At 44.0% G+C, this 144,179-nt stretch overlaps 1 long non-coding RNA gene across 2 annotated transcripts; it reads right to left on the bottom strand.

The window, feature by feature from the left end:
- Positions 1–57,117: 57,117 nt before the first annotated feature.
- Positions 57,118–143,655, bottom strand: LOC140106414 (uncharacterized). Of its 2 annotated transcripts, none has more exons than XR_011850786.1 (4): positions 143,532–143,655; positions 129,121–129,174; positions 128,684–128,780; positions 57,118–57,720 (listed from the first exon to the last, which is right to left on the bottom strand). It is a non-coding gene; the product is annotated as an uncharacterized lncRNA (long non-coding RNA). The 2 variants fall into 2 exon arrangements; XR_011850785.1 differs by having other exon boundaries at positions 128,691–128,780.
- Between the last annotated feature and the right edge of the window lie 524 nt (positions 143,656–144,179).

Genomic DNA, 144,179 nt, shown 5'->3' with positions numbered 1-144,179 from the left:
AATTTGATGTGGAATCCATGAAAACAACCAAAAATTCTGCCTGACACAGTTCGTTTGATAAGGAGACCATGTATGGAGGCAGCTATATGGACGACTTTTGGAGGCAGCTATGGCGATGACGTGTGGAGGTAGCAATGGAGACAACGTGTGGAGCCAGCTAAAAAGACGACATATGGAGGCTGCTATGGAGACAATTTAATTTGGATAGTGCCTGTATGTGGCAGTCCAAAAAAGTTTTCAAACCAGAGGAGCAGGTAGGTGGTCCTCCAGAAAAATTAAATAGATTGAGTGCCTGTATGTGGCACTCCCAAAAATTGCTTAAAACAGAGGACCGGGTAGGTGGCCCTCCAGAAAAATTAAAGCAGAGGAAACTGGCTATTTTTTGCCAGGGCCAACTGGCTCTTGCTATAGTATTCTATGTATTTAGTGTACAAAGAGGAGGAGAAGGAGAACAATGAGGAGGAGGAGTGCATACATTATTCAGGTTGAGCTTCTTTCACCTGGTGGAAATACAGGCTTTATTCATCTTGATAAGCGTCAGCCTGTCAGCGCTGTCAGTCGACAGGCGTGTACGCTTATCGGTGATGATGCCACCAGCTGCACTGAAAACCCGCTCGGACAACATGCTAGCGGCAGGGCAGGCAAGAACCTCCAAGGCGTACAGCGCCAGTTCGTGCCACATGTCCAGCTTTGAAACCCAGTAGTTGTAGGGAGCTGTGTGATCATTTAGGACGATGGTATGGTCAGCTACGTACTCCCTCACCATCTTTCTGTAAAGATCAGCCCTACTCTGCCGAGACTGGGGACAGGTGACAGTGTCTTGCTGGGGTGACATAAAACTGGCAAAGGCCTTGTAAAGCGTACCCCTGCCAGTGCTGGAAAAGCTGCCTGCTCGCCTACTCTCCCTCGCTACTTGTCCCGCAGAAGTACGCCCTCTGTCAGAAGGGAAATACTGTTTCAGCTTGTGCACCAGGGCCTGCTGGTATTCATGCATTCTCACACTCCTTTCCTCTCCAGGGATGAGAGTGGAAAGATTTTGCTTGTACCATGGGTCCAGGAGAGTGAATACCCAGTAATCGTTGCTGGAATAAATTCATTGAACGCGAGGGTCACGGGATAGGCAGCCTAGCATGAAATCTGCCATATGCGCCAGAGTCCCAACGCGCAAGAATTCACTCCCCTCACTGGCCTGACTGCCCATTTCCTCCTTCTCCAACTCCTCTTCTTCTGCCCATACACGCTGAACAGTGAAGGACTGAATAATGGTCCCCTCTTCTGTCTCGCCAACATTCTCCCCCTCTTCCTCCTCATCCTCCTCCACCTCCTCCGATATGCGCTGAGAAACAGACCTAAGGGTGCTTTGGCTATCAACAAGGGAATCTTCTTCCCCCGTCTCTTGTGACGAGCGCAAAGCTTCCGACTTCATGCTGACCAGAGAGTTTTTCAACAGGCCAAGCAGCGGGATGGTGAGGCTGATAATGGCGGCATCGCCACTGACCATCTGTGTTGACTCCTGAAAGTTACTCAGCACCTGACAGATATCAGACATCCACGTCCACTCCTCATTGTAGACTTGAGGAAGCTGACTGACCTGACTACCAGTTCTGGTGGAAGTTGACATCTGGCAGTCTACAATCGCTCTGCGCTGCTGGTAAACTCTGGATAACATGGTAAATGTTGAATTCCACCTTGTGGGCACGACGCACAACAGTCGGTGAGCAGGCAGTTGGAGGCGGCGCTGCGCTGCCCTGAGAGTGGCAGCATCTGTGCTGGACTTCATGAAATGCGAACAGATGCGGCGCACCTTCGTGAGCAAATCAGACAGATTGGGGTATGTCTTGAAGAAAAGCTGAACTATGAGATTTAACACATGGGTCAGTCTGCCGAGTTGCAGAGCCGCCACCAGGTTACGGCCGTTGTCACACACAACCATGCCTGGCTTCAGGTTCAGCGGTGACAGCCACAGATCGGTCTGCGCCGTGATGCCCTATAATAGCTCTTGGGCGGTGTGCCTTTTATCGCCTAGGCTCAGCAGTTTGAGCACCGCCTGCTGTCGCTTAGCGACGGCACTGCTGCTGTGCCTAGAGATACCGACTGATGGCGCCATGCCCATGGATGGTAATTCGGAGGAGGAGGAGGAGGTGGAGGAGGGGTGGGAGGAGGAGGAGGCATAGTAGGCCTTTGAGACCTGGACCGAGGTAGGCCCCGCAATCCTCGGCGTCGGCAGTATATGACCATCCCCAGGGTCAGACTCGGTCCCAGCCTCCACTAAGTTAACCCAATGTGCCGTCAGCGATATATAGTGGCCTTGCCCGGCAGCACTCGTCCACGTGGACCTTGTCAGAAACGGCGTTGGTCAGGGCACGGATGATGTTCTCTGACACGTGCTTGTGCAGGGCTGGGACGGCACATCGGGAAAAGTAGTGGCGGCTGGGGACCGAATACCGAGGGGTGGCCGCCGCCATGAGGTTTCAAAAGGCCTCGGTCTCTACCAGCCTATAGGGCAGCATCTCCAGGCTAAGCAACTTGGAGATGTGGACGTTGAGGGCCTGGGCGTGTGGGTGGGTTGCGCTATACTTCCTTTTGCGCTCCAGCGTCTGGGGTATGGAGAGCTGAACGCTGGTGGATGCTGTGGAGGATCGTGGAGGCGAAGATGGGGTTTTCGCACGGGAGGTGTTTGGGCCGGGGTCCTGGGCAGGGGGCTGACTAGCAGATGACACAGGGGAAGGAGCAGTGGTGTGCCCGGCCGGAGGTGAATGGGCTTGGTTCCATTGAGTGGGGTGTTTAGCATTCATATGCCTGCGCATACTGGTGGTAGTTAAGCTAGTAGTTGTGGAACCCCTGCTGATCCTGGTTTGGCACAGGTTGCACACCACAGTCCATCGGTCATCCGGTGTTTCTTTAAAGAACCTCCAGAACCCGGGAGCTTGACTACGGGAATTATTTGGCGCTGATGCACCTGCTCTGGCCCTGCCTCTCCGTCTGGCCCCACCACTGCCTCTTCCAACCTGTTCTGCTATAGGACTCGCCTCCGTCTCAGAAGCACTGTGTTCACCCGACCTATCAACCCAGCTTGGGTCTGTCACCTCATCATCCTCCGATCCCTCAGTCTGCTCCCCCCTCGGACTTCCTGCCCTGACAACAATTTCACCACTGTCTGACAACCGTGTCTCCTCATCGTCCAACACCTCTTTAAACACTTCTTCCACTACGTCAATAATGTCATCATCACCCACAGACTGCGACCGGTGGAAAACCTGGGCATCGGAAAATAGCTCAGAAGCAACCGGACAAGTGGTTTGTGACTGTGGGAAGGGTCCAGAAAACAGTTCCTCAGAGTGTGCCGGTTCAAATGCCAAATTTTGCTGGGAGGGGGCAGACTGGGGGGAAGGAGGCTGAGGTGGAGGAGCTGGAGGAGTGCTGATTTCGGTGACATGGGTGGACTGCGTGGAAGACTGACTGGTGGACAAACAGCTAGAAGCATTGTCCGCAATCCACAACATCACCTCTTCGCACTGTTCTTGCCTCAACAGTGCTCTACCACGCGTCCCAGTAACTTGAGACATGATGAACCTAGGGAGTGTAGCTCTGCGGCGTTCCCCTGCTCCCTCATCAGCAGGTGGTGTCTCACCCCGCCCAGGACCACGGCCTCTGACCCCTGCAGTAGTTGGACGCCCACGTCCACTTCCTCATCCTCTAACCAAAGCCCTCGGGTTAAACATTTTCCAAATTAAAGTGTAAACTTTACATTTTTTTTTTGTGTTTATTTTGTTTTATTTTTTTCTTTTTTTAAAAAAAAACAATGCTATCCTATTGCTATGGCTAGTTTCTAACCTACACTGACAGCACACAACTGGATTTTGCGCTGTGCCTGATGACTTTGAGTTATAAAAAGAAATAAAGGTAAATAAAATAAATCAGCAGACTCTGCCTAATTCTAATCAAACCCCTAATAAATTGTCCCACTTCGGTATTTGAGGTGGATATGCGTGTCACTAAGAGCTAAACACAACGGTTGCAAGTCTCCCAGCAAATTCCTCACAATATGGTACTAGCTGCACTACTAATGCCAGCAAGCCCAGCCACAAGCAAACAAAAAAAAGGAAAATATAACGCTATTGTAGGCCTAAGTAAGCCGTTGGGGTTCTTCTATGGCTATTTTCTAGCCTACACTGAAAGCACACTGCTTTGCCAGATAACTTTGAGCTATAAAAAGAAATAAAGGTAAAAAAAAATAAATCAGCAGACTCTGCCTAATTCTAATCAAACCCCTAATAAATTGTCCCACTTCGGTGTTTAAGGTGGATATGTGTGTCACTAAGATCTAAACACAACGGTAGCAAGTCTCCCTGCAAATTCCTCACAATATGGTACTAGCTGCACTACTAATGGCATCAAGCCCAGCCACAGGCAAACCAAAAAAAAGTTAAATAAAACGTTATTGTAGCCCTAAGAAGGGCTGTTGGGTTCTTGTAGAATCACTCCTGCCTAACACTATTCTAATAGAACACCCTAACGCTTTCCCTGACCAGCAGCAGCTCTCTCCCTAGCGGCATCCAGACAGAGAATGATACGAGCAGCGCGGGCAGGGGCTAGTCTATTCCAGGGTCACCTGATCAGGCCAGCCAACCACTGCTATCGACGTGTAAGGGTACCACGTCATGCTGGGTGGAGTGCAGAGTCTCCTGGCTTGTGATTGGCTCTGTTTCTGGCCGCCAAAAATCACAACGGCGGGAGATGCCATTTTCTCGAGCGGGCAAAGTATTCGTCCGAGCAACGAGCAGTTTCGAGTACGCTAATGCTCAAGCATCAAGCTCGGACGAGTATGTTCGCTCATCTCTAATGGTTTCCTTCTTTCTAAAATTTACTTTTAGAATTATGCTAATCTAAAAAAGCCTGAAGGGCTCCTAGGGGTGTTATGACAGACCCTCCATGCGGAAATTCACAGACTGTTACAGGAGCACTTCCCCCATCCACTGTGTGCTGAAACTTCATCTGCTGCAATCAGATTACATCAGGCAAAGGGAGGGGGAGGTGCTGAGGGAGCAGAGGGGGAACCAGTCTAACAGCTTATGAGGTTGCAGCACGTAGGGGCTCTGTTAACACCCCCAGGATCCCTTTAAGCTCATTACAATAATTTTAAAAGTTGGCTTTAGAATGGAGGTGATCATGGATTACCACAGTCACGGTGCCTTAGTTTATCATACATGATTTTTGATGGTAGACTTCATTTACGACCCTGTCAATGAACCTTCTTTATTGCGCTGCATCATGTTTGTGGATGGACATAAGAAAAACTTTTGCCCTGGACCTGTGAGTCTTTAGTTACGACCCTAGTTGTGGGCATTCTCTGTGACTTGTGCCTTGAGGGAGGAGCCACTCTCTTCACTTATGGTCAGCTATCTGCATCAATCTTTGCAATGGTTGTAAAGGTGTTCTGTATAAATGATGGGAAGAGGTAAGCTTTATGGTTTAACAGTGTAGAACTAGAATTTGCTACTATCTTGTCATATTTGTGTGTGAGTAGTGATATTATGTGGTCCTACAGTATTATTACATGGTAATGGACATCAGATTACTACCATTTGAGGTTCTTCATCAAGCTGTGCTTTGGCCTTTGTTAAGGGACAAGTAAGCAGTAGAACCCATTCTCCTGTGTGGTCCCGAGTGGGAGAGTGTAGGGTCTCTGTTTATAACACTGGCTTGTGTATACTCGGAATTACAAGGCTTGTGTATACTCGGAGAGCTGGGTTGGAGGAGGAAGGGGAGGGAAAATATGAAGAGTGATTAATTGTTTAGATCTTTTCTCTCTAAAACACATTGACCCAATGTAAACAGCTCCAAGAATAACTTACTGTCAAGCCCTGATGTAGTTTTCTTTTCTGAATGAAGACCTGGGGCTTTAACTTGACAGAACCTTTAAGTCAGGCCAAGAACACCTGGTAAAAGGGATTAGAAGTTTCTTTCTCCTCTAGTTATGGTTCTTGTAAAGTGTGCAAACTACGAGGTCAACCACCTTCTAAAATGTGCCATAAAATAAAATGGTCTTTCTAAATACATTGATAGGGAACATAAAGGACATGTTGGATCAGGACAAGGACGACCTTATTCCAGGGTTGCTAGGATACACAAACAGAGTTGTAATCCTAGGTTAAGATTTCGGCATTTACTTCCGATTACTAAAAAAACCTAGGAATCTATGAGAAAAATAGATCATGACATGTTCTGCTCCTCAGAACAGGGGACACCAGGGCCCAATGTTTCAAACAAATAGCAACAATCCACATTTTCCCACATTTAAAGCTCGGCTCAATATCCCTTTCCACATAAGCCAATTTACAAGTACCGTATTTTGCTACTTTGCTGTGAATAACATATATATTGGTCCTAATAGTATCATAGTATCATAGTATATAAGGCTGGAAGGAGGCGCAAGTCCATCAAGTCCAACCTTTAAGAATTAAATAAATGTTTTATCCCCATAACCCGTGATATTTTTTCTCTCCAGAAAGTCATCCAGACCTCTCTTGAACATGTACATAGAGTCGGCCATAACAACCTCCTGCGGCAGAGAGTTCCACAGTCTCACTGCTCTTACAGTAAAGAACCTTTGTCTATGGTGATGGTAGAATCACCTCTCCTCTAGGCATAGAGGATGCCCCCTTGTCCTGGTCACAGGCCGAGGTATAAAAAGATCTTTGGAGAGATCCTTGTACTGTCCGTTCAGGTATTTGTACATTGTAATGAGGTCTCCCCTCAGTCGTCTTTTTTCTAAACTGAATAATCCCACATTTTTTAATCTGTCAGTGTATTCTAATCACTAAAATTAAGTTTACCATCCACCAATACCCCCAAGTCCTTTTCAGCTTCAGTTTTACTAAGTAATTGACCGTTTAGAACATAATTATACTTTTTGTTTCCATAGCCCAAGTGCATAACTTTACATTTATCTACATTAAACATCATCAACCATTTCTCTGCCCATCCCTCAAGCTTCCACAAATCCCTCTGTAATGCTAAACTATCGACCTCAGTATTTATTACTTTACACAGCTTAGTATCATCTGCAAATATTGAAACTTGACTGTGTAAACCCACTACAAGGTCATTAATAAAAATATTAAAAAGTAGTGGCCCCAAAACTGACCCCTGTGGCACTCCACTGGTAACATCAACCCAATCTGAGAATGTGCCATTAATGACGACCCTCTGTTTTCTATCACTAAGCCAATTACTTACCCAAATAGACAGATTTTCTCCTATTCCCAGCAGTCTCATTTTATATACCAACCTTTTATGTGGCACGGTGTCAAATGCCTTTGAGAAGTCCAGATATACAACATCCACAGCGTCCCCCAGATCCAGTCTTGAACTTACCTCCTCGTAGAAACCAATCAGATTAGTCTGACTGGACCGATCTCTCATAAACCCATGCTGACGCTGGGTTATAAGGTTGTGCACAGTGAGATACTCCAGGATAGCATCTCTAACAAACCCCTCAAATATTTTCCCCACCACAGCAGTTAGACTCACGGGTCTGTAGTTTCCAGGATCGCTATTTGATCCTTTTTTGTATATTGGTACCACATTTGCTATGCGCCATTCCTGTGGAACATAACCAGTCCTCAGTGAATCTTCAAATATTAAAAATAACGGTCTGTCTATCACCGTACATAATTCATGCAGAACCCGGGGGTGTATGCCATCTGGCCCAGGGGATTTATCTACCTTAGTGGTTGCGAGGCGGCGCCGTACCTCTTCCTGGGTTAAACTGTTGACATTATAAAAAGAATTAAGAAGCAGAGAAGGATATTAGTACAATAAGAAGTCCATGGAGTTATTATGGACTTGAGTTCCTACTGTGACAGATGACAAGGTCTACATTGTGCCAAAACCACACACAGATTTTCATGTTCTATACTTGGTTATGTCCTTAAGTGGGAATCTGTGGCTGACTGCTGAAGATTGTAACACAGGCTTAGTGCTTTAATAACCTGGGATATTACAGTAATATGTATTGTACAAAGCATAGGCGAGACACAGTTATACTTTGCCATATATGGGTGAAGCCAAGGGTGAAACATAAAGGAAATCTACCATTTGTTTTTATGCATTGTGAACCAAACATACCTTGAGAATGCTGTAGCTACACTGATGCAGAAACATATCTTGTTTAATCCCTGAACAGAGTGGTTTTGCTCAAAAACAATTTTAAAATTCAGGACGTTGGGAAAGCTGGTTGCTGCTGGGTACAACTACATTACACAGAACTTCCTGAACTGTCCAGACAGGACTAATCAACCTGATTATACACAGCAACGATTGATTACTTCTTCCACTCGGCTCAGGGATTAAACAAGATATGTTTCTGCATCAATGTAGATATACCAGTCTCATGGTATGTTTGGTTCATAATTCATCAAATCAAATGGTAGATTTCCTTTAATTTCTCTGCTGCCTGAGGCAAGTTATAGAATGGCGCCCCAACCAGTAGTATACTGGTTATATAAATAATATACAAAGTAAATATACCAGGTGATTTTTTAAGTAAGTTTGTTCTCCATGCAGTGTCTCACACCGATGTGGACCTCAGGTATGAAAAAAAAAAACTGCTATTTCTAAGTGGCAGGTCCTGCCTTATGGCACATAAAATTGTGATGCTGCCCCCCATCTTTCTGCAGATGTTGCTGCCTGAGGCAAGAGTTTCAACTCGCCTCATGGGTGTTGCACCCTTTGGTATAACACGTGGAGTATCTCCTCATTCTGTTGTACTCACTCCGAGTCATCTTGGCTAATTTATAATATATAGTATAATATATTCAATAACTGGATGGGTGTGGAGTGACATAACCACTGCAGCATAAGTGATAGAAGACAATAGGAATTAAACTTTTTCAGATTTAGAAATGACTACAACTAGTTTTCCTTTCCAATCCTGTTTATACTAATTTTATTTTAGCAAACCCAAAACGTTAACCATCGCAATAACCCTAAAAAAAAATTGTATAAAGAGAATAAAAACGGGATAAGATCTTTAGATGTAAAACTCTCTTTACATGACTAGAGAGGGCGAGATGAACATTTTAAAATCTGAAGCAAATAAGAAGAAATTTGGATTCTATTCAGTGCCTGAAAAATCGTCAACAAGGCGATCAACTCATCTGTATCAGTAATGGAAGCAATTTTTCAACTATATTTATCTTTATAAATTGTTATTTGAATTTGATGACTAAATAAATCTCAAGCTGAGGTACGGATCAAGACTGCCATGGGCCCTGGGTTGTATGGATATTATTGCTCCTATACATTCAGAATTCCCTTCTGTCTGCGTTCTTTTCAAATCTCTTTTTATTGAGTTTAAAAAAAAAAAAACATTTTACAGATAGTAAACAGAACATATGACCCTTCTCCCTGAAATGGAACCGTGCGAGGATTTTATAGGTGAAGGCCCTTCCCAGTATAAATTTGGTGGGTGGTTTCGGAGGCCAAAGCTACCGCCCAAACAGACTACATTAAAATCACTGATGGCAGTACATAGTGGCCCCAAAACATTCAATATAGCTACTTCCAGTTTCTACCACCTCTAGGCAGTTTGGGTACTAAGCAGCTTCAAATTCAGCCTATGGCCATTATTATACAAGAGCAATCTGTAAAGCGCTATGGAAATTGATGGTGCTATATAAATACAGATTATTATTAAGATCATATAGTCCATTCATATAGTCCGATTTACAATACAGTACAATATAACTTTATTAATCCCGTTCGGGAAAACATTTTGTACACACTGTCCAAGTAAGAGAAACACATTGGGGCACATTTATTTACCCAGTCCTGTCGCGATCCCCGATATCCTGCATGTGTCGCTTCCGCATCTTCTTCCCGGTGTATGTGAGTGCATTGTCTTGTCAATTTGAATTTGAAATCCTGTGCCTAGTCCGGATCAGTCAGGTTGTCCAATAGCCACGCCCCCAATTTGTGTTGCTTTAAAGTCGGGGCGATTGCACCAAAATCCGATCACGTGCGCCAAAAACCCCTGTTAAATGCGGCGCAAATCGGAAATAGTCAGGAAACCCGCCGGAAATGCGGTGTGCGGACCCTTAGTAAATGTGCCCTATTGTGACACTATAACAAAGTACTTAAAAAAGAAAAAATTCTACATTGTTATAATAAAGTTTTCTGCAGTTTGGTTTTCCATGTAATGAGTTCTGCAAACTGGTATTCATTAATCCTAATAGAAAAGTTGAACCCCATTCTCTGGCAGACATCGATATGACTGTTTGTACCTTTAAATGTTTATCATACAGCTATCCAAACCGGTGAATCATAATCTAAGGAGTCTGTGTGCAGTAATCTAATTATTTGGGGAATTCCATGCTGCTGAGCATTACCATAAATCTATCTTAGAGGATGACATAATAACCTTAGCAAGTTCCTACAACATCACATTCAATAGAGGAGATAAACATAAACAACATGTCGTCTCAAAGTGTTGTGGAACCAAATGTGCGAGACCTGTTGCACTCATTTATATTTAACTGAAGCAAAAAAAAACAAAAAAGTAAAAAAATCTAAAAAGATCACAAATAGACCTAAAAATAATTTAACCCCTTAACGAACTTCGTTTTTGCTTTTCCGTTCTTCCCTCCTCAATAATCTATACCTTTTTTAATTTTTCTATGTAAAGAGCTGCATACTTAAATATTCAATGGCGTGTACTGGGAAGCAGGAAAAAAATTCCAAATGCAGTGAAAAACTGAATTTGCGTTTTTTTCTTGTGGGCTTGTTTTTTATGGCTTACACTGTGCGACCCAAATTACATGCCTACTTTATTTTTTGGGTCGTACGCTCAAGGGGATGCCAAATGTATATGGGTTTCATAATGTTTTCACACATTTACAAAAATTAAAACCTCCTATACAAAAAAAAAATATCTTCATTTTGCCATCTTGTGGCGCTAATACCCTTTTCATACTTCAGTGTATGGAGCTGTATCATTTTTTGCAAGATGAGATTAAGTTTTCAAAGCTACCATTTGGAGGACTGTACGACCTTTTGATCACTTTTATTACATTTTTAGATGTTGCAAAAATGTGAAAAAGTGGCATATTCAACTTTAAGCGCTATATGCAATAAGCTGCAAACAATCACCGTATATGGAGAGGGCTCAGCCCGTGAGCCCTCACCATATAACCGCAGCGTTACACACACACATATATAGAAGACGGCAGCACTCCAATGTATAGTGAATAAACAGACTTAGGGGCACATTTACTTACCCGTCCCGTTGACGCCGTCGATCCGGAATGTCTGATGAGGATTTGGAGCTGCCGCGATTCACTGAGATCGTGCGTCCAATTTCCTGCATGTGTCACTCCCAGCTCAGGTCCGCCGGAGTTCATCTTATTCTTCTCGGAGCATGTGAGTGTTGATCTTGCGACACAATTTCATTTTTAAATTCCGCGGTTTGTCTGAATCAGTCAGATTCCGGCGGCCCGCCCCCCCGATTTGTGTTGCATGAAAGCCGATGCACCACAATCCAATCGCGTACGCCAAAAACCTGGGACAATTCAGGGCAAATCGGAAAAATTTGGGAAACCCGACAGAAATGCGTCCGACGGACAATTAGTAAGTGTTTATTCCACCTCAAGCAACGTTTCGGCTGCGTTCCCAGCCTTTGCCAAGCAATTTGTGTCAAGATACATCCAGATATATATAGTCGCAGTGTAGTGACATCAAACCAAAAGTAAACATTGCATCAATGTACAATATAAACATCATTAGTTATATTTACAACATTTAAAAGATAGTACATCAACCTATCGTTTTGTGAAATACATATATACATATGATCAATACCAAAAAGAAGATAACCACTACACAAATAACGCGTCCCTATACTGAAAACGAGACACAATACCAACAATAGTACTCAGGACTGTATTTACCAAAAGATCACGATTAGAGATGAGCGAACACTAAAATGCTCGGGTACTCGTTATTCGAGACGAACTTTTCCCGATGCTCGAGTGCTCGTCTCGAATAACGAACCCCATTGAAGTCAATGGGAGACTCGAGCATTTTTCAAGGGGACCAAGGCTCTGCACAGGGAAGCTTGGCCAAACACCTGGGAACCTCATAAAAGGATGGAAACACCACGGAAATGGACAGGAAACAGCAGGGGCAGCATGCATGGATGCCTCTGAGGCTGCTTAATCGCACCATTATGCCGAAATTATGGGCAACAGCATGGCCATGACAGAGTGACAGAATGAAGCTAGATAGCATGTAAAACATCCAATAATTGACCCTGACACTATAGGGGACGGCATGCAGAGGCAGAGGCAGCGGCAGCAGGCTAGAGAGTGGCATGGCGACATACCCTAATTGGACTCAGGCTTCAAACCAATGGGTGTCAGAGAGGAACCAAAGGAGGTGAGCAAGAAGCGCTCAAATAATATCGGTACATGATAAAAGTTTGCCAGTATATTTTGTGGATTACACAGCAGGGTGGCGACAAAGTTAACAACTTTGATGTGGAATGCCCTGTAATAGCTCTTGGGCGGTGTGCCTTTTATCGCCTAGGCTCAGCAGTTTCAGCACCGCCTGCTGTCGCTTAGCGACGGCACTGCTGCTGTGCCTAGAGCTACCGACTGATGGCGCCATGCCCACGGATGGTAATTCGGAGGAGGAGGAGGTGGAGGAGGGGTGGGAGGAGGTATAGTAGGCCTTTGAGACCTGGACCGAGGTAGGCCCCGCAATTCTCTGCGTCGGCAGTATATGACCAGCCCCAGGGTCAGACTCGGTCCCAGCCTGCACCAAGTTAAGTGTAGTAGCGTTCTTATAAGTTTGGGATATGGCGGGTGAGGGGAATGTAAACAGATGCGCAAGAAGCGCATGATGCGCATGGAGCTGGCGCTCCGCTGCCAGGCGAGCTTTCGCCAATTCAAGCCCCTGTCTCTAGGCTACTCCCCAAACAGCACTTCTAAGAACCTTTTGTATAAGATCAAGTGTAGTAGCGTTCTTATAAGTTTAGGATATGCCGGGTGAGGGGAATGTAAACAGATGCGCAAGAAGCGCTGAAATAATATCCCTAAATGGTAAAAGTTTGCCAGTATATTTTGTGGATAACACAGCAGGGTGGCGACAAAGTTAACAACTTTGATGTGGAATCCATGAAAACAACCCAAATTTCTGCCTGACACACCTCGTTTGATAAAGGGACGATGTATGGAGGCAGCTATATGGACGACTTTTGGAGGTAGCAATGGAGACAACGTGTGGAGGCTGCTATGGAGACAATTTAATTTGGATAGTGCCTGTATGTGGCAGTCCCAAACATTTTTCAAACCAGAGGAGCAGGTAGGTGGCCCTCCAGTAAAATGGAATAGATTGAGTGCCTGTATGTGGCAGTCCCAAAAATGTTTCAAACCAGAGGAGCAGGTAGGTGGCCCTGCAGTAAAATGGAATAGATTGAGTGCCTGTATGTGGCACTCACAAAAATTGTTTCAAACAGAGGACCGGGTAGGTGGCCCTCCAGAAAAATTAAATGCATGAAGTACTATAGCAAGAGCCAGTGGGCCCTGTCAAAAAATAGCCATTTTCCTCTGCTTTACTGTACAAAGAGGAGGAGAAGGAGGAAAATGAGGAGGAGGAGGAGTGGATCAATTATTCAGGTTGAGCTTCCTTCACCTGGTGGAGATTGGAAATTCTGAGAAATCCAGCCTTTATTCATTTTAATAAGCGTCAGCCTGTCAGCGCTGTCAGTCGACAGGCGTGTACGCTTATCGGTGATGATGCCACCAGCTGCACTGAAAACCCGCTCGGACAAGACGCTAGCGGCAGGGCAGGCAAGAACCTCCAAGGCGTACAGCGCCAGTTCGTGCCACATGTCCAGCTTTGAAACCCAGTAGTTGTAGGGAGCTGTGTGATCATTTAGGACGATGGTATGGTCAGCTACGTACTCCCTCACCATCTTTCTGTAAAGATCAGCCCTACTCTGCCGAGACTGGGGACAGGTGACAGTGTCTTGCTGGGGTGACATAAAGCTGGCAAAAGCCTTGTAAAGCGTACCCTTGCCAGTGCTGGACAAGCTGCCTGCTCGCCTACTCTCCCTCGCTACTTGTCCCGCAGAACTACGCACTCTGCCGCTAGCGCTGTCAGAAGGGAAATACTGTTTCAGCTTGTGCACCAGGGCCTGCTGGTATTCATGCATTCTCACACTCCTTTCCTCTGCAGGGATGAGAGTGGAAAGATTTTGCTTGTACCGTGGGTCCAGGAGAGTGAACACCCAGTAATCGGTGCTGGAATAAATTCTTTGAACGCGAGGGTCACGGGATAGGCAGCCTAGCATGAAATCTGCCATATGCGCCAGAGTACCAACGCGTAAGAATTCACTCCCCTCACTGGCCTGACTGTCCATTTCCTCCTCCTCCAACTCCTCCAACTCCTCTTCTTCTGCCCATACACGCTGAACAGTAAAGGACTCAACAATGGTCCCCTCTTGTGTCTCACCAACATTCTCCTCCTCTTCCTCCTCATCCTCCTCCACCTCCACCTCCTCCGATATGCGCTGAGAAACAGACCTGAGGGTGCTTTGGCTATCAACAAGGGAATATTCTTCCCCTGTCTCTTGTGACGAGCGCAAAGCTTCCGACTTCATGCTGACCAGAGAGTTTTTCAACAGGCCAAGCAGCGGGATGGTGAGGCTGATGATGGCGGCATCGCCACTGACCATCTGTGTTGACTCCTCAAAGTTACTCAGCACCTGACAGATATCAGACATCCACGTCCACTCCTCATTGTAGACTTGAGGAAGCTGACTGACCTGACTACCAGTTCTGGTGGAAGTTGACATCTGGCAGTCTACAATCGCTCTGCGCTGCTGGTAAACTCTGGATAACATGGTCAGTGTTGAATTCCACCTCGTGGGCACGTCGCACAACAGTCGGTGAGCGGGCAGTTGGAGGCGGCGCTGCGCTGCCCTGAGAGTGGCAGCATCTGGGCTGGACTTCCTGAAATGCGCACAGATGCGGCGCACCTTCGTGAGCAAATCAGACAGATTGGGGTATGTCTTGAGGAAACGCTGAACTATCAGATTTAACACATGGGCCAGGCATGGCACATGTGTCAGTCTGCCGAGTTGCAGAGCCGCCACCAGGTTACGGCCGTTGTCACACACAACCATTCCCGGCTTGAGGTTCAGCGGTGCCAGCCACAGATCAGTCTGCGCCGTGATGCCCTGTAATAGCTCTTGGGCGGTGTGCCTTTTGTCGCCTAGGCTCAGCAGTTTGAGCACCGCCTGCTGTCGCTTAGCGACGGCACTGCTGCTGTGCCTAGAGCTACCGACTGATGGCGCCGTGCCCACGGATGGTAGTTCGGAGGAGGAGGTGGAGGAGGGGTGGGAGGAGGAGGAGGCATAGTAGGCCTGAAACACCTGGACCGAGGTAGGCCCCGCAATCCTCGGCGTCGGCAGTATATGAGCAGCCCCAGTGTCAGACTCGGTCCCAGCCTCCACCAAGTTAACCCAATGTGCCGTCAGCGATATATAGTGGCCCTGCCCGGCAGCACTCGTCCACGTGTCCGTGGTCAGGTGGACCTTGTCAGAAACGGCGTTGGTCAGGGCACGGATGATGTTGTCTGACACGTGCTGGTGCAGGGCTGGGACGGCACATCGGGAAAAGTAGTGGCGGCTGGGGACCGAATACCGAGGGGCGGCCGCCGCCATGAGGTTGCGAAAGGCCTCGGTCTCTACTAGCCTATAGGGCAGCATCTCCAGGCTAAGCAATCTGGAGATGTGCACATTAAGGGCTTGGGCGTGCGGGTGGGTTGCACTATATTTGCGTTTCCGCTCCAGCGTCTGGGGTATGGAGAGCTGAACGCTGGTGGATGCTGTGGAGGATCGTGGAGGCGACGATGGGGTTTTTGTGGCAGGGTCCTGGGCAGGGGGCTGACTAGCAGCTGACACAGGGGAAGGAGCAGTGGTGTGCACGGCCGGAGGTGAACGGGCTTGTTGCCACTGAGTGGGGTGTTTAGCATTCATATGCCTGCGCATACTGGTGGTAGTTAAGCTAGTAGTGGTGGAACCCCTGCTGAGCCTGGTTTGGCAAATGTTGCACACCACAGTCCGTCGGTCATCCGGTGTTTCCTTAAAGAACCTCCAGACTTCTGAAGATCTAGCCCTCGCCGCAGGAGCCCTCGCCACGGGAGCTTCACTAGTTGACACATTTGGCGCTGATGCACCAGCTCTGGCCCTGCCTCTCCGTCTGGCCCCACCACTGCCTCTTCCAACCTGTTCTGGTCGAGGACTCTCCTCCGTCTCAGAAGCACTGTGTTCACCCGGCCTCTCAACCCAGCTTGGGTCTGTCACCTCATCATCCTCCGATCCCTCAGTCTGCTCCCCCCTCGGACTTCCTGCCCTGACAACAACTTCCCCACTGTCTGACAACCGTGTCTCCTCATCGTCGGACACCTCTTTACACACTTCCACTACGTCAAGAAGGTCATCATCACCCACAGACTGTGACTGTTGGAAAACCTGGGCATCGGAAAATTGCTCAGCAGCAACCGGACAAGTGGTTTGTGACTGTGGGAAGGGTCCAGAAAACAGTTCCTCAGAGTATGCCGGTTCAAATGCCAAATTTTCCTGGGAGGGGGCAGACTGGGGGGGAGGAGGCTGAGGTGCAGGAGCTGGAGGAGTGGCGATTTCGGTGACATGGGTGGACTGCGTGGAAGACTGACTGGTGGACAAATTGCTCGAAGCATTGTCAGCAATCCACGACATCACCTGTTCGCACTGTTCTGGCCTCAACAGTGCTCTACCACGAGTCCCAGTAACTTCAGACATGAACCTAGGGAGTGTAGCTCTGCGGCGTTCCCCTGCTCCCTCATCAGCAGGTGGTGTCTCACCCCGCCCAGGACCACGGCCTCTGACCCCTGCAGTAGTTGGACGCCCACGTCCCCGAGAGTTATAACTATTTTTTTTTTTACTTTTTTTTGTTTTTTTTTGTGTTTTTTTTTTTTTTTTGTGTTTTTGGTTTTTTTTTGAGTTTTTAAAACCAAACAATGCTATCCTATTGCTATGGCTATTTTCTAGCCAAGTATCAAAGCACACTACTATGCCAGATGAGATGACACTGAGTTAGTGCCTAATTGAAATCCAACCCCTACTAAATTTTCCCACTTCGGTCTTTGCTATGGATATGTGCGTCACTAAGCGCAGAACACAGCGGTCGCAAGTCTCACTACAAATTGCTCAGAATTGGCTAGTACATGCACTGCAGAAAGTACAGCCACCAGCAGATCAACCAGAAATCAAATATATAGAACGCTACTGTATGCGTAAGTAAGCTCTTTGTATTCTCCTATGGCTATTTTCTAGCCAAGTATCAAAGCACACTACTGTCAGATGAGATGACACTGAGTTAGTGCCTAATTGAAATCCAACCCCTACTAAATTTTCCCACTTCGGTCTTTGCTATGGATATGTGCGTCACTAAGCGCAGAACACAGCGGTCGCAAGTCTCACTACAAATTGCTCAGAATTGGCTAGTACATGCACTGCAGAAAGTACAGCCACCAGCAGATCAACCAGAAATCAAATATATAGAACGCTACTGTATGCGTAAGTAAGCTCTTTGTATTCTCCTATGGCTATTTTCTAGCCAAGTATCAAAGCACACTACTGTCAGATGAGATGACACTGAGTTAGTGCCTAATTGAAATCCAACCCCTACTAAATTTTCCCACTTCGGTCTTTGCTATGGATATGTGCGTCACTAAGCGCAGAACACAGCGGTCGCAAGTCTCACTACAAATTGCTCAGAATTGGCTAGTACATGCACTGCAGAAAGTACAGCCACCAGCAGATCAACCAGAAATCAAATATATAGAACGCTACTGTATGCGTAAGTAAGCTCTTTGTATTCTCCTATGGCTATTTTCTAGCCAAGTATCAAAGCACACTACTGTCAGATGAGATGACACTGAGTTAGTGCCTAATTGAAATCCAACCCCTACTAAATTTTCCCACTTCGGTCTTTGCTATGGATATGTGCGTCACTAAGCGCAGAACACAGCGGTCGCAAGTCTCACTACAAATTGCTCAGAATTGGCTAGTACATGCACTGCAGAAAGTACAGCCACCAGCAGATCAACCAGAAATCAAATATATAGAACGCTACTGTATGCGTAAGTAAGCTCTTTGTATTCTCCTATGGCTATTTTCTAGCCAAGTATCAAAGCACACTACTGTCAGATGAGATGACACTGAGTTAGTGCCTAATTGAAATCCAACCCCTACTAAATTTTCCCACTTCGGTCTTTGCTATGGATATGTGCGTCACTAAGCGCAGAACACAGCGGTCGCAAGTCTCACTACAAATTGCTCAGAATTGGCTAGTACATGCACTGCAGAAAGTACAGCCACCAGCAGATCAACCAGAAATCAAATATATAGAACGCTACTGTATGCGTAAGTAAGCTCTTTGTATTCTCCTATGGCTATTTTCTAGCCAAGTATCAAAGCACACTACTGTCAGATGAGATGACACTGAGTTAGTGCCTAATTGAAATCCAACCCCTACTAAATTTTCCCACTTCGGTCTTTGCTATGGATATGTGCGTCACTAAGCGCAGAACACAGCGGTCGCAAGTCTCACTACAAATTGCTCAGAATTGGCTAGTACATGCACTGCAGAAAGTACAGCCACCAGCAGATCAACCAGAAATCAAATATATAGAACGCTACTGTATGCGTAAGTAAGCTCTTTGTATTCTCCTATGGCTATTTTCTAGCCAAGTATCAAAGCACACTACTGTCAGATGAGATGACACTGAGTTAGTGCCTAATTGAAATCCAACCCCTACTAAATTTTCCCACTTCGGTCTTTGCTATGGATATGTGTGCCACTAAGAGCTAAACACAACGGTAGCAAGTCCCCCTGCTAATTCCTCACAAAATGGTACTAGATGCAAATTAAAATAAAAAAAGTAGAACGTTATTGTAGCCCTAAGAAGGGCTGTTGGGTTCTTTGAGAATCACTCCTGCCTAACAGTAAGCTAATAGAACACCCTAACGCTTTCCCTGACCAGCAGCAGCTCTCTCCCTAGCGGCATCCAGACACAGAATGATCCGAGCAGCGCGGGCAGCGGCTAGTCTATCCCAGGGTCACCTGATCTGGCCAGCCAACCACTGCTATCGACGTGTAAGGGTACCACGTCATGCTGGGTGGAGTGCAGAGTCTCCTGGCTTGTGATTGGCTCTGTTTCTGGCCGCCAAAAAGCAAAACGGCGGGAGCTGCCATTTTCTCGAGCGGGCGAAGTATTCGTCCGAGCAACGAGCAGTTTCGAGTACCCTAATGCTCGACCGAGCATCAAGCTCGGACGAGCATGTTCGCTCATCTCTAATCACGATACATAAGACAATAAGATGCATTATTCAAACTTTATTCCCACAAGGTACCAAAAAGGACAAAACAATTTAAAAACATCACTAAAATACACAACAACAAACAATAAGCGGTGGTGATACATAAATAAATGCACAATTTCATCTATACAGCTATAAGAGTAGATATAGAGAGTACAATACATATATCTGTTAGAGTACCAGGGCCCAATGGTCAATTCGCCCCAAAAGGGCATTACATATATAAAGGCCTACCACTCTACCAATAAGGCTCTCAAGATCACCACCGCAGCACCCCATATATATATACATGTGATCAGGTGGTCCTTTAATCAGAAAGTTATATTTCGCTTTAGATTAGTGTAAAAGAAGACATGCACAAATGCCTAGAATAAATATAAATGACCCCCAGTGACTGGCAATAGACAGCAAAAAAAAATCAAAAAGTAAATAAAATAATTAGTAAAAAAAATTAATAAAAAATTAGTTAATAATTTAACTAATATTTGAGGAAAACTAAACATTGTAAAACGGGATAAAAAATTTGTTTCTGACCACTATTGAACTATTAGTGGGGACCCCACGGACATATTAGGCATCTCTGGGGAACTTAAAGGGTATTCTAGTCTGGGCATTCACATTCAGTTTCATTAATCTGCCATATGTAAACATTTCTTCAATTGGATGTTATTAAAAAAAATGTTCCTGTGTGTAGTGATGTAGTGATTTTGTCCCTTAGAAACGCGATGGCTTCCTCGGATACGGCCACCTCTGCTGGAGTGATTGCACAAAGAAACAAAACGTTATTGTATATAAAATGTCCAGGAGTTACTCCATTTTGCACAGCCGTCCTGTGGTAATGATTGCTGAATCCTGGTGGGCCAGCAGGACTCTATAGCGCAAGTCTGGCCACCACTGCCAGAGTGTGACGTGGTCGTATCCGAGGAAGCGGATCTGGTTTCTAAGGGACAACATGGCTACATTTATGAGAAATTATCTTCACAAGGGAACATTTTTTAAATTAACATCCAATTGAAGAAATGTTTACATAAGGCAAATGAATTTAATTAAATATAAATGCCCAGATGGGAAAACCCCTTTAAGTGTAGTAGATAGTAAAAGTCAAAATATATTATAAGTTTGAATTACCCCCCCAAACATCCCAAAAGGGTCCCATGTGAGCTATAGCCATGGATTCTAAGCCTTTTGTTCTATAATGACCATGAGGAGACCAGGATCCCTTATTGGTTTCCTTATAACTGGGTAAATTTGAAAAATAAAAAAACATTGTCAATAGTGATGAATAGACCTGTAAAAATTTAGGTTCAGCCAGCACCGATCACGGTCGTTAACGATGGGGATTGAGCCAAACCCAGTCCGAACTTCTAATGAAGTCTGGGGCCAGGTCGAGTGGACCCGAACCTGCAGAGTTCGCTTCGAACTTGAACTTTGTGGGTCAGGTCCGCATAACACTAATTGTCATAAGATTACAGAGGTGTTAGATTACATGAAAGTTTTATGCAGAGGAAAGAGAAGGGTGTGTCTCAAGAGCAAGGCTTCTACCTGACTTTGGGGAAAATGCTAATTGACATACAGACTGCAGAGACAATAAGCCATTTCAATATGGAGATTATAAATGACTAAGTAGAGAAATCTTTGAAAAAAATTAGAAGGAACAGACATCTCAATCTCTATTCCCAGAAGATAATAATAGATCATCCAAACCATCGACAACACTCCAACACCTTCCAGTTCATGACCTGCTTTACTTTTTGAAACCTATTCTTTTATACATATAGTAGATGGTTTTAAAGTAACAATTTGGAGAATACTACTTCAGCTTGTTGGACAAAAACGAATTCCTGACTCATTCCTGGTAAGCCTATGCTATTGGACTGCTTGCTCCGTAGAGTTAAGTACAACTAAACATGAGTCAGGTGGTTCGAATCAAGGAAATGTCACTCTAAAATATGACGCTCTGCCTTCCGAGAGTTATTAGTGCATGAAATGTTGGTAAGCAATGGGTTAAAGGACTTGACTCGGAGCCAGATGTACTCTTGTTCTCCTCAAATTCATGTGACCTGGAAGCTGGACCTGCATGACTCACAGGTGTAACAGAGCCAGTGAAGTCCAAGGAATGAGAGTCTGTTCAGATTTTGGCTAGGGACCCTCAGCTCTCCCTCCCCCTTCTGCCAAGCACCACGGGGTCATTAAACCCATTTTCCGCTTGGCTGACTCGATGTCTTCAGTTTCCACTTAATGTGAAATAGCTTTTCTGTAATCTGACCCTCAGACTTTAGAATGTGCCAGTTGTGCTCCATGCTCCCTGGATCCTCAGATAATAGGCAGAACACAGTTACAGAGTTACACACGCCAAAGCGGAAACAAAGCAGTATATATTGCATGTCTCAAGGGAGCCTGTAAAGCCCAGCAGTTAATTCAGCGAGTGGTCCTCAAGAGTCATCCCTTCCAAGAGACAGCAGATCACTCTCTCCTTCCGAAAGATCAAAGATGAATATATGACGGAAATATGAGGCCTGTCAGCACGGTATTTATCATCCTGGTGGGCCAGATAAACTTCACTTGTATCTGTAGAGTTGCTAATCCATTTATGTGGCCCCATAAAAATCAGGTCAAAAGGGGAATATAATGTTACTAGATAATTACGATTTACAATACACCAAAAAATATAAATATTTAAAAAACACACTGAGACAAACAATAATTTTTTATTAATGGTATCATTGAAGACCTTCGTTACGATGGTCTTGTAAACTGTACAAAGATATCATACATAGGCCTTTCCTTTTTTACAGCCTATCCTTGTGATTGAATGGGTGGAAAACCTTCTTCTTTAGGTAGGCGTTACAACCAGAGAGTAGACTCTGTAAGCTGCAAACATATTAACAGAGGTTTTTTTTTTGCCCATTGAGTCATTAAGATCCCTGCATGATCTCTACATGTAAGACTAGACCTGATGAAGCACATTTCATAGTGCGAAACGCGCTGTCCAAATACATTTTCGGAATAAAAGAAACCCTTACCCTCGAGTACCAGCGCCCTTCAGACATCTCTTTTTCCAACATAGGAGTAACCTACCCTCCAATCTATCTGTTACACACCCTTGTTACCTAACTCTTGGGTGAGGGTGGAGACACATCAGCGGACACTCACCACACATGCCTAATATCAGTGTTGTGCCTGTTCCAGCAAAACCAAAAAAGGTGACTACATTTCTCACCCAAGAGGACTTCAAACCGACCAAGGATAATCTTGCACTAGTTAACACTGTTTTTTTCTGTTCCCCTTCCTTTTTCTCCACATACCCACAGGGTATGAAGTAGTAAGAAGAAAAGTCAGAAGCAAGGCAGGGTCAAAACTGAAATAAAACAAAAAAAATACAGCAACACATTTTAAAAGAAAAAAATTCAATAACCAGGTGGCATTCAATAGCAAAAGATACAATATAATAGGTTATGTTATCCAAAGCAGGAGTACACCAGTTATGAGGCTAGTTGAGCCTCTTGCCTCAGGGAGAACCACTTGTAGCAAGATGGGGGTATGAGACACTGCCTGGAGAGTCCACTTACTAAAAAGATAACCTGATTTATTACTACTGGATGAAGCAGAGGGGGCACCATTCTATAGTTTGCCTCAGGCAGCACAGAGATTCGGTTCACCCCTCATCCAAAGGCATGTTCTGGGACATCTAGCAACCGAACATTAATTAAGGGTGCAGGCATTAGCTCCATAGCTAAATCCAAAAGGAGAGATCTAATTAAAATTCACCAACCACATCCCATTGTCCACCGGAAGCAGTTTCGCTTGTTGAAATATGGCACTGTTACTGTAGAAAGCGACTAAGAAAGGTTGGCCTTCGGAAGACCCTAAAAGTCTGTACATTCTTTCAGCATCGATTGAAGACGTATGATTTTCTCTAATGTTGGCGGTGAAGGCAAAGAAACATTTGCTACTGGTTGTCCAATATATTATAAATAATGACTAGAATCTGTTTGTAAATCCTTTAATAAATATGTGTTATCAAGCCTTATTGTTAAGATTGATGTGTTCATAAGGCAGATTGATGTAAAAAAAATCATTGTTCCGTGTTACATGGTGTTAAATGTTCTTTCGATATGTTCTAGCAAAACTACATTGTGCATGTTGACCAATTAGTATTCAAAAATAAATTTTTAAAAAAAGGGAAACTAGAATTTGACGGTTGTAAATTTTCTTTCACTAAATACGGAAACCAACATACGGTAAAAACCTACATTAATGAGGACCCAGAAAAACCGCACTAGGAGCTGCTTACTAAAGTAAGCAGCTCCTAGTGGTAAAACAGACGCAGCAGTGTTACAATGTTAGCATTATTGGAAACCTCTGATAACTGCGGGGAATTGCTCAGGTAGATGCCTGGTAGTAGTAGTGCAGGAAGCAGGGATACATGCAGAGTTAAAGTCCAAATAAAGTGTTTTATTCACACTTCAAAAATAACATAAATTCAGCCTTGGTTTGGCACATATAAAGCAACAAAATAAATCCAGCCCGGCTGGGCACTGCCTAATACAATTTCAGATCCTAGCTATACGGGTACCAGGCTGCCTGGCACACGCTCTTGGCCAGCAGTAGCACAGGAGGCACTCAGTTACCTTTGCTGTGTGAACACGGTCCAGCCTTCAGCTCTCCAGGTATTGCCTCTCCTACTGCTTCTTGCATGCAGACTAAATCAGGCTCTAACAAGGCCTGGGAACCACACCTGTGGGCTATACAAAAGCCCAGGACCGAAGCCCGGGTGGAGTATGAGTCCCACTACCAGCCTACCCCTACTCCATAATAAGCAGGCCCAGTTTGGACATTACCAATGTGTCCATGTTAGCTAGGCCATCATGGACCAAACAGACTATTCCTGCTTACTCTATGTCTGCATTAACCCTTGGGTGGTCCAGGGAAGAGGCAGCACCTTGGACCACCCTCTCATGTATATGCCGGACCGCTTTGAGAGCAGTTTGGTGTTTGTAATGTTTGTTTTAGAACTAGTAGTTGCTTACTTTAGTAAGCAGCTCCTAGTGCCGTATTTCAGGGTGACAGTTCCTCTTTAAGAATAAATGCTATTTTAACAGATGGAAAAATCCATGTGGCAACTGGATCAAAATTGACTCCTCAGGGTTTCCAGAGGTTTGCTACACCACCTTGAACCATCACATGAGTCAGTTTCTCTTCAGACCTTCATCAATGTAACCTCAATGTAACAAGAGCACAACAGCATTTTTATGGCAAGTTTTGTCTACGTTGCCGTAATTTGAGCCAAATCTATGAAATGTTGCTCAAATTTTTTTAGACCAGTTAATCTTTGAAGGGACTGCTCCAACAGTTAATGCACATTGTAAGCCTTTACCCTTAAGCATCGATATCTAACAGCAGTTTGACATAACCGACTCAATAATAGCCTCTTTGCTAAGCGCTCATCCGATGTGTTTCACAGTCCATTAATCCGCTCCAATAAAACTCAGGATTTCCGACTCTGATCCAAGTCACGTGTGAGACCCGCCAATTTAAGTCAATGGGGTAGTGGAAAAATAATCAACAGCACTTGCACATAAAGACAACTGTGAAAATCAAAAATTAAAATCTGACTCAACTCAAATAACACCAGAACTACAAAAACGGGCAGTCAAATAGCACCGAAATTACATCCAATTTAGAGTTTAGAGTAAACTTAGAGTTTAGAGTAAAGGAGGCCGGGCCGAAGCAGGGCTGATCATACACAGGTGCCCAAAAAAAACACTTCCAACCTTTCTAAAAGTCACATTTATAAAATCTATCAAGTAGATTGAGCACCAGCAACATTTTGCACAAAGTTCCAGCAACTTTTTGATACCAGAAAGCCCAGAGCTTAATTCCCTTCCAATGGACTGAAGTGTCATCCAATGTAATTACTTTTGATTTGCTGGTGACTGAAAAGGACAAATATCTCAGCAATGATCAATAATTGTACAAGATGCAGGTTAGTCACCATTGTATTCCATACCACCGGTGTGCAAGTTAAAGCTAGTGATAAATATACAATACAGTTATGAAGATGGAAACTGTTGCATGATACAATTCTAAAAAAAAGGACCCATCATCCCTCCTGATATGTTGGTTTTACCAATTCCCCATGAATTATCACTGCATCAATAAAATTTAAAACTTGATAGCGGCTTTTCCATTGTCAACAGAAGTGGAGTTGTATCTCAATACAGAAGTATTACAACCATCTGGGGTTCACATCAGCGTTAATCATTTCTGTGCCACCAAAACAAGCAACACTCTATGTGTGGGTCTGAGCGACGGGACCCACTTGGAATGGTTCATTTCCACACCAGGATCCACAGCATTAGGGCTCTTTCACATTAGCGTTGTTTTTCACGTCTGTGGTGAAGTGATTTCCACAGATGCCTCACAAAGTCATTGATGGTGTTTTCACATTGGCTTGTATATTCACTGATCCGTTGCCCGTAGAAAAAATTATGAGACATGTCCTATTTTTATTCATTGAAGCAGATTACGGAAGGCAATCGAAGTCTATGGGACCGCAAAAAAATAATTCATGAATCATTTTTCTCATGGAGGAGGCTGAAAAACCAGGTGTGATGTTTGCAAAGCAATGTTAAACCTTCAGTTTTTTTTGCAGACAAGGGGACAAAACGGGTGCATCACAGCAAATAAAACGGATAAAAACTGAGACACAACGGACACAAAAGCAACGAATGCTCAACTGAAGCTGAGCACCAACGTCAATGTGAAAGACCCCTTAAGTGAGAAGGCACTTATTACCGCAATAGGTTTCACCAGTCTCTTCTAACGTTCAGTGAAGTGGACTACCTCTAGTGATGAGCAAATCATCCAAGATTTGATCAGTGGAAGATTCTTCATAAAAAGATTTTGGGCAGAAATCTAATTCCTTTGAACAGATGTTGCTCCAATTGTCCTGGACATCGGTGTAAACCCCCCCCCCCCCCCCCCAGAATCCTCTAAAACAGATTTTTCATAAAAAGCTCATGTTTGTTATTTTTTTTTTATTATTTCCCTCAAACATTAAACAAATTCTGGGTTGAATTGCAGTACTAGTTAGCTGTCATTTTGAAAGATTCATAGCCAATCAAAGTTTTGGTTCTGTGCCTGAAAAATGCCAGATTTGCAACAAATGGGTCTCATCTCTAACAACCTGCTATCATTCGTTGTCCTATGCCAGTGATGGTGAACCTTTTTGAGACCAAGAGCCCAAATTACAACTAAAACCCATTTATTTATTGCAAAGTGTCAACACAGCAATTTAAGCAGTAAGTTATTGTTCTCTGTTCTATCAAAAACTCAACAGAAGAAGGACCTCCAGCGATAAACCGCCCCAATCCGTACCTTCTCACTCTTTCAACACTCCGAAGAAGCCAAGGATGTCTTGCACCATCTACATTGCCTGTGACTCTAGGTGAATTCTTTGAGTCGTTTCTGGTGATCTGGTTGGGGCAATGTGGCCTGGGTGCCCAAAGAGAGGGCTCTGAGTATCACCTCTGGCACCCGTGCCATAGTTTCGCCACCACTGTCCTATGCTTTCGACTGACCTTTGACATCATATCGTGGCAGGCTAGGAAAGCAAGCGAATAGTCAGTTTTTCCAACCCCAAGCAGGGACACTGTAAAAGTTTCGAAGTTAGCCGGTTTAGCCCTAGGTTTTACATTTTACTATGCATTTTATAGGTCCCGATTCTGCCTGCGAAATCTACCCAATATTTAAGAGCAAGAGTCCAAAACAAGGCAGTGATACTAGAGGAAACCTGGCTCAACTCTCCAGCACCGCATGGGTTATTTCAGCCTTTCAAGAGAAGGACAATGTAGGATATTATACAGAAAGAACCAGTAAAAATAACAGAATTATAACATTCAACCTGGAAACCATTGGCTGAAGCAATGCAACAAAATTAGCTATTCCAAAAAGCTACTGGGTGCCCTTTCCAGATCCTTGTACCCAACATTTCGGATTGGTGGGTAGAGTGTTAAACCTGCAGCTGTTTATAATTATAGACAGGGGGTCTCAGATTTCTTCACAATAACAAACCTCACTCTTGGAAAAACAATATTTTCCCTATTTTTTCTATTATTGAGAATCAGTAACACTTTCCCTGCTAGGGAGTCTAATGTCAACACACTTCCCCTTTGTGCAGAATACCTGGTTTGATCAAGGATAGGCTCAGCCTCTGCTCTTTCCCCTTGAGTAAATATTCTCCACAAAGAATAGAAATTCCTTTGAATCGAACATCATAATTTTTGACAGAAAGAAAAAAAAAATGGTTTCACATAATCCGGTACTAAGTTATTGATGTCAGTAGTTTGTGCCGCAGCATTGCTCTTCACTAGCTAAAGCCTGAACCGTGCACTAAACTTTGTCCTCCAGAGCTGCTGCTCCACATTTAAAGCTTCCCTTATTATTTTTTAGACTTTTTACTATAGGTCATTTTTTCTTCTTCAAAAATCTATAACTTTTTTATTTTTCCATGTACAAAGTTCTGTGATGGCTTATTTTCTGAGTAACAAATTACACTTCAATACATTTAATATTCCATGGCATGTACTGGGAAGCGGGAAAAAAAATTCCAAATGCAGTGAAATTAGTAAAACAAAACGCATTGTGCCGTATTCTTGTGGACTTGGATTTTACGGATTTCAGTGTATGCCCCAAATGACATGTCTACTTTATTCTTTGGTTTTATAATGTTTCCATACATTTAAAAAAATTAAACCCTCCTGTACAAAAAAATTGGCAAAATTGGGCGCGATTTTCCGTTACGGGGTTAAACGCAGTGAAAAAACGTTATTATATTTTGATAGATCGGGCATTTTCGGTCGCATCGATACCTAATGTGTTTATGATTTTTACTGTTTATTTATATCAGTTCTAGAGAAAGGTGATTTGAGTTTTTAGAATTTTGTATTATCATTTTTTTTTTACATTTTTACTATTTTTCAGACTCTCTAGGGTACTTTAACCCTAGGTTGTCTGTACGATCCTATCATATACTGCCATACTACAGTATGGCAGTATATAGGGATTTTACTCCTCATACATTACAATGTGCTGATAGCAAATTGTAATGAATAGGTTAACCTGAAGTAACCTCGGGTCTCACGGGGAGCGATGATCTTTAGAAAGATGGCAGCGCCCATGCGACAGCTTTGCCAGCAACGATCTGCGGGAAAACACCCGCAATCAGTGCTGACACCAATCACGGGTGTTACCGGTAAGCCTTTGCTGCAATATGCAGCAAAGATTTACAGGCTATGGAGAGGGCTCCTTGCACCCGCACCCGGTATGTGATGTAGTATTACATCAAATGTCGGAAAACGGTTAATGAAATATGAAATATTTAAAAATGCCAGAGGCAATCAGGCTGACAGCACCCGAGTGCTTCTTGGTTTCCCCATTTTTTAATTGATGCATGCCCCCACTACAAGCCTCTTCTTGCTCCCCTACCGGGGTATTAAGTTCCGTCCAGCGACATCCGAGCCGTGGCGTGGAGATAGTGGGACGTGTGCCATCTCCTAGTTCCCCGGCCGGGCAGAGGAGGAGGCTTGCAGCAAGGGGCGTGCACAAAATAAAAGCCAAGAGGTGCTCGGGCACCGTCAGCCTCCTCTATTATACTCTAGACTTTTTACTATAGGTCCTTGCTGCTTCTTCCTTTCTTCTCTTATTGTCCCATTTGGCATAACCTGTCTATTAGATAAAGCAAAAGTTTGTACTCCAGAGCTGCTGCTCCACAATTAAAGGGGTTGTCCACTTTTAGCAAATTATTTATATGCTTTGTGTAAGGAAAAGTTATACAATTTTCCAATATACTTTCTGTATCAATTATTTACAGTTTTTTAGATCTCTGCTTGCAGTCATTATATGGGAAGCTTCGTTATTTATTTACAGTGGACACAAATCTGCCGATGGTCATGTGAAGTCACACAGATGCACCGCTCATTATTTTTACAGAGAGTTAGCAGAGCTGTGTGTTATAACGAGCCATGCACCTGTGTGACATCACATGACCGTGGACAGATTTCCTTCCACTGGAACTAAACAGAAGCTTTCTATAGCTGCACAACAAGCAGAGATACAAGAAGTATATGGGAAATTTGTATAACGTTTCCTCACATAAACAATATCAATTATTTGCTGAAAGGGGACAATCCCTTTAAAGCTTCCCTGTCCTTATTACATACTTTTCCCAAACTCTAGGTCTTTGCTTCTTCCTTTCTCCTCTCATTGTCCTCTTCTGCCTAATCTGTCTATTACATGAAGCAGAAGTTTGTGCTCCAGAGCTGTAGCTCCAGTTTTAGTTTTTGGAAGAAACTTTACTTGGTCCCCTTGCCTCCTAGCCTTTATAAAACATAAATTTCCCCACATATACCATCAGTTTTGCTTCCACCATTTTCCATTTTTGCATAATCTGTGCCTTATTTGAAGCAGAAGTTTGTCTGCAGAGCTGCTGCTCTCTCTATACTGTAAAGCTTCCTGACTTACTATTGTGCTACCGTCCTTGGTCACTTAGCCTTCATACATATTTATCACTCATGTCTACGTTAAACCCATTATCGGCGATTTGTCCACTTAAAATGATATTTAGATACGAATGACCACATTGCAGCCTAAGAGTATTAACTCTGTTAAAGTTTCCTTTAGTTTCAGTTGATCCTAGTTAAAATAGCTTTAAAAATGGGTCAAGACTTGCAGTATTTCATGAAAAAAAAGGGCGTACCATTGGGCACATTTTCACAGAAACACATAATTCAAAATACACTTTGACATTCTACATTATTCCGCAGATCTGCCAATTCAATAATAATATATTATTTTCCAACAGCTGCCAATTTAATAACGTATGTTTATATAACTCCATTTTCGGCACACTGATAACAATTATGGTATTTTCTTAAAAATGCTGAAATCCCAGATTAATATTTTATTTGATGTACCGCTGGGTTTAGGATAATATTAGCGGGTGTTTTTTTTTTTACACAGTTGCCAAGTTCCAGTTGAAAATAATAGACACAGACTAAAAGATAAATATACAGACAGTCATATTGGGTTCAGGAAAAAAAAATGGGAATTAGATGAACTTAGACGTAGTTTATAACACAAAGTGTGAAGACGCCCCACACCCCAATGTGGGAACAGGACACACACAATGATATGTGTCAACAAAGGGTTACACAAGACTTGCAGCCCAGTCTCTTGCCCAATAATGCCTCCTCCCTCCTTCTATGGGGCTGATTGGAAGAGGAATAATTTCTCTCACACAAGGGCACACATGCCAATAAAGTCCCAGGCTGTATATTTATATAACTTCCATCTTTATGGTACAATTGAGAGTTATGTTTTATGAATCTGTAAACAAGTGTTGAAACAGGGGGGAGTAGAACATGATCCTCACATTAAACAATGTGAATGGTTTTCTACAAATGTGACATGTACTCCTTTGGAGATCTGTAACAAGAGTTCAGAAAATGTGGAACTCATCATAGAGTCAGAATCCACGGTTACATGTACAGGCAGCGTCTCTCCGACACAGGCTATAAAAACACTTTGGAGTTTATCTTGATAAAATATACATTTCCCAGGCCATAGCGATGCTGGATGCTCATGTCTCACTGGTTTGACTGGACCAAGCTGTGAGAACCAGGAACATATAGTTTCGCTTGGCCACACACATCAATGAACATATTTCGAAAGATCAAATTCTGTTTTGAGGCAGGGTAAGGTATTTAATCTGCAAGCCCAATAAAAGTCACAACTGGAAACCACATGAATTTTCAACCTTAAAAAATACAAGCGTTATATCAACTGGGAGATGTGATCTGACCATAGCTGTGAATTAATAGAAGTAACCAAATTGGTGAGTTACCATTATAAGTGTAGCTTGAAGCTCCAATGCAAAATATATAAAAGACACCCATCCCCCCCTGACTACAAAACATGATTTATTATAGTCTGTTATCTTATGTGGCAAAAAACATGGGTCACCACCAGCACCAGAACCTGGATGTGACTACTCTGAAAACTTGTCAAAAACACCACAATCACTCAATAGGTTGTGAGTGTATGGCATACTCTCTGGGTTTTAACCTTCCCAAAGCCAGAAACTCCATGTGCAGAAATTATTGGTTATCCTGTGACACTTCAACAGAATAGGGATGGGATTTCACTAAGCCTCAGTGAGTGGTGAGTGGGTTTGTCAAAATTCAAGTTCGACAGGTTCGGCTAAACATTTGGAAAAAAAATTGGTTCAGGAGCCAGGGTTGACCTGGAACGCAAACCCTTTTGAAATCAATGGAGACCTGAATTTTAACACCCAAAAATGGCTGTAAAATGAGGGTAGTAAAATAAATGGGCTAAGAAAATACTAAAATTTTAAACATTTTAAATAAAAAAATATTTAAAAATTATTTAAAAAATGCTATTGATGTAACTGTTCTACAAGATTGTATGGGTAGTGATAAGTGGGAGCATTGTTTGTGGAGGAGGAGGCAGCTAAAATGACAGGGAGGGGCTGCTAGATATTGGCCTTTTCACGACAGTGTGATGCATTGTGTATGTATTCCAAGAATGGAGAGGACAGACGAAGTTGAGGCATTGGTCATTTACAATGCAAAGAGAGGCTCTGCATTTGTCTAAATAGGACTACATAGCATCCTTGTTTCCACAGCTAGAGCATGAATCAAAATGAGAGAATACAATTGCACCCTGGTGGATGCACTACTAGCTCATTACTGAGGGCTCAGTAACATTATCAGGACAAGGAGGAGGAGCAGGGGCAACGGCAAGGCCATATGTTAATTTCTCTGCTCTATCTACCACATGAACAAGGAGTCCTCCCCGTGCAATTTCTGGATTGGTAAACTGGAAATCTTGCTCTCTATGCCTTGGAGGTGCTAGCCTACCATAGTGCAGGTGTCATTTCAGAATGTGTGTTCAACACTGCCAGGGTTTTCATCACCAACAAGAGGATCCACCTGTGCAAAGTGGAAGCTAAAGTGGACATTCTTACATTCATTAAGATGAACCAGTGCCAGTGCCAGAGTAAGTGTTGGCTACCTAATCCTCTACTTCAACTACTTACACTGCTACATCCTCCTTTTCATCCACCTGGACCTACCATGCTTGTATTTGTTTTTATTTATGAGGTACTGTAGTTTTTTTTTTTGTTATTATTTTAAAGTACTTTACACAACCCATTTTTTGCACGGCAAGTGCCTCGTTTTGTAATGAGCGGACCAAAAATTTATCTGGATACCCATCATGTATTTTATGGAAATGAGAGGAAAGCCTGATTTTACTAGGTGGCTACCATGCTGGAAGCGCACAATAAAGATAAATAATACCCATAATTCCACTTCCGGAGTTCATGATAGAAAAATGAGAGAATGCACTAGTGGCAGAGTTACCATCTGACATTGAGGGCTCATTGGCTGCATGACCCAGAGGAGCAGAAAGTCACCAGGGCAGCAGGGGCACTAGGGGAACCATGAAGGACATTCAGTCCAGAAAAATGTGTAGGAACCAACACTGCAGTTTTTATTTGACTTTTCAGTTAAAATGCCTTAAAGAAAATAAAAAATGTGAGCCTTTGTACATTTTGATTTCCATGTAGTTAAAAAATATTTCAGCAAAAAAAAAAGATATGGAGCTACCGTCACTGCTCTAATGGACGGCATATGTATAGAAAAACAGGAAGGGTGACTACACTATAGTCCCATATGAGGATATAGATGAAATTAGTAATGTACACAGGAACTGCAATTAATAAGTACAAGGATACAGGTAAAAATTGTTGCAAATAGTACTAAGATTGGTACAATAAGGTGTGATGGATATTATATTTCTCTCCAGACGCTATCTTGTTTCACCCAGACGCCATCTTGTTCACTGTCGTCCATCTCATAAGTCAGACACCATTTTGTGTAATCTGTCTGAAGCGATACTTTCCAGTATTGTATTACTGTATGTTGCTTAATCATGCAAAAGGTACTAAGACTGGCATTGTAAGGTATTACTGCATTTTGCAAATAGTACCAAGACTGGTACTGTAACAGAACACTGTATGATGCAAATAGTTCAGATCCAGTAAGGTATAACTGTATGATGCTGTAAATGCAACTAGTCCTTTCTATCGGCCCAGTAAGTCATTGCTCTGTGTTGCTTTAAATGCAAATAGTAATAAGACTGGTCAAGTAAGGTATTACTGTTTGTTGCTGTAAATGCAAATAATACTAATACTGGTACTGTAAGGTATTATGCAAACAGTCAACGAGTGGTACTATAAAGGAACATTGTATTATTTGCATTTACAGCATTGAACAATGTTCCTTTACTGTACCAGTCGTACTGTTTTCATAATACCTTACAGTACCAGTATTAGCATTATTTGCATTTACAGCATTATACAAAGACTGGTCCTACATTAGTATTACTATATGACATTGTAAATACAAAAAGTACTGAGACTGGCTGTGCACAATATCAGCCTAGCTGTAGCTTTGTTTTTGCTTTGTGATCCTGCCATTTTTTCTCTTATTCTGCTTTTCTGCTGGTCAAATGTGTCTTAGTAGTTTTGCCCTTTTAATACATCTAAATTAAGGTCTTTAGTAGAGATGAGCGAACATACTCGTCCGAGCTTGATGCTCGTTCGAGCATTAGCGTACTCGAAACTGCTCGTTGCTCGGACGAATACTTCGCCCGCTCGAGAAAATGGCAGCTCCCGCCGTTTTGCTTTTTGGCGGCCAGAAACAGAGCCAATCACAAGCCAGGAGACTCTGCACTCCACCCAGCATGACGTGGTACACTTACACGTCGATAGCAGTGGTTGGCTGGCCAGATCAGGTGACCCTGGAATAGACTAGCCCCTGCCTGCGCTGCTCGGATCATTCTGTGTCTGGATGCAGCTAGGGAGAGAGCTGCTGCTGGTCAGGGAAAGCGTTAGGCTGTTCTATTAGAATAGTGTTAGGCAGGAGTGATTCTACAAGAACCCAACAGCCCTTCTTAGGGCTACAATAACGTTATACATTTTTTTTTTTATTTGCAGCTAGTACCATATTATGAGGAATTTGCAGGGGGACTTGCTACCGTTGTGTTTAGCTCTTAGTGACACACATATCCACCTCAAACACCAAAGTGGGAAAATTTATTAGGGGTTTGATTTCAATTAGGCACAGTCTGCCATTTACTTTTTATTTTACGTTTATTTTTTCATAACTCAGCGTCATCTCATCTGGCATAGCAGTGTGCTTTCATACTTGGCTAGAAAATAGCCATAGGAGAATCCAAACGGCTTACTTAGGCCTACAATAGCGTTATATATATTTTATTTCTGGTTGATCTGCTGGTGGCTGTCCTTGCTGCAGTGCATCTACTACCATATTGTGAGGAATTTGTAGTGAGACTTGCGACCAATGTGTTTAGCGCTTAGTGACGCACATATCCATCGCAAAGACCGAAGTGGGAAAATTTATTAGGGGTTTGATTTCAATTAGGCACAGTCTGCCAGTTTCTTTTTATTTTATGTTTATTTTTTTAATAACTCAGCGTCATCTCATCTGGCATAGCAGTGTGCTTTCATACTTGGCTAGAAAATAGCCATAGGAGAATCCAAACGGCTTACTTAGGCCTACAATAGCGTTATATATTTTATTTCTGGTTAATCTGCTGGTGGCTGTCCTTGCTGCATTGCATCTACTACCATATTGTGAGGAATTTGTAGTGAGACTTGCGACCGTTGTGTTTAGCGCTTAGTGACGCACATATCCATCACAAAGACCAAAGTGGGAAAATTTATTAGGGGTTTGATTTCAATTAGGCACAGTCTGCCATTTCCTTTTTATTTTACGTTTTTTTTTTCATAACTCAGCGTCATCTCATCTGGCATAGCAGTGTGCTTTCATACTTGGCTAGAAAATAGCCATAGGAGAATCCAAACGGCTTACTTACGCCTACAATAGCGTTATATATTTTATTTCTGGTTGATCTGCTGGTGGCTGTCCTTTCTTGTTACAGTGCATCTACTACCATATTGTGAGGAATTTGTAGTGAGACTTGCGACCGTTGTGTTTAGCGCTTAGTGACGCACATATCCATCGCAAAGACCGAAGTGGGAAAATTTATTAGGGGTTTGATTTCAATTAGGCACAGTCTGCCATTTACTTTTTATTTTACGTTTATTTTTTCATAACTCAGCGTCATCTCATCTGGCATAGCAGTGTGCTTTCATACTTGGCTAGAAAATAGCCATAGGAGAATCCAAACGGCTTACTTAGGCCTACAATAGCGTTATATATATTTTATTTCTGGTTGATCTGCTGGTGGCTGTCCTTGCTGCAGTGCATCTACTACCATATTGTGAGGAATTTGTAGTGAGACTTGCGACCGTTGTGTTTAGCGCTTAGTGACGCACATATCCATCGCAAAGACCGAAGTGGGAAAATTTATTAGGGGTTTGATTTAAATTAGGCACAGTCTGCCATTTACTTTTTATTTTACGTTTATTTTTTCGTAACTCAGCGTCATCTCATCTGGCATAGCAGTGTGCTTTCATACTTGGCTAGAAAATAGCCATAGGAGAATCCAAACGGCTTACTTAGGCCTACAATAGCGTTATATATATTTTATTTCTGGTTGATCTGCTGGTGGCTGTCCTTGCTGCAGTGTATCTACTACCATATTGTGAGGAATTTGTAGTGAGACTTGCGACCGTTGTGTTTAGCGCTTAGTGACGCACATATCCATCGCAAAGACCGAAGTGGGAAAATTTATTAGGGGTTTGATTTCAATTAGGCACAGTCTGCCATTTACTTTTTATTTTACGTTTATTTTTTCATAACTCAGCGTCATCTCATCTGGCATAGCAGTGTGCTTTCATACTTGGCTAGAAAATAGCCATAGCAATAGGATAGCATCGTTTGGTTTTAAAAACTAAAAAACACAAAAAAACACAAAAAAAAGTTAAAAAAAAATTAAAGTTATAACTTTCATTTTCAAAATGTTTACCCGAGGGCTAGGGGTAGAGGACGAGGGCGGGGACGTGGGCGTCCAACTACTGCAGGGGTCAGAGGCCGTGGTCCTGGGCGGGGTGAGACACCACCTGCTGATGAGGGAGCAGGGGAACGCCGCAGAGCTACACTCCCTAGGTTCATGTCTGAAGTTACTGGGACTCGTGGTAGAGCACTGTTGAGGCCAGAACAGTGCGAACAGGTGATGTCGTGGATTGCCGACAATGCTTCGAGCAATTTGTCCACCAGTCAGTCTTCCACGCAGTCCACCCATGTCACCGAAATCGGCACTCCTCCAGCTCCTGCACCTCAGCCTCCCCCCCCCAGTCTGCCCCCTCCCAGGAAAATTTGGCATTTGAACCGGCATACTCTGAGGAACTGTTTTCTGGACCCTTCCCACAGTCACAAACCACTTGTCCGGTTGCTGCTGAGCAATTTTCCGATGCCCAGGTTTTCCACCAGTCGCAGTCTGTGGGTGATGATGACCTTCTTGAAGTAGTGGAAGAAGTGTGTAAAGAGGTGTCCGACGATGAGGAGACACGGTTGTCAGACAGTGGTGAAGTTGTTGTCAGGGCAGGAAGTCCGAGGGGGGAGCAGACTGAGGGATCGGAGGATGATGAGGTGACAGACCCAAGCTGGGTTGAGAGGCCGGGTGAACACAGTGCTTCTGAGACGGAGGAGAGTCCTTGACCAGAACAGGTTGGAAGAGGCAGTGGTGGGGCCAGATGGACGGGCAGGGCCAGAGCAGGTGCATCAGCGCCAAATGTGTCACGTAGTGAAGCTCCCGTGGCGAGGGCTCCCGCGGCGAGGGCTAGATTTTCAGAAGTCTGGAGGTTCTTTAAGGAAACACCGGATGACCGACGGACTGTGGTGTGCAACCTTTGCCAAACCAGGATCAGCAGGGGTTCCACCACTACTAGCTTAACTACCACCAGTATGCGCAGGCATATGAATGCTAAACACCCCACTCAGTGGCACCAAGCCCGTTCACCTCCGGCCGTGCACACCACTGCTCCTTCCCCTGTGTCAGCTGATAGTCAGCCCCCTGCCCAGGACCCTGGCACAAAAACCCCATCGTCGCCTCCACAGCATCCACCAGCGTTCAGCTCTCCATACCCCAGACGCTGGAGCGGAAACGGAAATATAGTGCAACTGACCCGCACGCCCAAGCCCTTAATGTCCACATCTCCAGATTGCTTAGCCTGGAGATGCTGCCCTATAGGCTAGTAGAGACCGAGGCCTTTCGCAACCTCATGGCGGCGGCCGCCCCTCGGTATTCGGTCCCCAGCCACCACTACTTTTCCCGATGTGCCGTCCCAGCCCTGCACCAGCACGTGTCAGACAACATCATCCGTGCCCTGACCAACGCCGTTTCTGACAAGGTCCACCTGACCACGGACACGTGGACGAGTGCTGCCGGGCAGGGCCACTATATATCGCTGACGGCACATTGGGTTAACTTGGTGGAGGCTGGGACCGAGTCTGACCCTGGGGCTGGTCATACACTGCCGACGCCGAGGATTGCGGGGCCTACCTCGGTCCAGGTCTTTCAGGCCTACTATGCCTCCTCCTCCTCCCACCCCTCCTCCACCTCCTCCTCCGAACTACCATCCGTGGGCATGGCGCCATCAGTCGCTAGCTCTAGGCACAGCTGCAGTGCCGTCGCTAAGCGACAGCAGGCGGTGCTCAAACTGCTGAGCCTAGGCGCTAAAAGGCACACCACCCAAGAACAATTACAGGGCATCACGGCGCAGACTGATCTGTGGCTGGCACCGCTGAACCTGAAGCCAGGCATGGTTGTGTGTGACAACGGCCGTAACCTGGTGGCGGCTCTGCAACTCGGCAGACTGACACATGTGTCATGCCTGGCCCATGTGTTAAATCTGATAGTTCAGCGTTTCCTCAAGACATACCCCAATCTGTCTGATTTGCTCACGAAGGTGCGCCGCATCTGTGCGCATTTCAGGAAGTCCAGCACAGATGCTGCCACTCTCAGGGCAGCGCAGCACCGCCTCCAACTGCCCGCTCACCGACTGTTGTGCGACGTGCCCACGAGGTGGAATTCAACATTAGCCATGTTATCCAGAGTTTACCAGCAGCGCAGAGCGATTGTAGACTGCCAGATGTCAACTTCCACCAGAACTGGTAGTCAGGTCAGTCAGCTTCCTCAAGTCTACAATGAGGAGTGGACGTGGATGTCTGATATCTGTCAGGTGCTGAGTAACTTTGAGGAATCAACACAGATGGTCAGTGGCTATGCCGCCATCATCAGCCTCACCATCCCGCTGCTTGGCCTGTTGAAAAACTCTCTGATCAGCATGAAGTCGGAAGCTTTGCGCTCGTCACAAGAGACGGGGGAAGAAGATTCCCTTGTTGATAGCCAAAGCACCCTCAGGTCTGTTTCTCAGCGCATATCGGAGGAGGTGGAGGAGGATGAGGAGGAAGAGGAGGAGAATGTTGGCGAGACACAAGAGGGGACCATTGCTCAGACCTTCACTGTTCAGCGTGTATGGGCAGAAGAAGAGGAGTTGGAGGAGTTGGAGGAGGAGGAGATGGACAGTCAGGCCAGGGAGGGGAGTGAATTCTTGAGAGTTGGGACTCTGGCGCATATGGCAGATTTCATGCTAGGCTGCCTATCCCGTGACCTTCGCGTTCAAAGAATTTATTCCAGCACCGATTATTGGGTATTCACTCTCCTGGACCCACGGTACAAGCAAAATCTTTCCACTCTCATCCCTGGAGAGGAAAGGAGTGTGAGAATGCATGAATACCAGCAGGCCCTGGTGCACAAGCTGAAACAGTATTTCCTTTCTGACAGCGCTAGCGGCAGAGTGCGCAGTTCTGCGGGACAAGTAGCGAGGGAGAGTAGGCGAGCTGGCAGCTTGTCCAGCACCGGCAAGGGTACGCTTTACAAGGCTTTTGCCAGCTTTATGTCACCCCAGCAAGACACTGTCACCTGTCCCCAGTCTCGGCAGAGTAGGGCTGATCTTTACAGAAAGATGGTGAGGGAGTACGTAGCTGACCATACCATCGTCCTAAATGATCACACAGCTCCCTACAACTACTGGGTTTCAAAGCTGGACATGTGGCACGAACTGGCGCTGTACGCCTTGGAGGTTCTTGCCTGCCCTGCCGCTAGCGTGTTGTCCGAGCGGGTTTTCAGTGCAGCTGGTGGCATCATCACCGATAAGCGTACACGCCTGTCGACTGACAGCGCTGACAGGCTGACGCTTATTAAGATGAATAAAGCCTGGATTTCTCCTCATTTCCAATCTCCACCAGGTGAAGGAAGCTCAACCTGAATAATTTATGCACTCCTCCTCCTCATTTTCCTCCTTCTCCTCCTCTTTGTACACTAAAGCAGAGGAAACTGGCTATTTTTTGACAGGGCCCACTGGCTCTAGCTATAGTACTTTATGCATTTAATTTTTCTGGAGGGCCACCTACCTGGTCCTCTGTTTTAAACAATTTTTGGGACTGCCACATACAGGCACTCAATCTATTCAATTTTTCTGGAGGGCCACCTACCTGCTCCTCTGGTTTGAAAACTTTTTTGGACTGCCACATACAGGCACTCAATCTATTTCATTTTTCTGGAGGGCCACCTACTTGCTCCTCTGGTTTGAAAACTTTTTTGGACTGCCACATACAGGCACTATCCAAATTAAATTGTCTCCATAGCGGCCTCCACACGTTGTCTCCATTGCTACCTCCAAAAGTCGTCCATATAGCTGCCTCCATACATCGTCCCTTTATCAAACGAGGTGTGTCAGGCAGAAATTTGGGTTGTTTTCATGGATTCCACATCAAAGTTGTTAACTTTGTCGCCACCCTGCTGTGTTATCCACAAAATATACTGGCAAACTTTTATGATTAACCGATATTATTTCAGCGCTTCTTGCGCATCTGTTGATTACACTGCTGTGTAATCCACAAAATATACTGCCAAACTTTTACCATTTACGGATATTATTTCAGCGCTTCTTGTGCATCTGTTTACATTCCCCTCACCCGCCATATCCCAAACTTATAAGAACGCTACTACACTTAACTTGGTGGAGGCTGGGACCGAGTCTGACCCTGGGGCTGGTCATACTGCCGACGCTGAGGATTGCGGGGCCTACCTCGGTCCAGGTCTCAAAGGCCTACTATACCTCCTCCTCCTCCCACCCCTCCTCCACCTCCTCCGAATTACCATCCGTGGGCATGGCGCCATCAGTCGGTAGCTCTAGGCACAGCAGCAGTGCCATCGCTAAGCGACAGCAGGCGGTGCTCAAACTGCTGAGCCTAGGCGATAAAAGGCACACTGCCCAAGAGCTATTACAGGGCATTCCACATCAAACTTGTTAACTTTGTCGCCACCCTGCTGTGTAATCCACAAAATATACTGGCAAACTTTTATCATTTACCGATATTATTTCAGCGCTTCTTGCGCATCTGTTTACATTCCCCTCACCCGCCATATCCCAAACTTATAAGAACGCTACTACACTTGATCTTATACAAAAGGTTCTTAGAAGTGCTGTTTGGGGAGTAGCCTAGAGACAGGGGCTTGGATTGGCGATAGCTCGCCTGGAAGCGGAGCGCCAGCTCCATCCCAAGATCCAACTAACATAGTTTTAACTGCAGCACCTTTAATCTACTACTAGTTCACTGCCTCCATAATAATAATAATAATAATCTTTATTTATATAGCGCCATCATATTCCGTAGCGCTTTACAAATCATAGGAAACAAGTACAAATGTAATGTAACAGAGCACAACATTTGTATGGAACAACAGGAGTGAGGTCCCTGCTCACCAGAGCTTATGGTTTATGAAGATGATGGGGTAACACGAGGTAAAAGAATATTTAATGGTCAAGCCATTCTTCTTAGGGAATAGAACAAAATATAATAAATGGAATTGCTGTCGCTTGAACCACTCAGCCGTCATCTTATATACCAGGTCCAGGGTGAATGGGACTGCAGAGAAGTCTGGTGCCTGTTGGTTGCTGGATAACAGATGGGAGGACGACACAGGACGGGTTAGTAGAAGAGTTAAAACTTCATGCAGTTAATGAGTGTTATAGGCTTGCCTAAAGAAATGGGTTTTAAGAGCACGTTTGAAACTTTGGAGGTTAGGTATTAGTCTGATAGTCCGGGGCAGAGCATTCCATAGAATTGGTGCAGCTCTAGAGAAGTCTTGGAGACGCGAGTGGGAGGTCCGCACTAGGGTAGAGGTTAATCTAAGATCACTGCCGGATCTAAGAGCACGGGTTGGGCGATAGACTGAGATAAGAGAGGAGAGGTAGGGGGGTGCAGCATTATACAGAGCTTTATGGATGAGGGTTATTATTTTAAACTGTATTCGAAAGGAGACTGGCAGCCAGTGCAGCGACTGGCATGAACTGTAGGCATACATGGTCCCCTTATCAAACGAGCTGAATTTTGGGTTGTTTTCATGGCTTCCACAACAAACTTGTTAACTTTGTCGCCACCCTGCTGTGTAATCCACAAAATATACTGGCAAACTTTTATCATTTACCAATATTATTTCAGCGCTTCTTGCGCATCTGTTTACATTCCCCTCACCCGCCATATCCTAAACTTATAAGAACGCTACTACACTTGATCTTATACAAAAGGTTCTTAGAAGTGCTGTTTGGGGAGTAGCCTAGAGACAGGGGCTTGGATTGGCGAAAGCTCGCCTGGCTGCGGAGCGCCAGCTCCATCTCAAGATCCAACTAACATAGTTTTAACTGCAGCACCTTTAATCTACTACTAGTTCACTGCCTCCATACATCGTCCTCTTATCAAACGAGCTGTGTCAGGCAGAATTTTCAGGTGTTTCACCAGATACATAGTGGAACGCGGCCCATCTGTCGCCGCCATGCTGGAGACCTGAAGTTGCAATCATAGCAGCGCAATATGAATGCCCCATACTGTCGCTCTTAATCATGGAAGTTGTCTCCATGGCTGCCTCCACATGTCGTCCCCTTATCAAAAGAGCTGTGTCAGGCTCATTTTTCGGGTGTTTCACCAGATACGTTATGGAACTTGGTCACTATGTCGCCACCATGCTGTGTTATCGACTAAATATACCTTCAACCTTTTGTTCACATAGATAATCATTTCACCTCCTTTGGTGAAACCTGAGTCCATTTAGGGTATGTCGCCATGACACTCTCTAGCCTGCTGCCGCTGCCTCTGCATGCCGTCCCCTATAGTGTCAGGGTCAATTATTGGATGTTTTAGATGCTATCTAGCCTCATTCGGTCACTCTGTCATGGCCATGCTTTTGCCCATAATTTTGGCATAATGGTGCGATTAAGTAGCCTCAGAGGCATCCATGCATGCTGCCCCTGCTGTTTCCTGTCCATTTCCGTGGTGTTTCCATCCTTTTCTGAGGTTCCCAGGTGTTTGGCCAAGCTTCCCTGTGCAGAGCCTTGGTCCCCTTGAAAAATGCTCGAGTCTCCCATTGACTTCAATGGGGCTCGTTATTCGAGACGAGCACTCGAGCATCGGGAAAAGTTCGTCTCGAATAACGAGTACCCGAGCATTTTAGTGCTCGCTCATCTCTAGTCTTTAGTAAATTTTGCAACCTTTTCATCAAAAGTTGGAAACAGCTTTCCCAAGCAATAGCAGGAATGTAACTGGAACTTTTTTTTGAGTCTTTTTACAAAAAGTCACAATTTTAACACCTGAAATCAGGTGATAATTGAGAGAACACTGCAGAAAACTAGACAATGGAAAAATGTGAAGGGAGGTTGTTATAGGCGTAAAATAAGTAGCAAAAGTTCACATGTGCCACAAAAAGTCGCAAAGGAAAAAAAAGGTATATTGTACCCCATGTGATTATCAACATACAGTTCTTTAGAGTGCCCTCTAAAGAGTGGCAATCATTTCAGATCTCCATCTGTTCCTTATCGCAGCAGCAGGTTTATTTTTAGCAAGTCCCTGCTTGTCTGAGTGACCTCTCTATCCCATTTTGCACATACTGTATATGGAAATGTGCAAAATTTTGGTGCAGTTTTCTGGCTCAAACTACAACTAGTTGAAGTATGGCTAGACTGCCTTAAACTATGCCCGCATGAGAAACAGTAATTTGTTAAATCTGTAGGACTCCACAATCTGGGTGGGGGGGTGGGGAGGGGCTTTAATCCCTTTTGTGATTTCATTCTATTTTATACCTTTTTACTACTTTATTTAGTATTGGATTGCTTGTCCGTCAATAGGACATCAAGTATGTTTACACATAACATAGAAAGAACATACAAAACTACAGGACTGGAAACTGAATGAGAAACCCAATAATAGGTCACAGTGAGAATCACTCAAGCGGCCATGCCTTCCAGTTTACGGATACTCTGGGCTAAGTGTCAATTATCTAGAGGTTTAAGTATGTCACTCACTGACCGCCCTGGTGATACAGACCCTCTCTTCCCTCTACAACCAGACAGACCGAGGCAAAATCCACAATGTTAAGGTCTGACCTATAATTATGTGCCTGGTGCAGGCCTAATGCAGGGGTGGCCCACACATTAAGCAAGGTGAGAACACTGCCGAAGGCAGAACTCTTCCCTTACAATGTGACCCTACTTTTCCCATGTTTTTTTGAGAAGGTGGTGGGGATGGAAGCACCATCTACAAATGCCCCCGAGCACTGGACGTTCCACTGATACAGTAACCAAAGATGACAGATTAGGTGTTGAGTAAAAAAATAACTACAACAACAATGGGAAAACATGCTAAAAGGAAGCCAATAAGCTGTTGAGGTAGGTGTTAGACTCCTTCAATTTGATCACTGATTCTAAGGGTTAGGACACCAACTCATTTGAGTATGGGCTAGAGTTCCTAAAATAGGCAAGACAAATCTTTCAAAATGGCTACATGCTACTACGGTCATCCTAGAGATCAGAGGAGGGGGGGCAAGGAGATATGTACATACGTAGATATACATACCCAGAATATGACATGCAGAAACATACATAGATATGCACATTTACCCTCTGACACCAGCTACTGGATAGGCAGTTAACCTGATGAATTCCTCCTATTCAAGCTACTGTATCTGGTTACTACTAAAATATTTAGCAGTTACAGTGGAATTCGTTACATATGCAAGATAGAGAAAAATTGTAGCAGAATCGATTACTGGAATTACACGTAGAAAATTTGTTACAGTATCTACAGGCCAAGGAATTTGCAATTACAAGCAGATTGGAAGGATCCAGTTTCTGTAACTATTTTTGGTCTTCTACAGTGAAAGAGTTTCTCCACATTGCAATACAAGAGTGAGCAGTTAGTGGCAGGATGTGGCAAAATGTGGCAGGAAAGAAACATTCAAATAGATAGCAAATGCAATACTGCATTTTAAAAGGGAACCTGTCAGCAGAAATCGACCTAATAATTTACTACCACTGTGTCATCAAGCAGATTAACACCTTCTAGATCAGTGGTGGCGAACCTATGGCACGGGTGCCAGAGGTGGCACTCGGAGCCCTTTCTGTGGGCACCCATGTATCTTCCTGCAGTCCCAGACAGCCCAGGATTTGCTTTGCTATTTTAACGTGGCAGCGCTATCTGGGACTACTGGAGGAGTGGAGGGGGCAGACCTGGATTATCATTGTAGCTCCTGCCCTGACAATTCCTCCCGTTTATGGGACCCTGGAGAAAAGCTACAATGATCATCCAAATTCCTTCTATTTTCTGCTTTATTGGTGTCCGCAGGGTGCTGATATGAATGAAAGCTGTGACAGAGCAGGGAGTATAAATCACAAATTAAATTTCTGTGTTGCAATAAATAAGTGGGTCATGGTTGTAGTTTGGGCACTCGACCACTAAAAGGTTCGCCATCACTGTTCTAGATCATGTCTAGTTCATGGCCCTGCCTGGTAGTATCACCCAGAAGATCAACTTTGAAGTGACATGTCATTTGTTGGTATTAAGTCAAGGAAGCGGAAAGTTTACAACTGAAAGCCCGCTTCACTGTAATTGATGCTACTTCATCCATACCAATCAATAACCAAATCTCCTTCATTCTGAGGTGAGGAGAGCTTGACTTCAATGCTCAGCTCTCCGCCTCCATGACATACAACCAATTTACAACTCATTTCAAAGATGATTTTCTCAATGATGCCGATACACTGAGCCATGAAAGAAACATGATCTGGAAGGTATTAATCTGCTTCTCAACATACTGGTAATGGTTAATTAGGTCAATTTCTGATGACAGGTTCCCTTTAATGTTAGGACACTTTCTGTTCCTTGTAAAGTATGGGGGTATGTTTTCGCCGAAAGGGGATAAGATGTGACACCTTGTGGCCATATTTCTACTTTTTTTTTGTCCAAAACTAAGCCAGCTAACTGATTAGATGATCTAAAGGGGCATTAAAAATATACAGCTTTTTAAGACTCTTTAAGCATTCTTCACAAAATTGTGTGCAGCCCGAGGAAGCATGGACTTTAGTGCCAGCAGAATAATGAAGGGGTTGCCAAAAATGTATATAAAACATATATATTTGGCAAGGGGGAAGGGCTTCCTAAAAAAATAAACTTGTATTTACCGCTCCGGTTCTTCCCGGTGTCCCACGCCATATCTCTCCAAGCCATGCCTATGTTTATTTACACTGTCTACTTGCGATTCTCATTGCACTATTAAAAAAAACGATGATGTACAATTTTGCTAAATTCTTATATGCTTTGAAATCTAAAATGTTCTGTCATGTAAATGACAAGTTGATCTAATATAATAACAAAATGGGCCACAATTTGCAGAACTTAAAGATATTAGCCCAAGAGGAAACACTAATTCTAGAACAGTTACTTCTATTATGTTATCTATTGAAGGGAAGCGGGGACGTGCAAACATAACCGTGTCTAATCTTTGGCTCATACGTATACATGGATAATAAGTTTCCGGTGATAACATTATTATATCAGGGGAAAGTATATTGTGGTAGATACAGTTTGGGTCAAATCTTTGAGTTTGGTATGAAAATAACCATGATAACCATTGCATTATTAGATGTTGTAACGTGAGGTGTAGCGGAACTATACATTTTACCACTGACAACAATGACCTTGTCCTGAAATCGACCCTCAGACAATTGCTTGAGACTGTAATTAGTTTTCCGTGATAGGTTTCAGGTCTCTTACTCATATAAATCAATTCTAAAGTCCATATTTTATATTTCCAGTCCAGGATAATTGAATCTGAAAATAGTCAATTTTCTGAAAAGAGCAAATCATTCAATTCTGCAACCTGAAACCTATTGGATAATTTACTAGATGACTTTCATACACACATCCATACATGTAGCAAGATACAATTTCACATTGAACAAGCTAATAATTTCAGAAAGTTTTTCCCCTTCCCAAATGTTTTTACCATCTCCTTTTGCCGTCTATAAGTAATGCTTAGCACCTTAGCAATATCCCTTTCACATAAGGGTATCATAATTTACAGCATTATTATACTTTTCATTAGATTTACACGTCTTCAAGAGACATAGAAGAAATTAAAGTGGCTAAAAAGAAAAAAATTCTTGAAGTGGAGAAATCTGATCCTGTTACTAGAGGCTCACCTTTCTATAAAAAAAGATTTAAATAGGATTATAAAAAGTGTCTTACGTTCAAACTTTACAGATTATGGTCCTTTATGTATTCAGCACATTTTTATTACAGATTTTCAGAAGAAAGAGGATATCCATAACATAGTTATGTAGCGGTACAGCAGCAGTAACAGCTCGGTCTGGCATCTCCCCACTCTGACAATCAGCCGTTAGGGAACCAATGAGCCGTCAGACTTTCCAGCCTTATAACTAAAAATTTAGGCAAAAAAGTGATGCTAACGTCTAAGAAAATGGAGTGTCTACATCAAAGAATCTCGAGTTAACTCCATATTAGGGCGAATGCACGCAAACGTGTTCCACGGGGAAAGATAGGACATGTCTTATCTTTTTCTCGGGTATGGAACGGTATGGTGCCACACAGGTATGGCCGTGAGCCCATTGCCGGCCTATGGGAGACGTATATATATGAAGTAGCAACGTACCATTCAGTAGCCGGGAGAAAGGTAGGACATGTCCTATCTCTACCCGGAATATGGCGCAGTGCGCCATATATTGCTATGGAGAGGGACGCAGGTAAGCAGCACTATGGTATGGCGGGCATACAATGTGTGAATGTAACCTTAAATGTCTGTTGTTTATGTTTTTGCTTTGGGCTTTTCCAATTTATGTCTGAATCATCAACATGTACCTCAACTTTTTTAAACTTTGCAGAAACCAGTAGACCAGTGTTTTAACGACCAATGGGAATAACAAAGGTTCTAGTCATTATATAATCAACATTCCCCATAGCAGGAGACCTAGCTGCTGTAACTCACTTTACCATAGAGCAGGGGTGCACAACCTTTTTCGGTCCGAGGGCCACATTCTCATACAGCTACCCTTCAGGGGCCACCTATTAAAACCATAGATGCGCCAAAAACCACAGTACAGCACAAATTCCCTGCAGAAATCACTAGTGCATAATACTATATTTGTACAATAAGTAACACAAACCCTTGAAAAGACTACAATACAGTACAGACAAGACGATAATAATGATGGAAATTTTCTGAAGCCCCCCCCCCCTGTTCCCAGCTAGCCCCAGGACATTAGCTAGCCCCCCTTCCCTGTTCCCAGCTAGCTCCAGGACATTAGCTACCACCCCCCTGTTCCCAGCTAGCCACAGGACATCAGCTAGCCCCCCGACATTAGCTAACCCCCCAACATTAGCTAGCCCCCCAACATTAGCTAGCCCCCTCTGCACCCAGGGCAAGTTTCCCAGTACTTACTGTCAGCAGTTCCCTTGCTGCTGCATAGAGGAGAAGCCAGAGGATCACATGTCCTTGCCGTCATGTGGTGATGATGACATCACAGGTCCATGAGCAGACGGCTGAAGAAGTAGGTAGTAGCGACTAAAATACAATAAAATTGCAGCCTCGCTTCTGCAGACAGAGGACCGGGGCTGCAACCCGAGGGTTGTGCACCCCTGCCATAGAGCTATTAGAGAATCTGACTGATGAACAAGAGGGTAACTTATCTTAACATTCATTACAGCTTTGAACAGGATACAAACTTCATTTTGTAGACAATAATATTGGCCATTTCATACTTCATTTTGACTAGTGATTACTTAGCATATGCATATATATATATTTTTTTTTTACTTGGGATCTTTAGCTGCTTTTTTTTGGTTTGAGAATGGAGAAGCAAAATAATAATTGTCTGCAAAGGAAATGTAATTGACTACCGTTGGGGATTCCTAAGTGTGTGTAGGGTATTTTAATTTCATCTTTTCATCGTAGTATGTGGGTTACAGCAAAAAATAATCTGCAAATGGCAAGTGCTGAAGGTCTAACAGAAAGAACGTTCTGATCATAAAAAAACACAAAAATTATTTCTTCTGTTAATACTTTCTGCAGAGAAACTAAAAGATCACCAGTTTGAAAAGATATCCCCATTTTCCATGAGAGACGTTTGCTTGTCTTCTGCTTTCAGAACACCACCATTTTAGACCATATTCAATGAAATTTTGGGTGGTCGCCACTTAGAGATTTCACTTTACTTAGTTTGTACTCAAAGAATACCATTGTGAGCAAAATCTAGTAATTTGCTGCTGCTGAAAATGACTTTCCTCACAGTTGGTTGAAGGACCACGTATGGCCTCAAGTGCCTCTCAATACAAACATAAAACTGTCTAAAGAAGTTTCTGTATTTAGAACCCTTAAGAGGAACCAGAAACAAGATAAGGTATGCGATTTCTTCCTACTCCCTTGGAATACTCTTGGTCTGGTAGTCAGTAGCACTTGGAGACAAGGTACAGTTAATCAGAGGGTTTATATAACGAAAAACTCAATTTATCTCACAAGGAATTTCCTGCCATCTTAAAGCAGCTCCGGCAGTTTAATTGGAAATGAAAGTCCAAAAATGCCAAAGCTTCCAGTGAGCTGGAGACTAGGCAACCAACATCTTATACTTGGACAGGAATCTTTTACGCAGATTTATTGGGGGATTTAAGGCTTAGGAGAGTACTCTGGTTTACAGAAGAACTTCAAAGATCCAAGCTGCCTCTGCTCAAGAGGTTTTCGTGGTGTTAATTACAGATATGATGAAGACGGTTCTCCACCATGATTTTTATTAGAAGACAGATGTGCCTAGCCATAGTCTGTAGACATTCAGTGGGAGATTGCTAGACATCGGAAAAAGGTTACATTATTGCACAATGCAATAAAAGGTGGAACAACAAGGTCAATTGCAATGTGAGAATGGTAAAGCACTTAGCATTTACAGAATAAAAAATCTTTTTACACAAGCAATTAGCACTTTATTAAATTCGGCATTGCCATTTCCTATACCACCCAATAGTCCATGAAAATACTCATGTCTTCATTATTCCTGTATCAATGGCACTATAAGCTGCTTTTTCAAATTCATGACCAAATACAGCCGAAGGTAGTGATGGCGAACCTTTTAGAGACCGAGTGCCCAAGCTACAACTTGAGTGCCACCTCTGGTACCCATGCCATAGGTTCGCCACCACTGGCCTAAGGCTAAATTCACACAAATGTATGGGGTACATATATATGTCCAACATATATACGGCATGTATATACAACCCCCCTACACGTGCGGCACCATACCATTCTGTAGCTGGGAGAAAGATAGGACATGCTGTATCTTTCCCCGTAATACGACATTGCGGCCATATATCGTTATGGAGCGACGCTCATCCCCTCCTCCTCTCCATGGCGCCAACGTGTGTCTGCTGTGCTACAGTACAGCGGGGACACGTTAATGTGAATGTAGCCTAAGACTTGCCCAACGGTGAATCTGTGCTGTGTCCAACTAGGGGGCTCGGGGTCCCCCAGTGAAATCGATTCTTGAGATCCATCTACTGGTACATAGAAATATTACCTATATTAAAGGACTCCAGGATCAGGGAATTTCAAGGCATTGGTGCAGGAGGAGGTGATGTCAATAAAGAAGTAATCCCTTTCTTCTACCCTCGCTTTTAGTGCATGGCTGTTGGTTTGTAAATAGAGGCAGCAGTGGTGATATTGAGATATGTGAGAACATTAATATTGGGGATGTTAGAATTTTTCCCTGGCTTTGCGTTGGTGGCTTGGCTTTGGTTAGGCATCCAGGTGTCACTATTCAGCAACAGTGCTACCAATTGCAAAATCCTGACATCATGGACCTCAGTTACTACAGTACTGATCAGAGTTAAGCAGAAGTGGGATCTTATTTAAACACAGGTTCATCACAATAACATGTTCACACAGTCATTTAGCCAATCTTTAAAAGTGAGGGTAAGATTGAGTGACCAGATAGATCATACTTCTTGCCATTTACACATTTCAGAGCCAGATATTATAGCTAATGTTGATTTTGTTATAACAGTAGCATGCTCATTAAACAAGCAGGTTTAGTAATTAGACATAAACATGTCCCATACGGTAGAATAATTGATTTAGTAATTATTAGAACTCTGTAGATCACCCAAATTCATAAGAAAAAACTGTTAATATAGCTGCCTTAGTTATTTAGCATAGCGCCCACACAGCACTGCTATTACACAGAGTTTTAGTGGATTGTTAATTAGGTTAGTGTCTAAGGGTGAGCAATATAGTAACTCTTTTTATCACACAATCCCTTAGCCAATATTATAGCCACTTGCGAATTTCAAAAGCCAGCTATGGTAGTTAGTGCAAACTCCTGACATCATGGACCTCCGCGAGAGCCTTCTCACAATATAGATAATCAGTTACTACAGTACTGATCAGAGTTAAGCAGAAGTGGGATCTTATACCTCACAGCCGACGTGCCTTAATTTCTGGCTTCAGAAATGCATGATGACTTCTCCCAACCCTACATGGTTACAGAATTTTCTGCACCTCACATTCAGACTTATCTCACGGACACTCTGTGATTGACACCGCACAAGGGGCAGTGATTGATAGGTGCCATGGATCCAGAGATATTCAGGTTTAAAGTGAGAATTTCAGGTGCGATTTTTATATATAAAAATCATTCCTAACGGCATTTTAACAGTTAATATCTCCGTTTCTCACTTAGAAAGACACATTTAGATTCATATGAAAGAGGAGACTCTCTTATTTTATAGGAAAAAAAAGTGAGGTTCTATGTGTCACCAAGCCAAAGATGTAGTCCTGTGAAGTGTACCTCCCCACCTCCAGATTCTTAGCAGCAGCTACAGGGAGAATTCTGAGAATACTGCACACAGGAGCTGCTGCACCTCACAGATAATGGAAATATTCACTTTATAGGTTACTACATTTTGATAAGGAATAATATCAACTAATGTTCATGTTTTAACCATCTCCTCTCCACTCCTAAGAACACACTTTCTCTCTTACTACCTTTAATTTCGTGAAAATTGACTGATACGATGAACATTAGATCCTCTTTGCCTCTTTGTCGTTATTATATATTAACACCGCGACCCAGAACATGTCCATAAAGCTCTATGTAACACCAAAAACACACACATGTTCTGGAATAAAGTTTTTATTTTACACCAGCCTCCATTATTTACACCTATGTTATGAGGTTCTCACTCTCATTCTTATGAAGTGCGGAGGGTTCTGTTATTGTGCGGCTAATACAATGGCGCACATCTAAAAGTGACTTTATTATCTCATTACTTGGGTTATGGATATTTATTTGGGTTATCATTGTGTAAGGAGCATACAATGATTGCACAAAGCTTCACACAGATCTATTTTCTGCAAAAATAGTTTGGTGTCCTCTGTGGATTTAATGTTCCCTTTGCTGCATATTTTGGTGAATATACACATGTGGGGTCTGTATGATCTCCTCACATCTTACTGTTTTAGGAAAGTATTTTTTCTGATTTTGTACATGTTTGTGAGAAAATTTGGAATTTTCATGCAATTTTTCCATTTTATTGCCGTTTTCTGCAAAGGTGGTAGTGTGTATGAATTTAAACGTTATTCTTGTTTACATGGTGATTTCTGGAAAAGTTTGATTTTGGCAGAATAGAAGCTTTTTATTTTGTGTGTGATATATTTTTAAACACATTTGTGGATAACAACCAAATATGTCATGGTTTTTGTTTTAGCATTTTTGGGAGTGTAAATTCTTGATGTCGTGTATTGTGGAATATATAAATCTGCTCACTTTGTGTTATTATTTTTAAATCCCTATTTGTGCGTAAATCTCCACTTCGATGTAAGATTTATGTAAATACGTACGTTAACAAGGCATTTTCAGTGCACTTTTTGTTTAATAATTTGTGTTTGTCACAAAGTTAAATGAGGGTGGTCAAATGTTAATTGCCAAATGCATCGCCTAGTTGTCTGCTTTCAAAATTATATAGGTTTTATGGGTGCCATTACTTTTTAATCAGTTTTATTGATATATTTTGCAGGTTGTGACTGTCTTAAAATCTCTAGCTGAAAAGCAGTTATTTAGTTATTTCAGTTTAAGTGATATTATGATGATTTATTCATGTGAACATATCAATATGAGGCATTTGTGAACTCTACACATGTCCATCTATTACATTAAGGAGATGTTAAGGTAAATATTTTCTGTTTGCAGCACATTTTTTGCCAAAGCCAAATTTCAAGTATTTTTTATAAAATGTTTCAGTTTGAATCAAAATTGCATGAAGGTGCCTATGTCTATAAACTCTTTATTGCAATTTTGAAAATGGATCAAGTGTCTGCTTTCAGAAAATATGTGGTTTGCTGTGGTTTACTTTAAAGGGAACCTACCACCACAAATCTACATATAAAGGTGGAACAGGTGGTAAGTGCATGTATTGGACATGAGGATAACCCTTTTTAGAGCTAATCCTCATGTCCCCGCTATCTTTTTGAAATCTTTATTGCCCTAATATATTTACAATCTAAAATCAGTGATCTATTTATTTTCTAAAATATATTATACACCAATACTAGTTATTAGTTTATTCACTGGATACCCCTAATTAAATTTAAATACAGAATGAAGCACCTCCCCTAATTCATGAATCTGTATACTGCATACAACAAGTTAACTTATACGAAGCAACAATAAATTACTTTGTGTGTTTATATTCCCTTTTTTAAATTGTATCATAAATGCCACATTGAAACCTGTAAATAAAGTTTTTAGATCTTTCTTTGCATTGTTTATGCATAAGAAAAGCCACAGTAGGGAAGATCTCCCGGGTACTGCCCTTAATCACCCACACATCCAACATCCATCACTCTACATAAAAAACATGGTTTAAGTATTTGTTTCAACACTAGAGCCCCCACTACCAATATCTGGAAATAATAGGTCTACATTCTGCAGGACTTCTAATAATAGAATAATGGAGCATAGGGAAAGACCGGGCACACCGGGGCTGGAATGGTTGGGTTGAGTGATCAATGCCTTCTCTCCAAGGCTAATAGGGGACAAGAGGGTACACGAAAACTTTGGAACCCTGACTCGATGAATTTAAAGGCCATGTATCTCCATCCATCAGATAGGGGATAAATGACTCATTGAGGGAGACCAGGACTACCCAAGATTGGCAGAATAATGGGCCATAAGTGCCTTTTAGCTGCCTAATAATGCATCCACTGGCTTCAGACAAGGCAGAAGTCAATCAGAAGTTAACAGAACACTGACATACAGACAAAACATAGGCTTAGTAATCTTATATAGTCTTTTTGTCCAATACAACTATCAACAACTCGAAGCCGCTGGGACCTAATGTAAAATCTGTAGCAGACCCCAAATTAGTACTAGTTTCCGTCTATGGGCCCCATAAGACTCAATCCGGGACAAACCTCATTTCCCAGCATTCTGAATGAGCAACACTCTGATCCAGTTCTGGATCTTTTCACTTACAATACAAAAAGTACAGGATGGACGGTGTATAGATAATGAAACTGAACTGACCATTAACTGTGTTCAATAGCAATGTATTAATATATGAATTCTCCATGTTTAGGCTCTGATCACTTTATCTATAGATATAGAGTTGTGGTTTGTGGTTAATTTGAATATGTAAATAGCTTTAAGACTTTATCATTGGCTTTATGGAAATCAAATCCAAAATTCATTTGGCTTTCTTTACCAATTTCTGGAAAGATGTGATTTTTTTTTTTGTTGTGTCCATAGCAAAAATTAAGTGTGCGATTATGCTTAACAGCAAGATGTGTCTCAATACGAAGAGTGAGGTGTAACCTGCATCTCTTAGGAGGAAGGCTCCAGTGAGTACCCTAGGGCATATTGATGAGATTAGAGAGCCCCCGGCGACATCAGCTGGGTTCCAGAAAGATCAGACCTCCCATAAGACCCTGAAGAGTAGGAGGGCAAAGGATTCTGGGTCAGAACACCCAGAGGCCAAGAGACTCAGGCTAAGCCGAAACGTTGAAGCAAGAAGCAGTGGCCAGGAAAAGGCCACCATTAAGAACCTGAAGAGGAGAACAGAGGATCCTGGGACTGATCACTCAGTGGCCAAGAGACTGGGGCTAAGAACAAACCCAGAAAGAGAGGAGGAGAGAGCAGATGCCAGACCACCAATAAGAACCTGAAGAGGAGAAGAGCAGAGGATTATTGGTTAGGACATCCAGTGGCTAAGAGACTAAGACTAACACAAGTACAGACAGACTGATGGAGCACAAGGAACAGAAACACAGAAGAGAAGCAGGGAACATCTACACAAGAGAGGACAGGCACAGCATACAGAGGGGCACAAGAACTTTATCGAGGAGCACTAACCTATTATTTACCCCAGCAATATATCTTCACAAAAAATAAATTATACTCTCTCTCTTTATCATATGGTGGTGTTTTGTTTTAGTCTGATCTCTCCAACTTCTGTTGAAATTGGGTTGGAAAGAGGTTATCTCTATGTGAGCCGTTCAAGAGTTAGCAAACTTGGTTTCCAGGCTGGTTTCAGTGTTCCCTCTATTTCAGAGGGCAAAACTTGGTAAAAATGCATGAGAGGACCAAGGAACAGCTCCACGGACCCCCCTCATCCATCCTAACCTACCAATGAGCCCTTTGTGCCTGTATGCCCAAATCCTTCTAATATTTCTAAGCTAATACTTGCTTGATGCTTCTATCCAAGGGTCCAGTACAATGGATTTGGGTAGACCATGGGATATTATCTCTAACAGGACCCTATAAGTTAGTTTGCTCTCAAGGGACATAAATCAATATTACCACAAAATCATGTCTACACAGGCACCATGTGGACTATTTAAGTGAATATACATTGCTACATTGGGGCAAGTTACCAGAGACCCTCCATGCTATATCTTCACAGGCTGTTACACTGTTTAGGAGCATTTCCCCCTCCCTCTGCCTACTGTAATCTCACAGTGAGAGGAAGCAGGGTTGAGTGGAAGACAGTGTAAAAGCATGTAAAGCTATAGCATGTTGGGACTCTGGTAAACCTCCATCCCACAGGGCCCATCTGTCTCATTGACATAATTGTAAAAGTTGATATAAGGAAGGAAGGATACTGGATAATGGATATTTGGGCACCAGACTAAATGTTCCCTGAAGACCTTGATGTACCTTCTTAAGTTTGTTTGAGTTCATTCATGTTCTCTTAAAGGGCACCTACCACCACAAATCTACCTATAAAGGTAGATTGGGTGGTAGGTGGATCAATGGGACGTGAGGATAGCCCTTTTAAGGGCTAATCCTCACGTCCCTGCACTTTTTTAATAACTTTAATTTGGTATTTATTCAAATTTACTTATGCGGCTACCGGGGCGTGGAGTAGCCGCATATGAGATTACACGAGGCGGCTACTCCACGCCCCGGTAGCCATTTTACCCCTCCTACTCACCCATCTTCGGCGCGCAGCTCCGCGTAGCTGCGCGCCCTCGTCCGGCGATCCTGCCGTCTGCGCATGCGCAGAAGAGCAGGCCCGCGCCTGCGCGGTCACAACTCCGAAACAGGCGCGGGCCTGCTCTTCTGCGCATGCGCAGACGGCAGGATCGCCGGACGAGGGCGCGCAGCTACGCGGAGCTGCGCACCGAAGATGGGTGAGTAGGAGGGATAAAGTGGCTACCGGGGCGTGGAGTAGCCGCCTCATGTAATCTCATATGCGGCTACTCCACGCCCCGGTAGCCGCATAAGTAAATTTGAATAAATACCAAATTAAAGTTATTAAAAAAGTGCAGGGACGTGAGGATTAGCCCTTAAAAGGGCTATCCTCACGTCCCATTGATCCACCTACCACCCAATCTACCTTTATAGGTAGATTTGTGGTGGTAGGTTCCCTTTAAGTTACCTACTCTGGCCTATGGGGGACGCATGTACGGCCGCAAGCTTGTGGCTGTATAAAAGTCCCTTTATATATTAAAAGGTTTTTTTTTAAAAAGTAAAAAAATAGGAATATTAGTGTCTGGATCTATGAGTAAGTGTCCCTACTGAAGTCATGAGGGATTTTGATGGTAGATTCCATTTAAATGTAAATATGCCAGATGTTTTAAGCCAGCCATAAAGAAGTGGTTAAAGGGGTAGTCCAAAATTAGAAAAACACAGCACTGCCACACCTAGTTGTGTGTTGTACTGAAATTTATTGATATTCTTTTCTCTTAATTCTGGTGATCCCTTTAATTCAGTACCTTTACCTTAAAAAAAACACAAACCCAAGAGTATTCAATACATACAAGGCCTACAGTCTCATTTGGAGTCATTTTTCCAGGCTGTTGCCCTGGTGATAAACGCCATCGCAGTGCCATCCATTTGCGCAGTCGAAAGCTTTTGCAAGTTCCTATTATTTTCTGGGCATTTCTACATCCCAATGAAGAACTCGCAAGTTTGCACCATTTATAGCACTTCCAAACTTGTCCAAGAATCTAAATTATTCAGAGCAATTTAATTTTCCTGCAGACAGACAATCCGCTGAAATCCTTCATTGCCAACTCCGGCGCTTATTGCATCTGAAAAACCTCTTAAAACTTTGTTGGCTTTTTATCTTGAGTTATGTGAAAATCCGATCATATTCACAGCTCACAAGAGGAGGCGAGCAGAAGTTCAGATTAAGGTTCTGTATTAGATTTTATTACATGCTGATACAGTGAAAACGTAACCCTTCCATTGTGCAAAGGACGTATACTCTACATGACTGCATGTAACCAGAGAAGTCATTGTAATGTATTTGTCCTTGAGTATCTACTGGTGATAAGAAGTGTATGGCAATGCGCCAAGACCACTCACTTCTGGTTGGATTCTGAAAAAGAAAAAAATATATATATATTAACTGTTTACCTCCCGATCTATATTCTATTGTATAATGTAAATCAAGTATTAAGTGCCATATCAATTCGCCCCTCAAACAATATATTGGAGCAGAGAATATATTGTTCACAGTACAGTCTCTCCGATTATTAGTGTTTTACGTATTGTATGACTCCTTTGTGCTTGGAGTGGAGGTTCCAGCGATTAAAGGGGTATCCCACAATTTATTTTTCTTCTTTATCAATCCTCATAATAGATAATCAATATCTGGTCATTGGAGATCTGACACTCTGTAACCTGCCATATAGTTGCTTGGTATAGTTGTAACCTGCCATAGCTACAAAGATCACAAGGCTTGGAGGAGAACTGTGATCTCTTTACTTCTTACAGCCCCTTTACATTTTGTAGTGGCAGTGATTGGTATTGCAGCTTAACGCCATTCTCAAAAATGGGACTGAGAAGAAAGGCCATATGAGTAATGGACCACAGAAGTGAAACAGGCAACCACTTGATCAGCTTTGGTCAGTAGTTAATCTCACCAATTTGCTATCGAGCACGTAAAGATTGCGATCAATGGAAAATATCCAGAGAAACTTCTTCAAAAGGATAAAATAGAAAGTAAGAGACAAATATATTCTTTACCGCCAGTGTACGTAAATCCCCATTAAGGAAATATGCAAGTATATATTACAGTAAGGTATAAGGAAAACATTGCCTCTTAGCGACCTTGTAAGGCAGCCCCCTTAACATTAAAAGTGGTATTCCCATGAAGACAAGTTTCTTATATGTACTGAGGATAACACAATAACACATTCTCTAATTCACTGTTTAACAAAAGCGCAGCATTTCACAGATATAAGTTCAACCTGTCTATCAGTCCTGGCGTACACAATTTTAGTTGCCCCTAGACCCGACCCAGTAACTTCTGACTTAGAGTTGGGCACCATCTTGGATGAGATTGTGAAGCTGAGATTTCTGTCTCTCTGCTTTGTTGCTGTAACCACGCCCCCTGCACGGAGCTCAGAGACTCTCATTGATTCACTTCCTGTCAGCACATGGTGAGCAGAGAGAGGCTGCAAACTACAAGTTACAGGGAGATAAGTGTTCCGGGGGAAGGGGGAGGTAGGAACATGTCTCTGAGATGTAGCAGAGCTCACAGTGTAACAGTGTAATGGTCTATTAGTCTCTATGTGTCAGTGTGTTAGTAGCCAGATGAAAGTGTATTTACACTTGTGCCCTGATAATGTAACCACATTGTCACCCCATAGAACTAGATGGGTCATAATGGGTCTGGTTAGAGAGGCCCCGCCCACACCCTGGGCTTTTGCATTGAGCAGCGGAGGGAGAGATAGGAGCTAAAGCAGCAATCAAACTGTAAAATTGTAAAGTAAAGAGTTAAAATGATCTTTATTGTGTTAACATCACTAGGGAATCGAAATGTGAGAATTAGCTTTCATGGGAAAACCCCTTTAAGCATGACTTCCAGAAAGCCTAATGACATGACGCAGTATAAACTTTGACAATTAATGCTGTTTTGCAGGTATAAGGATACTTGCACACACTAGGAGATTCTGAAATCCATGCAAATATGTTTGTTATTAGCTACCACACGTATGTAAGGAGAGCTCTTACTTCCTGACCCTAGTCAAAAGCCTCTCACTCATTTAAACCTACACTGTACTGAAGAGATGCAAACACATCATAACAGTGCTAACTACAGTTGGGAATAGATATACTGGTTTGGCTTTAATCCTGCATCATGTCATTAGGCTTCCTTAAAGTCATGATTGATAGTAAGGGGGCTGGCTTACAAGGTAGCAAAGAGGCAATGTTTTTCTTATTCTATCCTGGATATTTCTCAGAATCCCCCAGTGGAGAAGCAATGGCTGCAAGTCTCCACAAGTATGCAAATTCAAAGTCTTCTCAAGGAGAGGTCCCATCCCATCAAGGGCATACGCTCTGCATCGACAAAAGAGGTACTGGAAAGAAAGGAGCTAGTGTGGATTGGCATCACGCCCATAATGAAGGATGTGTGGACCTAGAAACCAAAAAAAAAAATCGGCTGGTGGCTCCAGGATCTACAGCTGTGATTAGGAAGCGTTATGCACCTTATGGCAGTAGCCTTGTAGCCTCCATGTACACCATTGCTTACAATATATCCTAAAACACGCTCTTCCTCAATGTATACAGTCCAGTGCTGTTCTACTTTTTGTTAAACTCTTATGTACATAGTTGATTTTAGAACCTTATTAGATTTGCAAAAATGGCTGATCACATGACCAGTTGCCATAGGAATAAAGGAAATAGCGGCTTGGGACCATTCCTGCAGATTTTAAAATGTTTCAAAGCTGCAGTTGATTCGACTAATTTTACAAGGCTGACGTTACCCATGAGTAATTTCATATGTTTCGATTGCAAAGAAAAAAAAAAGTTCAAGGAAAGGTTTAAATTAGCCGGTGAAGTCTTGGTTAGAGGTTTCGAGATTGTCCTGAACTGGTTAAAAGCTTTAGATGGACATTCGGTCTTCAGTGCCGTCTTCTGCAGTCTTTGTATAGGCACACATAGCATAACATCTCACATTTTATGTGGATGGCAGCGACTTTTGCTAGGATTAGTAAAAGATCTCTACGCGGTACACTAGAATTTTCCATAGAATGTGTACTAATAGTAATATAATAACCATAAGTAAATGCTAAATGTGCTCCGGGCCATGAGGGCAGCTGGTATTTGGTGAAAATGGGGATTATGGGATCAGGTTGTGGTCTAAGGATTTCAGAATGGGGATCATTAAGTTTTATTAATGAGACTATAATTCCTGTTTATTTTAGGCCTCAATGGACAGGATAGCCCCTGATGCAGAGGTCCAAATACCCTGTAAAAGCAAGTTAAAGGAAACCTACCATCATGGATCTACCTATTAAGGTAGATCCGGTGGTAGGAGCCTCTAATGCATGTAAGGATAGTGCTTTTAAGGGCTAATCCTTTAGTCCCCTTTATCTTTTCTAATCTTTAATTGGGATAATATGCTAATTTACCAAAGATGCTACATGGCATGGCTACTCCACACCCCTGTAGCCTCCTACCCGGATATCTTCAGCGCACAGCTACAAGGAGCTGCATGGCCTCATCTGTGAAGCCAGGGTTCTGTGCATGCGCAGTAGCTCCAGCCCGGAGACCACACAGGTGGCAGCCTGCATTCTGCACATGCGCAGAGCGCTAGCTTCACGGACGAGGGCGTGCAGCACCTCGTCACTGTGCGCTGAAGATATCTGGGTAGGAGGATCAAGGAGGCTACTGGGGCCTGGAGTAGGCGCGCCGTGTAGCCTCAGCTACAGCTACTCCACGCCCCAGCAGCCTCTTTGGTAAATTAGCATATTATCACAATTAAAGATTAAAAAAGATAAAGGGGACTAAAGGATTAGCCCTTAAAAGCACTATCCTTACATACATTAGAGGCACCTACCACCGGATCTACCACCATGGTGGGAGGTTTCCTTTAAGGGCCTTGTATAGTCTTTAGGGCAGTGGTCCCCAACCTTTTTTGAACCAGGTACTGGCTGCTCTGGTTCTCATGAAAGCAATGCCAAAAAAATTCCAAATTTGAAGGCCCACGGTTACCTTGTTCCTCACCTCACCACCTTGTGTTCCCACAAAGTTTAATACTCACTTTAATGTCCATTATACTGTATGGCATTATACCCCTAGTGAAGCCCACATTGTATAATGCCTTTTTCCGGAGACATCACACACTCACAATGGACCCCTTTCTCTACCTTAGTCTTTATAATGCCCCCTTTTCTCTAGTCCTCGATTGTTGCCCCCTTCCCTACAGCACTTCTATAGTGAACTGATTTTTGAAGCCAAGATCTTCTTTCCTGTTACTTTTTTTTTTCAAAAACTAAAAGAAATCACATCATCACTTATCCCCATTTTGCTATGCTATAGGAGAAACAAAGAAAGGACAGTATCTGTTTTTTGTTGGATTTGTTCCCCCACAAATGTCTCCTGTTGAGGTCCGGGGCTAGGCTTTGGATGGCCCAGCTGTTGGTGTCCTATCAAGTACACCGCTGTACCTGCCACAGACGCCGTGTGTAGTGCATCACAATGCAGTAAAAGCCTTGGAGTCCGACCTATGGGCCACCAAAAAATAAGGACATAAATAACATAATTACAACAACCTTTTAATTAGGAAAAAAGAGCAAACTAGTAGGAAGTTCCCTTCGTTCAAGAGACTGCACAGTCTTTTACAATTATTGTGGGGCTGCATTTCTAGGCTTAGTTCAGAGGTGGTGAAAAGTATGAAAAGGATAAAAAATGGCTTGGCGCATGAGAGCAAAGTAGTATAAATTATGAAAAGCTGTTGTGAAGAATTCATGTACTCAACTTATTGCTGAATCCAAAATCTTATGAAAATCATTTGTTAATTTACTTATCTTTAGTATTCCTCACTGATCCCCTGCCAGCATGATGATGAGGTGTAAAGCTGGCTATATACTTCAGACAGCTAGCTATAGCCATCCCCCTAATCAACATTCATGCAGAGTTTGGCTGAGGCTGCATACTTTTTGAATGGGGAGAGATGAGAAAGCCTCATCCGGACAACTCAGGAAGCCTCCCATCTCCCCAAAAACAAAGGATGAGGCAAGTTGGATCCAAAATCAGAGATTGATCTGGCATTCATCCTAAAGGTTAGGATTCATTTAAAACAAAAAAAAAATAATGTACCTCTTCCAGTTCCAGGGGAAGCTTGCTAGAGTTTCTGGTCCTGCCGAACTGAAACATTGTGAATGCTAAGCCAATCCCTGGTCTCAGTGGTCATGAACCATTCAGACATCAGTAGGTTTCAGGAACTCCAGATACCCAAAAAACACCACTAGGAAATAGGGATTTTGGGGGTATTTAATTTATGTATTATTATAAAAATGTGTCCCCACATTGGTTTTCTTAATGTTGCAAGCCTCTTTAATTAACACTTGTAAGGGGTCAGGGGCAAGGTCAAGGCCCGACAGTGGCTAGGAATCAACTTGAGAAGACGATAATTATGGAGGTGAACAGAGACTGTAAGACCAAAGAAGACAAAAATCTCTGTGTGTATAAACAGTCTTACTGAAGGCAAGAGCCCATGGCACAGCCCTTGGTAAAGAATATAGCTCAGAAGTTGTCGATTCTTTCAGCCCACTTGGGCAATGTTGGCTCTTACAGTATATCCCTTAGCCTTAATATTGGATTATAATATAGGTAGTTTGGGCGGTAGACCAGGGCACAAGCCTGGGGGGCCGTGGCCACACAAGCGACCCACCAAATTTTATACTAAGAAGGACCTTCACCCATGAAATCCTCATACATTTGTTCCTGCTCTCAATACATATGTCCACAAGAACCATTTCAGGACCTTTGAAGTTCCTGAAATCACAAATTGAAAGCAGTAAAAAGGGAAGCATACTAATTCCCCAATAAGCTGATTCTATGCAGGAAATGAATTCCAGACATGTAGGGGCTATAATATTCATATATCTCATGGCCCATGGCAGTCTAAATCTGCCTGTACTTACCCTCACTTAGCAATAGGCCTCACAACATTGTCCATGGCATTCACACCCAAGTCTCATTCATTGCTCTCTATAGTCTCTATACACCCCTCTCAAGGAGGAAGCTCACAGCTCTAAAGAAACCTCAACAATCTTGGGCAGAAGGTGCTTGGCCTCACTTTTGGACTATTCACAGTAATTTCTTAGACCTAGCATCCACCAGTCTCAGAACTATTGTCCTTTCAGTATTGAGTATCCACCTCCAGTTATAGCAGAGTTACTTTCTTTAAGTGACCCACTTAATGCATTAATAGTGTGGAAAAATTGTGTGGTAAGATGGATTAATTTACTGTGCCATATGTTTTAGATTCACAAAGTAAATTCAGACCTTCCATGATCCTAGTGTACCAAGGTTGAATAACTATTGGGTTAGTTGTTGATGTAAATTTGATACATGAGGAACAGAGCAGTCCACGTATTACATTGATGCTACAGGAACTTATATGCAGGTATATTACAGTCACCTGAATGCAGCTTAGTTAACTTCTGTTATAAGATTCAATAATGAAATCGAGGCCCTGGGAGTGCAGGAGTTAATCTACGTTTCTATAAAATCCCGGGCAGATTTAGTGGTCGGCATGCCTGCTTATAACACAGGATTTAGCGTGTTCTTTCAGCTTCACTTTTAGAGGAGAAAAAGAACATTGAAATTCCTTAGTGTTGAAACAACTCTCTTGTTTTATTTTAATCATTTCACAAAAAGCACTTTTGCTGAACTTGGCACAGCGATTCTTATTTTTCATGTTCCCGGATTTGTAGCCCTTTTCAGCAACAAGGGCAGATGAGATCTTCCAAAAACTTACTCAGCAAATTCATTGGCCAAAAATGAATACAGGTAGTCCAGGGAACGTGCCTTAAACATTAGGAAAACAAAAGGAATCTGATTAACCTTTCCAGATCCTTTAAGTACTGCAGATGAGGACCTTTATTAATGACAGGGTCCTATGTGCAAATCATCATGGCTAATGCATAGAAGTGTCTACCAGAAGAAAGGAGGGGATTAGGATTCTTAAAAATTTTATACGTATAGTACAAGACTGCATATTATGATCTGTCCCATAGAGATCTATATTATGGCCTAAATGTGGAGGTCTAGCAAAGGTCTTTGCTAGACCTCCACATTTAGGCCATCTGCAGAAGAAACACGTACAGCCCGTACAAAAAACAACCCATATGTTGGTCCAGTCCCACTGACTAGGCACATTGTACAGGACAGGAGTCCTTTTATTATAAAGAAATATGATGCAAGGAGTCCCTGTCTGCTGGCTGAACTACAGTGCATGTACTGCAACAGTTGTTGCCTTACCAGCAGCCTACCCCAGGGGTAGGCAGAAGTATTTTGTACTTTCACATTAATGGGATACTGTCTACAGACACATTATCCCAAACTGTTCCTTGTACCTTTGTCTTGGCTTTGTGTGCACATGGATCTAATAAAAAAGACCCCCCACAAGATCAAGATCATTTCGATCATTCACCTTACAAAAATCATTGTATAGATTATGAATGGTCCAATAAATATTAAAATGGAAAATTCAAGCCATTTGAATATCCTAAAAGCTAGACAACCCCGAACTATAAAAATATCCCAAAAGCTAACAACCCTCAACCATATACAGATCTAAAAAAACAAACAAACAAAAAAAAAAGTCAATAACTTAAGGTGCACCTCAATAAAAACTTTTCAAACATCAGCAGTCCAGTGTTTGTGTGGGCATAAGGAATACACCCACGATTGGTGCTTGCAAAGCTGTTTAAATACCATTTGCTTTGAGCAGCATTTAAAGTCTTACTGCAAAGTATAAAAAAAACTTTTGCCCAACTCTGCACTAAGCAATTACCTAATTTACTCAGGTTGCAGGTATTTAGCTGCTAGCAGAGATTTTACCCTGCCCTTAGGCTTATCTCCATTTGCCAAGCTTTATGGTAACCATGGGAAACCGCATAGAAAAGCTAGAGACGAGAGGAGGCTTGTTGGGAGACGAAGAAAGAACTTGAGCTATGTCACAAGCATGCGACTCATCACATGCTTCAGGTCGTCCAATTACAAACATGCTGTCCTGTTCTGGCTTCACTGCCCTGAGCTGATGTCACAACCAGAAAGTTCCCACCTACTTCAGGAATAGCTGAATCTGATTTAATAAGAAATAAGATCACATATATCTCAACCTAGGAAGAAGCCAGCAGCATGATACAGGTATTGTTGGAATTGTTGTCAAAGGCTCTCCCCAGCTGTGCTAAAACTATTTTTTGTCAGTAACTCTATTTTTTGTCAGTAACCAAAGCACACAGGGTGCCGCCATTTTGGGGAGCTTAATAGCTTACAATGACATCATCAGGGAACACCAATCCTGCCCAAAATGGCAGTACCACAGTGATTTAAATGCCCCCAATTTAAACAATTAACACCCACAATTGGTTCCAGCGCCGACCAAAGGCATTAAAGGGGTAGGGGGGATTTTCCTGAACTTTGTGGTTCGGGTCGGCTCAACACTAGTCTCTTTGTTTCCAAGAAGCTCTAGTCATTTCGGAGCTCGGTGGAGACCTAGCCGCTGTGAATCACTCATCCCCCTCCCCTTTGGATAGAACTTCTATATAATATGACACATTAGTAAGGTAGGAGGATCAAAGTATCCAAAGTAAGTGGAGAAGCAGGCGCTTTACTGTGATACTGTCAGTTTAGGGGGGCAAGACAACCAGACAGTGAGCCCTAAGGCTGAACCCCCCCCACTGTCCCTACCTACTTGCCTCAAGACAGCTCTAGCAACTGCGGACAACCTCGGTGGCGGTCCCTATACTATGTAAGTGACACACGTAACAGGACAAGACATACAACACAATAAGGGGTAGTCGACAAGCCAGAATCAAAACCAGAAGAATCGCAGTACAAATTCAGTGGGCAAAAAACGGTAGTCAAAAGTCAGGCAGAGGTTCGGCAACGATAACAGAAGGTACAAAGAGGTCACAGGGAAATATGGGGAGCTGGGATATCCAGGTAAGAACAAGACAATAGCCAGCACGCAATTGAGCCACTAGCTGCCTTATAAGTAAAGCTGGAGAGACAGACAAGAAGCTGATAGGACTAGTGCTGATTGGAGCTGAAATCACCTGCATCAGTCCAGCAAAGACCAGGTAACTCATTAACTGCTGGACCAAAGTCATCGGGTGTGTCCAGACTCCAAAGGCACAATTCACATTGCACATTACTGTCAGAACTAGCTGCACCACCGCAATCGGGCGTGTCAAAACCCCTGAGACACAATTCACACTGAACGGTTCTGACAGTACCCCCCCTCTTATGAGGGGCCTCAGGACCCTTAATCATTGGACCAGGCTTAGAAGGATTATGTAAATGGTACCGCCGGACCAGACGGGGCGCATGCATGTCCTTAGCAGAGACCCACGTGCGCTCCTCCGGTCCGAAACCCTTCCAGTGGACCAGATACTGTAAGGAGTCCTGTACCCAGCGGGAATTCAAAATTTTCTCCACCTCATACTCCAATTCCCCCTGGACGATGAGTGGAGCCGGAGGAGGTGAAGGCAACACCGGTGGCACATATCTTTTAAGAAGAGACTTATGAAACACAGGATGGATACGAAGAGCATTGGGTAGTTTCAACCTAAAGGTTACCGGATTAATGATTTCCACAATGGTATAAGGACCAATATATTTGGGTGCCAGTTTCCCTGACTGCACCCTAAGTTTCAGATTTTTAGCTGAAAGCCAGACCTTCTCACCTAGTACATATTGCTGGCCAGATATACGTCTTTTATTAGCATGTCTTTGATAAGACTCTTGGGCTTTTACCAAGTTCTGATGAGCTTGGGCCCAAACTGTGCACAGTTTAGAGAAAATGGCCTCGGCTGAGGGATTAATAGATTCTGCAGAATGAACAGACGAGTACCTGGGGTTAAAACCATAATTACAGAAGAATGGTGACATCTTAATAGCACGTTGTTCATGATTGTTTATAGCAAACTCTGCTAGAGAAATGAAGTCTTTCCACTTATTCTGAGTATCAGCCACAAAACATCTTAGAAATTGCTCTAACGATTGATTGGTCCTCTCTGTCTGTCCATTTGTCTGAGGATGGAATGCAGACGAGAAGGACAGAGAGATACCTAATTTGCCACAGAACTCTCTCCAAAACCTAGCCACAAACTGGACACCCCTGTCGGAAACAACATTCTCAGGCACCCCATGAAGACGTAGAATATGATTAATAAAAAGTGTGGCGAGTGTGCGAGCGTTAGGCAGTTTACGTAGTGGAATGAGATGACACATCTTAGAAAATCTATCCACCACTACCCAAATGACTGTCTTACCCTTAGATAGTGGCAAGTCGGTAATAAAATCCATAGAAAGATGCGTCCAAGGTCTCGTAGGGACCGGTAGAGGATGTAACAGACCCTCGGGTGGCCTACGAGGGACCTTGGACCTAGCACAAACCTCACAAGCTTCGACAAAAGCCTTGACATCTCGAGCCCAAGATGGCCACCAGTAATGGCGTGAGAGCAGATACTTAGTACCTGCCACACCTGGATGACCAGACAAAACAGAACTATGAATCTCTTCAAGAACTCGGAGTCGAAGGTTAGGCGGTACATACAACAAAGAGTCTGGAGTGTTATGAGGTGCTTGACCCTGAGATTCTGCAATCAGGGTCACCAAGTCAGGTTGCAAAATAGACACTACTACCCCGGGTCTTAAAACAGTATCAGATTGAGTTCTGGGGGAACTTTCTAAATCAAAGCTACGAGACAAGGCGTCAGCCTTGATATTACGGGAACCAGGTCGGTAAGTGACTTCAAAATCGAATCTGGTAAAAAACAAAGCCCATCGGGCTTGACGTGGCGAGAGACGTTTAGCATTGTCTAGGTAAACCAGATTCTTATGATCAGTGAGTACCACCACCTTATGTTTGGCACCTTCAAGGAAATGCCTCCATTCATCAAATGCCAACTTGATGGCCAATAGTTCCCTATTACCGATATCATAGTTACATTCAGCTTGAGAGAACTTCTTTGAGAAGAACGCAATAGGTCGCAGGTTAGTGAGAGTGTCCGATCCTTGGGACAACACCGCTCCTACCCCTACCTCTGATGCGTCCACCTCCACAATAAATGGACGTTCAAAATTAGGTTGAGTCAGTACTGGGGCCTCTGAAAAACACTTACGGAGCTTGTCAAATGCTCGGATAGCCTCATGAGACCAGTTGACAAGATCTGCCCCCTTCCTGGTGAGATCAGTAAGTGGTTTGGCTATAACAGAAAACCCCTTAATAAATTTCCTATAATAATTAGCGAACCCCAGAAATCTTTGTAAGGCCTTCAAATTATTGGGACGTTCCCACTTTTCGATGGCCACCACCTTAAGGGGATCCATACGGAAGGAATTAGGGGTGACGTAGTAACCCAAAAAAGAGACCTCCTGGATACCAAACTGACATTTAGACAACTTAGCAAACAGACTGTTTTGTCTAAGCAGTTCCATCACTACCCGAACATGTTTTATGTGTGAAGCCCAGTCGGGAGAAAAAATCAAAATGTCATCTAAGTAGACCACAAGAAAACGACCTAGATGCTGACGAAATATATCATTCACAAAATGTTGAAAGACCGCCGGGGCATTGCATAAACCGAAAGGCATCACTAGATATTCAAAATGACCCTCTGGTGTATTGAAAGCGGTCTTCCATTCATCACCCTCTCTGATTCTAATCAAATTGTAAGCCCCTCGCAAGTCTATCTTGGAAAACCATTTGGCCCCCACAATTTGGTTAAATAAGTCAGGAATCAGGGGTAGAGGGTGTTGATTCTTAACAGTGATTCTGTTAAGTTGTCGATAATCTATACAGGGTCGTAATCCCCCATCCTTCTTTCCCACAAAAAAGAACCCTGCTCCCAATGGGGAGGAAGATGGGCGAATGTGACCCTTCTGGAGACTTTCCTTAATGTACTCCCGCATAGCCTCCCTTTCTGGACAAGACAAGTTAAAAATACGACCTCGAGGAAACTTGGCACCGGGAATTAATTCAATGGTACAGTCGTATGGTCTGTGTGGCGGCAATCCGTCCACAGCTTTTTCATCAAATACATCCGCATAATCGGACAAAAAACTCGGAATACCCTCTTCCATGGAAGAGCACTCAGCAAAAGAAACCACCTCACAATGGGAGTCACATTCAGTACCCCATTTTACCAGTTCCCGGTTTGCCCAATCAAAAACAGGATTGTGCTTCTCCAACCAAGGCAAACCTAAGATCACATCAGACGACAGGTTATGCAGACACAAAAACTTCATACGTTCCACATGAACTGCCCCCACCTTAACCTCAAGGCAGGGAGTGATGTAACGTATATCCCCCTGAGCAAAGGGGGCTGAGTCTGCTCCTGTGACATTAACAGGAGATTGGAGCAGAAGGGGACACACCTCTAGACCGGAAAAGAACATAGGGTTAACAAAATTAGCAGAAGACCCCGAGTCAATCTGAGCATAACCAGAGATGTTTCTCCCTCCCAAAGACAATGAAATAGGCAATAATAACTTATTCTTATTGGTGAAGGTTACCTGTTCGCCTGAGTGACCCCCTCGATAGTCACTCAGGCGTAGAAGTTTTCCGGCGGTGGTCCAGGAAGGGATGGACATTGCCGGACTCGATGTCCTGCTTTCCCACAGTAGAAACATAAGTTGTTCAACACACGATATGCACGTCTGGTCTTGGCATCAGTAGAATCCACTTGCATAGGTTCCTCTGATGGGGGTATAGCAGAAGGGGAAGGACTAGGGTTGGTAACACGAATAGGTGAAGGTCTAAAAGCGTCTGATGTACCTCTCTCCTTTAGCCTGTCTCTCAAGCGTCTGTCAACTCGGATAGCTAATGTCATGCTATCCTCAAGGGAACTAGGAGTGGGATAAGCTACCAACAGATCCTTCAACCGATCATTCAGTCCGACACGAAACTGAAATCGGAGTGCCGAGTCATTCCAAGTGGAGGGACCACTCCACTGCCTAAACTCCGAGCAATATTCCTCCACAGGACGTCTACCCTGCCTCAGACCTGTCAAGTGACGTTCAGCATTAGCTGCACTATCCGGGTCATCATACAGTAGCCCTAGGGCCTGAAAAAACCCATCCACCGTCTGCAACTCAGGAGAACTAGGAGGTAACGAGAAAGCCCATTCCTGTGGTGACCCCTGGAGTAGAGACATAACTATGCCCACCTTCTGGACCTCATCCCCAGAAGAGCGGGGGCGCAATCTAAAAAACAATTTACACCCCTCCCGAAATGCACAGAATCTCTTTCTATCCCCACTGAACTTATCTGGGAGTTGTACAGGTGGCTCAGGTGGTGCTGGGGAAGCCATGGTAAACTGACGTGGGGCCGTCTCCTGCTCATGAAGCCGAACAGCTAGTTCCTGCACCATGGTGTTGATTTGCTGCATCTGTTCCACAATATTTGTCAACGCAGTTCTGCTGTCCATGACAGCGACAGTATATTGGGCTGGCTATTCTGTCAGTTTAGGGGGGCAAGACAACCAGACAGTGAGCCCTAAGGCTGAACCCCCCCCACTGTCCCTACCTACTTGCCTCAAGACAGCTCTAGCAACTGCGGACAACCTCGGTGGCGGTCCCTATACTATGTAAGTGACACACGTAACAGGACAAGACATACAACACAATAAGGGGTAGTCGACAAGCCAGAATCAAAACCAGAAGAATCGCAGTACAAATTCAGTGGGCAAAAAACGGTAGTCAAAAGTCAGGCAGAGGTTCGGCAACGATAACAGAAGGTACAAAGAGGTCACAGGGAAATATGGGGAGCTGGGATATCCAGGTAAGAACAAGACAATAGCCAGCACGCAATTGAGCCACTAGCTGCCTTATAAGTAAAGCTGGAGAGACAGACAAGAAGCTGATAGGACTAGTGCTGATTGGAGCTGAAATCACCTGCATCAGTCCAGCAAAGACCAGGTAACTCATTAACTGCTGGACCAAAGTCATCGGGTGTGTCCAGACTCCAAAGGCACAATTCACATTGCACATTACTGTCAGAACTAGCTGCACCACCGCAATCGGGCGTGTCAAAACCCCTGAGACACAATTCACACTGAACGGTTCTGACAGATACATTGAAAAGCTTTAGAATTCAACGGTTTATGAAAAGTCATAAATCCCTACAATACGATAAGTTAAAAGGGTTATCCAGGGTTAATCATAAAATAAAAAATAAATAAAAAATAGATTTAGTTTTCTTCAGTAGCCACACTATCAGTCAGGGATCTCGCAGGAAATCCACATGAAGAAAGTTAGAGGAGAATGGTCCATCTGGCAGATCTTTGCGGCTTTGCATAGTTTCCCCATCCATACATCCTCCATTCTCTCTGTTGTATGACATCATCCTACTAATGGTATGCAGCCTGGCAGCTCAGCATTATATATGGAGCCCTTTTCATGTAAATACTTCAATTGCACTGAGCTGGAAGAACAGATTTAGCCTTTTGTTGGCTGCTTCAGCGATTCTGTACAATTCCTGGCACTTATATTCAAGGCTGCAAATGTTTATTTCTTACAGCCATACAATGGGAAGAGGTGAAATATGTAAAATAAACATTTTTTTCATTGTTTTTGTCAAAGTAATTAAAGTTAGCATTATACCATAAATACTATAAGTACTATAAATACCTCCCTCCCCCTTGTTGATGTATCTTTTCAAGTTCCCTGGCATACGGAAAGGGCCGACTATCCAATCTATGTTTTCAATTTGCATGTGTCCACCCATAAACTAGTGGCAATGTTTCAAGTAAATACAACTCTTTTTATAGTAAACTTAAGTTGCATGACCTTCTGCTAACAAGTCCGTGTCCTCGTAGTGTGGATTAATAAGTGTGATTTGAGATTAGACTTGGCGTTTTGGGACATGATTGAGAAAAGAGCTTTGGCTCCGAATGCTATAGATCCCCTTCAACACAATCAATAATGTAATAGCCTTTGGAAATTTGTAGGTGAAAGTAAGTGACCTAAAGCAATATTGCCTCTTAAAGACAAGACAAGTGCCAAAAAGTAATAAGAAAATCTAAGTTTTCATAGCATTGTAACTATAGGTGGCGCACTTCTCATACTCTGTAAGGTCTACATAAAATGGTGAGAGCCTAGAGACACCAGGGGGTATTTATTATCCGATTTCTGCCAGTTTTCTGCCAGATTACTGCCGGATGCTATTTGTTCTTGTTGTTTCTGTGCCATATTTATTATACATCGGCCCCACAAATTAGTTTTTATTCTGACACTCAAGCCTTTTTTGGTCACTCCATTTTAGCACAGCTTTCGAATACCGCTACTTTTCCTGCAGTTCTAGTTTCCAGACATTTTTTCAAAAAATTTTTCTGCAAAATTAGACCAACAAAAGTCTACCAACTTCTAAACTCCTTCATGAATGTGGTTTCACATTTCTGATGATCATTGGTTCTTCTTTCCGTGCATCAAACATATTAAGGTTATGCGCCACAATTTAACATCACGTTGAAATCGTTGCTAATAATCAGGTGCCAAAAACAACTAGCACCAAAAATGATAAATGCCCCCCACTGAGTAACTTTAATTTTAGAGACAGCGTTCAAAATGTAGTATTGCAGATAACCACATTGTTTTTCTAAATTTAAAGGCATTGGCCTATAAAAGCACTTCTCTATGTTGGGAGTATAACAAAAATGGTGAACTGTATCCCTAATGTGCATTAAGTAGTTATATGAAACGACAACCAGACGTTTCAGCCCATCCGACCGTCATCAGAAACGGATTTCTGGAAGGCAATGAATTCAAGAAAAGTATGGCCAGCCCCTGGCCCATATCATATAAAGTGTTTAGTGTATAACTGCCCTGTAACCACAATTGTAAAGTTGTCCTATCTAAACTCTGTACCTGTATTGCTCAGTGCAAAAAATATACCAACCGTGACACACAAATCTGTCCACAACTTGCCTGCTCTATAGATCTCTACTTTCCCCCTTAACTGATGTATCTCCAGTATCCAAGACCACCTTCTCTCCCCACATCTTGCTTGTTTGTTATTACATGTTCTATTGTAGACCCCAATACCCTATACATACGATGGGGATATGCTTATTTACTGGGGGTCCGACTGCTGTAGTTCTCTGCACCAATCAGACTATACCCTAAATCAGTGATGTTTTTAGAGCCCAAATGCCAAAACTACATACAAAGATATTGCAAAGCGCCAACACAGCAATTTAGGCAGTAACTTATTCCTATCTGTTCTGCCACAACAACCAATCATATAAGCCTCTACCTATACAGTTCAAAGTAGATGGACAAATCACGACAGTTCCTCTCTAAAATCCCTCTGTACAGGATGAAACATGGGGCCAGCGGGAAGACCTTAATAGATAATCCGTCCTTTTCCACACATTCTCATTCCTCCTACAGTCCTATTGGTTGATGGTTTGGGGCTTTGAGGGCCACTTTTGACACACATGCCATAGGTTCACCACCACTGCCCTATATTATATATAGGACAACATGATGCTACCCCTATAATGTAGATTATCAAATGCAATTGTGTCACAGCAGTAGTTACCCAACCAACTGCCTGCAATGCATAGTAGCAACTCCAATGGATTGGAGTTAGCCAAATTCATCCATACACCTAGCTAAAAACGTATCCAAAATAACAGAACAGGTTTTTACAGCGACTTTTAAACACTGCTATGCAAAGGTATTGTGCAACGTATTAATAAGCAGGACCCCATGGCACATGCTCAGTGAAGTTAGGGTGGTCCACGTCGGCAACATGCAGACACCTTGAGCTACAGACCAAGGGGAATATAAACTTTTTTTTATTGAGCCCCAAGAAAAAGCTCATATAGTGGGATTTGGGCAACTAAAAAACCTGTCCAGAATGGTCTGTGGGGGGTCTAGTTTCCCAAATCGATACTAAAGCATAGAGATAGGTAGCGGCAATCACCGGTAGATGTGCAAAACATTTTCCTTATAGTTCATGACACAAACATGGAGGGTACAAGCTGCGGCAACGGGGTAGTTTCTTGCTCACAGGCGCTTTCTCAAGCCGATGACCAAATCATTCTGACTAGTGTCCTTTAAGTCTTTACAGAGACAAGTCAAGCGTCATGTTGTGAGAGAGGCCCTATAAAAGACTTGGTTCTACTCATTTACAAGTACAAGCAGTCCACAACTTAAGAACACCTGGCTTACAACCAATGGTTACAAATGAGCCTCTTTGGCCACTGTGACCTCTGGTCAACCTTTTTGGATGCTCAAAATTTAGTGAACGCTGGCCCTGGGCTGTAATGATCAAAATTGTGAAAAACCTACCATCATAAGGACAAAAACAAATACCTTGAATTGGGTTACACTTATAAAATATACCTGTTCTGACTTATATACATATCCAATTTAGGAAAAAAACCAAAAGAACCTTGTAAAAAAAAGTAATCCATGGACCGCCTGCACCGGATAGTCCCTTTGTACTCAATGCGGCTTATTTACTTAGGGTCCCTCGGCCGCATTTTCGCCGGGTTTCCCAACTCCGGGGATAGCGCCGGGGATTTTGTTGCACGTGATCGAATTGTGCCGGCTTTCATGCGACACAAATTGGGGGGCCTGGGACGATCCGATGGATTCGGACTAAGCGCAGGATTTAACATTTGCACTTAAATGCACCGGGAAGAAGAAGGATATCGGGCGCAGGATCCAGGTAGATCGCGGCACAGTGCATCATCGTTGGTGTCGGGGATCGCGACTCGGGCAGGTAAGTAAATGTGCCCCAGTATGTTTTAAAGGACTCCGGCCATCAGGTCTCTGTCACTTGTCCTGTCACTACTACCTGTTGGAGCAGCTCAAGGATCTCATCCCAGCCTTTATCTAGTCAATTCATACATTATAAAATCATCTTTTCTGTATTATGTAAATAAGGCTGGTCACATGGTCAGAGGCAGTGATGTCACCCCTGTTCCCCCTCCCCTCTCCTCCCCCTGCTGAGGTCTGTGTGTAATGTATAGTAAAGCATTGCTAGTGTCTGTGCTTTATCTGCTGACATGCTGTGTCCTCCTAATACATATGTGTCAGACACAGACATCAGCTACACAAGTACCTGACATGTTCTGCTATAACATGGCTGCCTGGAGCTGTTGTATCTCTCCTATACACACACAGACTGCAGGGGCCGCCAGCACCAGGAAGCACATGGAGGAGCCATTACACCATTATACCTCACACCATTATACAGGCTGTCAGTCATGTGTATAGGAGTATCTCATACTCACAGGCTGCAGGGGGCACCAGAACCAGGAAGCACATTATACCTCACACCATTATAAGGGCTGTCAGTCAAGCACTGGGGGTGTGACTGTGCCTCCCACTCAGGCATGTAGAGGGACAATGAAGGGATAGAGGCAATGCTCTCTAATGGCAGTGTATGAAAATATATTTAGTTTAGGGGGTTCTCTTTCAGTTCCTACTTTAGACCAGGCATAAATCGAGACACAAGCCCCTTTGCCCCTGCATGGTACCTTGTCAAAGCAGTTGGTTGATGTTAGAATGTTATGGCAGCTCCACTTGGCATCACTATGACAACCAGCTACATGATGCGATGTATTCTGTAATAATAAAAGGAGTTGAGTTGAGACTGTAGATTATGCTCCAACTGCACTAAGGAGCAAGTCCTAAAGAAGTGAATAGAACATGATACTTCATTCGCTTTTAGGTGACTTTGCAACAGCTTAATGGACGCATAATGTCCTAGAGAGTACATTCTGTACGGTTTTCTCTATACTGAAAAATCTGTATTCTGCTCTTTGTAATATCTTTTGCACGCTGCGTTATGGAAATGGTCTTACAATGCAATTTTTTGAAAAATAAAAATTAACAAAAAGTCCTTGTTAAAGATCTTGTCTATAGGAAATAAAAACTTAACCTACTTTACCAGAAAAAGTCAACGCTGACCCTAACACACAAAATTTTTCCTATTACAGACTTTCTTATTATAGATATAATAACAGTGATATATACCAGCATATATTTTTTAAAAATACTAGGCTAGTTTGTTTTTGCTCATTACTTATTTCTCCATCAAGGGATCTTTCATAAGTGAGAGCCCCCTGTACAAAAGATTAAACAAAGCCAAGCAGAAAATCAATTCAAGGTGCCCCATACATCACACCCATAATACCTGTCACCTCACTATACAGAATGAGAATAAGACGTCATTGTACAGCAAACGGCTTCTTAGCTTTCAGACGTGACCTTCGTGATCCTGTGCTGGACAGGTATTCGAGCCACACATGGGCTCAGCTTATCCCAGCGTCCTTTGGCACATTTTAAAGTGGCAGCAGGAATGAAACTGTTTTTCGTTTATTTTATACATAGCGGGAGCCAGAAAGTCTACTGAAGCATGATCTCACTCATAATAAAAAAGAACCGCTTTATATTATTATGTTACAAAGCGTAATAAAAATACATGTTACAGGAGAACTTTCAAAATATTGTAACCAGGGTTGATTGATGAGTCTTAACTGTTTAAAGCCCCTTTAAGGCAGAGGTTACCCAGAGTCAATCTTTACAGAGCCAAAACATACGTTGTTACCCTCTTAAAAGGTAAGCAGAAATTTCTATTGTTAGTGATTTATTTTTCATAAATGTAAACATTGATTAAAAACATATACTCTTCTCATTGAGCCTTATTCTGTCCCGTGGAGATCACTTTTCAGCAGTCATTATTAGCACACGCAGGGTTACAAATGAAAGGTAACAACCATATATAGATAAAAATCAGGATCCAGTAGGTGAGGGCAAATTGAACTGGATGATTTGGAAATTGATGAAAAGTTAAATGAAAAGTTTATCCCAATCTCCAGCTAGGAGATTTGCAACCAAGCTATTAACCCCTTAAGGACGCAGCCATTTTACAGCTTAAAGGGGTATTCTCGTCTGGGCACTCACATTCAGTTTCACTAATCTGCCATATATAAACATTTCTTCAATTGGATGTTATTAAAAAAAATGTTCCTGTGTGAAGATAATTTCTCATAAATGTAGTGATTTGGTCCCTTAGAAACCAGATGGCTTCCTCGGTTACGACCACGTCACACTCTGGCAGCAGTGGCCAGACTTACGCTATAGAGTCCTGCCTGACTTCCTGGATTCAGCAATCCTTACCACAGGACGGCTGTGGGACATGCAGTTACTCCCCGACATTTGATATACAAAAACTTTTTGTGTCTTTGTGCAATCACTCCTGCAGAGGTGGCCGTATCCGAGGAAGCTATCTCTTTTCTAAGGGACAAAATCACTACATTTATGAGAAATTATCTTCACACAGGAACATTTTTTTTAATAACTTCTAATTGAAGAAATGTTTATATATGGCATATTTATCAAACTGAATGTGAATGCCCAGACGAGAATACCCCTTTAAGGCTCAGTCCCATTTTTTAGATTCTGACCTGCGTCTCTTTATATGGTTATAACTTTTTAACACTGTTACTTATCAAAGCGATTCTGAGATTGTTTTTTCCCCACATGTTGTACTTCATTTTAGTGGTAAATTTTGGCTGATAAGTTTTGCGTTTATTTACAAAAAAAAGAAAAAAATGATGAATTTTTAGAAAAATTTGCCATTTTCGAAATTCAAAATCATCGCGTTTTCAGGCAGATCGATTTACCACCTAAATAACTTGCAGAATAACATTTCCCATTTGTCTACTTTACATTTTCATAATTTTTGAAATGTTTGGATAATTTATTTTGACGTCACGCGGCCTACAAATCGAATAGCGATTTTCCGTATTTTCAGAATTGACTATTTTGGGGATAAATACTGTTTGAAATCAAATTTTACATATTTAGCAACAAAAACTCCCTATATAACCAACCCATTTTCAAATCTGCACCCCTCAAACTATCAGAAACAGCATTTACAAAGATTGTTAACCCCTTGAGATCTTCATAGTAATTGAATCAAAATGGCGGTGAAATTTAGAATGGTCAAATTTTGTCGGTTATACATTCATTTAGCCCTAAAATTTACACATTTCCAAAAGATAAAAAGAGAAAACTCACCATAAAATTTGTTCTACAATTTCTCCTGAGTGCAGCGACCCCCCACATGTGGACATTACTTGTGTTATGGGGGCACAGCGAGGCGCAGAAGGGAAGGAGCACCCTGCAGCTGCCAGGATTTTAGTTTTCTCGTTGCCCCCTTTTGAAGGCTATAAAATTTTCGCTTTTCCGTTATTTGGGTCATGTGACGGCATTTTTTTTGCGGGATGAGATGCTTTTTCCAGTGTTACCATTTTGGGGTTGGTATCACCTATTGTTGAAAATTTAGGAACTTTTTTTGAGGTCATGAGTAGAAAAGCATCAATTCTGTACTGGATTTTTAACTTTTTTTTTTTTTCATGTTCATCGTATATCCTAATAATCATGTTATCTTTATTCTATGGGTCGATACGATTACGGGGATACCAGACATGAATATTTTTTCTTATGTTTTACTAAATTTGCCAAATAAAACCCTAATGTGGGGAAAAATCTATCATTTTTGCATCGCCGTCTTCCAAGTGGCATAACATTGTTACGTTTTTGGCTTCAGAGATGGTTGATAGCTTGTTTTTTGCGGGACATGTTGTTCTTTGCAACAGTATCATTCTGGAGTACATATGTTTTGTTGATCACTTTTTATTGCATTTTTAGTGGGATATAATAGGTAAAAATCATAATTTTTGGCGGGTTTTTAACGTTTTTTTTTTACTGCGTTCATCATATGGGTTCACTAGTTATTTAGTTTTATTCTATGGATTGTTACGGACGCGATGATACTATATATGTGGAGTTTGTGTTATGATTTAGACTTTTTTGAGCGTTATATGTCTCTTTATATGTTTTGGGGCTTATGGGCATTTTTAGTGATTTATAAAGTAATTTTTTATTGAAAAACATTTTTTTTACATTTTTTTACATGATCCACCATGGGATATGAACAAGCAATCATCTGTGCGGGGGGGCCGATCGTGGGGTAAAGACCCCTAGAAGGCATGTTAAATGGCACTCCGACCGCGGGTGTTAGCCGGGGATGTCAGCGGTAAATTACCGCTGAAATCCCGCGGCTAACGATGCCGGTTCGGCTGCTGTGCAGTGCTGAACCGGCATCGTCTCTGCGCTGTAGCTGTACTGCGCTGAGCGCTAATCGTCGGAAGCTGCGCAGTACAGCTACAGCGCGGAGCGCTAAGGGGTTAATGAATACATAGGTGGATATGGCACCGTGGTAGGTTCCCTGTACGTTTGCTCTGGCTTTTTTTCCCCCTCTATTTTTCCCCGATTTCCCCTTTTTTCTTCCCCTACTTTCCTCATTAGGGTGTGGCGATGGTGCAGACCATGGATCATGGCAGGAAGCAATTGCTTGCAAAACCCGCCTTGGGGACAAACACCAAACCCACCAAGACTATGAAAGCAGTGGGAAGAAATGGTGGCGGCGCAGAGGTGGCCAGCGTGTGTTCGTGTAGGGCTGCCCAGCCTCATTCACAGCCTCAGTGCGGGTTGGTGAGCATGGCCTGGAGTCCTGCGGTGAGCTGGGCAGCGTTTGAGCTGACCTGTGCTCCGAGTTGCATGAGCCTTCTGGGAAGCCCAAGATCAGCATGTGGGGCATTCAGCAGTTCCATGGGAACCTCTTGGCTGGTGTGGCCACACCAGCTGATCAGGGCAGAAGGAGTATCATGCCCAGGTCCTGGCGATGGGAGGCAGCACATGGCACCAGAACAGCGTCCACTGACAGTGTACACCCCCAGACGAAGACTCATTACGAGCCAAAATGCGCGTCGGGGCAGAGGTCATCCCGGACATTGGAGCTCAACACTCTCATAACTTGTTAAGGACTTCATTGTTATGATAGATAGCCTTGTTATTTATCCTATTGTACAACTTGTCTTAAATATATAGTAACCAAAGCCATTACTATGTGGGCCATCCTATTTATTCCCTGTCAGTTTTTTCTCATGTAAAGATCATTTGTCTCCTATCAATGTCCGGGTATGATCGTTTTTGTCTGTAGATCATTATCCTTGTTCTGCATCTGTCTTCCACTGTACTTTGTTTACTATAATGATTAAAACTATGTATGCTTCATTTTTGTATTACATTGTGTGAATAAAGACTAATGCAGAATTTTTATTATAAATATCTATAGTCCGGCGTATAAGCCATTGGACCCGTGTTGTATCAACTGTGATAGTCAATTGTAAGCATGTAATTTGCTCATACCCCTGAAATATGTATTGTACAGTACTGTAACTAGTAACTTAAAGCAGTTCCCCCAAGGGATCAATATAGTTGTACCATATATTGGTTCCTATCAACCTTTATGTCAGAGTGTTTTTAGTGATACTTTATGATGTGGATAAGGTAACTGATCGGTCAAGACACATTCTATCATATTGGGGCAGATTAACTTACCTGGTCCGTTCGCGATCCAGCGGCGCGTTCTCTGCGCTGGATTCGGGTCCGCCCGGGATTCATTAAGGTAGTTCCTTCGACGTCCACCAGGTGGCGCAGCTGCGCTGAAGAGCATCGGAGCACACTCAAATACACCGGCCTATCCTAGATGAAGGTAAGTGCAAGCTCCGCGACACTTTCGGTTTTTTAAATGCGGCGGTTTTTCCGAATCCGTCGGGTTTTCGTTCGGCCACACCCCCCCCCGATTTGCCGCGTGCTCCAAAAACCTGGGGCAATACAAGGAAAAACCGGCGCAAATCGGAAAAATATTCGGGTAACACGTCGGGAAAACGCGAATCGGGCCCTTAGTAAATGACCCCCTCTATGTTTGTTTTGTAGTTTTTACTGTGCTTTTTGTAGGACACTCAAACACAAATATCGCTTTTTTTAGTAAGTTAGATGTTGAAAGTGATAAGAAAGTTCCTTGTGTACATTCTGGAGAGCTACATGAAACCACTTGTGTGCCTCTGCCCTGCGCAGAGTCATATAGTAGTTAGTTAAGTCACCGGGGGTTTGGTATTCAAACACCGGATAAGGCTGCAGGACCATGAATGAGACGTGTGTGCTCTCTGTGTAGCCATGGGGTTAATGACAGGGAAGGAGCAGCCTTATCTCAGGTACTCCTGCACAGATTACAGCCTGCTACTGCTGATAACCACTCCAGAATAAAAGGAGCTTTGTGCAAGCTGTGGGTCACCTGGATCCTTGCCTTCAATCATTCAGTTCACCTTCCAGTAGTTCTGCCAAACCACAGTCCTCCTTGTACTATATTATATTAGAGGTGTGATAAATTAAAATGACTCAGCTATGAAATTTCTTAATGTCCCCAATGATATAGGGCCAGCGGCTTTGAAGTGGACCGAGCACAGTTCAGAATCTGGTCACCTGTGTATGACAGTAAAGTGAGTCAGGTCATCTGGCATGAAGAGTCTATTCTCAGCTCTTTTGAGAAAATGTTGCCTTACTAATTTACTATTTTTAGAATTGAATATGTAATGTATGAGTAACTACCTGGTTTGTAACATCTTACGATTACATTCATTTTAGCAAGAAGCTTTTTCAGGTCACATCATTTTGATATATTGCATGCTTAAACACGCTAAAACTACAGGTTCGCATCAAGGTAAGAGCCTTCTGTATTCAGGGTTGATGCTGCCGTTGGCACGCTCAGCGCTGGATCGGAGCACCAAAGGGGGCAAGTACAGTATAACTGCTTTCTTGTTTTTATAGCCTCCCTAGTCCACCGGTAAAAAATATACAACCCCTTTAGTCATGAAGGCCATGTATGTAAACTGGTAATATAAAAAAAATATCTACACACATACGCTGGTATGAATACACAAGTACATGAAAACAGAACCAAAACCAAGCTCATTATATATTAAGTACAGAATTCTGAGCTAATTCTGTGCTAATACCACCTACTCTAAATCCTGCAACTCACACATTGGGGCACATTTACTAAGGGTCCGCAGCCGCGAATCCGTCGGGTTTTTCCCGAATATTTCCGCTTTGCGCTGTATTTCACGGGATTGTAGCGCACGCGATCGGTTTTTGGCGCTTTCGCGCGACAGAAATCGGGGGCCGTGGCCACCGGACAACCCGAAGGATTCGGAAAAACCGCAGAATTTAAAAAGCCATTTGTGTCGCAAGATCAAGCACTCACATACACCAGAAAAAAGCAGGTGAACTCCAGCGGACCTCGGCGCAGCAGCGACACCTGGTGAATATCAGCGCACGGACCTTAGTGAATCCCGGCAGAACCCGAATCAGCGTCGGAGAACCCACCGCTGGATCGCGACTGGACCGAGTAAGTAAATGTGTGTAAATGTGAGTAAGTAAAATTGTGTCTTTGATCAGAGGAATTCCCTTTTATCATCATCTCCTTCCACCCTCACATTTAATAGTGTTCTGTTGTTCTCCTAGAGATCCCAGTTATTATAGTCACAGCACCTGCCCCCAAGTAGCCAGAGCTGCCCCCAAGTAGTCACAGGGTAGTTGCCAAAAGCCAATGATGCTCTAGTAGCCAATGCTACCCACTCCCAAGTAGTCAACAGGCTTGCCCCCTCCACCCCAAGTAGTCACAGTGCACAAAAAAAGCATGAATTACCTTGCTACTCTTGGCTTCAGCACCTTTTACAGAGCTTCGGAACAGGTGACGTATGATGACATAAGATTTCCACCTCTACCTGGTCAGTTTCGGCCATAGGTCTGATGTCATGACACATCGTCTGCACCGTACCCCCACTTACATGTGCATCACAGCCCCACGTTACATGCAAGTCACTCAGCCTGCATCCCCACATTACATTCATGTCACACACAGCCCTCTCACCCATTTTGCATCCATGTCACACACACAGCCTACTCCCCCAAATTAGATCCATATCACAAACAGTCAGCACCCCCACAGTACATCTGCAACACCCCTGCCAACACATAGGCAGGCTGGTAGTCGCGAATAGCGCCCTCTCCAGGTGCCAGCTGACGGAGGGAGTCATGCACCCTCTGTGAAGGTTCTAGAACCTGGTCATTATGTAATTGCAGCTGTAGATTCTGCCTGAACAGGCAAAAGTTAAGGGGGTGTAAGATATTATCCAATGAGTTGGCTGTATTGTAAACTGGAGTGTGATTGGAGAGGTGCTACTACCTGACCAGAGGGAGTATGAAACCCCTGGGCAGTGGAAATACAGGTCTCTTTGAGAGCACATGCTCTATACTACTAGGTCTCTCAGCCCATGGACTGAGTGAAGAGACAGACAGTGTTCAGTACATCTTCAGTACTGACACATAACCCAATCCCAGGACCAGAGTAAGGAGACTCTAATCCAGAGCTGCAGCCTCCACAGGACCTGTCCCAGCCTGCATCTACTACCAGGCTCATTCTGATCACATTGCATTTCCATTGAAACCCATGGGTCATCAGTAATGGTCACCAGTGATTTACGAGGAGAAGAATGTTGTCCTGGTAATAAAAAAAAAACCTATACTAAATAGTATAATTTAGGGCTCACGTAGACGGGTGTTTTTGATGTCTGCGAGCTATCCTTTGTGGATGGCAAACGGACCCACTGAATCCTACGGGTCTGTTCACATGTCCATTTTTTTTCACGGACGTGGAGACAGTGGAAAAAAAAATTGCATCATGCGTTATTTTGTCTCACTTGCGGACCAAGAACATAAATAGAAGTCAATGGATCCGCAAAAAAAAAAACTGGACGACACATTCATGACATCCATATGCAGAGTATTTTTTTTTCAAATGTTGCTAAGCCAGTAACTGTGCATATGTGAAAATAACGGATGGCGTATGGATACAATATGGACTGATCACAGACATCACATCTGCATTTTTTGCAGATGAGCAGCGGAAACGCCCATCTGAATGAGCCCATATTTTTGTCTAATACATTTTTATTCATTTAACTGTATTATATGCTTAAAGGGAACCTGTCACCAGGGACCTCTTTTTACTAAAGACAGGTTGCAGAAACTTATTACATTTGCAGTGCACATCTGCCTTTCTGCCTTTTCTAAGCATTTGCATTACAGTATAATTGCACCCTGACAAAACCCTGGGGTAGTCACAAGGGCTGGACTTTGGTTTGGATGCATTTTAAAAAACAACATGTGACTTGTCTGTGTTACTCACTCCTCAGAGCTTGGCCCCCACCTTTGTGCTCCTGTACAGCTCCTCCTCCTTCTGAGAGGTCACAGCCTGGTGAGATGAAATCAGTGGGGGAGGGACAAGCTGTACAGGAGCACAAAGATGGAGGCAGCCTGCAGCTCAGACAAGTCACATGTCATTTTGTGGAACGCATCCAAACCAAAGTCCAGCCGCTGGGACTACCCCAGGATTTTGTCAGGATGCAAGAGTAAGTAATAACTAGAGATGGGCGAATTTGTTGAAATTCGGTTTGACCCGATTCGCCAAATTTTTTTTTTAAATTTGATTCGACCCGAATCGAATCATGATGAGTCACGTTAAAAAACAGATATTTCCTGGCTGTAGAACGTTGTGCCATGCTTAAAAATGCATAGGGAGCCGCCGCTCTTAGAATCGCTTCACTATTCAATTCCATGTGCACTTACAGAGGCCAACTTCACCAATAAGCGATGCGGGAACACAGCCGACAATGTAACGTCTGTGCCAGCTCGAAAGGACTGAGCTGAGGGCCAAGATCCCACTATAACATCAAATAGTGCCCTCTTTTTACACTGACATCAGATGATTCCATAGATAACGACAGAACCTGTTCTGTTAAACACGGATACATGTAGAAACCCCACAAAAGAGGGCAGAGGGTGTTAGCAGTAATTCTGCACTGATCATTTTTCCCTTCATTTCATCAGTGTCCGCTTTCAATCGGTCAATAATCCATCATCAGTATTGCTAAAGCCAAAAAACAAACAGGAGTGGATCCAAAACAGAGATGACCAGTAAATAGGATATTTGCATGTCCTCGGTGTTCTGTATCCACTCCTGCTTTTGGCTATCAATCTTGAGGCTTTTCATTCCTTCTGACAAATGAAATGAAGGGGAAAACTAAACATAGTGGCAATGTCATAGAGCGGTGGAGGGTGTAAACAGCATTATTGAAATCACAGGGTTTTCCAGGGAGACAGCGCTCAGTTGGCAGCATAATGAGTAGGCCGCAGAGTGGCACAATGACAAATTGTGGAGGTGGCAGAAACATGGTAGGCCACAGTGTGGCAGAATGATACAGTGTGGAGGTGGCGGCAACCTGGTAAGCCACAGAGTGGCACAATGATACAGTGTGGAGGTGACGTCAGCAGCAGCAGGAGCCCACAGAGTGGCACAATGATACAGTGTTGAGGTGGTGTCAGCAGCAGCAGGAGCCCACAGAGTGGCACAATGATACAGTGTGGAGGTGGCGGCAACCTGGTAAGCCACAGAGTGGCACAATGATACAGTATGGAGGTGGCGTCAGCCGCAGCAGGAGCCCACATAGTGGCACAATGATACAGTGTGGAGGTGGCGGCAACCTGGTAAGCCACAGAGTGGCACAATGATACAGTATGGAGGTGGCATCAGCAGCAGCAGGAGCCCACAGAGTGGCACAATGATACAGTGTGGAGGTGGCATCAGCAGAAGCAGGAGCCCACAGAGTGGCACAATGATACAGTGTGGAGGTGGCGGCAACCTGTTAAGCCACAGATTGGCACAAAGATACAGTGTGGAGGTAGTGGAAAATTCCAGTCCCTGGTAAAGATGTTAGGACGCAGATGGAGCAACTGGCAGCAGATGTCAAAATAGTGGCTGAGGCAGGTAGTTAGAGTCCAGACTCATTTCTCAACATTTGGTGGAGGTGTCTTGGCTGATCTAATCTGATGCATTAGGCATTGGTGAGTTGAAATCCTGGCCAATCCAAGCCTGATTCATCTTGACAAAGGTCAGTCTCTCCACATTATGGGTGGACAAGCGGGTTCTCCTTGGGGTAACGATGGCCCCCGTCGCACTGAACACCCGCTCTGATGCCACACTACTTGCCGGGCAGGACAGCTTCTCTACTCCAAACTACGCAAGTTGCGGCCACGCATCAAGTTTGGCTGGCTGTAGTCCAGGGGATTCTCTGCCTGGGGTGGTAAAGTGCTGTCCAAGTAGGCCACCACCTGCTGGTGCAGGGTCTGCTCCATGTCCTGCTGCTGCTCCTGCTGGTGGCGGCTACTCTCCTCAATAGGCGGGTGAAGGTTGCTCATTAAGGTTTCCAGACTTAAGCTGCTGCTGATGGAGCTGCTACTGCTCCTATCCCCCCATCTCCCCACAGCAGCAGTGGCAGTAGTACGTGAGCGATCATTACCAGGAATCCCTTGGTCAGACCTGATAAGAGGATGGACAATGGTGCACAAAGATAGCTGCCAACTGTCCTTTCAGTATTTCTCTATAGTACGCCATTGTTCCTCCCTCTCGGCAGCTGGAAAAAAAGTCACCCATTTTTGACCGGTAGCGAGGGTCCAAGAGGGTGAAGAGCCAAAAGTCATCCCTATGCCAGATGTTGACTATTCAGCTGTCTCTAGTTAGGCAAAGCAGCATGCTGCGGGCCATCTGTGCAAGTGACTCTGAGGGCCTCTATCTCTGAATACTGCCACAGTGCTTCTGGGTCATCTACCTCGTCTTCTACCTCCTCCGGATGCTCCTGCTACGCCTCTCTTGTCAACTGAGTGGAAAAACCACTAATTTCACCAGACTCGTGTGTGCTCCAATGTCCTCCTCAAGTTCAGCCCCCACTGGACTCATGTTGCCATGAGATGTAGTCTCCACTTCTCCAGTACCCTGACCAGACAGATTTTGCAGCATCAGTTCCAGGACATGAAGCAGTGGAATGACGTTATTCATCCCACAGTCCTGGCGACTGACAAATAACGTGGCCTCTTCAAAGGGCCTGAGCAAACGGCAGGTGTCATGCATGAGCTGCCAGTGGCTGACATCAAAGTTACACAGTTAAATCATTAATGGCTTTTCTCTGTTCGTACAGGTGGTCTAAATATGGAGGCTTGAATTCCAACGGATGGAAACATTGCATATTAGACAATGTTAGAGGAGGCCGCTCTGACACTTCAACTCGAGGAGGGTGTGCTTGGCTTTGTAAGAATGGCAGAAGTGCATGGGCCATCCCTCCTCGGTGCAGCGCTGACACCATGTTCCTCCCATTTTCTGTCACCATGGTTACAATTTTCAGTTGTCGCGGAGAAAGCCTTGAAAACGCATTGATTTCTTGTTGCATGACGTTACTCCCCTGTGTGACTTAGTTCGCCCAGGCAAACCAGGTGTAGAACTGCGTGATGTGGTATGATGGAGCAGCACTTAGACTTGTGAAGGCTGAGATGGTGGTGGAGAAGGAGGAGGATGAGGCAGACACTAGCGCAAGAGCAGCAGTTTGACAACGTGGAGGAGAAAGCGCCATCTCTTGTTCAAGTTGTTGGTGTGGCTGGGCAGGAAGTACATTCATCCAGTGGGCCATAAAGGACATATACTGGCCCTGACCGTAGCTCCACACGTCAGCGCTGCGTGCACCTTGGAAGAAAACGATAAGCTGAAGGACTGGCCCACCTTCAGTTCTACATGTTTATGAACTGCTTTTTTGGAAAAAAATTGCAGCTTGGAACTTTCCACTTCGGTTCGGCACAAGCCATAAGCACAAGCCATAAGCAGTACCAACAACTTGGACAAGAGCACGGTCAAGCTTCTGCACCTTAGGATAGCTGGACGCATACAGTTGCTTTTTTTTAATGGCCCGCTCAACAACTGCTGGCGCCATGCGTAGCGAGGAGCAGCAGCATCTGGACCGGGAGATGGTGCTGGAGCCTTGACTGGCTGAAATGGCCTGTGTGCCTTTAGGTGCTGCTGCTATCGGTGCGGCGGCAGGATGGACCACCACATCTGTTCCACGTTTCTCCCGGTCCATTGGATGGTGACACTGCATGTGTTGATGCAGGGCCGTGGTGCCAACATTAGCTACCTGGCCACACTTCACTTTCTGCACGAAGAATCTACATATACACACGCTTGGCTGTCTTAAAAAAACTGCCACACCGCCGAGGTGGTGATTTTAGTGCCAACACTCTGCACTGAGTGACTACTAACGCCGCTGCCACGCTGACCCCCTGCATCCATTTCACACACACAGCCCACACCCTCCACATTAAATCCATGTCACACACACAGCCCACACCCCCACATTGCATCCATGTCACACACACAGCCCACACCCTTCACATTGCACCCATGTCACACACACAGCCCACACCCTTCACATTGCACCCATGTCACACACACACAGCCAACACCCCCCACATTGAATCCGTGTAACACACACACAGCCCACACCCCCCACATTGAATCCAGGCCACACAGTCAGCACCCCCACATTACATCCATGTCACGCACACCAGTATTTTGGCTCAATTTACCCATTCATATCCCACTCATTTGAAATGCATGTGTCACCACTTCTTATGGTTCATGTGGAAAGAAGCTGGATAATCAATAAACGTAGGTATTTCCATTCAAACGTATATTAAATTAGGAAATACTAATGTTATTGACATTTCATCATATTTATCCAATTATAAAATATATGATAGCAGACGAGTAGAAATATTCCGTGACAAAGGGCCAGTTCCCTGGATTTAAAACTTAAGTCCTTGCTGCTGGACTTAAATATTTGCATAAGAACTAAACAAAAGAAAAAAATTCTATTGCTTCTATAGCTGAAGAATGGTAACGTCTTGAAGATACACAGAAGCTATTCAAAGTTGTTTAAAAGGTCATGATACAATATGTGATCAGGATGAAAGGAAAAAGGCAAAGCTTATTTAAGAGGGTCTGGGGCCTTAAAAATCCACTTCAAAAAGATTTCTTCTTTGTGCAAAACACCAGAGCACCAGAAGAACAGCAAAGAGGTTTGAGGAGGAAGAAGGGCAGATAGCTAGAGCTCAAGCCAAATTCAAACCAGACATATGATAAGGTTACGGTGGGCAAGACGCTAACTGAAACCACCCATAGTACAGAGCAGGACTGATGTCTACATCTGGCCCAAATACAATATGTTCTTCGCACACAAAGAGATTCATTTCAAAGATACTAGGATTTCTTGGAGATAGAATCCGAAGACTACCGGGAATTCTGTAACAAACCCAGATTGGTGCCCTCTGCAGTGATGTCTTCCATCAGTACATTTGTGCAAAATACATATCTCCAATTACCAATTAATAGTAACAGATGTTTTCATTGTGTTTTCTACAGATTTGGTGAATTGAAGAAGATAAAGGACCAATGCATAAGTGTCAACATTAATAATAATAATTTTTCATTTATATAGAGCACACAGATTCAGCAGCGCAGCACACAGCTTGCTAAGTCAGTCCCTGTCCCCAATGGGGCTCACAATCTAATCATCCTACCAGTATGTTTTGGAGTGTGGGAGGAATCCGGAGGACCTGGAGTAAACCCACGCAAACATGGAGAGAACATACAAACTCTTTGCAGATGTTGACCTTGATGGGACTTGAACCCAGGACCCCAGCGTGACATGACCCCTGACGAAGCAAGCGAAACATGTGCTGGACGCTTGCACTATATATACCTGTGTATGGGTTCCTTTTCCATCTTTATTCATCTGGGTAATGTGCAGAACTTGTTTGTAAGCACATACCTTGACTTGTTCTGAGGAGTATACATTCGATACTTCTATACAGGTTACACTGATCCATTTATCATGAAAATTTAGTTATTTGACCATTAGTGGACTTTTTCCGTGTATGTTGTCTTTGTTTAACGGATTTGTTTGAATAGATCCAATAAAGTGTTATTTTATGCCCTATACATTTTAGTTATTATTTCCATTCTTTGGAGATATTAGGTAAGATAAAATAAATTTTTTATTCATTTTAAGGGGTCTCATGGGTTATCAAAATAAAAGAGTGAGAATGACTCAATTTACCAATTCAACACTTTCACAACTTTCAAGTCCAGTCTGAGGAAGCACAGGCCCAGTGTGGGCTGCCTGGGACTACTGGAGGAGTGAGGAAGTATGGACAGAGCTGGATTACAATTGGAGCTTTTTGCTCCAGGACTAGAGATGAGCGAACACTAAAATGCTCGAGTGCTCGTTAATCGAGTCAAACTTTTCCCGATGCTCGAGTGCTCGTTTCGAATAACGAACCCCATTGAAGTCAATTGGAGACTGGAGCATTTTCCCCTATAGGGGACGGCATGCTGAGGCAGCGGCAGGCTAGAGAGTGGCATGGCGACATACTCCAAATGGACTCAGGCTTCAAACCAATTTAAAAAATTCCTTTTGGCGAGGATTACGTGTAGCACTGTTCGTATCAGTATTTGGCCTGGTTATGGTGGCAGAGAGGAACCAAAGGAGGTGAGCAAGAAGCGCTATGTGAACAAAAGGTTGACGGTATATTTAGTCGATAACACAGCATGGTGGCGAGATAGTGACCAAGTTCCAAAGCGTAATCTGGTGAAACACCCGAAAAATTAGCCTGACACAGCTCGTTTGCTAAGGGAACGACATGTGGAGGCAGCTATGGAGACGACTTTTGGAGGCAGCTATGGCGACGACATGTGGAGGCTGCTATGGAGACAACTTGTGGAGGCTGCTATGGAGACAACGTGTGGAGGCTGCTATGGCACCCGAGGTGAACGTAAGGAGGTGAGAAAAGAGGAGTGAAAAGATAGATTTTAGAGGTAAAAGGTTATAGGTTGAAGGTTGCTGCAGTTAAAACGATGTTAGTTGGATCTTGGGATGGAGCTCGCGGTCCGCTGTGAGGCGAGATTTCGCCTATCCTTTCCTCTCGGCTCCTCCCCACCCAAAATGGGCCAGGGAACCAGAAGGGTTTACTTTGAAAAAATTATAATTTTCAAAGCAGGCGGGGGCGACAAACAGCATTTCTAAAAACCTTTTGTGTAAGATCAAGTGTAGAGATGAGCGAGCACTAAAATGCTCGGGTACTCGTTATTCGAGACGAACTTTTCCCGATGCTCGAGTGCTCGTCTCGAATAACGAGCCCCATTGAAGTCAATGGGAGACTCGAGCATTTTTCAAGGGGACCAAGGCTCTGCACAGGGAAGCTTGGCCAAACACCTGGGAACCTCAGAAAAGGATGGAAACACCACGGAAATGGACAGGAAACAGCAGGGGCAGCATGCATGGATGCCTCTGAGGCTGCTTAATTGCACCATTATGCCAAAATTATGGGCAACAGCATGGCCATGACAGAGTGACAGAATGAAGCTAGATAGCATCTAAAACATCCAATAATTGACCCTGACACTATAGGGGACGGCATGCAGAGGCAGCGGCAGCAGCGGCAGGCTAGAGAGTGGCATGGCGACATACCCTAAATGGACTCAGGCTTCAAACCAATGGTTGGCAGAGAGGAACCAAAGGAGGTGAGCAAGAAGCGCTCAAATAATATCGGTACATGATAAAAGTTTGCCAGTATATTTTGTGAATTACACAGCAGGGTGGCGACAAAGTTAACATGGAAGCCATGAAAACAACCCAAAATTCTGCCTGACACAGCTCGTTTGATAAGGGGACCATGTATGGAGGCAGTGAACTAGTAGTAGATTAAAGGTGCTGCAGTTAAAACTATGTTAGTTGGATCTTGGCATGGAGCTGGCGCTCCGCTGCCAGGCGAGCTTTCGCCAATCCAAGCCCCTGGTCTCTAGGCTACTCCCCAAACAGCACTTCTAAGAACCTTTTGTATAAGATCAAGTGTAGTAGCGTTCTTATAAGTTTAGGATATGGCGGGTGAGGGGAATGTAAACAGATGCGCAAGAAGCGCTGAAATAATATTGGTAAATGATAAAAGTTTCGCAGTATATTTTGTGGATTACACAGCAGGGTGGCGACAAAGTTAACAAGTTTGATGTGGAATGCCCTGTAATAGCTCTTGGGCGGTGTGCCTTTTATCGCCTAGGCTCAGCAGTTTGAGCACCGCCTGCTGTCGCTTAGCGACAGCACTGCTGCTGTGCCTAGAGCTACCGACTGATGGCGCCATGCCCACGGATGGTAATTCGGAGGAGGAGGAGGTGGAGGAGGGGTGGGAGGAGGAGGAGGTATAGTAGGCCTTTGAGACCTGGACCGAGGTAGGCCCCGCAATCCTCTGCGTCGGCAGTATATGACCAGCCCCAGGGTCAGACTCGGTCCCAGCCTGCACCAAGTTAAGTGTAGTAGCGTTCTTATAAGTTTGGGATATGGCGGGTGAGGGGAATGTAAACCGATGCGCAAGAAGCGCTGAAATAATATCCGTAAATGGTAAAAGTTTGCCAGTATATTTTGTGGATAACACAGCAGGGTGGCGACAAAGTTAACAACTTTGATGTGGAATCCATGAAAACAACCCAAATTTCTGCCTGACACACCTCGTTTGATAAGGGAACGATGTATGGAGGCAGCTATATGGACGACTTTTGGAGGTAGCAATGGAGACAACGTGTGGAGGCTGCTATGGAGACAATTTAATTTGGATAGTGCCTGTATGTGGCAGTCCAAAAAAGTTTTCAAACCAGAGGAGCAGGTAGGTGGCCCTCCAGAAAAATGAAATAGATTGAGTGCCTGTATGTGGCAGTCCAAAAAAGTTTTCAAACCAGAGGAGCAGGTAGGTGGCCCTCCAGAAAAATGAAATAGATTGAGTGCCTGTATGTGGCAGTCCAAAAAAGGTTTTCAAACCAGAGGAGCAGGTAGGTGGCCCTCCAGAAAAATGAAATAGATTGAGTGCCTGTATGTGGCAGTCCAAAAAAGTTTTCAAACCAGAGGAGCAGGTAGGTGGCCCTCCAGAAAAATGAAATAGATTGAGTGCCTGTATGTGGCAGTCCAAAAAAGTTTTCAAACCAGAGGAGCAGGTAGGTGGCCCTCCAGAAAAATGAAATAGATTGAGTGCCTGTATGTGGCAGTCCAAAAAAGTTTTCAAACCAGAGGAGCAGGTAGGTGGCCCTCCAGAAAAATTGAATAGATTGAGTGCCTGTATGTGGCAGTCCCAAAAATTGTTTAAAACAGAGGACCGGGTAGGTGGCCCTCCATAAAAATTAAATGCATAAAGTACTATAGCTAGAGCCAGTGGGCCCTGTCAAAAAATAGCCAGTTTCCTCTGCTTTAGTGTACAAAGAGGAGGAGAAGGAGGAAAATGAGGAGGAGGAGGAGGAGTGGATAAATTATTCAGGTTGAGCTTCCTTCACCTGGTGGAGATTGGAAATTATGAGAAATCCAGGCTTTATTCATCTTAATAAGCGTCAGCCTGTCAGCGCTGTCAGTCGACAGGCTTGTACGCTTATCGGTGATGATGCCACCAGCTGCACTGAAAACCCGCTCGGACAAGACGCTAGCGGCAGGGCAGGCAAGAACCTCCAAGGCGTACAGCGCCAGTTCGTGCCACATGTCCAGCTTTGAAACCCAGTAGTTGTAGGGAGCTGTGTGATCATTTAGGACGATGGTATGGTCAGCTACGTACTCCCTCACCATCTTTCTGTAAAGATCAGCCCTACTCTGCCGAGACTGGGGACAGGTGACAGTGTCTTGCTGGGGTGACATAAAGCTGGCAAAAGCCTTGTAAAGCGTACCCTTGCCAGTGCTGGACAAGCTGCCTGCTCGCCTACTCTCCCTCGCTACTTGTCCCGCAGAAGTACGCATTCTGCCGCTAGCGCTGTCAGAAGGGAAATACTGTTTCAGCTTGTGCACCAGGGCCTGCTGGTATTCATGCATTCTCACACTCCTTTCCTCTCCAGGGATGAGAGTGGAAAGATTTTGCTTGTACCGTGGGTCCAGGAGAGTGAATACCCAGTAATCGGTGCTGGAATAAATTCTTTGAACGCGAGGGTCACGGTATAGGCAGCCTAGCATGAAATCTGCCATATGCGCCAGAGTACCAACGCGTAAGAATTCACTCCCCTCACTGGCCTGACTGTCCATTTCCTCCTCCTCCAACTCCTCCAACTCCTCTTCTTCTGCCCATACACGCTGAACAGTGAAGGTCTGAGCAATGCTCCCCTCTTGTGTCTCGCCAACATTCTCCTCCTCTTCCTCCTCATCCTCCTCCACCTCCTCCTATATGCGCTGAGAAACAGACCTAAGGGTGCTTTGGCTATCAACAAGGGAATCTTCTTCCCCCGTCTCTTGTGACGAGCGCAAAGCTTCCGACTTCATGCTGATCAGAGAGTTTTTCAACAGGCCAAGCAGCGGGATGGTGAGGCTGATGATGGCGGCATCGCCACTGATCATCTGTGTTGACTCCTCGAAGTTACTCAGCACCTGACAGATATCAGACATCCACGTCCACTCCTCATTGTAGACTTGAGGAAGCTGACTGACCTGACTACCAGTTCTGGTGGAAGTTGACATCTGGCAGTCTACAATCGCTCTGCGCTGCTGGTAAACTCTGGATTACATGGTTAATGTTGAATTCCACCTCGTGGGCACGTCGCACAACAGTCGGTGAGCGGGCAGTTGGAGGCGGCGCTGCGCTGCCCTGAGAGTGGCAGCATCTGTGCTGGACTTCCTGAAATGCGCACAGATGCGGCGCACCTTCGTGAGCAAATCAGACAGATTGGGGTATGTCTTGAGGAAACGCTGAACTATGAGATTTAACACATGGGCCAGGCATGGCACATGTGTCAGTCTGCCGAGTTGCAGAGCCGCCACCAGGTTACGGCCGTTGTCACACACAACCATGCCTGGCTTCAGGTTCAACGGTGCCAGCCACAGATCAGTCTGCGCCGTGATGCCCTGTAATAGCTCTTGGGCGGTGTGCCTTTTATCGCGTAGGCTTAGCAGTTTGAGCACCGCCTGCTGTCGCTTAGCGACAGCACTGCTGCTGTGCCTAGAGCTACCGACTGATGGCGCCATGCCCACGGATGGTAGTTCGGAGGAGGAGGTGGAGGAGGGGTGGGAGGAGGAGGAGGCAAAGTAGGCCTGAAAGACCTGGACCGAGGTAGGCCCCGCAATCCTCGGCGTCGGCAGTATATGACCAGCCGCAGGGTCAGACTCGGTCCCAGCCTCCACCAAGTTAACCCAATGTGCCGTCAGCGATATATAGTGGCCCTGCCCGGCAGCACTCGTCCACGTGTCCGTGGTCAGGTGGACCTTGTCAGAAACGGCGTTGGTCAGGGCACGGATGATGTTGTCTGACACGTGCTGGTGCAGGGCTGGGACGGCACATCGGGAAAAGTAGTGGCGGCTGGGGACCAAATACCGAGGGGCGGCCGCCGCCATGAGGTTGCGAAAGGCCTCGGTCTCTACTAGCCTATAGGGCAGCATCTCCAGGCTAAGCAATCTGGAGATGTGGACATTAATGGCTTGGGCGTGCGGGTGGGTTGCACTATATTTGCGTTTCCGCTTCAGCGTCTGGGGTATGGAGAGCTGAACGCTGGTGGATGCTGTGGAGGATCGTGGAGGCGACGATGGGGTTTTTGTGCCAGGGTCCTGGGCAGGGGGCTGACTATCTGCTGACACAGGGGAAGGAGCAGTGGTGTGCGCGGCCGGAGGTGAACGGGCTTGGTGCCACTGAGTGGGGTGTTCATATGCCTGCGCATACTGGTGGTAGTTAAGCTAGTAGTGGTGGAACCCCTGCTGATCCTGGTTTGGCAAAGGTTGCACACCACAGTCCGTCGGTCATCCGGTGTTTCCTTAAAGAACCTCCAGACTTCTGAAAATCTAGCCCTCGTCGCGGGAGCCCTCGCCACGGGAGCTTCACTACGTGACACATTTGGCGCTGATGCACCTGCTCTGGCCCTGCCTCTCCGTCTGGCCCCACCACTGCCTCTTCCAACCTGTTCTGGTCGAGGACTCTCCTCCGTCTCAGAAGCACTGTGTTCACCCAGCCTCTCAACCCAGCTTGGGTCTGTCACCTCATCATCCTCCGATCCCTCAGTCTGCTCCCCCCTCGGACTTCCTGCCCTGACAACAACTTCACCACTGTCTGACAACCGTGTCTCCTCATCGTCGGACACCTCTTTACACACTTCTTCCACTACGTCAAGAACGTCATCATCACCCACAGACTGCGACTGGTGGAAAACCTGGGCATCGGAAAATTGCTCATCAGCAACCGGACAAGTGGTTTGTGACTGTGGGAAGGGTCCAGAAAAAAGTTCCTCAGAGTATGCCGGTTCAAATGCCAAATTTTCCTGGGAGGGGGCAGACTGGGGGGGAGGAGGCTGAGGTGCAGGAGCTGGAGGAGTGCCGATTTCGGTGACATGGGTGGACTGCGTGGAAGACTGACTGGTGGACAAATTGCTCGAAGCATTGTCGGCAATCCACGACATCACCTGTTCGCACTGTTCTGGCCTCAACAGTGCTCTACCACGAGCCCCAGTACCTTCAGACATGAACCTAGGGAGTGTAGCTCTGCGGCGTTCCCCTGCTCCCTCATCAGCAGGTGGTGTCTCACCCCACCCAGGACCACGGCCTCTGACCCCTGCAGTAGTTGGACGCCCACATCCCCGCCCTCGTCCTCGTCCTCTACCCCTAGCCCTCGGGTTAAACATTTTGAAAATGAAAGTTATATAACTTTAATTTTTTTTTTTACTTTTTTTTGTGTTTTTTTGTGTTTTTTAGTTTTTTTTTGTGTTTTTTAGTTTTTAAAACCAAACAATGCTATCCTATTGCTATGGCTATTTTCTAGCCAAGTATGAAAGCACACTGCTATGCCAGATGAGATGACGCTGAGTTATGAAAAAATAAACGTAAAATAAAAAGAAACTGCCAGACTGTGCCTAATTGAAATCCAACCCCTAATAAATTTTCCCACTTCGGTCTTTGCGATGGATATGTGCGTCACTAAGCGCTAAACACAGCGGTCGCAAGTCTCACTCCAAATTCCTCACAATTGGCTAGTATATGCACTGCAGCAAGGACAGCCACCAGCAGATCAACCAGAAATAAAATATATATAACGCTATTGTAGGCGTAAGTAAGCCGTTTGGATTCTCCTTTGGCTATTTTCTAGCCAAGTATGAAAGCACACTGATGAGATGACGCTGAGTTATGAAAAAATAAACGTAAAATAAAAAGAAACTGCCAGACTGTGCCTAATTGAAATCCAACCCCTAATAAATTTTCCCACTTCGGTCTTTGCGATGGATATGTGCGTCACTAAGCGCTAAACACAGCGGTCGCAAGTCTCACTCCAAATTCCTCACAATTGGCTAGTATATGCACTGCAGCAAGGACAGCCACCAGCAGATCAACCAGAAATAAAATATATATAACGCTATTGTAGGCGTAAGTAAGCCGTTTGGATTCTCCTTTGGCTATTTTCTAGCCAAGTATGAAAGCACACTGATGAGATGACGCTGAGTTATGAAAAAATAAACGTAAAATAAAAAGAAACTGCCAGACTGTGCCTAATTGAAATCCAACCCCTAATAAATTTTCCCACTTCGGTCTTTGCGATGGATATGTGCGTCACTAAGCGCTAAACACAGCGGTCGCAAGTCTCACTCCAAATTCCTGACAATTGGCTAGTATGTGCACTGCAGCAAGGACAGCCACCAGCAGATCAACCAGAAATAAAATATATATAACGCTATTGTAGGCGTAAGTAAGCCGTTTGGATTCTCCTTTGGCTATTTTCTAGCCAAGTATGAAAGCACACTGATGAGATGACGCTGAGTTATGAAAAAATAAACGTAAAATAAAAAGAAACTGCCAGACTGTGCCTAATTGAAATCAAACCCCTAATAAATTTTCCCACTTTGGTGTTTGAGGTGGATATGTGTGTCACTAAGAGCTAAACACAACGGTAGCAAGTCCCCCTGCAAATTCCTCACAATATGGTACTAGCTGCACTACTAGTGCCAGCAAGCCCAGCCACAAGCAAACAAAAAAAAAAAAAAGTATAACGTTATTGTAGCCCTAAGAAGGGCTGTTGGGTTTTTGTTGAATCACTCCTGCCTAACACTATTCTAATAGAACACTCTAACGCTTTCCCTGACCAGCAGCAGCTCTCTCCCTAGCGGCATCCAGACACAGAATGATCCGAGCAGCGCGGGCAGCGGCTAGTCTATCCCAGGGTCACCTGATCTGGCCAGCCAACCACTGCTATCGACGTGTAAGGGTACCACGTCATGCTGGGTGGAGTGCAGAGTCTCCTGGCTTGTGATTGGCTCTGTTTCTGGCCGCCAAAAAGCAAAACGGCGGGAGCTGCCATTTTCTCAAACGGGCAAAGTATTCGTCCGAGCAACGAGCAGTTTCGAGTACGCTAATGCTCGAACGAGCATCAAGCTCGGACTAGTATGTTCGCTCATCTCTAATCAAGTGCAGTACTGTTCTTATAAGTAATTGGCCTGGTTATGGCGGGGGAGGGGAACGTAAACAGATGCGCAAGTAACACTGAAATAATATCGGTCATTGATAAAAGTTTGGCGGTATATTTTGTGGATAACACAGCAGGGTGGCAACAAAGTTAACAAGTTTGATGTGGAAGCCGTTAAAACAACCCAAAATTTTGCCGGACACAGCTCGTTTGCTAAGGGGACAATGTATGGAGGCAGCTATGGAGACGACGTGTGGAGGTAGCAATGGAGACGACGTGTGGAGGCAGCAATGGAGACAATGGGGCAGATTTATCAAGCTGTCTGAAAGTCAGAATATTTCTAGTTGCCCATGGCAACCAATCACAGCTCTCCTTTGAAATATTCATGAGCACTGGTAAAATGAAAGCTGAGCTGCAATTGGTTGCCGTGGGCGACTAGAAATATTCTGACTTTCAGACGCTTGATAAATCTGCCCCATTGTCTCCATTGCTGTGGAGGCAGCTATAAAGACGACGTGTGGAGGCAGCTATAAATACGACGTGTGGAGGCTGCTATGAAGACAATTAAATTTGGTCCGAAAAAAGTTTTTAAAACAGAGGAGCGGGTAGGTGGGCCTCCAGAAAAATTAAAAAGATATACAGTAGTACTATAGCTAGAGCCTGTTGGCCCTGGCAAAAAATAGCCAGTTGCCTCTGCTTTAGTGTACAACGAGGAGGAGAAGGAGGAGAAGGAGGAAAATGAGGAGGAGGAGTGCATACATGATAATTATTCAGGTTGAGCTGCTTTCACCTGGTAGAGAATGGAAATCATGAGAAATCCAGGCTTGATTCATCTTGATAAGCATCAGCGCTGTCAGTCGACAGACGTGTACGCTTATCGGTGATGATGCCACCAGCTGCACTGAAAACCCGCTCTGACAACACGCTAGCGGCAGGGCAGGCAAGAACCTCCAAGGCGTATAGTGCCAGTTTGGGCCAGATTTGAAACCCAGTAGTTGTAGGGAGCTGTATGATCATTTAGGACAATACGAGACACAAAAGGCTTTAGAGTCGGGTGGCACTACTTCATAATCATCGTGTTGACATCAAATAACCAAATCCAAATAACAAATCTGACATCAAGGGAGCAGTGGTGCTCTGATTCCCTTAATGTGAATAGGTCCCAATGGTGCATAAAGAAAAACTGTGGAATCGGCACTCACCAATCTTCTCCTTTTCAATGCTGTTTTATTGATGCATACTTACAAAAACATTTTTTAAATGTAATTGATCGAGGTGAGGGGGTGAGGGAGGACGTGGGTAGACTCACAAGACAATCAAACACATCAATCAATCACATCACACATCACATGTGTTTGATTGTCTTGTGAGTCTACACACGTCCTCCCTCACCTCGATCAATTACATTCATAAAATGTTTTTATAAGTATGCATCAATAAAACAGCATTGAAAAGGAGAAGATTGGTGAGTGCCGATTCCACTGTTTTTCTTTATGCATCATTTAGGACAATGGTATGGTCAGCTACGTACTCCCTCACCATCTTTCTGTAAAGATCAGCCCTACTCTGCCGAGACTGGGGACAGGTGACAGTGTCTTGCTGGGGTGACATAAAACTGGCAAAGGCCTTGTAAAGCGTACCCCTGCCATTGCTGGACAAGCTGGCTGCTCGGCTACTCTCCCTCGCTACTTGTCCCGTAAAAGTACGCCCTCTGCCGCTAGCACTGTCAGAAGGGAAATACTGTTTCAGCTTGTGAACCAGGGCATGTTGGTATTCATGCATTCTCAAACTTCTTTCCTCTACAGGGGTGAGAGTGGAAAGATTTTAATGTACCGTGGGTCCAGGAGAGTGAATACCCAGTAATCGGTGCTGGAATAAATTTTTTGAACGCGAGGGTCACGGGATAGGCAGCCTAGCATGAAATCTGCCATATGCGCCAGAGTCCAAACGCGCAAGAATTCTGGCCTGACTCTCCATTTCCTCCTCCTCCAACTCCTCTTCTTCTGCCCATACACGCTGAACAGTTAAGGGCTGAGCAACGGTCCCCTCTTCTGTCTCGCCAACATTCTCCTCCTCTTCCTCCTCATCCTCCTCCACCTCCTCCTATATGCGCTGAGAAACAGACCGGTGGGTGCGTTGGCTATCAACAAGGGAGTCTTCTTCCCCCGTTTCTTGTGACGAGCGCAAAGCTTCCGACTTCATGCTGACCAGAGTGTTTTTCAACAGGCCAAGCAGCGAAATGGTGAAGCTGATGATGGCGGCATCGCCACTGACCATCTGTGTTGACTCCTCAAAGTTACTCAGCACCTGACAGATATCAGACATCCACGTCCACTCCTCATTGTAGACTTGAGGAAGCTGACTGACCTGACTACCAGTTCTGGTGGAAGTTGACATCTGGCAGTCTACAATCGCTCTGCGCTGCTGGTAAACTCTGGATGACTTGGTTAATGTTGAATTCCACCTCGTGGGCACGCCGCACAACAGTAGGTGAGCAGACAGTTGGAGGCGGCACTGCACTACCATGAGAATGGCAGCATCTGTGCTGAAATGCGCACAGATGCGGGGCACCTTCGTGAGCAAATCAGACAGATTGGGGTATGTGTTGAGGAACCGCTGAGCTATGAGATTTAACACATCTGCCGAGTTGCAGAGCTGCCACCAGGTTACGGCCGTTGTCACACACAACCATGCCTGGCTTCAGGTTCAGTGGTGCTAGCCACAGATCGGTCTGCGCCGTGATGCCCTGTAATAGCTCTTGGGTGGTGTGCCTTTTATCGCCTAGGCTCAGCAGTTTGAGCACCGCCTGCTGTCGCTTAGCGACGGCACTGCTGCTGTGCCTAGAGCTACCGACTGATGGCGCCATGCCCACGGATGGTAATTTGGAGGAGGTGGAGGAGGGGTGGGAGGAGGAGGAGGCAGTATATGAGCGACCCCAGGATCAGACTCGGTTCCATCCTCCACCAAGTTAACCCAATGTGCCGCCAGCGATATGTAGTGGCCCTGCCTGGCAGCACTCGTCCACATGTCCAGGGTTAGGTGGACCATGTCAGAAACGGTGTTGGTCAGGGCACGTCTGACACGTCCTGGTGCAGGGCTGGGACGGTACATCGGGAAAAGTAGTGGCTGCTGGGGACCGAATACCGAGGGGCGGCCGCCGCCAGGAGGTTGCGAAAGGCCTCGGTCTCTACCAGCCTGTAGGGCAGCATCTCCAGGCTGAGTAATTTGGAGATGTGGACGTTGAGGGCTTGGGCGTGTGGGTGGAACTGTATTTTCTCTTGTGTTCTGGCATATGGGGTATAGACAGCTGAACGCTGCGCATGGAGACATTGGTGGACACTGTGGAGGATCGTGGAGGCGAAGGTGAAGGCGCGGGACGTGTTTGTGCCTGGGCAGGGGGCTGACTAGCAGAGACAGCAAATGACACAGGGAAAGGAGCAGTGGTGGGCCTGGCCGGAGGTGAACGGCCTTGGTTCCATTGAGTGGGGTGTTTAGCACTCATATGCCTGAGCATACTGGTGGTGGTTAAGCTAGTAGTGGTGGAACCCCTGCTGATCCTGGTGTGGCACAGGTTGCACACCACAGTCCGTCGGTCATCCACTGTTTCTTTAAAGAACCTCCAGACTTCAAAAAATCTAGCCCTCACCAGGGGGGCTTCACTACGTGAAACATTTGGCGCTGGAAACATCTGGCCCCACCACTGCCTCTTCCAACCTGTTCTCGTATAGGATTCGCCTCCGTCTTCACCCGGCCTCTCAACCCAGCTTGGGACTGTCACCTCATCATCCTCCGATCCCTTAGACTGCTCCCCCCCTCGGACTTCCTGCCCTGACAACAACTTCACCACTTTCTGACAACCGTGTCTCCTCATTATTCGACACCGCTATACACACTTCTTCCACTATGTCAAGAATGTCATCATGACACACAGACTGCGACCGGTGGAAAACCTGGGCATTGGGAAAGAGCTCAGCAGCAACCTGACAGGTGGTTTGTTACTCTGGGAAGGGTCCAGAAAACAGTTCCTCAGAGTATGCCGGCTCAAATGCCAAATTTTCCTGGGAGGGGGCAGACTGGGGGGAAGGAGGTTGAGGTGGAGGAGCTGGAGGAGTGCTCACTTGGGTACCATGGGTGGAGTGCGTGGAAGACTGACTGGTGGACAAATTAGTTGAAGAATTGTCCGCAATCCACGACATCACCTGTTTGCACTGTTCTGGCCTCAACAGTGCTCTACCACGAGTCCCAGTAACTTGAGACATGAAGCTAGGGAGTGTAGCTCTGCGGCGTCCCCCTGCTTCCTCATCAGCAGGTGGTGTCTCACCCCGCCCAGGACCACGGCCTCTGACCCCTGCAGTAATTGGACGCCCATGCCCTCATCCTCAAAAATAAAGTCTATTATATAGACTAAACAGAAATATAAACTATTATAGAACTATATAAAATATTTTTTTGTGTGTGTTTTTTTGTGTTTTTATTTATTTATTTTCTTTGTGAGGCTTTTTTTGTTTGTTTTTTTGTGTTTTTTTATAGAACAAAAGGTGCAGAAGAAATCAGACAGCAACCACAGAAGATGATTGCTATGTTTCTAATCTACACTGACAGCACACAAAAAGATTTTGTGCTGTGACTGAGTGTGTCACTTTAAAACGCTAATGTAGCCCTAACAAGGGCTGTTGGGTTCTTGGAGAATCACTCCAGCCTAACAGTAATCTACTAGAACACCCTAACGCTATCCGTGACCAGCAGGAGCTCGATCCCTAACGGCATCCAGACAGAGAATGATCCAAGCAGCGCGGGCAGGGGCTAGTCTATTCCAGGGTCACCTGATCAGGCCAGCCAACCACTGCTATCGACATGTAAATGTACCACGTGATGCTGGGTGTACTGCAGAGTTTCCTGGCTTGTGATTGGCTCTGTTTCTGGCCGGCAAAAATCTAAACGCCACTAGATGACATTTTCTTGAGTGGGCGAAATACTTGTCCGAGCACCAAGCAGTTGCGAGTACGCTAATGCTCGAACGAGCATTAAGCTCTGACGAGTATGCTCGCTCATCTCTATCCAGGACCCTCAAATCTACCTGTTCAGGGAACCTTGGAGTGGATCTACAATGATGCACAAAATGTCTCCACTTTCTTTTTACTGTATTGATGTCCCTGGTCACCAATACACCAATAGCGGAAGCTATTATATGAATGTAGATAACAGGATCCACCATTGTGAACAGGTCACACCGCATGCATAAAAAAAAATTCCTATAGTAGTCAATAGCTTTCCATGCGTTATCCATCTCTAAAAAACAAGAAGTGACAGAATATTTTAGGCTTATGAATATCCAAAATAGTGGACCAAGTGGTGAGGGCAGTTTATACAAAAGCACCACCTGTTCTATAAATTATAAATTACAAAAAAACTTGGACAAAGAAGTCAATATACACTTTAATATGATCAATATCAAAATACTAGATTCTAATGTAGCAAAACTAGTAAAACGACAGAATTTAAAGAAATGTGTGACAAGGAGTTAGTCACCTTATGCAATTCAATATTATACCATCACACCAAAAGTAGGCATATGTGGGTTGGTAGAGTAGAATCACCACTCTAAACCATAGTATATTAATATATCATAAAGGCGTAAATGAGAGCATAAAAGGGGATACAACAATACCATACCAAGAGCTAGACCACACACTCCAAAGTTTGCTATTATACTGAAGAAAGTTAAAGATACTAAAACAGCTAGTAAATGCCATGACTGGGAACATTACTTTTCCATGTTGTCATTGGAAAATTAGATTATTAAATCTCCGAATTCTCTCCAGTAGAAATTGGCGTAACAAGACTTCAATGCAAACTTTAGACCAGATCTCCATATTCCTAAACCCTTACCACTGTCCCCATCTCACACTTAAGACACATATATGTTATGTATGCTATACATATGCTATAAATATAGACACATACCCTATATATTCAGCACCATACATTTTCTACACACACTATGGGGCACATTTACTTACCCTGTACCTCGGAGTTCCCGAAAGTGCATTGTCCATCCGGAATGCACTGTGCCGCGATTCACTTAGATCGTGCGCCCGATTTGCTGCATCTGTCGCTTCCCCGCTCAGGTCCGCTTGCTCCCGATGTATGTAAGTGCTTGGCTTGCGACACAATTTTTAAGTTAAATCGAGCGGTTTGTCCGAATCCATCGGATCGACCGACAACCCCCCCCCCCCCCATTTCCGTCTCATGAATTTTGGCGGCAAATTGCGCCAAAACCCGGTCGCATGCACCAAAAACCCCTTTTAAATCCCTGTCCCGGCAGCGCAAAATGGAAATCAGCGGGGCCCTTAGTAAATGATTCCCATATATCTTCACTACACATACATGTATCTAGTCAAATGAAGGTTCACATATATACTACTCAAAAAATAAAGGGAACACTCAAATGACACATCCTGGGTCTGAATGAAAGAAAAATTCTCATTGAATACTTTGTTCTGTACAAAGTTGAATGCACTGATAACAAAATCACAAAAAAAAAAATCATCAATGGAAATCAAATTTATTAGCCAATGGAGGCCTCGATTTAGAGTCACCCTCAAAATTGTGGAAAGTCACACTACAGACTGATCCAACTTTGATTTTATGTCCACAAAATGAGGCTTGTATGTGGCCTCCATGTGCCTGTGTGACCTCCCTACAATGCCTCCTGGTGAGGTTGCAGCAGGTCTCCTGAGAAATCTCCTCCCAAACTTGGACTAAAGCATCTGCCAACTCCTGGACAGTCTGTGGCAAAACGTGACGTTGATGATGTCCCAAATGTGGATTCAGGTCTGGGGAATGAGTAGGCCGGTCTATAGCTTCAATGCCTTTAACTTGCAGGAACTGCTGACACACTTCAGCCACATGAGTTTCTAATGTCCTACATTAGGAGGAACGTCAACTGCACCAGCATATGGTCTCACAAGGGGTTTGGGGATCTCATCTCGGTACCTAGTGGCAGTCGGGCTACCTCAGGGAGAAACCAAAGCCCAACCCCTGTGACTACCCCAGTATTCTATCAGGGTGCAAGGTAAGTTATAACACACAAATGCTTAGAAAAGGCAGAGGCATTTTTGCACTGTGGCTGCGATGGGCTTCTGCAACCTGTCTTTAGTGAAAATGAGGTCCCTGGTGACAGGTTCCCTTTAACACTGCAAATATAATATATACTGTATGTATCCACCACAGATGCCCCCAAGTAGATAGGTAACCCAGCACAGTGTGTGCGCTTAGCTACCTATATACTGGGAGACCACTCTGCCTCCCCTCAATAGATAGGTAGCCCAGCACACTCTGCCCCCTCCCCAGTAGATAGGTAGCCCAGAACACTCTGCCCCACCCCAAAAAAAAAAAAACACTACTCACCTTCCGGTGCTCCCACACAGCTCCTTTTCTCTCTGGGATTCCACAATGGGCCCGCCTCACCTGCCCATGATCAGTACTACGTGTGCCTTAGACCAGTGATTTTCAACCAGTGTGCCATGGTGCCCCCTGTGTTTTGTTTCCCGGCAATGCGCAGCGATGTAAAATGAGAAATACTATAGTCATGAGGCTGGAGTACTACAAGTACCATCTCATATGAGTATATGAGCTGGCACTTGTACTCTGGCCTCATGGCCATAGTACTTCTCATAGTACCCCTTTATTTTGCAGTACATGAGCCACATAATAATCAGCACCATATACTAAAAATAAGGAGAAACTGAGAACTGTTGAGGAAGAGGTTTCACACTCACTCTCTGAGTGAGTAAAATAAATTTAGAATCTATATTATTAACTATATGTATAATATGACTGTTTTAGTGTCATTTTGTGCTATTTTGGTTGGTGGTGTGCCCCAGGATTTTCTAAGTATAAAAAGTATGCCACAGCTCAAAAAAGGTTGAAAATCACTGCCTTAGACACACACACCAATGATTGAGGGAGCGGTATCCAACTGCAGCTCGTGGCCAGGTCTGGGACTGCAGTCCCGAATTTACCGCAATAATGGCAGCCATGCATACAGTATAATGTCTATATTCTCATTTTTATGACTCCCTCCCATTCAATATGTAGCCAGCCTACCTACCCTCCTGTAGTATGTAGCCAGCCTACCTACCCGCCTGTAGTATGTAGCCAGCCTACCTACCCGCCTGTAGTATGTATCCAGCCTACCTACCAGCCTGTAGTATGTAGCCAGCCTACCTACTCCCCTGTAGTATATAGCCAGCCTACCAACCCCATGTAGTATGTAGCCAACCTACCTACCCCCTGTAGTATATAGTCAGCCTACCCACCCCCTGTAGTATATAGTCAGCCTACCTACCCCCCTGTAGTATATAGCTAGCCTACCCACCCCCTGTAGTATATAGCCAGCCTACCTACCCCCCTGTAGTATAGAGCCAGCCTACCTACCCCCCTGTAGTATAGAGCCAGCCTACCTACCCCCCTGTAGTATAGAGCCAGCCTACCTACCCCCCTGTAGTATAGAGCCAGCCTACACCCCTGTAGTATATAGCCTGCCCCCTATACTCTGAAAAATAACACTGTATTCACCTTTCCGACGGCCCCCTTAGGTCCTCTTCTTGCTTCAGATCCTTTTCAGGTCCTTTGGTCTTCTTCGACTCCCCTTCGGGTCGTTCATCTCTCATTGGGTCTTCGCAAACGGCCGGCACACACAAATGACGTCATCCACTTGCCGACCCCATAGAGAGCGCCGGCATTGCAAGGGGACCTGAAGAGGAGTGGAAGGACCCCAAGGGGCACCAGAGCATTGTAAGCCAGAAGTGGACCTACGCAGGGCATCGGAAGGTGAGTACAGTGTTAATTATTTTTATAGACTTGAGTATAGACCAAGTTAGGTTTTTATCAGCACAAATGTTGTGCTTTTCAGCTTATACTCGAGTCTATATAAAAATTTGCACTGTACTCCTTTCGATGCCCTTTTAGGTAGCTCGGCTTATACTCGAGTACATACGGTACCAGTAACCACGCCTAATATGTAGCACACCACCCAATATAAAATAGGCTACAGTAGCACCCTCCCTTATCAATATAAAGTTAACCCATCCCCTTTATTATAGAGTTCCTTATTTAATAAAGGGGTGCTAATGATGGGGGAACTCAACATTAATCATTAATCAATTAGATTGAGCGCTCAGCATTGGTCTCCAACCATTTTGTATCTGGAGACCATCTGCACCCAAAATTTTTTCCCAGAGACTGCACCTGGTAGCATAGTCTCTAGTAAAAATAAATAAATAATTGTGTGCCCTTCAAATACTCCACATCTAACCACAACCCATATAATGTCCCATTTTACGCAGACCACATATTAAAATGCCACCTTTTCTGTAGCCCCCTTATATCATCTTAAGAATGGGGTTACAGAAAAAGGGATTTTATAATACCCCTTTTTCTATAGCACCCCACAAACGGCTATGATGTCTTTTTGTGTTTGGTCTTTTCACTGTGAAAAAAAATACATAATCGCACATACTTGAGTGTAAGCTGACCATGGCAAGGCATCTAATTTTACTACTAGAAAACTGAAAAATTAGACTTGAGTGTAGGCCAAATTGTTGGAAATGCACACCAACAACGTCCACCAATTAATAAAATGTCCACAGCAGAGCCCCCCCATTTAAAAAATAATTTTCAGCAGCTGAGCACCCCCCATTGATGAAATGTCCCCAGCAGCTGAGCACCCCCCATTGATTAAATGTCCTGAGCAGAGACCCCCACACATACACACGAAAAGTGTCCCCAGAGACCCCACACACACGAAAAGTGTCGCCATTAGAGCCCCCTCCCACACACGAAAAGTGTCCCCATTAGAGCCCCCTTTTACACACAAAGTGTCCCCATTAGAATCCCCTTGAAACACATGAAAAGTGTCCCCAGCAGAGCCCCCCCCACACAAAGTGTGCCCAGCAGATCCCACACACACAAACTGTCGCCAGCAGAGCCCCTCCACACAGAAAGTGTCCCCAGCAGAGCCCCTCCACACAGAAAGTGTCCCCAGCAGAGCCCACCCACACACGAGAAGTGTCCCCAGCAGAGCCCTCACACACACACAAAAAGTGTCCCCAGTAGAGCGCACACACACACACACACACACAAAGTGTCCCCAGCGGAGCCCACACACACAAAGTGTCCCCAGCAGAGCCTCCCCCCCCCCCACACACACACCGGAAGTGTCCCCAGCAGAGCCCACATACACTCATGAAGTATCCCCAGCAGAGCCCCCACACACATGAGAAGTGTTCCCAGCAGAGCCCCCCCCACACATGAGAAGTGTCCCCAGCAGAGCCCCCACACACATGAGAAGTGTCCCCAGCAGAGCCCCCCACACATGAGAAGTGTCCGTCCCCAGCAGACCCCCCCAGCAAGAGAAGTGTCCGTCCCCAGCAGAGCCCCCAACACATACACGCAAAGTGTCCCCTGCAGAGCCCCCACACAAACACGAAATACCCCAGCAAAGCCACCCTTCTACATGAAATGTCCCTGGCAGAGCCCCTCCCCCACTAAATGTCCCCAGCATAACCCCTATAAAAGTAATAAAGTCAATACTTACCACTGGCTTTTTCATCTCCCATTTCCGGCTTCTTCTCAGCTGCATTATAAATGCATTTTAAAGGGTGCGCACAGGCAGAGCCCAAAGACGTGCCTCTGCTCGCACTGCCAGAAAGCTGAGACGAGAAGAAGCCATAGACGCAGGGTGAAGAGGAGTTAAGTCCCAAGTATTTTTCCAAGTTTAAGTTTTTTGCCAGAAGTCCGGGATCAGGTGTTCCATGACCTGGTCTTGGGCCGCAGCCGCTGGTTGGGGACTGCTGCTTTATATTATAGTTCAGCAGCCCATTATTATTAATTGATATACTGTTCAGTGACACCCTGCCCTCTTATTAATATACAGTTCAGTGGTCCCCATTACTGCTTGATATTGAATGCAAAAACTCTTCATGAAATGATATACTGTTCAGTACCCCGGCCTGTTCAAATGCCCCCTTGTTAATTAATATTTTTCAGTAGTCCTTCCCTTAATTAAAGTTCACCAGTCCCCCTAAATTATTTTAGTGCACAGCAGCCTACTTAATTAATTTGTAGCACAGGGCCCTTCTGCATTGTTGCGGCCGTTAACAGGAAAAAAAAATACTCACTTTACTGCAGATTCCTCTTATTTATGGGCTTTCAGTATATGATACAGGTGGCATGATGACATATCAGTTGTGTCATGGAGAGTTTGCAGGAACATGCATCTCTGCCTGCACCACTGCATCATAATCAATTGTATGTGCGTCTTACATAAACATATACAATTGATTATAATTCCCCATCAAGGACCTGTGGACCCTCAACCACTCCGGGCCCAAACAAGTTCTCCCTGACCTGGAATCAGATTTCTTTATACCCTATTCAATTTGGTCATCTTATAAGTAGTCTTAGAATAAGACTGGATGCCACCATTAAACATTAAAGGGTAGCAATTCCATCCTTCAAAAAAAATCCTCAGCTTTTCTCTAGTGGGGACCAAAAACAGATTGTTAAAATATAAAAAAGTTACAACATTGCATGAACCTGAATATCTCTCACGCATTGATGTTCTTGTCTTTGAGGTCTCCATCTCAATGTCTCAAGTCAATGTGTGCTGCGTCCTCACCTCCACCCCCACCAGGTCCATGTCGCTCCCAATTTAACACACTGTTTCATCCCATTGAATCTCTTACTCCCACAGACAGATTTCAAATGAAAGGCAGATCTCGGCATCATGAACTTTAACGCCATGAAAACTGTTTCCTATCAGTGCCAGGCTTTTAATTCCCAGCTAAATTCTCCCCATATGGACAGTTTCTCCTTAATCCATGGGATCTGGAGACGTCTGCGTAGAATAGAGCAGAACAAAAAGCAGAGAATGTAAACAGCAGAATGCAAGAGAAGAGAGGAAGATTGTTCAAGGCAAGGGTCCTTCTGTTTTCCATTGATGAAGGACATATTGAATGCAGGACGCTTCCATCTTCCAAAAGAAATTGGCAAAAGGTATAAGCCCAGATAAGACAGGACAGAACTAATGGAAGCGACATGTCAACAGTGATGGCAAGAATTGGGCCTCCCTAGTACCTCGGGTAATGTAATGAAGTTTGTCATCAAGAAAAGAATAAACAACAAAACGTGAGGCCTCCTTTAGGTCAAAGTAAAACTTCAAAAGAAATAGGAGGAACACTATGGGGCAGATTTACTAAGGGTCCGAAAGACGCATTTTCGTCGGGTTTTGCAATTCTTTTCTGTTTTGCCCTGTATTGCCTCGGGTTTTGGGCGCTCACGATCAGATTGTGACGCATCGGCGCTGGCTTGCTTGCGACACAAATCGGGGGCGTGGACATCAGACAACCCAACTGATTCGGACAGACCGCGGAATTTAAAAAGCAAATTGTGTCGCAAGATCAGCACTCACATGCACTGGGAAGAAGAAGGTGAACTCCGGTGGACCTCAGCGGGGAAAGCGAGGCATGCAGGAAATTGGACGCACGATCTTAGTGAATCGCGACAGACTTTAATCCTTGTCGGACAACGCACAGCGGGGATCGTGATGGGACGGGTAAGTAAATGTGCCCCTATATGTTGTGCTTCTTACGCCATGTATGTGTATCTTTATTAAAGAAAATCTACCACCAGGAACATAAACACAAACATACTGGTGTGCCTCCGCCGCAACCCCCCCCCCCTCCCGCAGGATCTGCTTTATTTTAACTTTGTATGACCTTGTTTTTACAAAAAGGGAATTAAATTATGCAAAAGAGGGGCTCCGGGCTCAATTAACACCTTTGGATCTCAAAGGCATTTGCTGCATATTGATGATGATATTGCAGCAAACACCCACCAATGCGAACCTCTATTGGTGCTAGTATCGGCTTCAGTGCTCCTTGTGAGGTCATCAGTAGCAATCCGTCACAAAGACCAGAGGCGGTCTCGTTTTAACTCATTTGCACATTGTAATAGATGATTTGGAACATCCCCATATACTGCCACAATGTACTGTGGCAACATATGATAGTATCAGACAACCTAGGGTTAAAGTATCCTAAGGGGTTAAAAAAAAAAAAATTAAAAAAAAAATTAAAGAATCATCACTAAAATCATAAATATGTTAGGTATTGCCTGGTCCCAAAATGTCGAATATATCACAATATAATTGTTAGGATCAGTGGATCCTCTGGACCACCGCGGGAGATATAACTAGCCAACACCCGGAACCGGAGCCCAGCGGCACCTGGTATTCACCAGAGCCCGCCGCAAAGCGGGTTGGACTTGCTGCGGCAGAATACCACTAGGTCGTTCCCAGGTGTGACTAGCCCACGGTGGCAGCCGAGGTCGAGGTACCTTAGCGGATGACAATCTCGTAGACAGGTCCAGGCACAGGGTCAGGGCAGGCGGCAGAGATGCAACGTCAGGTCCAAGTCCGGGGTCAGCAACGGGAGGTCCAGGCAGGTGGGAACGGGAACACAGGCACACGGAACACAGCAACACGGAGGAACTCAGGTAACACAGGACTCAGGAGCGGGAACACACAGGAATACACAGGAACGCAGGAATACACAGGAACGCAGGAATACACAGGAACGCAGGAATACTCGCTTGGAAGCTTTCTCTAAGGCTATGAGGCACAAAGATCCGGCAAGGAACACAGGAAGAGGCAGATTCTTAAAGGTGAGGTGTTCAGCCAGTGCACCAATTAGCGGTGCACTGGCCCTTTAAATTTTCGGCCGGAGCCGCGCGCGCGCCCTAGGAGGCGGGGACGCGCGCGCACGGCAGTCCGAGGAAGAGCAGGAGCCGGGAGAGGTAAGAGACACCGGGCAGCAGCGGGGGCACGTGAAGGAGCACGGATGCGCCCGCGATCCGTGACAGGGATCGCGGGAGCACCCGTGACAATAATAACGGTTATTCCCAGTGTTTAACCCCATAACTGAAAATGGCACCCAAAATCAAAAATGCTACTTTTTGCCATTTTGTAAATTTAAAACATTTTATTAAAAGCCATCAAAAGGCCATACAGTCTTCAAAATGGTAGCAAAAATGACACCTCACACAGCAACATATATACGAAAGTATAAAAGTTATTAGGGCCAGAACATGCCAAAATGAAGAATTTTTTGTAGATTGTGTAAATCTATGAAAACATAAATCTCATATAAATTTGGAATCCCATGATCATACCAATTCAAAGAATAAGGAAGACATGTCAATGGGGACGCAAAGTGAAAGCCCTAAAACCAAGCCCACAAGAAAACGGGGGAAATGCAGTTTTTCACTGCATTTAAAAATCCCCCCCCCCTCCCCAGTACGGCATTGATTATTAAATAATGTCACTATAAAGTGCAATTTATTACACAGAAAACAAGCCCTCCCATTCATCTTTACACAGAAAAATAAAAAAAAGTTATCGTTTTTTGAAGGTGGGGAGTGAAAATGAATAGGGAAAAACTAATAAAAGATTTAAGATCCCAAAGGACTCATTGAGAAGTAGCTGCTTTGATACAGTAGGTCCATTTTATTTAGAAAATGTGCTCAAATATTAATCTCAAGGCCCTCAATAATACCCACTTGTGAAGCAGTTTAGGGGGTAAAGTTGAACTTTTGACGTGACTCATAGTCTTATGGGTAGTGTTAGTCTTGTACTTTACTTGAAGTGCTTCTTCGAAAGCAAGAAACAGTCAGCCCATTCTATCCCACTATTAATGGGCGCTTTGTATGTGGCTTTCTATCAATGACTATTCAGACTATAAATCAAAAGGGACTTTGACCAACATTCGATAGTCTAAGTAAACACTACACAGCAACAGACAAACTCTAGAAAATGGTCTTTGATCTACCGATCTGATCTATAGATGCAAACAAGCCAGTTTGTTATAGACATAAAACGATCTTGCTGATAGCCAGACACCTGCTGCCGCACTGGGACAAACACGGAGATCTCAAAGGAAAAATCCATAAATCTTATCCCAATCGCTACATTTCATTCAATATATATCTTGATTTTTTTTCATTTATGATTTTTTTTTTGTTTAAATGTTATATAATACAAATGGGTTGAACACAAATTTCTCTCCTGTCTGCAATAATTACACTTCAGCCCAATGATATTGATGACATATCAATAGGTGAGGACAACAGTGACTATATGAATGCCGTTCAGAGCGCTCTCTGTGGGCGCGACATTGCTATGGTTGTAAAAAGATCCACAGCCGAATTCTCAGTATTGTCCACTCCCCTACAAACACTACCCCCATGCACGCCCATGCCAGTGGGGTCATTCAGAGCCCTTTCTGTGGGCACAAGCCGAGGGCAAAGGGTGTTAATGCTTTAAATGCCAACAGCAAACCCGCTGGCAGCTTTTAGAATAGGCCCGCTTGTTAAAAGGTCCTTGATTGGTGCTGGTACCAGCTGTGTCCCTTACATGCTGCAGGCAAAGCCACCAGCTGCCTGGGACCTTGTCACATGCCAGTGGCACGTAAGGATGTTACCGAGCGTTGCCGATGAATGTTCAGCTAAACACCAAAATTGGACACAGACTTCTTGCTGAAGTCCAAGTACTAGAAGCCAAACCCATAATATTCGTCATAGACCTGAATATTGCAATTATTCTTCTATACTTCCTCTATACTTTTTCCACAATCCCCACCATCTTGGTCCCATTACAGTGACACCGTTTCACTGACACCGTTCCCTAACACCGATTCCCCCAAATGATATTCAGAGAAAAGCACATATAATCCCCCCCCCCCCATTCTAGCCCATAGCATATATTTTCCCATACTTTTTATTACAATTCATTATTGTGCCCCCCCCACTTAATGCCTCCTCAATCTTCCGCCAGATCTTTTGTCCCAGTGGCATTCCTAGCATGTGCACCGTTTTCACAGCACAGAATTTGCCAGACAGGAACTGAGTCTCCTCCTGCAGCCCCAGGAAACCCAGGACCTGCCACATCAGCGCTATTTTAAGGAAACATATTGGGGCACATTTACTTACGGTCCAGTCGCGATCCACCAGGCACTAAGGTAGTGCGCCCAATGTCCACCAGGTGTCGCTGCTGCGCTGAAGTTCACTATCCTATCCTGGGTGCAGGTAAGAGCGTGTCAAGTGACATTTTTTTTTTGTCAAGTGCACGTTTTTTTCCGAATCCGTTGGGTTTTCCGGTGGCCACGCCTCCCATTTCCATCGCATGCATGCCGGTGCCACAATCTGATCTGCAAACAGGTGTGGTCAATCTAGACAAGACTTGGCTTATTTGTTAAAACTTTTTCATTTTATTTAGAAAAAATTAAAAAGTGGACATACATCGGAGGATAATCCAATGCGATAATAAAGGGTATTGTGACAGACCATTTATGTGAAAAAGAAAGGCACATGACCAGCTGAGACACACCCCTAGTTAGAGGGTGTGTAATCAAAGTGACATGTTATTTGATGTTGCTATGGTAACCGGGTCACGTGAAAGGATGAAAAAAACGAGGATGCACATCCGACATACCAGACTGACGTGCGACAAAAGCCTCCTTCCTTTACATACAAATAACTCAAAAGACCCGATCACCGGAGCAGCAGGTATGCGGCCTAACGATATATATACACATTGCTTGAATCACAATGGTTAACAACAAAATAATAGCATCATGCAAGTTAGACATGGAATATTCAAACGGTCAAAATTTTGACAAGAGAAAGGAGAGAAAACCCATTCTAAGAAAGGAGCGGAGGACTGAAAAGGGAAAGAAAAAAAAGAGAATGCAATAACGGGGGAAGACATATAACAAAAGTTGAATGAGTATTGATGGTAATATTTTTTAGTTTATTAATTAATTATTTTGCTGACCTTTGTATGTTTTTTCACAGAATATCAACACCGACAATGTATATATTGAAGTGACACGTTTACTTATACTCACCACCAATCCTCTTTCTTACAAATCATGGGCGACTCACCGAACCTTTGGAATCCGCGATACCACCTATCTCAACGAACCACATCTGAAAACCATCCAAGTAAAAACCCCTTTGGGAGACGAGAGAGGATTTCTGCTTTCAATTACCATACATTTCGGAATACCTTAAAGATACCCCTAAGACAATTAACCATCTCATTTATCATGGGCTCCATTGTCCCCGGACTGCACTGTAATATCTTCGGACATTCGAGAAGGACTTAAACGAGTTTTATCTTTACGATATAGGTTAGGCCTTGTTCTGGTCTCGGACGGCTATGTTTCACGAGTATTTATTTTATCTCAGTAATATACTTGAAGAATTTATATACATAGACCTATTACTGTTACTTCTTGTACCATACAACCATTTTTTAATGTTGTACTCCTTTACCTCCCCCGCTGGTGTCTACTACCTCTAGCCTTTATGTATCCTTCTCAGCCTTCACAAATTACTGTTGACAATTGCTACTATATCGTCATTTTTTATTCTTCACTTCTGTGTTGTTTATGTCTCAGGCTCTTTGCCTAGTGACTCATTATCTTTGATCTTTTCTTTTTCTAACCAAGAAATTGTCACTTACCTTTTGTTCCGCTGCACGCGCTCAATTAAGAATAACACTGTTATTTACTTTACAAATTTTGCGCCTCTTGTATCTCGTATTTTGTATCTCTTTGCATCTCTTAGATTTAATTTCGTGCATGCGCCAAAAAATCGTGTGTTTGAGTTCTGACGCATGTTTCTATTTTTATTTTTATTATTTTTTTTTTTTATTCACACAAACTGCTGATCACGATTACTGTCACTTTGATATTCTAATTCAGCATCTTTGCATTGTTGGAGCCTTAGGCTCCCTGCCTAGCGATTCATTATCTTGGTCTCTTTCTGCTCTGGGGCACGCGCATAACTAAGAATAATACTATTACTTACTTTTTTGTCTCGCCGCATGTACTTAACCAAGTATGAGACTGTGACTTACTTTACAAATCCTGTATTTTTCGTATTTTTCTGCTTTTATATGGATCTTATTACCTATTGTATAGACTTAGACTTTCAAAATTGAGTTTTTTGCGCATGCGCCAAAAATCGCGAGCCGTCAATAGCATAAGAACTCGCGCATGCGCCATTTTTGTGTCGCCCTCTCGCGAGAGGAGACCGGTCACATGACTAACATCACGTGACCAAACACCCTCTATCCGTTCGCGCCGACAGCACAGCACACAGGTGTGTGAAATTGAATTAAAGGCATTTTACTGGTACACTATTGGCTGAGTGGACACCTGAGGGAGGTATTTATAGGATAAGTACATTTTTTGAGTTAACTGACCCCTGAGGAAGTCGCAGTTTGCGACGGAACGCGTGGGGCAATCCTATACATTGCGCCATATTTACTCAGCCTTTTGCTCCATTGACCTTTCTTTCTTCATGTGGTAACTATACTTTAGCAAAGTGCCGCATCCTTACAGGTTGTGCCATCTTTTGTTTATCTACCTCATGGTGTTATATTTCATTATTTTTCTTAACAACCTTCTCGTGCACAAATTGCTGTTTACAGCTGGGGCTTGTGGCAATATTTATTTATTGAACATCATTTTTGCAATGTATTGTATCTACTTATCAGGGTTTGATACAGAGGTCTTTCTTATATGTACTCTTGTACTTTTTAGATGTTTTTAATCATGTTTTGTCTGGTACTGTACTATGAAATATAATAAAATTTTGTACATAGTTTTTGGCCATCATACACACTTCCTTCTTGTTTTTTCTTCGATTAATATTTAGTGTGTGGGCCTTGTTACATTATGAATTAAACTGGTATATATTGAGCAGTGCAGGGTTTCTCTAGCATTTGATGAGTTATTAATTGGTTATTCATACCCATAGGTGTCATGGTATTTAGAGACATGATCCAGAATGCCTCCCTATCTAGTAGGAGTCTCCTTATATCACCTCCCCTCTTAGGTGTGTTAACTTTTCTATGATAAATGCAGTTAGAGTGTTAATTCGTTTATTGTGTGCATCACGGAAATGTGCGGATGCACCACTGATGTTTCGTGTGCCAGTGCTGGTAATGTCATTGATATGTTCAAGTAGTCTAACTTTAAATTTTCTAGTAGTGCAACCCACATAAAACAGGTTGCATTCAGTGCATTAAATAACATACACTACATTTTGGCTATTGCAAGTCACATGTTGTTTGATTTGATAAATTCTACTGCAAGAAGTGTTAAAAAGTGTTTAGTGGGGGTGATGAGCCACAATCTGATCGCGTGCGCCAAAAACCCGAGGCAATTTAGGGAAAAAATCTGTAAGATTCGGGCCCTTAGCAAATGACCCCCAATGTGTTGCCTGGGCCTTTTTTTTGTTTTCCTATGGAGGGGAACAAGTAAGTGTGTAAGGGCCGTAAATTTAAGATGGGTAAGGACAGAGACACTAAACATTTGAGGAAGCACCAAAACTGTAGGGGAGCAGAAAGGAGCACCAATACTATGGGGGGAGCACAAAACTTGTGAAGGACCACCAAAACTATGGAGAGGAAAGGGAAACTGCAGAGGGGGCACTAACACAATTGGAATGGGAAGGCTCAAAACTTATGAGGAACACTAAAACTGGGGAAGTAAGGAAGGGACACAAAGCATGAGATGTTAATTTAGTAGTTGCTTTTTCTTAACAAACATAAAAAACTAAAATATTCATGTTTTATTACCATGTTGACACTTTACTATAAATGAGTTGGTTTTGGGTTGGCATTTTGGGTCTTTAGCACCAAAAAGTCCACCATCAGGATACCAACAGCAGATCAGTGGAGGCCCTGTATGTACTATTCTGGCATCAATTAAGAGCTACACAGGTGCAAGTAGTAGCAGAAATTGGGGAAATTATGAGGATACTATATTGGGACACTAATCTACCAGTCCATAAGGACATGTGGGTGTTTATTGTGGGTGTTTTAGTGTCCCAAAACCTGGGATTATTCAGTTTAGAAAAAAGACGACTGAGGGGAGACCTCATTACAATGTGCAAATACCTGAATGGACAGTACAAGGATCTCTCCAAAGATCTTTTTATACCTAGGCCTGTGACCAGGACAAGGGGACATCCTCTACGCCTAGAGGAGAGGCGATTCTACCATAGCCATAGACAAAGGTTCTTTACAGTAAGAGAAGTGAGACTATGGAACTCTCTGCCGCAGGAGGCTGTTATGGCGGACTCTAAGTACATGTTCAAGAGAGGCCTGGATGCTTTTCTGGAGAGAAAAAATATCACGGGTTATGGGGATAACACATTTATTTAATTCTTAAAGGTTGAACTTGATGGACTTGTGTCTTTTTCCAGCCTTATATACTATGATACTATGAAAAGCCCAAGACACATAAGGCAAAAGGGTCAGGCAAATTGCATTGGAACCAAGTGTGATACACCTGTTGGATAAGGTGTGGATCACATGATACAATTCGGGGAGTGAATAACTTTTAAAAACACGCCTTCTTGGTATGGAATATAGTATGTGATCCACATCCATTCCGATACAAAATATAAAAACACACAGAATAACCTGACTGCGGGAAGCTAGTTTTACATCCCCATAATCAATCAATTTTCTAAAGCCATTTGGCATTGTAAGTAAACTATGTAATGGCATAAGACTAGAGATATTGCTAAATTCCTTCCTTGTTAGTATATTATACCCAAATAAATATATGACTAGATTACAGTATTATCCCAAAAGGTACAAAATCAATTTTAACTTTTTAAACTTTTTAACTATTTAACTGCATGCTATCATTCAATTGTACTAAAGAACTAAATCCCTTCTTAAATTGAGACCTAATGGTGATCTACTATCCAGAAGGTCTCACGATTCAAGAGTTTCCTCCTATGATCTCCTCCTCTTATTGGGCGATGAACCTTCTCAATGCCCTTCCAAGAAAATGAAGTTGTTTCCTTATTATGGATGTCCCTAAAGTGCTTTGACACCGCCCACATATTGCTGGATGTGCTTTAGATGTCAGATAAATGTCGCATAATACGAACTTTTAAGGGGCAAGTGGTGCAACCCACATACTGGAGCTTGCAGATATTACAAAAAATGATATACACCACGTATGGTGTGTTACAATTAATAAAGGTATAAATATTCTATTTGACATCATTGACAAAAGATATAACATGATTGTCAGTTTCTAGAAACAGACAAACTTCACAAATTTTATGGCCACACCTATGGTTTCCCGGATGAAATAACCATGACATAACGATGGAATGGATGTGGAACACATACTATATTCCACACCAAGAATGCGTGTTTTTAAAAGTTATTCACTCCCCGAATTGTATCATGTGATCCACACCTTATCCAACAGGTGTATTACTTTTGGTTTAAATACTTAGATTGTGTCTCCATTTGGTGGGACCATGATTAAGTCATAAGAGACGAAACCCGTAGGTCTGTCTACTATTGTCCGTTTGCTGCATGTTTGTGACTAAGATTTTAAAATAAAGGATTTGAAACTTACAAGCGTCCTCCGTGATCGTGCTGGAACCTTTCTACATGTTGGATTAACTACGTTAGTGTATGGCTTACACGTCTTGTCGGTGCACCTGGAGGATTGCAATGGGAGCCTGAACGGTGAGCTGGCTTTCCTTGTTTGTTTGCATTGGAATCTCTATATCTAAAATATCTTTACTGTTGTCCTATAGCAATGTTTGGGTAATACATGGCACTAGATTGACAAGATTATTTGAGTATTATTTTTAGCAAATATAACTTAACAACGTCCAAAAATCTTCCATGGTGCTAAATAAAAATTGATAAAAAACTTTTGCTGCTTTTAGACTTCAGCGTTATTGAATGTGGCAAGAAATGCACACCCAACTAAGCAACACGCGACAGTCTATTACCACCGGAGTCATCATTACAAAAAGAGATGGGCATCAAGGGGTAAGTCTTCAACATAACAGGTAGACAATGAGAAAGACATTTGACGGGCACTTAATTCATGCGCCAGCTAAAACAGAATTCTCAGTGTGAGTCAGACAGAACGTCTACAGCTTCATACCATCAACCTCAAAAAGTTAAACTACTGCTCTAAAAATAAGTACGACAGATTATTAAAATATGCAGTTTCTTTCACTACTCCCTCACTGACACATATGTAGTTTTTCATTGCAACATTTAAAGGAAAAGTACCATTTGTTTTCATCCATTGTGAACAAAGCATACCTTGAGAATGCTGTAGCTACACCGAAGCAGAAACATAACTTGTTTAATCTCTGAACTGAGTGGTTTTACTGAAAAAATGACTACTATAAAAAATTATGATAATGAGGCTCTAGGACTTCTGTTGCCGGCCCAAGGCTTCTCCTCTTACCCTTACTATGCACTGTTTCAAAGAACGCTGTATTCACCGTTTTGTCCCTGACAGGCAGAAATAATAAATTGTTGTACCATCTCCCAGCTGCTGTGTAGGAGTCATCCAGCTCAGGACAGTTCAGGAAGCTCCGTGTAATGTGTCTAATGTATGTACAGCAGCCAGGAGCACCCAGCTTTCCCAAGGTCCTAAATTTTATAATTGTTTTTTGAGCAAAACCACTTGGATCAGAGATTAAACAAGATATGTTTCTGCATCAGTGTAGCTACAGCATTCTCAAGGTATGTTTGGTTAACAATGCATAAAAACAAATGGTAAATTTCCTTTAAGAATCAATTTTGCTTGATAGGCGGCGCTATAGACGCAGCTCATACGGATTAAAGTTAAATATAAAAAGATAGAATTTCAGACATATGAATGGAAGTAAAGTGCCATTATTAAACAAGAATTCCAGCAGAGAAGCCTAAATACCACCAGCAGGGTGCCCACCTCACAGACCATGGCAGCCAAGTGACCAGAGAGGTACAAACCTGAAGAAATTCAGTAAAATATGATACCTACATGACAGAAATTTTCTATTATTATTATTATTATTATTATCATCATCATTATTATTAAATCTAATACTTGAAGACAATAACAATTATTTGATAACAATGAGCAATGTTTCTTGGCACTTTGATCAAATGGTGTCATCCTATTAAAAATGTCAATTTAAACATAAAATCTTGGCAGACTAAGCAGGTTTTACCACCAGTAACCCCTTCTTCCTTACAGATTGTAAGCTCTTGTGAGCAGGGACCTCATTACTTTTGCTTCATTTGACCATATCATGTCTCTGTAATGGATTCTTTTCTTTGATCTGTGAAGTGCTGGAAAATATTACGGTGCCATATATAGGTTTATTATTTCGTTATTTAGGGGAAAAAAAATCACAGGGATAGAAAATTATATAGGCAGTCCCTGGGTTACATACTATACAAGATGGATTCTGTAGGTTTGTTCTTAAATTGAAGTTTATTGTAGCCTGGGACTAAAGTACAGTAAATTACCAATTACCAGAGGTCCGTTTGTAACTAGGGGTCGTCTGTAAGTCGGGTGTTCTTAAGTAGGGGACCATCTGTATTGGAAATTATACGTGGAAAGCTTAGAAAGTGCTGCCACAATGTTGCTTTTTACAGTGTTTAGGTTAAAGTATTCCAATAGTTTTCTCACTAGAATGCACATTTTGATTTATCTACGTCAATCTTTATTAAATACGGTAACTTTAGTACAAGGAAAATAAGTGTACGTGTAGGAACCGTGGAATCCAGAGGAGCGGTAGAGGGTTAATGCACAGGATACAGCGCCAGAGTATTCCGCTGCATTGTTAATAGTCAGCTCTCAGGTTCCATTTGAGGCCTCAATCTCTCCTGCAAACCACAGTTGGAGATGTCGCCCTGTATTTGTCTTTCTCTAACCACAGAGTCGATGAAAATTCCTGGAAACTTAAACAAGGGCAATGTGTTTGTAATTACAGATTTTTTTTTTTCACTGGCACAGATACGGAGGGTCCTCCGTCAGTCACTGAGCACAGAGCAGGAACCAAACCAGGACCGTCCTGCAGTGGAGACACATGTTCCTCCTGCTACAGGTCACAACAAATGTTTGACAGAATATCCAGGTCCTATGTACGAGCTTGGCACAAAGAGGCACAACAATGTGGTTAGAGCCTGTGGATTTATTTCCATGGATAATCCAGTCTTGTTTAGTGGGACGAAAGGAGATGAAAGGGCAGAAAGCACATGTGCTGAGCACAGATACAAATATGGAAACCCGATAAATATACAAAAGATATAACAAACCGAGGACAATGTGACTCTTTGGCTTCGTGCACATGGCCTTTTACAGATATATGCGATGCAGATTTGTAACAAAGCTCCCATTGTAATCTATGGGCCAACACTGAATATTTATTTTTTGCTTCCAATTTTCTTCTTTATTTGGAATCCAAAAATAACATCACATTCTACATTATGGAAGTTCTCACCTTTTTTTTTAATTAAAATATTTTAATCCACAACTTGAAACTCATGGAACCCAATAAAAAAAAAGTAATGGGGTCCCTACAGATCAGTATCAATTTATAATACTACATCATATATACCTGTAAGTTACCTGTATGTGCTACTACAAAGACTCATAAGACAGAAAAAGATCTCAGAAAGAAAAAAATAAATAAAGGGAACCTGTTACCAGGGACCTGATTTTCACTAAAGACAGGTTACAGAAGTCTATCACTCCTGCAGTGCAAATATGTCTTTCTGCCTTCTCTAAGCATTTGCATTATAATATAATTGTGTGTTTAAAATTACCTGGCTTCCTGACAGAATCCCTGGTTTAGTCCCAGGGGTTGTGCTTTGGTTTGCATGTACAACACCCCTGCCAATACATAGGAGCTATCTGGTGAGCCTGAGGAACTCATCCAGATGCTACCTCTAGGAGAACTGTGATATGTGACTGTCCAATTATGTTCTTGTAATACAAGCTGGAAGCTGATTGGAGAAGTGCTACCACCTGATCAGGGGAGCATATAAACCCCTGCTGTGTGGAAGCACATTGTCAGTCTTATAGTGATGGGAATTACGGCTCTTCTTAGTGATCTGGCTCATTAGGCTCTGCTCACTAAGAAGAGCCAGCTCTACTGACTCCTGAACGGCTCCCTATTAAATATATAATAGGGAGCTGCAGGGCAGTTAATCACCCCACACCACTTTTAACCCAGTTGTATTGCGTTAAAGGGGGTGTGACTAGCCGGTTAGGGGCAGGGTTAAGTGAGCCATCGGCTCATGTCTTTTCACTAACAAGAGCTGGCTTGTTCGCGAACGACCCATCACTCCAGTCTTAGTCTTTTGCTAAAGTCTGCAGACAGGACCAGACCTCAGGGTCTGTCTGCCACTGTCCTAATTCCAGGAACTACAGGTGCCTCAGGACTACCTCCTAGTACCCAGGGCAAGTCCAGAGACTTAAGCCCAGTGCTGAGTTCCATCAGCAGCTCCATCTGTACCAGCCCAGCTTGAACCTACTACCAGGCTGCGTGTAACCTTCCTCTAGACCAGCTCTCATTGACTCTTCCAGGTTGCGAATCTGCCGTTAATCGTTTGGCCATTGCCTGCTGTTTAATAAAGAACTGTAAGTTGATTTGCACAACGTTGCAGACTCCTCAGCTCTCAGCCCCCACCTTTGCACTCCTGGAGAGCCCCCCACCCACACACACACACACTCTGATGATTTCTCACCACATTGTTATTTCTGTTCCTGTAAAGGAGCTGAGAGCTGACCTATGAGCAGCACAGACAAGTCATGTGTGTTTTTTTTTTAAATGCATGCAAACCAAAGCCCAACCCCTGGGACTAAACAAAGGATTGTTTTGCGAAGACAGGCATAATGCAAAATGTTTGTAATGCAAACGCTTAGAGAAGGCGGAAAGGAATATTTGTAATGCAGGTCCACTGAACTTCTGCAACCTGTCTTTAGTTAAATGAGGTCCCTGGTGATAGGTTCCCTTGAAAAGTAGCAATTAATGGACAAGGGGCCAATGATCAGAGCCCCCTGGGTACCAAAAGTGGTAGAGGCCCAACAACATGTACCCATTAACTTTATGAACATTGTCTGGGGCTCCATGGCACATTACACAGCTAAAATATAATGAATGCATGCGTTATATCACTTGTCATTATACAGACATTTAATTATATAAACACAAAAAAAAAAACCTTTACAGAAATGTTGGGTGACCTGCCCCAGCAGAGTGACTCCTGCTAGGTTTCCTCCATTGAGAGATCAAAGATACCACTGGTCATCAGAGAATGTGCTCATTGAGGTACATGACCACTAATGTTACACATACAATGGCATAATATTATTGCAAAATCAGAAATCACAAGCTCCTAGGATCTAATGCACCAATGATGCTTTTACATCAAAGGAGAGGCAGCCAGTGACTCCGCTGAGTCAGACCATATTTAGCTGGAGTCTGCGGCTCCCGAAAGGCTGGAAACCACAGACCAAGGCATCTAACATCTACTCACTTTTTACTTACAATAGATTTTTGCTGCAGAATAATTGTATAATTTTTACCAGCCCTATCATTTCTGATTGTTGATGCTGTATAAATACATAGTATCCTAAGGCGAACCAATAATCATAAATATCATTACTGCGAGCCTTCCGACATGTATACTGCTGCAGAGTCCTATTATGCTCTTATGTAGAGGTATGAAATACTTTGAAGAATTCTAAACATTTGCTGTACTCGAAAGTCCCTGACATCAAATAAAAATCCTCTACAACCAGGTTAGGCTAATCATAGCTACGTCATAACATGGCGATAGTGTGATAAATCTTATTATAGCATTGGCAAAGCATGAACATAAGTAGTGGCACCAACATGAAGACTACCGGTTTATGCTGCCAATCTGAAAACTGGGCCTGTCTATATACAGTACAATATGGAGCTGACAAGCGCAGTTGGATGACTTTGTCAATTTGAGATCTTTGCACCTCATTGACTGCTCCGCATACAAGTTGGGGTATCAATAAGGTATTACTTACAGATAGTAGAGAGTCCTTAAAGGGCAATCTACCACCAGGATGAATGACTGTATGCACATGAGCTTGAGGGGCTCCACACTCTATTAACAACTATGGACCATGGAGCCCCTAAGGCTCCTGGTGGTAGATGCCCTTTAAAGCTACTACAAAGCCTTCAATGGAGCATGCATCTGGCATTAACTAAAGCCCTTAATGAAGCAAAGTCTCTATTTCCAGGTCCCAAAAAATAACATATCCAAGTACATGAAGGATGTAATGTTTTGACACGCTGTCAGTCTTTGTCAAACACTACGTCCCGGTCCAAAGGGCTTTTGGGGTTTATCTCTAGTGGTACAATGCAACCCCTTCACGACAGTCATCATTATACAGTTCCTAATCATTAAGGCACCGTGCAGATTGGTGTTATATATAACTCGACTACTTCAACAGTATATTCTATCGTAGTGCTAGAAAGTTTGATGCAAAATTACATGTAAAATAGTTCACAATCTACTTGAACATGTATTTATGAAGTGTTGCGGCTGTATGGTGTCCAAATTCTGTACATAAAGGTGCGTTCCGTTCTCACTGTGCGCCACATTTTATTAATGCAATTTGTGGCGCACGCCCATTAAACTGAATGCCCCAAAAATAAACTGGTTTAAGCATAATTGGCACATGCAGGGTGCACCAGATTATTGAAGATCTAAAGATTCATTAATCAGCGGCTTTGGACAGGAACTTCCCCCAACGAAACATCCAATAGAAGGACCTCAATCGATGCAAGTCTACATTTGAAGCAAATCACTCAAACTACATAAATCACAGACGTTTTAGTAAATGTGACCATTGTATCAACATCCTGCCTGTGCAACCCCCACCCAATGCACCTACATTTAATGAATACCATTGCCTGTTTTATTAAAGAACCCACACCGACTATACAAACAGCTCCACTGGACTTGAAATACCCATCACCCCTGGTGTGAAATATTACCATGGTTATGAAAGCTGCTTTTTTATTCCCCAACACCCCCCCCCCCCCGCACTCGAGCCGCATAATTCACAAGCCTGCAGATTCCATACATTTGCAGACCCTCAACATATTGAAATGATTTATAGTATAAAGTGGATTTCGACATCTCAAGCTGAGAGGCACTCCTATAAACATACAGAATTTGACACATTACTAAAGGCTCAGGAAAGTGGTTCTCACAAAAATCAGAGCCTGCTGGAGATAAAGATGACCGGAGCGAGCAGAGCCACCTCCTCTGCTTCATTTCACATGGACTTTTGCTCACGACCATGGAGCATATGTTATAAAATCTTGTTATGTGAAAAACCCAGCCGAAATGGAAAGAATATGTTTTGGTTGAACATATTATTAATAAATCTCTCAACAGCAGTTACCCCCATCCCATGTGTGACCTGGATTGTCATATCAAAAATCTCTGTCCATATAAGGATTGGTTCCTTACTGTACTTTGGGGGGGGGGGGGGTGGTGGCATCCACATTCACAAAAAGTCCTTAACTGTTTTTACTTTAGTAATATTTCATTGTGAAATGGTGCTGCACAATAACATGGATTGGGTATGGATGATAGGCTACATATATCACAGGGTTAAACAAACATGTTTTTGGATGTGTGCTCGCCATTGTTTCAACAGATAGCACATAGTCCCATGTATTTCTAAGGCCTAGTGCAGATGCGCAAATATAGGGGATTGTGATCCGGCCGCACAGGTTGCAGTTGGATCAAGGTCCCCATAGATGTCTACCGGTCATGGCATTGGTCATGGGGTGGTGAACAGTATAGAAAATACGAGTATAACAAGTATAGAAAATACAGGACACGTCATGGCACTGTATGGCACTGGACGCTCTGATTTCAATGGATCAGGACAAGTGCTCACCACCCCTTTATCCTGCACCCACATGGATGCTCATCCGGGCTAATACGCACAGCCATGATTTCCACTGCCCTCTGTCTACACTGTAAATTATAGAGCAGGTCCTATTACTGCACAAGTTTTGCAATCTTATCTACTGTCAATGGCGCATGTGGAAACCTGTGCAAACGCCAATGACATGTGGGCCGTTGTTTGCAGCCCAATATTGCACAGGAAGCCCAAATCTGATTCTAAGCCATGTATTACATATCCAACAGTTCCATTCAATGGATGATTCTGTGATGCCATTCAATGGATGGGTGTGTGAAAATGGACTACGGCATCTGAACCATGAAGAAGTAGCGCATGCATGATTATTTTATGGATCACAGACAACGCATGGTCAACATACTCAGCTGTGTAAATTGGCACTTATTTTGGTATAGCAAGCTTGAAATACTCTCATAAAACTCCATGAGGTTAGGGGATTAGACCCATAGTAGGGGACACAGACCCTTCTATTAAAGGAAAACAAGCTACAAATACTCATCTCTGCTCCTCTTCATCCCGATCCCAGTTGTGGTCTTCTTTGATGTTGACACACCAAGATCACCTGAAAAAAAAAAATTATAATTAGCAGGTCCCAGGGACAAGAAGTCCGGCGCTCTGGGCTGCTAATTACTCAAGCCTCCCGCGTGACATCACCTCCCTCTCCAACATGGGAGAGGGAGGCATCTATCATGCAGAAGGCGTAAATTCACACCTCTCACGTAACATCTCATCCCCACGCTCCAACCTGCTAATCATAAGTCTTTTTTGTAGGCAACCCCAGCGTGTCAACATTAAAGAAGAACACCACCGGGATTATGATGAAGAGGAGCGCAGGTGAGTATCTGTAGTTTGTTTTTTGTTATCCGGAGTGGTAGTTTTAGTTTAAGGAATTGTTACTCATGCAATCTCACAGGAAACAGCTATCTTAAGGAACAATTATAAGAGACTTATGATAGTAAAATTGTATAATCACTCTTGTAGGATTGTCCAATTTCTTACAAAATGATATTAATTCATTTTGACACTCACAGAAGAGGTTGATTCCTATGCAACTTTTGTCCAAGAAAAAAAATAAATGATAAAAATAATAGTGTTTCATTCATACTACATTTTAGTAAAAGATGAGGAAGTGGTTTATAAGACTTTCATTGTTCTAGTACAAACCTCGTACCAAGTTTTCTCCGCTGCCTTAGGACTGCCTGCGGGTAACTTGATCTCCGCTGTTTTTCTGTATTTTCTTCCGCTGTGGCTCTGCTCCAGGCTGCACAAGATGAAAATGTGGTCTCCTTAACCAGCAGATTGGACAGGCAAGTGTACATGTATACATACATGGTCTGGAGTATAACAACCAAGCCAGTGCCGGGACAAAATACATCAACAATGTCATGTATTGAAAAACATCACCGCAACCATGGAGAAAATCAGCTACCCCACTGTGCTCAGAGGTTCAAGGATCCAGGCTAATGGATACATTTTGAATGTATTATAGAATATAGAGAACGGGATGTGGCTTCCATTGCTTCTATCAGGGGGGAGAAGTTTATCAAAACAATTACAGTCACTAACCAGCCCACCCAAGCTACTAGGGTCAAACTGCTTACTTGGGTCCAGTTGTAACTCCACTGCCAGGCCTTCATCCACCATATTCCCTTCTCCTGCAAAAACAATAGAATAGATTTTTTAGCCAAATGATCCAGATTTTTTTTTCAATTTACATATGGATGCTGGATTCTGCTGAGCTTATAATTTAGATCTAGAGTCTAGAGAACCCCTTTAAAGGGGAATTTGGGGCACTGCACAATCTTATGGACATGTGGTATAGCATCTAAAAAGCTTTTATTTTTCTATAGTGACCACAAACAAAATTCATACTGCGCCCTTTGTGGCTCGCTCCCATTGCACCATTGGTGGGTCCACACCCGCAGATTTAGATTATTAAAAAACAGCCCAGGCCCACAATATGGACAGGTAGAGGACCTGCTCTTGTTTCGTGGTTTCAGCATCTGTAGTGTTGGTGAAGCCTCGACTAGAGATGGTTCTGATAAGGAGGACTTATTTCTGATGCCCGGGTTCTTTACACTGGCTTCCCCGAATATTGTATTGGTCTATTTGTTTGAGGAAGAGACACTTTATGGTACCCGCAATGCAGTGTTCACAGGCAGTGTTTGCATTGCATTCTGAAATGCAATTCAAAGGCTGCGGTGTGGAACTTGGCCTAATTGCATTGTGTAAACTTTGTAGTTTAACATATTGTTTATATGAATGTTAACATTTACACAATGCAATCAGGTCAAGCTCCTCCCAGCAGCCTTTGAATTACAACACTCAACTAGTTTAGCACTTTCATACTTTAAGGGAACTTGACATCGGGTTTTTCCCGAGTAAACTACTATCCCCCTCAGGTAGGATATGAAATGTCCCTTTTAGATTTAGACTATAGACTATAAAATACTTTATTGTCCCCATAGGGGAGATTGATTTTGTCACAACAGCAACACCTCCATCCATAATCTCTGTTATACAAATAAAACAATAAGGGATAATGACATGCATACACTACAATACAAACAAAGCACCTACGAGGGTTAAAAATTTAAAACGTAAAAACCACAGGATAAAAGAATAATAGGAGTTATAACCTCAGTCACTTGCCCAAGTTAACTAATCCAATCACCCAAGGTAAAAATGAATTTTTAAATCGATTTGTTCTACATTTAATGTGCAGAAACCTACATTTCCCTCTTATGCGAAATCTACCCCATCTACCCCACAAACAATCTCCCCCAAAGTCAGGCAAATACGACCCTTTTCATTTAAGTAGCTCAGGTGTACCATTATTGTAATATATATGAACTCTATATCAAGAACAATAAAACAATACCACAGGTTATGCCACTATCACACATACCAGATACCAGATAATCTTGGAGCCATCTGGAACAGTTAATTGCACCAGTGCCTGCTTTTTGTTAAAATATGACTCTTCTCTAGAGATGAGCGAGCACTAAAATGCTCGGGTACTCGTTATTCGAGACGAACTTTTCCTGATGCTCGAGTGCTCGTTTCGAGTAACGAGCCCCATTGAAGTCAATGGGAGACTCGAGCATTTTTCAAGGGGACCAAGGCTCTGCACAGGGAAGCTTGGCCAAACACCTGGGAACCTCAGAAAAGGATGGAAACACCACGGAAATGGACAGGAAACAGCAGGGGCAGCATGCATGGATGCCTCTGAGGCTGCTTAATCGCACCATTATGCCAAAATTATGGGCAACAGCATGGCCATGACAGAGTGACCGAATGAGGCTAGATAGCATCTAAAACATCAAATAATTGACCCTGACACTATAGGGGACGGCATGCAGAGGCAGCGGCAGCGGCAGCAGCGGCAGGCTAGAGAGTGTCATGGCAACATACCCTAAATGGACTCAGGCTTCAAACCAATGGGTGGCAGAGAGGAACCAAAGGAGGTGAGCAAGAAGCGCTCAAATAATATCGGTACATGATAAAAGTTTGCCAGTATATTTTGTGGATTACACAGCAGGGTGGCGACAAAGTTAACATGGAAGCCATGAAAACAATCCAAAATTCTGCCTGACACAGCTCGTTTGATAAGGGGACCATGTATGGAGGCAGTGAACTAGTAGTAGATTAAAGGTGCTGCAGTTAAAACTATGTTAGTTGGATCTTGGCATGGAGCTGGCGCTCCGCTGCCAGGCGAGCTTTCGCCAATCCAAGCCCCTGTCTCTAGGCTACTCCCCAAACAGCACTTCTAAGAACCTTTTGTATAAGATCAAGTGTAGTAGCGTTCTTATAAGTTTGGGATATGGCGGGTGAGGGGAATGTAAACATCTGCGCAAGAAGCGCTGAAATAATATCCGTAAATAAAAAAAGTTTTCCAGTATATTTTGTGGCTTACACAGCACGGTGGCGACAAAGTTAACAAGTTTGATGTGGAATGCCCTGTAATAGCTCTTGGGCGGTGTGCCTTTTATCACCTAGGCTCAGCAGTTTGAGCACCGCCTGCTGTCGCTTAGCGACGGCACTGCTGCTGTGCCTAGAGCTACCGACTGATGGCGCCATGCCCACGGATGGTAATTCGGAGGAGGAGGAGGTGGAGGAGGGGTGGGAGGAGGAGGAGGCATAGTAGGCCTGAAACACCTGGACCGAGGTAGGCCCCGCAATCCTCTGCGTCGGCAGTATATGACCAGCCCCAGGGTCAGACTCGGTCCCAGCCTGCACCAAGTTAAGTGTAGTAGCGTTCTTATAAGTTTGGAATATGGCGGGTGAGGGGAATGTAAACAGATGCGCAAGAAGCGCTGAAATAATATCCGTAAATGGTAAAAGTTTGCCAGTATATTTTGAGGATTACACAGCAGGGTGGCGACAAAGTTAACAAGTTTGTTGTGGAAGCCATGAAAACAACCCAAAATTCTGCCTGACACAGCACGTTTGATAAGGCGGCCATGTATGGAGGCAGTGAACTAGTAGTAGATTAAAGGTGCTGCAGTTAAAACTATGTTAGTTGGTTCTTGGCATGGAGCTGGCGCTCCGCTGCCAGGCGAGCTTTCGCCAATCCAAGCCCCTGTCTCTAGGCTACTCCCCAAACAGCACTTCTAAGAACCTTTTGTATAAGATCAAGTGTAGTAGCGTTCTTATAAGTTTAGGATATGGCGGGTGAGGGGAATGTAAACAGATGTGCAAGAAGCGCTGAAATAATATCCGTAAATGGTAAAAGTTTGCCAGTGTATTTTGTGGATAACACAGCAGGGTGGCAACAAAGTTAACAACTTTGATGTGGAATCCATGAAAACAACCCAAATTTCGGCCTGACACACCTCGTTTGATAAAGAGACGATGTATGGAGGCAGCTATATGGACGACTTTTGGAGGTAGCAATGGAGACAACGTGTAGAGGCTGCTATGGAGACAATTCAATTTGGATAGTGCCTGTATGTGGCAGTCCAAAAAAGTTTTCAAACCAGAGGAGCAGGTAGGTGGCCCTCCAGAAAAATTTAATAGATTGAGTGCCTGTATGTGGCAGTCCAAAAAAGTTTTCAAACCAGAGGAGCAGGTAGGTGGCCCTCCAGAAAAATGGAATAGATTGAGTGCCTGTATGTGGCAGTCCAAAAAAGTTTTCAAACCAGAGGAGCAGGTAGGTGGCCCTCCAGAAAAATGGAATAGATTGAGTGCCTGTATGTGGCAGTCCAAAAAAGTTTTCAAACCAGAGGAGCAGGTAGGTGGCCCTCCAGAGAAATGGAATAGATTGAGAGCCTGTATGTGGCAGTCCAAAAAAGTTTTCAAACCAGAGGAGCAGGTAGGTGGCCCTCCAGAAAAATGGAATAGATTGAGTGCCTGTATGTGGCAGTCCAAAAAAGTTTTCAAACCAGAGGAGCAGGTAGGTGGCCCTCCAGAAAAATGGAATAGATTGAGTGCCTGCATGTGGCAGTCCAAAAAAGTTTTCAAACCAGAGGAGCAGGTAGGTGGCCCTCCAGAAAAATGGAATAGATTGAGTGCCTGTATGTGGCAGTCCAAAAAAGTTTTCAAACCAGAGGAGCAGGTAGGTGGCCCTCCAGAAAAATGGAATAGATTGAGTGCCTGCATGTGGCAGTCCAAAAAAGTTTTCAAACCAGAGGAGCAGGTAGGTGGCCCTCCAGAAAAATTGAATAGATTGAGTGCCTGTATGTGGCAGTCCAAAAAAGTTTTCAAACCAGAGGAGCAGGTAGGTGGCCCTCCAGAAAAATGGAATAGATTGAGTGCCTGTATGTGGCAGTCCAAAAAAGTTTTCAAACCAGAGGAGCAGGTAGGTGGCCCTCCAGAAAAATGGAATAGATTGAGTGCCTGTATGTGGCAGTCCAAAAAAGTTTTCAAACCAGAGGAGCAGGTAGGTGGCCCTCCAGAAAAATTGAATAGATTGAGTGCCTGTATGTGGCACTCCCAAAAATTGTTTAAAACAGAGGACCGGGTAGGTGGCCCTCCAGAAAAATTAAATGCATAAAGTACTATAGCTAGAGCCAGTGGGCCCTGTCAAAAAATAGCCAGTTTCCTCTGCTTTACTGTACAAAGAGGAGGAGAAGGAGGAAAATGAGGAGGAGGAGGAGTGGATAAATTATTCAGGTTGAGCTTCCTTCACCTGGTGGAGATTGGAAATTAGGAGAAATCCAGGCTTTATTCATCTTGATAAGCGTCAGCCTGTCAGCGCTGTCAGTCGACAGGCGTGTACGCTTATCGGTGATGATGCCACCAGCTGCACTGAAAACCCGCTCGGACAAGACGCTAGCGGCAGGGCAGGCAAGAACCTCCAAGGCGTACAGCGCCAGTTCGTGCCACATGTCCAGCTTTGAAACCCAGTAGTTGTAGGGAGCTGTGTGATCATTTAGGACGATGGTATGGTCAGCTACGTACTCCCTCACCATCTTTCTGTAAAGATCAGCCCTACTCTGCCGAGACTGGGGACAGGTGACAGTGTCTTGCTGGGGTGACATAAAGCTGGCAAAAGCCTTGTAAAGCGTACCCTTGCCAGTGCTGGACAAGCTGCCTGCTCGCCTACTCTCCCTCGCTACTTGTCCCGCAGAACTACGCACTCTGCCGCTAGCGCTGTCAGAAGGGAAATACTGTTACAGCTTGTGCACCAGGGCCTGCTGGTATTCATGCATTCTCACACTCCTTTCCTCTCCAGGGATGAGAGTGGAAAGATTTTGCTTGTACCGTGGGTCCAGGAGAGTGAACACCCAGTAATCGGTGCTGGAATAAATTCTTTGAACGCGAGGGTCACGGGATAGGCAGCCTAGCATGAAATCTGCCATATGCGCCAGAGTACCAACGCGTAAGAATTCACTCCCCTCACTGGCCTGACTGTCCATTTCCTCCTCCTCCAACTCCTCCAACTCCTCTTCTTCTGCCCATACACGCTCAACAGTGAAGGACTCAACAATGGTCCCCTCTTGTGTCTCGCCAACATTCTCCTCCTCTTCCTCCTCATCCTCCTCCACCTCCACCTCCTCCGATATGCGCTGAGAAACAGACCTAAGGGTGCTTTGGCTATCAACAAGGGAATCTTCTTCCCCCGTCTCTTGTGAGGAGCGCAAAGCTTCCGACTTCATGCTGACCGGAGAGTTTTTCAACAGGCCAAGCAGCGGGATGGTGAGGCTGATGATGGCGGCATCGCCACTGACCATCTGTGTTGACTCCTCAAAGTTACTCAGCACCTGACAGATATCAGACATCCACGTCCACTCCTCATTGTAGACTTGAGGAAGCTGACTGACCTGACTACCAGTTCTGGTGGAAGTTGACATCTGGCAGTCTACAATCGCTCGGCGCTGCTGGTAAACTCTGGATAACATGGTCAGTGTTGAATTCCACCTCGTGGGCACGTCGCACAACAGTCGGTGAGCGGGCAGTTGGAGGCGGCGCTGCGCTGCCCTGAGAGTGGCAGCATCTGTGCTGGACTTCCTGAAATGCGCACAGATGCGGCGCACCTTCGTGAGCAAATCAGACAGATTGGGGTATGTCTTGAGGAAACGCTGAACTATCAGATTTAACACATGGGCCAGGCATGGCACATGTGTCAGTCTGCCGAGTTGCAGAGCCGCCACCAGGTTACGGCCGTTGTCACACACAACCATGCCTGGCTTCAGGTTCAGCGGTGCCAGCCACAGATCAGTCTGCGCCGTGATGCCCTGTAATAGTTCTTGGGCGGTGGGCCTTTTATCGCCTAGGCTCAGCAGTTTGAGCACCGCCTGCTGTCGCTTAGCGACGGCACTGCTGCTGTGCCTAGAGCTACCGACTGATGGCGCCATGCCCACGGATGGTCGTTCGGAGGAGGAGGAGGGGTGGGAGGAGGAGGAGGCATAGTAGGCCTGAAACACCTGGACCGAGGTAGGCCCCGCAATCCTCGGCGTCGGCAGTATATGACCAGCCGCAGGGTCAGACTCGGTCCCAGCCTCCACCAAGTTAACCCAATGTGCCGTCAGCGATATATAGTGGCCCTGCCCGGCAGCACTCGTCCACGTGTCCGTGGTCAGGTGGACCTTGTCAGAAACGGCGTTGGTCAGGGCACGGATTATGTTGTCTGACACGTGCTGGTGCAGGGCTGGGACGGCACATCGGGAAAAGTAGTGGCGGCTGGGGACCGAATACCGAGGGGCGGCCGCCGCCATGAGGCTGCGAAAGGCCTCGGTCTCTACTAGCCTATAGGGCAGCATCTCCAGGCTTAGCAATCTGGAGATGTGCACATTAAGGGCTTGGGCGTGCGGGTGGGTTGCACTATATTTGCGTTTCCGCTCCAGCGTCTGGGGTATGGAGAGCTGAACGCTGGTGGATGCTGTGGAGGATCGTGGAGGCGACGATGGGGTTTTTGTGGCAGGGTCCTGGGCAGGGGGCTGACTATCAGCTGACACAGGGGAAGGAGCAGTGGTGTGCACGGCCGGAGGTGAACGCGCTTGTTGCCACTGAGTGGGGTGTTTAGCATTCATATGCCTGCGCATACTGGTGGTAGTTAAGCTATTAGTGGTGGAACCCCTGCTGATCCTGGTTTGGCAAATGTGGCACACCACAGTCCGTCGGTCATCCGGTGTTTCCTTAAAGAACCTCCAGACTTCTGAAAATCTAGCCCTCGCCGCAGGAGCCCTCGCCACGGGAGCTTCACTAGTTGACACATTTGGCGCTGATGCACCAGCTCTGGCCCTGCCTCTCCGTCTGGCCCCACCACTGCCTCTTCCAACCTGTTCTGGTCGAGGACTCTCCTCCGTCTCAGAAGCACTGTGTTCACCCGGCCTCTCAACCCAGCTTGGGTCTGTCACCTCATCATCCTCCGATCCCTCAGTCTGCTCCCCCCTCGGACTTAATGCCCTGCCAACAACTTCCCCACTGTCTGACACTGTCTCCTCATCGTCGGACACCTCTTTACACACTTCTTCCAGTACGTCAACAAGTTCATCATCACCCACAGACTGCGACTGGTGGAAAACCTGGGCATCGGAAAATTGCTCATCAGCAACTGGACAAGTGGTTTGTGACTGTGGGAAGGGTCCAGAAAACAGTTCCTCAGAGTATGCCGGTTCAAATGGCAAATTTTGCTGGGAGGGGGCAAACTGGGGGGGGAGGAGGCTGAGGTGCAGGAGCTGGAGGAGTGCCGATTTCGGTGACATGGGTGGACTGCGTGGAAGACTGACTGGTGGACAAATTGCTCGAAGCATTGTCGGCAATCCACGACATCACCTGTTCGCACTGTTCTGGCCTCAACAGTGCTCTACCACGAGTCCCAGTAACTTCAGACATGAACCTAGGGAGTGTAGCTCTGCGGCGTTCCCCTGCTCCCTCATAAGCAGGTGGTGTCTCACCCCGCCCAGGACCACGGCCTCTGACCCCTGCAGTAGTTGGACGCCCACGTCCCCGCCCTCGTCCTCTACCCCTAGCCCTCGGGTTAAACATTTTGAAAATGAGAGTTATAACTAATTTTTTTTTTAACTTTTTTTTCTGTTTTTTTTTTTTGTGTGTGTTTTTTAGTTTTTAAAACCAAACGATGCTATCCTATTGCTATGGCTATTTTCTAGCCAAGTATTAAAGCACACTACTATGCCAGATGAGATGACGCTGAGTTATGAAAAAAATAAACGTAAAATAAAAAAGGAAATGGCAGACTGTGCCTAATTGAAATCCAACCCCGGGCCCTAATAAATTTTCCCACTTCGGTCTTTGCGATGGATATGTGCGTCACTAAGCGCAAAACACAGTGGTCGCAAGTCTCACTCCAAATTGCTCACAATTTGCTAGTAGATGCACTGCAGCAACTACAGCCACCAGCAGATCAACCAGAAATCAAATATATATAACGCTACTGTAGGCGTAAGTAAGCCGTTTGGATTCTCCTATGGCTATTTTCTAGCCAAGTATTAAAGCACACTACTATGCCAGATGAGATGACGCTGAGTTATGAAAAAAATAAACGTAAAATAAAAAAGGAAATGGCAGACTGTGCCTAATTGAAATACAACCCCGGGCCCTAATAAATTTTCCCACTTCGGTCTTTGCGATGGATATGTGCGTCACTAAGCGCAAAACACAGTGGTCGCAAGTCTCACTCCAAATTGCTCACAATTTGCTAGTAGATGCACTGCAGCAAGTACAGCCACCAGCAGATCAACCAGAAATCAAATATATATAACGCTACTGTAGGCGTAAGTAAGCCGTTTGGATTCTCCTATGGCTATTTTCTAGCCAAGTATTAAAGCACACTACTATGCCAGATGAGATGACGCTGAGTTATGAAAAAAATAAACGTAAAATAAAAAGAAACTGGCAGACTCTGCCTAATTCTACTCAAACCCCTAATAAATTTTCCCACTTTGGTGTTTGAGGTGGATATGTGTGTCACTAAGAGCTAAACACAACGGTAGCAAGTCCCCCTGCTAATTCCTCACAATATGGTACTAGCTGCACTACTAGTGCCAGCAAGCCCAGCCACAAGCAAATAAAAAAAAAAAGTATAACGTTATTGTAGCCCTAAGAAGGGCTGTTGTAGAATCACTCCTGCCTAACAGTAAGCTAATAGAACACCCTAACGCTTTCCCTGACCAGCAGCAGCTCTCTCCCTAGCGGCATCCAGACAGAGAATGATCCGAGCAGCGCGGGCAGGGGCTAGTCTATTCCAGGGTCACCTTATCAGGCCAGCCAACCACTGCTATCGACGTCTAAGGGTACCACGTCATGCTGGGTGGAGTGCAGAGTCTCCTGGCTTGTGATTGGCTCTGTTTCTGGCCGCCAAAAAGCAAAACGGCGGGAGCTGCCATTTTCTCGAGCGGGCGAAATACTCATCCGAGCAACAAGCAGTTACGAGTACGCTAATGCTCGATCGAGCATCAAGCTCGGACGAGTATGTTCGCTCATCTCAACTCTTCTCACATCATTTTCACATTTGATGAGTCAAGTTTAGAGGCTGCATGGCTGCTGTGACATCTAAAGCCCCAATATTCTGTTGTATAGTATCTAGAAACCAGTTTTTGCGTCATATTAAAGATAATGATTTCATCTTTCACGTTATATAAGGGGAAAGGCTTTTTGAGCTATATTCAGGCAGCTAAATATCATTGGAATGCAAGCATCCAAAGATCCAAATAAGATGAAATTCTTATCTTTAATATGACACTAAAGCATGTTTCCAATGTCTTCTGAAGCAAAACTCTCCCTGAAAACACTAAACTTGTCTTATCTCATGTGAAAATGAGATGAGAAGACTCATATTTGGAGCCCCTACATGAGCCGTAGGGGCCCCAGGCTCCATTTAAGGACATCTATCATCAGATCAAGGATTGTAAACCAAGAACACTGAGATACTGGTGTGTGCACCCTCTGGCAGGATCTGCTCTTATTTTAGCTTCTTATACCTTGGTTTTTAAGAAAAAAGGCTTTTAAAATTATGCAAATGAGCCTAAAGGGCTCCAGGCTCCATAGGAGTTAATGGAGCCTGGAGTCCCTCAGGCTCATTTGCATAATTGTATAAGACTCTTTCCTTAAAAACCATAAGAGGTTAAAAGTAGAGCAAATCCTATCAGAGGGGGCACGCACCTGTATGTCAGTGTGCTTGGTTTACAATCCTTGATCTGGTGATAGATGTCCTTTAACCCCTTATCACCGACACTAGTTTTCAGCTCAATGACCAGACTCGATTTTTCAAATCTGCCCCGTGTCACAATAATTGGTTAGAACTTCGTAATGCTTTAACATATCCTGGTGATTTTGAGAATGTTTTCTCGTGACACATTGTACTTCATGTTAGTTGTAAAATTTAAGTGATATGTTTTGCGTTTCATCTGAAAAAAGGGAAAATTTGGCACAAGTTTGTAAAAATTCTTCATTTTCCAAGTTTGAAATGTTCTGCTTTCCAGACAGGAATTAAAACTATCCAAAAAGCTTGATAATTAACATTTACGGAATGTCCTCTTTATGTTGGGATGATATTTTATGCATCCTCTCGTTTTTCTAGGATGTTATGAAGTGCAGAACTTTAGATGCGATTTTTCTCATTTTCATGAAAATCGCCAAAACTCACATTTTGAGGGACAACTCAGCTTCCAAGTGACTTTGAAAGGCCAAAATAATAATAAAACTCCATAAATGACCCCACTATAGAAACTTCACCCCTCAATGTATGTAAAACAACTTCTATTAAGTCTATTAACCCTTTACGTGTTTCACATGGGTTAAAACAATATGGACCTGCAATTTAGAAATTTAGAATTTTTTTGGAAAATACATAAACAAAATCATCAATTTTTATTTTGGATTTTTAGCGCTTTTTTTTCCCCCGTTCACCGTAACGTAAAAATAATATTTTATCTTTAGTCTCCGGTTCACTACGATTACAGTGATACGTCATTTATATAGTTTTTCTTATCTTTGCTCAATTTTACTGAGCAAAACCAATATTGGTGGAAATCGCATTATTTTAACTATTGACAACTTTTCAGGGCCATAACTTCTGTATTTTTCTGTTGTCAGATCTGGTTGAGGGCTTATTTTTTGCGAGTTGTTCTATTCAGTCGTATCATATTAGGGAATGTGGCTTTTTTTTAATCACTTTTTAGAACATTTTCTGTGATGGTGTTTGATAAAAAAATGTATATTACAGGAAGTTTTTTGTGTTTTTTTTTTACGTCGTTCACCGAGCAGGTTCAATATTGATTTAGATTTATTGTACAGATTAATACGGACATGGTGATACCAAATATGTACTTTTTTGTGTGTTTTATATACTTGCTTCACCGCGGCGTGTACGTTTTTCCGATCCCGGGTGTTAGTGCTGGGTTTGGGGTGTGATATCACAGCCCTGCACACCGGCACCAGCGAGACCCGGTATCCCGAAATCTTCTTCTGACGCACCGCTGTAGAAAGTCGTCGTGTCAGAAGAACTACCCTTAATGACCGCCGTAGAGTCCCGATACGGCGGTCATTAAGGGGTTAAAGAAGCACATAAAACAGAAGAACGTAAAAAAATTGACCTGGACATTCAGGCACCACTGACCGTAAGTCACAAAGGGGTTTAAGGTAGAATGGGGCACAATTACTAAAAACAGTGCAGTCTGTACTATGTGCAGTTTGCCTGTATAGTTTTCAGAGGACACCAGCTTCAGGATTTCTGGCGCACGTTCTTCATGAATCTAGCGCCCTGTCTAGGCACTGTAGGTCCCGACTCAAAATGTGCTGCAATAGAGTAATAGAGTACAGTAACGAGCAGTATGATCTCAGTGAAGATTTCCATGCACATTGGAATTTCTCGTATAGATTTATTTAGATTGCAGTAATGTCATCATTTTAGCGCAAATTCTATCGATGTGGAGCCCTGGCCCCTTTCATCACTTTATGATTGTGTATAGGGAAACACCCCATACAAGTGACAACACAACCCTACAATTTCACAATCACATTAGTCACTAATGCAGTACACAGCGCTTACCATGGACTCCCACTGCCTGCAGCAAACAATGAGGACATTAAATACCTAGTAAGAAGAAGGTCATAAAGTGACTTCATTTTACTAATTGACTTGTTTGTATAGAATAACCAAAGTAAGTGAACACTAGGAGTAGCTGCAATATGAAGATGTGCTCTGTCACACATTATTATACCTCCAGCAGATAGATAGATAGATTAGATAGATAGATAGATAGATAGATAGATAGATAGATAGATAGATAGATAGATAGATAGATAGATAGATGTTCTTACTTTATAGGGTAGATTCACGCAAGCAGGATTTTTTTAATGCAGTTTTTAAAGCCAAAAATAGGAGTTAATTCAAACCATGCAAGAAGCAGGGCCCTATATTTTCGTCTATCTCTTTTCAGGCTGTTGGCACGTGTGGCGTTTTGCCCGTTTTTCAACGCATGCATTTTTGTCCGGTTTTCCCAATTATCTCAATTGAAACTAGTCAAAAACGGATGCGTTTTCAAAAGTTTTTTTAACGGACTGCTTAAAAACAGGCCAAAAACGGGTTCAAAACGCAACGTGTGACCGTTCCCTAAGGGTGCGTTCACACGTTGCGTTTTGGCCTGCGTTTTCATTGTGTTTGAAACGCATTACAACAGCTGAGGATAGATGCCTAATTACATTACAGTTAACATTTGCATTTACAAAACGCATTGTAAACACGATGTTAACGCATGTGTTAACAATGTGTTAGCGCATTCGTTTTGTTAACGCATGCATTAACACATGTAAATAGTAATGTAATTAGGCAAATAAACCTCTCCTCAGCTGTAATGCGTTTTAAACACAATGAAAACTCGTCCTAAGGCTATATTCACACTGCCGTTGCCCGCCTGTACCGTACAGTAGCGGGCAACGGCAGTGCACGGGGAAAGGAGGAGGAGGTGAGCGCAGCTCACCCACGCCCCTCCCCATAGGAAGTTATGGCGCACGGCGCCGTACTACGGGTAAAGATAGGACAGGTCCAATCTTTTTCCCGGGTACGGTGCCGCACGTGTGCTGCACCGTACCACTCCCGTAGGGCGCCGTGCACCGATTGCCGTCTATGGAGGACGTATATTGGCCGTATATACTTCGGGCGTATATACGTCCTCCATACGGTAGTGTAGCCTAAGGGTGAAGACACACGTGGCGTTTTTAGGCCACTTTTGGGCCGTTTTTACTAAGTGCGTTTTCAGATCGTTAAAAACGCATGCGTTAAAAAACGCATGCGTTTTTTAAAAACGCATGCGTTTTTGTCCGTTTTTAATTGCGCAAATTCGGAAAACCAGACAAAAACGCATGCGTTTTTAAAAAACGCATGCGTTTTTTATGATCTGAAAACGCACTTAGTAAAAACGGCCCAAAAACGGCCTAACAACGCCATGTGTGTCTTCACCCTAAGGGTGATGTTACACGTTTAGTTTTTCAAATGCAGTTTTTGATGCCCAAACCAGGAATGGAGTAAAAGTCTCACCCATTATGATCCACACCTGCTTTTGGCTTCAAAAACTGCATCTGAAAAACTGAACGTGTGCCAGACACACGTGGCGTTTTTAGGCCATTTTTAGTTAGTGTGATCTCAGATCGTTAAAAAATGCAGGGCGTTTTTGTTGAAAACGCATGCGTTTTTGTCCGTTTTTAATTGTGCAAATTCGGAAAACCGGACAAAAACGTATGCGTTTTTAACTATCTGAAACGGTCAGGAGAACCTGACTGTAACCGTATACGATACCTCCTACCAGCAGGTGAGCATGGAGCGGAGTAGGCAGATGCGACGGGGGAGGAAGTCACGTACTAGTGACGTAACGCGTGGGGTCTCCTTCCCCACAGCTGACCCACTCCTCCCTCCCCCGTCGCATCTGCCTACTCCGCTCCATGCTCACCTGCTGGTAGGAGGTATCGTATACGGTTACAGTCAGGTTCTCCTGACCCTATATACATTGTTTCATATTGTCCACCATTGGGGTTCATTTTCAGGTGGGGTGTTGTTGGACAGCTGTGGGTTTCCCCGGGGTTGGGATTTCCATCCCATACCCTTAAAAAAGGGGGGTCGATTGTGCTCTGTGCAGCACAGCTTTTAACAGTTTTTATTGTTCTGTGTCTTTTTGTATGTATATCCTTTTTCATATTTAATAAAGTTTGATATATATATTTTTTGCCATATAGGTGCATCCTTTTCTCTTTTCCTCCTTTTCATCTACTCCTCATATTGCGTCCCCTGTCCTCTATTGTACTTATATTTTGGCCTCCTGTCCTCCATCCTCCTCATATTGCGGCCCCACTCATCTACTCCTCATATTGTCATATTGTGGCCTCCTGTCCTTCATTCCTGTCATATTGTGGCCTTCTGTCCTGCATCCCTTTTATATTGTCGCCTCCTGTCCTACATCCCTTTTATATTGTCGCCTCCTGTCCTACATCCCTTTTATATTGTCGCCTCCTGTCCTACATCTCCATCATATTGTAGCCCCCTGTCCTCCATCCTTTTTATATTGTGGCTCCTACCCTCCTCCTGTAAAAAACAAAAAAAAACTTTGCTACTTACCTTTTCCTTGTTCCCCCTGATGCAGCGGTTCTGAGCTGATTCAGAGGAGCGGGGCAGGGCCAGTCTAGGGGAGAATCTACCTCCACTGCTCAAGAGAAGCAGACATGTAAGGAGGCTACAGGAAGCTGATCCCGCCTCTTCCTGGGGCTGATGCCTCAGCTGCTCTGCAACTAGGAGGCAGCACTAGGAGGAGGCGGGACAAAGCAGGGCAGCCTGGACAATCTTTGAACCGCAGGGATGGCGGGACAGCAGCTGAATCTGGGACAGTTGGGAGCTATACCATAAAGCATAGAGATGGAAGAGCTATTGGTCAGTATATTGCTGTGTGAAAGAGGTCATAGGATGGCCTTTCAACTTTGATTTTGCCAAGTAATTTGCGTAAAATATGCAGTTTTATTTTTCTCTAAAATCATGAAAAAAAAAAAACATTGTAAACAATGTAAAACACGTTTTTGTTGAAACACATTAGCCCCTTGCAAGTCAAGCTAAACCAATAAAATTCCCAGTTTTTCTTATACTTCATTGTAATCACAGCAAAAGTTGCAATGAAATCACTGTAGGAAAACCCAAATAAAAAAATACTTACCTAATCTTTTTTGATTCTTTTTTGATTTTTTGATCCTGTGACACACATGCCATTCTAGTCAT

This window comes from Engystomops pustulosus, chromosome 11, assembly GCF_040894005.1.
Source record: "Engystomops pustulosus chromosome 11, aEngPut4.maternal, whole genome shotgun sequence".
In the NCBI taxonomy this organism is placed as follows: domain Eukaryota; kingdom Metazoa; phylum Chordata; class Amphibia; order Anura; family Leptodactylidae; genus Engystomops; species Engystomops pustulosus.
This window is presented reverse-complemented; position numbering and strand designations above follow the sequence as displayed.